General features: G+C 45.7%; 37 protein-coding genes and 1 non-coding gene across 38 annotated transcripts in view, besides 69 other annotated features; all 38 read left to right on the forward strand.

Annotated features, from left to right (window-relative positions):
• Positions 1–93385: part of a sequence feature (sequence corresponds to BAC RPCI93-1F7) that runs on past the window's edge.
• Positions 1597–1623: a microsatellite.
• Positions 2125–8307, forward strand: Tb927.2.5600 (hypothetical protein, conserved; the record flags this gene model as incomplete). The annotated part of the gene is made up of 1 exon (XM_946622.1): positions 2125–8307. The coding sequence occupies one exon, from the start codon at positions 2125–2127 to the stop codon at positions 8305–8307; it is 6183 nt and encodes a 2060-aa protein (XP_951715.1).
• Positions 10134–14702, forward strand: Tb927.2.5610 (hypothetical protein, conserved; the record flags this gene model as incomplete). Its single annotated transcript, XM_946623.1, has 1 exon — positions 10134–14702. One exon carries the CDS (start codon positions 10134–10136, stop codon positions 14700–14702), a length of 4569 nt encoding a protein of 1522 aa, XP_951716.1.
• Positions 14841–14861: a sequence feature (AT_rich).
• On the forward strand, positions 16734–17378 carry Tb927.2.5630 (hypothetical protein, conserved; the record flags this gene model as incomplete). Its single annotated transcript, XM_946624.1, has 1 exon — positions 16734–17378. The coding sequence occupies one exon, from the start codon at positions 16734–16736 to the stop codon at positions 17376–17378; it is 645 nt and encodes a 214-aa protein (XP_951717.1).
• Positions 18243–18283: a microsatellite.
• Positions 19124–21418, forward strand: Tb927.2.5650 (hypothetical protein, conserved; the record flags this gene model as incomplete). Its single annotated transcript, XM_946625.1, has 1 exon — positions 19124–21418. One exon carries the CDS (start codon positions 19124–19126, stop codon positions 21416–21418), a length of 2295 nt encoding a protein of 764 aa, XP_951718.1.
• Positions 21948–21967: a microsatellite.
• On the forward strand, positions 23338–24120 carry Tb927.2.5660 (adenylate kinase, putative; the record flags this gene model as incomplete). Its single annotated transcript, XM_946626.1, has 1 exon — positions 23338–24120. The coding sequence occupies one exon, from the start codon at positions 23338–23340 to the stop codon at positions 24118–24120; it is 783 nt and encodes a 260-aa protein (XP_951719.1).
• Tb927.2.5680 lies at positions 26197–26569 on the forward strand. The gene has a single exon (XR_002989963.1). It is a non-coding gene; the product is annotated as an snRNA U2 (small nuclear RNA).
• On the forward strand, positions 27164–27616 carry Tb927.2.5700 (hypothetical protein; the record flags this gene model as incomplete). Its single annotated transcript, XM_946627.1, has 1 exon — positions 27164–27616. One exon carries the CDS (start codon positions 27164–27166, stop codon positions 27614–27616), a length of 453 nt encoding a protein of 150 aa, XP_951720.1.
• On the forward strand, positions 28377–28970 carry Tb927.2.5710 (hypothetical protein; the record flags this gene model as incomplete). Its single annotated transcript, XM_946628.1, has 1 exon — positions 28377–28970. The coding sequence occupies one exon, from the start codon at positions 28377–28379 to the stop codon at positions 28968–28970; it is 594 nt and encodes a 197-aa protein (XP_951721.1).
• On the forward strand, positions 30017–30382 carry Tb927.2.5720 (hypothetical protein; the record flags this gene model as incomplete). Its single annotated transcript, XM_946629.1, has 1 exon — positions 30017–30382. The coding sequence occupies one exon, from the start codon at positions 30017–30019 to the stop codon at positions 30380–30382; it is 366 nt and encodes a 121-aa protein (XP_951722.1).
• Positions 31466–31486: a microsatellite.
• Positions 33587–35248, forward strand: Tb927.2.5750 (tyrosyl-DNA Phosphodiesterase (Tdp1), putative; the record flags this gene model as incomplete). The annotated part of the gene is made up of 1 exon (XM_946630.1): positions 33587–35248. The coding sequence occupies one exon, from the start codon at positions 33587–33589 to the stop codon at positions 35246–35248; it is 1662 nt and encodes a 553-aa protein (XP_951723.1).
• On the forward strand, positions 35693–44920 carry Tb927.2.5760 (hypothetical protein, conserved; the record flags this gene model as incomplete). Its single annotated transcript, XM_946631.1, has 1 exon — positions 35693–44920. One exon carries the CDS (start codon positions 35693–35695, stop codon positions 44918–44920), a length of 9228 nt encoding a protein of 3075 aa, XP_951724.1.
• Positions 45548–45661: a microsatellite.
• Positions 45826–45868: a sequence feature (GA-rich).
• Positions 46271–46325: a microsatellite.
• Positions 46430–46477: a sequence feature (AT_rich).
• Positions 46601–46650: a microsatellite.
• Positions 46715–46761: a sequence feature (T-rich).
• Positions 47668–47689: a microsatellite.
• Tb927.2.5800 (sedoheptulose-1,7-bisphosphatase) lies at positions 47976–48974 on the forward strand (the record flags this gene model as incomplete). Its single annotated transcript, XM_946632.1, has 1 exon — positions 47976–48974. One exon carries the CDS (start codon positions 47976–47978, stop codon positions 48972–48974), a length of 999 nt encoding a protein of 332 aa, XP_951725.1.
• Positions 49061–49083: a microsatellite.
• Positions 49235–49278: a sequence feature (T-rich).
• Tb927.2.5810 (hypothetical protein, conserved) lies at positions 49838–54469 on the forward strand (the record flags this gene model as incomplete). The annotated part of the gene is made up of 1 exon (XM_946633.1): positions 49838–54469. The coding sequence occupies one exon, from the start codon at positions 49838–49840 to the stop codon at positions 54467–54469; it is 4632 nt and encodes a 1543-aa protein (XP_951726.1).
• On the forward strand, positions 55464–58709 carry Tb927.2.5820 (hypothetical protein, conserved; the record flags this gene model as incomplete). Its single annotated transcript, XM_946634.1, has 1 exon — positions 55464–58709. One exon carries the CDS (start codon positions 55464–55466, stop codon positions 58707–58709), a length of 3246 nt encoding a protein of 1081 aa, XP_951727.1.
• Positions 59153–60076, forward strand: Tb927.2.5830 (hypothetical protein, conserved; the record flags this gene model as incomplete). Its single annotated transcript, XM_946635.1, has 1 exon — positions 59153–60076. One exon carries the CDS (start codon positions 59153–59155, stop codon positions 60074–60076), a length of 924 nt encoding a protein of 307 aa, XP_951728.1.
• On the forward strand, positions 60367–60702 carry Tb927.2.5850 (small nuclear ribonucleoprotein SmD2; the record flags this gene model as incomplete). Its single annotated transcript, XM_946636.1, has 1 exon — positions 60367–60702. One exon carries the CDS (start codon positions 60367–60369, stop codon positions 60700–60702), a length of 336 nt encoding a protein of 111 aa, XP_951729.1.
• Tb927.2.5860 (hypothetical protein, conserved) lies at positions 61215–64943 on the forward strand (the record flags this gene model as incomplete). The annotated part of the gene is made up of 1 exon (XM_946637.1): positions 61215–64943. The coding sequence occupies one exon, from the start codon at positions 61215–61217 to the stop codon at positions 64941–64943; it is 3729 nt and encodes a 1242-aa protein (XP_951730.1).
• Tb927.2.5870 (hypothetical protein, conserved) lies at positions 64983–70961 on the forward strand (the record flags this gene model as incomplete). Its single annotated transcript, XM_946638.1, has 1 exon — positions 64983–70961. One exon carries the CDS (start codon positions 64983–64985, stop codon positions 70959–70961), a length of 5979 nt encoding a protein of 1992 aa, XP_951731.1.
• Positions 71995–72017: a microsatellite.
• Positions 72080–72103: a microsatellite.
• Positions 72129–72154: a microsatellite.
• Positions 72299–72359: a sequence feature (A-rich).
• Positions 73214–73240: a microsatellite.
• Positions 73425–74783, forward strand: Tb927.2.5890 (hypothetical protein, conserved; the record flags this gene model as incomplete). Its single annotated transcript, XM_946639.1, has 1 exon — positions 73425–74783. One exon carries the CDS (start codon positions 73425–73427, stop codon positions 74781–74783), a length of 1359 nt encoding a protein of 452 aa, XP_951732.1.
• Positions 75116–78367, forward strand: Tb927.2.5900 (hypothetical protein, conserved; the record flags this gene model as incomplete). Its single annotated transcript, XM_946640.1, has 1 exon — positions 75116–78367. The coding sequence occupies one exon, from the start codon at positions 75116–75118 to the stop codon at positions 78365–78367; it is 3252 nt and encodes a 1083-aa protein (XP_951733.1).
• Positions 78503–78535: a microsatellite.
• Positions 78586–78636: a sequence feature (T-rich).
• Tb927.2.5910 (40S ribosomal protein S13, putative) lies at positions 78665–79120 on the forward strand (the record flags this gene model as incomplete). The annotated part of the gene is made up of 1 exon (XM_946641.1): positions 78665–79120. One exon carries the CDS (start codon positions 78665–78667, stop codon positions 79118–79120), a length of 456 nt encoding a protein of 151 aa, XP_951734.1.
• Positions 79138–79217: a microsatellite.
• Positions 79564–79616: a microsatellite.
• On the forward strand, positions 79797–81368 carry Tb927.2.5930 (hypothetical protein, conserved; the record flags this gene model as incomplete). The annotated part of the gene is made up of 1 exon (XM_946642.1): positions 79797–81368. The coding sequence occupies one exon, from the start codon at positions 79797–79799 to the stop codon at positions 81366–81368; it is 1572 nt and encodes a 523-aa protein (XP_951735.1).
• Positions 81874–81900: a microsatellite.
• On the forward strand, positions 81910–83502 carry Tb927.2.5950 (hypothetical protein, conserved; the record flags this gene model as incomplete). The annotated part of the gene is made up of 1 exon (XM_946643.1): positions 81910–83502. The coding sequence occupies one exon, from the start codon at positions 81910–81912 to the stop codon at positions 83500–83502; it is 1593 nt and encodes a 530-aa protein (XP_951736.1).
• Positions 83733–83760: a microsatellite.
• On the forward strand, positions 83973–85235 carry Tb927.2.5970 (hypothetical protein, conserved; the record flags this gene model as incomplete). The annotated part of the gene is made up of 1 exon (XM_946644.1): positions 83973–85235. One exon carries the CDS (start codon positions 83973–83975, stop codon positions 85233–85235), a length of 1263 nt encoding a protein of 420 aa, XP_951737.1.
• Positions 85900–85946: a sequence feature (CT-rich).
• Tb927.2.5980 (ATP-dependent Clp protease subunit, heat shock protein 100 (HSP100), putative) lies at positions 86077–88689 on the forward strand (the record flags this gene model as incomplete). Its single annotated transcript, XM_946645.1, has 1 exon — positions 86077–88689. One exon carries the CDS (start codon positions 86077–86079, stop codon positions 88687–88689), a length of 2613 nt encoding a protein of 870 aa, XP_951738.1.
• Positions 88899–89090: a microsatellite.
• Positions 89285–89311: a microsatellite.
• Positions 89465–89485: a microsatellite.
• Positions 89608–89670: a microsatellite.
• Positions 89894–89935: a microsatellite.
• Tb927.2.6000 (glycosylphosphatidylinositol-specific phospholipase C) lies at positions 89972–91048 on the forward strand (the record flags this gene model as incomplete). The annotated part of the gene is made up of 1 exon (XM_946646.1): positions 89972–91048. One exon carries the CDS (start codon positions 89972–89974, stop codon positions 91046–91048), a length of 1077 nt encoding a protein of 358 aa, XP_951739.1.
• Positions 91102–91190: a sequence feature (A-rich).
• Positions 91277–91326: a sequence feature (GA-rich).
• Positions 91418–91439: a sequence feature (AT_rich).
• Positions 91627–91669: a microsatellite.
• Positions 91802–91880: a sequence feature (A-rich).
• Positions 92089–92179: a sequence feature (A-rich).
• Positions 92421–92456: a sequence feature (GA-rich).
• Positions 92469–92506: a microsatellite.
• Positions 92576–92613: a microsatellite.
• Positions 92897–92932: a sequence feature (AT_rich).
• Positions 92943–92987: a microsatellite.
• Positions 93055–93079: a sequence feature (AT_rich).
• Positions 93092–93131: a sequence feature (CT-rich).
• Positions 93200–93344: a microsatellite.
• Positions 93345–93375: a sequence feature (AT_rich).
• Positions 93386–136882: part of a sequence feature (sequence corresponds to BAC RPCI93-36E18) that runs on past the window's edge.
• Positions 93566–93659: a sequence feature (T-rich).
• Positions 93738–93795: a microsatellite.
• Positions 94157–94221: a sequence feature (T-rich).
• Positions 94322–94405: a sequence feature (A-rich).
• Positions 94521–94552: a sequence feature (GA-rich).
• Tb927.2.6050 (beta prime COP protein) lies at positions 94565–97120 on the forward strand (the record flags this gene model as incomplete). Its single annotated transcript, XM_946647.1, has 1 exon — positions 94565–97120. One exon carries the CDS (start codon positions 94565–94567, stop codon positions 97118–97120), a length of 2556 nt encoding a protein of 851 aa, XP_951740.1.
• Tb927.2.6070 (hypothetical protein, conserved) lies at positions 97682–98836 on the forward strand (the record flags this gene model as incomplete). Its single annotated transcript, XM_946648.1, has 1 exon — positions 97682–98836. One exon carries the CDS (start codon positions 97682–97684, stop codon positions 98834–98836), a length of 1155 nt encoding a protein of 384 aa, XP_951741.1.
• Positions 98876–98934: a sequence feature (CT-rich).
• Tb927.2.6080 (hypothetical protein, conserved) lies at positions 99198–100784 on the forward strand (the record flags this gene model as incomplete). The annotated part of the gene is made up of 1 exon (XM_946649.1): positions 99198–100784. One exon carries the CDS (start codon positions 99198–99200, stop codon positions 100782–100784), a length of 1587 nt encoding a protein of 528 aa, XP_951742.1.
• Positions 100933–100970: a sequence feature (T-rich).
• Positions 101081–101139: a microsatellite.
• On the forward strand, positions 101180–101500 carry Tb927.2.6090 (60S ribosomal protein L44; the record flags this gene model as incomplete). The annotated part of the gene is made up of 1 exon (XM_946650.1): positions 101180–101500. One exon carries the CDS (start codon positions 101180–101182, stop codon positions 101498–101500), a length of 321 nt encoding a protein of 106 aa, XP_951743.1.
• Positions 101995–102025: a microsatellite.
• On the forward strand, positions 102082–103545 carry Tb927.2.6100 (hypothetical protein, conserved; the record flags this gene model as incomplete). The annotated part of the gene is made up of 1 exon (XM_946651.1): positions 102082–103545. The coding sequence occupies one exon, from the start codon at positions 102082–102084 to the stop codon at positions 103543–103545; it is 1464 nt and encodes a 487-aa protein (XP_951744.1).
• Positions 103240–103273: a microsatellite.
• Positions 103634–103700: a microsatellite.
• Positions 103905–103937: a microsatellite.
• Tb927.2.6130 (ABC transporter, putative) lies at positions 104352–107372 on the forward strand (the record flags this gene model as incomplete). The annotated part of the gene is made up of 1 exon (XM_946652.1): positions 104352–107372. The coding sequence occupies one exon, from the start codon at positions 104352–104354 to the stop codon at positions 107370–107372; it is 3021 nt and encodes a 1006-aa protein (XP_951745.1).
• Positions 107367–107390: a sequence feature (AT_rich).
• Positions 107456–107478: a sequence feature (AT_rich).
• Positions 108332–108400: a microsatellite.
• Positions 109100–110488, forward strand: Tb927.2.6150 (adenosine transporter 2; the record flags this gene model as incomplete). Its single annotated transcript, XM_946653.1, has 1 exon — positions 109100–110488. The coding sequence occupies one exon, from the start codon at positions 109100–109102 to the stop codon at positions 110486–110488; it is 1389 nt and encodes a 462-aa protein (XP_951746.1).
• Positions 111654–111674: a sequence feature (AT_rich).
• Positions 111680–111740: a microsatellite.
• Tb927.2.6180 (iron/ascorbate oxidoreductase family protein, putative) lies at positions 116206–117165 on the forward strand (the record flags this gene model as incomplete). The annotated part of the gene is made up of 1 exon (XM_946654.1): positions 116206–117165. One exon carries the CDS (start codon positions 116206–116208, stop codon positions 117163–117165), a length of 960 nt encoding a protein of 319 aa, XP_951747.1.
• Positions 118735–118762: a sequence feature (AT_rich).
• Positions 118795–118863: a microsatellite.
• Tb927.2.6200 (adenosine transporter 2, putative) lies at positions 119560–120954 on the forward strand (the record flags this gene model as incomplete). Its single annotated transcript, XM_946655.1, has 1 exon — positions 119560–120954. One exon carries the CDS (start codon positions 119560–119562, stop codon positions 120952–120954), a length of 1395 nt encoding a protein of 464 aa, XP_951748.1.
• Positions 122106–122159: a microsatellite.
• Positions 126622–127581, forward strand: Tb927.2.6210 (iron/ascorbate oxidoreductase family protein, putative; the record flags this gene model as incomplete). The annotated part of the gene is made up of 1 exon (XM_946656.1): positions 126622–127581. The coding sequence occupies one exon, from the start codon at positions 126622–126624 to the stop codon at positions 127579–127581; it is 960 nt and encodes a 319-aa protein (XP_951749.1).
• Positions 129117–129172: a sequence feature (AT_rich).
• Positions 129972–131360, forward strand: Tb927.2.6220 (adenosine transporter 2, putative; the record flags this gene model as incomplete). Its single annotated transcript, XM_946657.1, has 1 exon — positions 129972–131360. The coding sequence occupies one exon, from the start codon at positions 129972–129974 to the stop codon at positions 131358–131360; it is 1389 nt and encodes a 462-aa protein (XP_951750.1).
• Tb927.2.6230 (iron/ascorbate oxidoreductase family protein, putative) overlaps positions 136718–136882 on the forward strand; it is a gene marked incomplete at both ends in the record, with an annotated part of 960 nt that continues 795 nt past the window's right edge. The window contains one exon of the mRNA XM_946658.1: positions 136718–136882. This exon is cut by the window's right edge and continues 795 nt beyond it. Coding sequence (XP_951751.1) covers positions 136718–136882 — 165 coding nt within the window.

Here is a 136882-nt window from a genome sequence, read left to right on the forward strand (position 1 = left end):
TTTTGGTGGTGGGTGCGGAAGGTTTGTCAGTACGGCCCTTGATGTGTTTTAGAGTTCTAAAAAACAGAAATAGCAATAGTGATGTGATCGCGGACGGCTGGGATAAGGGTGTACGTTTTTATTAGGGATGGGGTACGGAAGGGAATGTACGCTGTTGGTCACCGACTCAAACCATGTTAGGAAATCTTCAGATAATCTTTCTCCCTTGTTTACGTATCTTTAACGTCGTCGGTTCCGTGGTATACCCATGGATAGGTTGTTGCATATCCTCAGGAGGTGCGCTTAGCAAGGATCCATGACCTACAACGAGTACTTATTTTTTAGATGGCGAAAGGTTGCATGCACCGAGTGGTAAACCCATTGGGGTGCGCTAAGTTGGGGTTGGGAGGTGCGTGAATGGGATACGTATCCCGTGTATGTGAAGTTGTTTGGACACAAATCCCTTTGAAGGCATCCGAAACAACTCAATCTTAGACCTATATGTGCGCCTTCACAATATCCTTCCGCGTTAATAGTGAGTGCTTTGCTTTCTTCTTTTCATCCCCGTCCTCTGGTGAGAAAAAAGGGTCTCAATAACGTCTGTTTGCCCAGCGTAGAAATGTGAGTATCATACTATGATTTATATTCGATATGCTCTATGTTACCATCATATTTGTCTTAGCCATACTGACCTGATTGTCAGGGTGCGAGCGTCAACCCTTCTATTGGGGAGCTTGGATTATGTTTGAACGCTAGGAAACTGCGAGTAATAACTATTTGACTGCGTGGAAAGTACAACAAGGCAGACTCAGTGATGCACTACTTCCTCTTGGTGAGATTGGAGGGGGGCGGCTGCGATGCGAACATGGTGCGAGAAACCGATGTTTCTAGTTGCACACTATGTGGAGGATTTTCTCTCGGTATTGGCTACTGTGTTAGTACTTGAATGGAAATCCGTGTCTTGTTGAAGGCGGCCAGCCGGCGTCTCGGGATGTGGATCCATACATGGACGCACTTATCAGTATTTCAAACGTTTACTGGAGGTGTGGGGGTCGTATGACACCGTTGAGCAGTTGTGTTCCTCTAAGGATTTATCATGGCATATTAGTTTTTACGTATGTTGGTTTCCACTGCATCTACAGCAGGTCGGTTAACTTGTAGCATTGAAGTGGGCCATGGAAAAAACCATGAAGGTCCCCACCCTGTGTGTGTACGCACCTTCCCATACATAACATTGTTTCCAACAAAGACACTGCCGTCTGCTGGGGTATCCAGCTGCCCGCGACGGCGCAAGAAAGTTGGATGACAATATACCATCTGACCAATTGCATATGTATGGAAAATTTGGGCACTGAATGTTGTGAGCGGAACATGGCCCGGTCTACCAAACTACACTTCAGAAAGTAGCTACGAATTTATTGTTATTCTCCTTAGGTGAGCTGTACTGATTTGTCATCAGGGCATGATAGAGAAATGTTGTACCAAGTACTCGAATTATCACTACTGGAACGGAATCCGGGCGTTCTACCGTGAGAACGGGTTTTAGTTTGTTGTGGATGGCACCCGGCGGGGAAAATACCGGGGGGGGGTTATGATTCTACTGTTTGCGTAGACGTGATATATATATATATATATATATATATACTATTTTTCCTTGTAAGAACTTCCTCTCCTCACTGTGCACGTCCAGATTATTGTTGGATGCGTTATGCCTTCTTCGCACTATATAGAAGTGTAGTTTGGGAGTGGGCAGGGCTGACAAGACTGTCTGCGTCCACCAAGAAGCGCATGTATCTTTGTTGGTTTATAAACATATATGTCTTTTTCATTGCATTCACAACCCACTATTCGCACGTGGCTCCATTGTCCTGCATAAAGGCAATACGAGTGTGCTGGCGCTGTTTTTTTTTTTTTTTAATAGTCAGCAATGCTCGGCAACTTCAGGTAGCAATATTATGGAGCCACGTCCGTTTCTGTCTTCATATTTCTGTGTTGCTTACTTCTTTACGCCACTTCACTGCATCCTTGCACTCTCTGCTGAAGGGTATTCCACGCTACATATAGGAAGGAGCTGGTGTAGGAAGCCAACTGTGACGGGTGAGGTATCAAGGTTCACTTTCCCCCCTCCCCCATCTTCAAGCGTACATGTCCGATGTTGAGGGTTCGATAAGCTTTTCTAATGTGGAGTCCCATATTCTTGCGTCCGAGGCGGTAATGCAACACCAAGAGGTAGTAGACACCTTCAGCGACGGCTGGAATTCCCCTACTGGTGTTCATGTAACGGGAAACAATGACCGTGGAAGTATTGTTTGTAATACTGCAGAGTGGGCTACTGGATCGGATGGCCTTGATGACGGAGACTTAGGGAGGAGGAGGTCTTCCATATATCTTGATGCCAAAGATGGAGACGGGCCCGTGTCCGTTGCTCAGGGGCGCTCAACCATTGACAACGTTGCCCTGACAGTTGATACGAGGCCCAGCGACCTAGCGGCGACATTGGAGGGGGAAAACTATCCGTATTATGATCTCGACTATGTCTGCTCGTACGCTTTCCAGAGTGAACATGCCGACCTGAATAGCCACGATTATGGGCTTGATGCCTTCATTCACGGAATGCGGCTGGGTCCCTGGCCCCTGCAATCGACCGTGACGACCTCTCCACCACGGGTTCTAGATGGCCAATCGAATAGGCTCGCCCAGTTTGGTGGGCTGCAGTCGAGTTTGACGGTAGCAAGTGAGAGTCCCCTCCGAAACGACGTAGGTGTGCTGCGAGAGGCCAACAGTCTGCAGGACAAAACATCTCCTAACGGAACATCGGAGAGGTGGCTGAGGTGGTCTTTCCGGGCCTTTGACGGAAAATGCAATCTTCCGCAGGGCACTACAAGGGGCTGTGATACCTTAGGTGTGAGTGAGAGTTCCCTTTATGATGTGGATATGGTATTGGGGCTACTTTGCACAGACAACGGGATTCCCGGTGTTCTCTCGAGTGGAAGTTGCAGTGAGGGGCACACGCAAAAAGCTAGTGAGATATGCATGGGAGTTATGCGCCGTGGGGACAGTGGATCCAACAATGAACTGATGCTGTTTCCTCGACATGATGATCGAGGAACTGGTGCCCTGACAAATGGGACGAGTGGAGCGGTATATCCGAGGTGCAGCGAGGACATCATAGGTGCTCCCACCGGAGTCGTGAACGCGCAGCCTCTGCGTACCGAGGAAGGAAAAGCTTCCGGTAACGTTGAGCTCACCATGGTCGGCGACGTACTACCAAAAACGTTTTCATGTCCTTCTGCAGCCTCTGACTTTGTGGGCGCCGAAGGGCCGTTAGGGGACGTCAAAGAAGGTACCGGACTCAGTTTGCCGTCGAAAGCTCTTCCCATATCTGCCATTCTTACTGACCGCGCACGTGGCAGGGTTGGAACTCCATCATGTAACTCTTTGGTGGATAGTTTAATTGGGGGGATGGAGTATCCGTACTTTAGTGGCCTCAAAGGCGACTCGAATTTGATTATAAGCTCACCTTTGCCGTCCCGTCAGTCGATTTGTACTGCGGAAGAGGGTGAGGGGGCTATTTTGTCTGCCGAGGGGGTGTCTGTGGGCATGGAAAGGGAGTGTGAGCAATATCTGCAGTCTCATATCTCCTGCTCTGTGGGTGTGCATCTGCGATGCGGAACGGAGCTTCGTTCGATTAACCCATGCATCGCTCGTTGCGGCGACAGTCGTCCAGGTTCGACATGCAGGCCAGCCAGTTGTAGTCTAGATAAGAATCAAGGTGTAGGACAGGGGGTATGTATGGGTGGAAGCGAGCAACTTTCCATTCAGAAGCGTTCCAGGGAAAAGGCAGTTCAGGGCCCCGGGAGAATGAATGGGTCATCGATCAGTTTAGTGGCGGGTGCAGAGTCCATTACCGCATCTCAAAGCTTTGTGCGCCCGCCGGCTGCAGTTGTTTCCCGAAAGAGATGGCATCCGTGCAGCGAGCTTAGTACTGGTGGAGTGTCTGGGTCTCATACGGTTAAAGTGGCTGAAGATGGGATGTGTCTCGTTGAGGGGGGGTCGTCACCAATTATCAGGGTTTCAAGGGAACGACAGAGTGTTCCTTCAAACCGAGTGCGTTTGATTGTACTCAACCACAAAACGGGAACGGGACAGAATGATGTGCAGACGGCAGTAAACCTCCGCGGAGAGAGTACGCTAGAAGTCTGTCCTCCACAGGGCTTGCCACACTTCTTTAGCGTGGACGAATACCTGGAATGCACCGATGACAATGATATGTGCTCTGTCACACTCGCGGAACTTCAAGGAAAGTTTCTCCGCGGCATGAACGTTGCCATGTTTGTTGCTGGAAGTGAGTCAGTACCACTGTCTGGCTGGTGTGCGGTTTTTGAGGTGATGAATCATGTGTTTCGTGACATCAATGATGAGTGCGAGTTGTTTATGTCCGTTGTCCTAATACGACAGGAGTCAGCACGGGATTTGCTTTCTGAGTCCGAAGGGGGGGTGCGAACTCTAAGTTCCTCCGTCATGGCTCCTTGGGTTGCCTTTGAAAACGTCACCCATATGAAACTGAAGAGCGCACATCACTTCATCACACTTTTATCGCGTGGTCTCGAAGTTGCCGATTTGAAGCACAATTGTGTCGGAAGTCGTGTAGTTTTGTCCGTCATGTTGAAACAAATTGATGTGAATGATGTAATTTTGTCGTCGATGCTTGTGACGGGTGGTGCTACCCCTAACGACCTTGATGTGCTACTGAGGGAAGGTGACCAAAGTGCACGAAAGCTATTCCATGAAGCGTTGGGTGGTCCTTATTTCACTGTTGTGGTTTCCTCACTCTGTGAAAGGGACAGAGACCTTCTGCAGCTTCTGAGCGCCCAACATAAGTTCACTTCCGTTGTCAACCAACCGTGTACCGTAGGAAGCGTGAGTCGGTTGATCGATAATGCGGAGGCGGAGGTTGCTGGGTGTTCCACTGACGATCAAATTGTATTGGAAAGAAAACAATTCTTGCTTGAGCGCATAGCGCTTGCGAAACATATTATGTATAACCCCAAAGGGCTTTCACTGGTAGTTGACGTGGAGGAATCAGTACGACTTGAGAAGAGGGTTCATTGTGGTGTGAAATTTGACAAGCAACCGTTCCCTGGACCACAGTCCTCATCTGTGTCTGCTTGTGGCGGGGATTCCCACAACGCGGCGTCTGCGCTGTGTGTGGAGGAAGGGCAAAGTAGTAAGCAGAGACAAGAACCATGTCCAAAATTTTTCTCGGAGGCACAGTGGCTGAAACCAAGTAGCAAAGGCGACACTAGAGTTACGCTCATGGGTGGCGCGCCACCGTCATCGCTGCCACAACGCAATCATTATGGGGAGGGGAAAACACCCTCGTGCTTGCCCTGTGTTACCGCAGCAGGCATGCCCACTCCCCGAGATCCCCGACTGGAGCGCCAGGTGAGGCCATCCAGCAGAAGACTCAGCATTCCAGTGGAGCCGGATCAAGCTAGTTACGCAACGACTTGCAGTATGTCGGACCCCCAAAGGGGGGAGGGTTTGCCCTCCCTGGGCCCTTTGGCAACCACATGTGGAATGGAATTGGCGCCATCTACGCAGCGTAGAGCCCACCGTTGTTTTCCTTCCTCAGCTTCCTCCGACCACACGACATGTGCATACTCACAGCGGCTGTTCTCGCTAACCCCCGCTCGGGGGGCCTCGCATGATGCTGAGGTCTCCTGTAAGATTGACACACCCGGTGTTCCTGATGCAGAAAAAGTTAGAACTTCTACCACGCCCGATGCTTTTTCATGCCCAGGTATAAGCACAAAGGTGAAATACGACCCTGGCCTTTCTCTCCCATCCTTGAAGGCAGCACGGGGACCACCGTGTTCCATGACATCTTGCTTCCCATTCGACCCAATCCTTACGGGACCCCCCGGTGTTGTGGAGCCCGTGGAGCACTGCGGAATCTCGCAGGGCCCAGCACTCTGCAGACAGAGGGAACAGCCACAACTGCCCGATGCCTCGGTTGCATGCTCTGGGGGCTCCCCAACCCTCACTTGCAAGCAAGTGGCTCATGCGAGCCAAAACAGCGTGCACACCGACATCAAGAAGAAGCAAATTTCTGACGGCGGTAGTGACAGCAGCGCACGGAGCGCAGAAGGCAGCGAGGATGATGTGCTGCACAGTGCCATGTCTGCACCTTCTAAGGTGAGAACGCTTGTTGTGGTCGACCAGGGTTGTGGACACGTGATTGGTGCCGGGAACGATGACGGTGGGCCTTTCCTAAGAACTGGCGGCTCTCATGAGGGATACGAGGTTGACGAGGTGGTGAAATGGGGCGATGGTTGCGGTGACGTGCCTTCGAAGGTGTTGGGTGAGCTGTTTGATGTTTTTGTTTTGGGTTGCAACGCTGCTATCCTTACTGCAGAGAGTGGTTCCTCAACCGTGTCATCAACTGTGCTTAGGGGTCTCGTACGGAATGTGCTTTCAGAGGTTGTTGATGCTTCGGGCCTCCAGAATTCCAACCGTAGAGGATTGCTCAGCTTATCGATTGTGAAATTGAGCGGAGAGCGCATGCTTGATCTGCTGGATGATAGCAGCGAGCCGGAGAGGTTGGTCATAGCTATGTCGCCGATCTTCGGCCCGTGTGTTCACAACGCCCGCCGGTTTCCTGTTAGCAGCTGCAGCGGGTTCGACTCGCTACTGGCATCAGCCCTTCGTCGCGCCAAGAACGCAGGGGTCGATGATGGGTTGGTGTTCGTCTCAGTTGTACTAAAGCAGAAGCTGAAAGCGGATGGGGATGTCCTTGTCTCATCTCTCGCAGTCAGTTTGGCAGGGGAAAACGTTGACCTCTACACATCCGTGCTGAACCGTGTCTCGCGCGCACCGCGTGCGCTATTTCACTACGCATTGGGTGGACCGTGTTATACTGTAGCGTTGCTTAGTATTGATGTCGCAACGACTCAGACCGAAAATATGCTGCGCGTGCAGAAGTGTATTGGAGAGGTGGTGAACCGGCCGATACACCGCGGAAGCATCGTGAAGTTTATTAGCGGAATCCGGGATGATCTCGTGCCTAGTCTTCGTGAAAAGTTTCAAGGGTCGAATAAATGTGAGCCGTCAGATAATATATTGTACCGGCTCGAGGAAATGGTGCGAGACGCAGAATTGCTTTTGGAGAATTTCGAGTCGAATGACCCCCGCGCATATCTTAGTGACAAAGAGACAAGGTCGCCTAAGGGGTGCGTGTCGCTCCTAGAGACCAAAGCCAGAACCGGGGACGAGGGGAGGGTTCATTCACTTTTATTCTTCGAGCAACGACTCCTTAGTGATGGTACCGCTGGTGTGCAAGGTAACTCCGTATTTACCCGAGCAGGGGCGATTACCCGCCGCTATGGCGTCGACGAGGTGGTGTTGCGTGGGCCCGACAGCGACAGTAATGCTACTCTGTGTTCACGTCTTCTTGATGAGCTCGTTCGGAAGTTTATGTCGGGGCATTGCACTGCTGTTCTTGCCGCAGATAGCCACAACTCCGCTTCCACACCGCTTATCCTCCGCAAGATAGTGTACCTTATCCTGCAGAGTACGAAAGCAGGGGTGGGTTGCGGGCCGGTGGGTGGCGACTTGCTCCTCTCAATGGCGCTCGTTAAGAACGGTGTTACGGTGGATCTATTGGCAGCTGAAGAATCCGAGGCGGTTCACCGCTTCGGGGTGGAAATATCACCACTCTTCGACCGCCACGTACGGGGAGTGTCGCATCGCGTTGTCGCCGACACTGAGGCTTTTGACCGTTTTTTAGTTGGGGCTGTCGAGCACGTCGTACCCACCCTACAAGCCGAGGATCCCGGCCTGATGGTTGTTTCCTTAAAGTTAACACACCATGTGGAAGAACCTGTACACGACGTGTTTGTTTCCTCGCTCATGGTGACCACCGTATTCGATCACGTTTCCCACTACAGCGACATTTTGTCAAACCGCTCTAGTGAGCTCACGGACCTTTTCAAGCTCGCGTTGGGGGGGCCATGTTTCACTATCGTCGCGCTTGGATTGTGTGACGAAGATGATGATGCGGAAGCCTTGCTTTCCGTGCAAACTAAGCTTTCCCAGGTGCGAAACCTGCCGTCTCATCGCACGAGTGCTCTACGGCGCATGGATGAACTTACGAAAACAATTCAGGTGCTGGGGGTCCAGCTTCAGGAAGAAGAAAGTGAGGAAGAAAAGGCCCAACTCCGCGTGAGGATCGTCCGTGCAAGGCGTTTCCTGCTAGAAGTTGAGTCACTCCTCAAGAACCCACCACGGGAAATGGGCTGCGTACGCGCTTACAAGTCGGTGCACTGAGGCTGGTGTGCCTCCATTCTGACGTTTATTACTCCAAGCCTCATCTACTTGTCACTTTGTGTGCTAGCATGAAGGTACTTGTGCACTACTGCCGAACGCTCGCACCCCTATGGGTCCGGTTGAGCTGTGGAAGTGGGTACACACTTCTAGTATGTTGGGTTTCCCCACCTTAACACTACCTCTGGTTGCGTTGCCCATTCGGTGGCTCGGATACGCCAAAATTTGTGTGTGCGTCGTTATATAAATGTCATACACACGCGCGTATATATATATATATATATGTACCCCATAAGTGTTCCCTTCTCCCTGCTGGTGCACGCTGCTGCTACCAAGATACCGCTTGTTTACTTCGATAAATTTGCTTCTCCCACGTGCCGTTGAAGGGCGGTAAGGGTGAAAAGCGATACCTTTGTCTCGCTGCCGCGGGGGAGCTAGGGCGGGACTTCGCTTTACCTCTTTCTGAGGGTTTCTGTAAGCCGATCTCTCTTCCGCAGAGAGTGGTAAGTATAATGTGTGTGTGTGTGTTTAGTGTATTCCCTTCCTGCGCATCGTCTTAAGTGCTTAGTACATTTTTTAGTTTTTTTTCGTGTTGCCGTAAATTTATCTCTTTCTTTCATCGCCTTTGTTATCTGCAATGCGTCCGCATTTGGGAAAAGGTAGGAAGGAGTGTTCCCTTCGTGAACGTAGTGAGTGGTTGGAAATAAAGTGAGCCGTGTGTGCTGACCGTCACGCGCGTTTTTTTTTTGTGTGTGTGTGTGTGTTTATTTCAATTTTGCTGTGTTTTTGCGGTTATTCGATGGGAACCCACCCTTCCCCCCTCCCCTAGAGTTTTTTACACGTGTTGGGCGGAAGGTCATAGTAGCGACCCGAGGAAGTACCGACACAGCCTCTTTTTATTTTTTATATACCATTTACTTACGTGTTCTCCCCCTTTGTACCACTGCTACTGTTTTGGGGTCGCGCTCCGTTGACGCGGAGTCACTTACATCGATGAATAGCATGTGTGCCCATTGTATTTTTTTCCAGGTATCCTCTGCTTACTACTAATAATAATGAATGCACCGCGGAAACTAAATAGCGATCGCTTCATACGACTTGTTGTTGCGGTGACTAGGGCGCCCTTCCCAAGGGCAGCACGGAAGGTTTTGTCGGGATAACATCATGTCTTCATTCTTTCATTCCTTTTACTCTTGCACACCGATAACGTAGCAAGTCGCGAATAGGATCGGCAGCTTCACTGAGAAGGTCTTTGCAATGCACTGAGCAAAACCCCTGTGAGGGCACGCCGCTGAAACTGGTAATTATATTTCAGAGTGAGAAGATTCAACTGCCGAATCCACGGCTGCACAAGTCTCCGTATTGCATCTCGGTAAAATCTGAGCTGGCGCGGAGAATTCTGTGTGGGCTTGGGGAGCAGTTACATAGCATCTTTGGACGGGAATAATACCCCTTGTACCCAAGAAGGGATCCTGTCGGATGTGCTCCGACTTACTTTGTAGTCACGCACACACACATGCTCGGCAATCTTCCTCATCTGTGTTGTCAGCACGGTTCCCAGACCTCTACGATACTTGTTTTTACCGTCGACGGCGTGGCGCCATGCCTCGGAGGTTACACGTTTCATGCGAGTCACATACGTTCTTGGGTTTGTCCCACTTTCCAACTTGGTGTAAGACGTTCCGTGGTCAGCCCGGCCTAGTTAGTTGTTCAAACGCCTCTGTTTCCCTCCCCCTCTCCTATTTCTACGTTTCTCAAAAGCTGTCTTTGGTTTCAGAAAGAGGAGCGAAAGCAAGGGAAGTCAAGCAAGTAAGTTTTGTAACCGTAAAATGATGAGAAAGAACTTGAACTCAAACGACGTCAGCCAGCCGCATTCTACTACAACATTGGACACAAACCCGGCATCGTACGGTACGGTGCGTAACCCCCTGCATTCAGTGGTTGGGCCTACGGGTTACGGAGCACAACCACCCATATCGTCTCCAGCGACTTGGGTGAACAACCATTCGGCAGCCTTTGCCGCCCAGGGCCTGGGACCACACTGTGGAGCCCCCGGCGGTAGACCCTTCCCAGTGGTGCGTGGTTCAACGAATCGCGGAGATTCATATACAGAGCTTCAATGCCCAGTGGCAGGGTCAGGGCCAACCAACCCGTATGGGAATCGAACCGCGATCGACAAACTTCCTGGCTTGGAGGGCGGCCGATTTGATTGTGGAGGAGCCGGTCAGCGGCGCGGCCCATTACTCGGGGTATCGGGGGACCTCTATGGCGTGACAGGAATCAGTAATTCCACATCCAGAGGAAACGATCGACACAACGGATCCATGTATGGCACGAACCCCACGTACAGCAAGACCTCGAGAACGGGTTCCATGTATGGCATGGGTTCCATGTATGGCAGAACATCGAGAATAGGTTCCATGTATGGCATGGGTTCCATGTATGGCAGAACATCAAGAACAGGTTCCATGTATGGCATGGGTTCCATGTATGGCAGAACATCGAGAATAGGTTCCATGTATGGCAGAACATCGAGAATAGGTTCCATGTATGGCAGAACATCAGGAACAGGTTCCATGTATGGGATGGGCTCAATTTATGGCATGGGTTCCATGTATGGCAGAACATCAAGAACAGGTTCCATGTATGGTCCGCGGATGGAATATGGCCCGATATACGGCGTGGGAGGGCCCATGGGTTCCATGTACGGTCCGCAGATGGGATACGGCCCGATATACGGTGTGGGAGGGCCCACGGGTTCCATGTACGGTCCGCAGATGGGATACGGCCCGATATACTGTGTGGGGCCCATGTACGGCCGACCATCGAGGACAGATTCCGTGTACGGTCCGCAGATGGGACACGGCCCGATGTACTGTGTGGGAGGGCTGCTCTACAACAAAGCATTTCAGGAGGGTGACCCAGGCCGAGGCCCCACCGTACCTAAATCCGCGCCGTGCAACTCCAGCACTCCTTCCGCAGGAGTTACAACAAAGCCTGACGCGGAACCGGACAGGGAAGAGAAGGAGCCACGCGTTACTGGCGGAAAGAAGCCTACCACTTTCACCAACAAAGGACCCGCTGCCGAGACCGCCAAGAAACCCTGCGACCTGGATTCTGGAAACGGGAAAGTAAAACACTCTCCTGTTGCTCAGGTTCCGCCTGACAACAGCGTTCGCACACTAATGGTGGTGAGCAGTGAGGCAGGACCGCAAGTAACAATAAAAGAGGAGGAGCGGAAGGTGGGCGTGGCGAGCAGTGGCGAGGAGGTCGTTTACTACGAAGGTGACGAGGTCGTGCACGGGGATGAGATCACTGTGGAAAAGTCTGCACTTCTACAAATGATCGTCCAGCAGGTGGAACTGGGCCACAACACCGCTCTCATTTTGTCCGACAGTACACCGCAGCAGACTCTCTCTGCGTGCGTCACTACATCCGTAATGAAATCCATATTGGCGGCACTCAGGAAGGGTGAGACGGAAAATGGAACCAAATACGAGGTTTTGGCGACTGCAGCGGATGTGCCAACGATCGCGACCGCCAGAGATCTTCTGGCCGTGGAGAGCGAGGCAGTGAAAATTGCTCGATATGGCTCCAATCCCATGTTGGGTGCGTGCCTGATGGACCTGCAGGAGACAGTGCTACGGGACGATGCTGATGTCGATGTGTTTGTACAAGAGGCACTGAAAAAGTCATCGGGCACTGCGGCATTGGGTGTTATGCATGCGACGTTGAAGCAGATCAGAAAAACCAGCAGCGCTGCACCTACGGTGTACGTCTCCTCTTTCGTATGCCTGTTCGTGAAGGATGGGGTCGAACACCTCCAAGATCTTCTTGACATGAATGGGAAGGTTGTGCCTCTCCCACTTGCGAAGAGTGTTTTGGGCGGAGGCAGCTGTGTGGTTGCCGTGGTTGGTGCATCAGGTAAGGACGTGGCAGTGGACGCGAAGATCCTGAGCAACACCGCTGCGCTGCGGGGGGTAAAAAACACACCGCCACGGAGTGGTAACGTCGCCCGTTTTGTTGAGTTTGCGGAGACCCAGTTCACGGAATGTAAAGCTGCCATTGAACGTTCGAAGGAAGCGGCGGAGCGAGAGCGCCACGAGCGGACGCTTCGGAGGTTGGAGATCATGCTCTCGGACGCGCGGAAGCTGCTGTCGGACCCTGAGGAGACGCGGGCAAAAGTGTATCCACCAAGCCGAGAGTCAGTGAAGAACGGCTCTGTCGAGAACGATGGCGGGAATGTGAGAAATGGTGCCTCCATAGAGGATGACAGACCCAGCGCCGCCACGTTAGCACCAGCTCCCGCGTCTGCTGATTCTCTGACCGAGCCAAAGGAGCAGGAGGTGATTGGGGCTCCTGCCCCAGCACACACCACAGAACCGTGGGAAAAGACCGCCAAAATCATTGTAACTGCGGGGTCGGGGCCCTCGAACGGCACCGCTGAGGTTGTTGCAGGAGGCGAGAAGAAAACTGACGAAGTTGATGAATATATCCAACGCACCGGCGTAAGACCTGTGGATTCCGTTATTGCAAAGCGTATGGAGGGTATTCTTACCCAAGGATACAACGTAGCCCTCTTGTCTGCGGAGATGGTGCCTGACGAAGTTACAGGGGATCAGGTGACATGGAGTCTCGTGAAGGCGATCCTGAAGGGTGCACTAAGCAAAAAGGATGGCGTAACAAATGAGTGTACCCTGCAGATGAGCATCCTCAGAGGTGACAAAGTCGTGCTGGACCTGCTTGGATCGTCAGAAAAGCGACAGCTTGTTGTCGCAAGGTCTCCAATATTTGGTGTGACGGTACAGGGAGCTACAACAAAGGTGGTGGGGAGTGCGGTACAAGTGGAACCTGTGCTCGAGGCCGCTTTGATGGAGGCGAAAGATGCCTTTAAGGACAGTGGATATATTGTCTTCACGGCAGTGCTGAAGCAGGTAACCGCCGCTGATGTAAGCGTTTCGTCATTATTTGTCGTGAGCGCTCCCGACATGCAGCCGTTCGTGGATGCGCTGGAGAAAAAGGAGACGCATCCGCATGCATTGTTCGCGCACGCACTCCTGGGTCCGTGTTCGTGTGCCCTACTCGTCAGCTATCGGGATGTGGATGACAATGTACTTAAGGCTCTTGACGCGCACCGTGAAATAACGCTGAAGAACAACAAGCAACCGGGTGGAAGCGTCAGAAAGTTTGTTGGCGTGGTGGAGCAGTCCATAACGGCTGCTGAAGAGAAACTAAAGAGTGTGGATGATGCAAAGGAGAGGGAGCGACATGAGCAAGTCTTGCGCGACAAGAAACAGGCTCTGCACGACGCACAAAAACTTCTGGAAAAGCCCAACGAAACACAGCCCGTCGCGTACGTTCCGTCGATATCCCAGGAGTCCGGAGGGGCCGATTCCACTGTTCGCGTGGTCGCAGTCCTCACCGATAAACGTGATGGAAAGAAGCGCAATGTTATTGCCAAGGACAACGGGTTCACGATCAAAACTTCTGTGGAGGAAACGGAGTTCCCAGCTGATGAGGTGGTGAGGCGCATAGGTCAGGCAGCGAAAATCCGTTCATCTTCGGTCGATTTTCTCATTGATCACTTTGTAAAGGGGTACAACGTCGCCCTCCTCACGGCCGATGTCGATGGTTTCTCGACAGGAGAGAACCTGTTGGAACACACGGTCCGCAGCGTCTTCACGAAGAAAAATGCGGACGGAGAACTGTTTGTTGTGCTTGCTTCTATCAAGGCTGATTGCTGCTCAGCGAAGGATCTGCAACGCGATGGCGCTACGTACGACCAACTGCAGTGCGCTTCTTCACCACTGTTCGGGCCCTGTGTTGCTGATGCGAAGTTTGAACTTGCGACAACTCCGGATACGCTGCTGCGGAAAGTGAGGTCCGCCATTCAGGTATGCGAGGCAGACAAATCTACGCTTTTGTGTCTTTTTGTTTACAAGGAGCGGAAGCCCGCGGATGGTGACGTCTTCCTGTCTTCATTTTTCTTTTTCCTAGCCGGGAGTAGAGTGGATATTTACACTCAAGCTCTGGAGAAGCGTCAGAAGGAACGGGGTCTGTTCCAGTATGCGCTTGGTGGTCCATGCCTCACTGCCTTCGCCCTCGGTCTCTCGACGAGTAACAGCGATGTTGAAACAGCCACAGCCTTCGTTAGGCTGGCAAAAAAAGTTCGCGGGAGTAAAATCGGCACCATCCGCACTGGTGGTATACAACGCTTTGTGGCCTTCTCGACAAAGGCCCTTGAACAACTACGCGTCTTGCAGGAGAAGGCACCGGAGAGTGACAGGGGGCGACTCAGAGAGAGCAGTACGAACGTGGAAAAGGTGCTTGCTGACGCAGAGGAACTCTTGCGCAACCCAGAAGGTCGTGCACCACCACTCTACAAGCAAGAGCGATAATCTTCATGCGTGTGGGTTAGGAAGCATATTATCATTGTACACGACTGGACACGCTTTTCTGGGGGTGGCATCCGTTGACCCAGCAGAAAAAGTGGTGTCTGTCAATTGCATCGTTAGAAAGTATGTTTGTACTTGCGCTATTATTATTATTATTATTTTGTGATTAGTACTAATTATCCTGAAGTGTGTAAAGAAAGGCTATTAAATTTCAGAGGACACCAATTCTCGATACTGTGCAGAAGTGCGAGTCGTGCTGAAATCTGCACTTGTTGGTGTGACGAAAGTAGTGGTGCCTGTTGAGCGGCGTTACACTCCGTTCAGACGCATCGCCAACCTACTTTTTCCTTTCTGTTCGTCACGTATGTTTTTCCACCTTTCCTTTTTCTTTGCACGTGGGGGGAGCGGATTAAACACGTGTCAATATTAAAATAACTCCATGAATGAAGCGGTGAGGTTGGGGGTTGTATCCGTGCGTCTGTGAGGGGTGTAATCAAAAGTGTCACAAGACTCTTTTCCCACTGGTCTACTGCATTTGGCAGAATAATTCTTGTTTCTAACAAAGTAGGCAGATGCGATCAAAGATCAGCCCTCTGTCCGCTTTAGTTATTTGTTACTTTTTCTCTTTGTGTTTCATTTATCGCTTTGTTATTTTTATTCTCCTGCGGAGGCTCCTCCTCATGTGTCACGTCACATTGATTCTTTTCGTGAGGGTCGAAGCGGACGCGGCAGGCAGGTTGGGCGCAAGCCCCTCATCCTTTCGTCTGAGCAGCACCATGCGACTGTTTAATATGAAACAGTAAGTGATGAAAACGACGAAGAAGTTCCACCGAGTATGACAATTGTAGCAGCAGTCCTTCCCAATACCGAGTTTTATTTTTCACGGAATTTCGCGTCCGTTGTTTTACCAGTTATTTTATTATTCCTCCCTCTGCTGTACTGTACATTCCCTGCTGTTTTTTTTTCCTTACTTCATTATCCTCTTTCTTTTTGCCCTGCAATATGTGTAGACAGTGGGTCTGCCGTCGGCATGCTGATGAGAGACCCGCTCTGCACTCGTATTATTTGTTTATTTTTTCGTTGGGAGTTACACAATTATCCTCAGTGTGTTGTTTTTGATTATTTGTTTTTACATCCCCGTGGTAGTGTTGGTGATCCATTGGGGTGCATCCTGCACGCCTGACGGATGTGTATGTTTTCCACTCCATTACGCGCCCTTCGCTTCGAAGCTGGGCAAAGTGACTATGTTTCCCTCTTCCTTCCTCTACCACTCCTTCACCACGGCAGTCCCGCAGCTGCAATTCAAAGGCTCACGCTAGTCGATTACAGATCAGAGGACGCTCCGTAATGCTTCTTATGCAAAACTGAGTCCTTCGCAGGTCAACACCTGGCTGACTTGCAAATGCGATGTTTTGCTGGTGTGCAGTTGCATCTGCGCTAGTCACCGTGTTATCCCTGTGCCCAAACTGCGTGTGTGAACGGTAAAGAATCATGTTGGCAGGGAAACAAACATAGTAGTGCAGGGGCAGTGCGGTCCGAGGGATGTGTGAGTACTTGTTAATCTGTCCTCGCTCCCACAACTGTATAAATGTTCCTTCTTATCCGTCGAAGAGGTGTGTGGATAAGCGATTAGGGGGGGGGTGTGGAAGGAAATGTTTATGTTAAGTGGTACTTTCTCATCTTGGGCATCGTCTGCCTGTCGTTCCTCCCTTCCTATAAACCCCCTCCGCCTGCTCGTAGTTGATATTGTGTACCTCTTACATGAGCATTGTTATCATGTGTTGCCCGTCGTCTCATCCCTGTTTTATGCTAGTTAGGTTGCTAACCTGAGGAAAGCACTGTTGTTACACCGCCGCCACCACCACTGCATACATTCAGGGAGCCTACATTAGAGGCGAACCTGCGCGTAGTAAGAGCGGAAAGCGAGTGGTCAAACAAGTGAAGATAATATACCTGACTGAAAGGCACTGTAACTGCAGAAGTTGGAAAAAGGGGCGGGACTGTGCGCAACAACAGCACCGTACGTGTGCTCCGATGCTTCCGCACTCTCAGCCGCTGGTGCTCCCAATGGAACCCTCCAACTGGGCAGTGATGCCTCCGACGGGGGTGGAAATGCCCATGGAGCCCGGAACGTTTGAAGATATCTCGACAGCGGGTTGGATAGGCCCTCGCCGGAGGTCGTTCTGCGGACCCCAGACGGAGGAAGAGTGGGAAGACCTGATGATTCACCGCAGCTCCTTAAGACGTGAGAGTGGCCAAGGCACCGGAGTCGGGCTATCCGGGTCGGGCTGCCTTCTGGGAACAGATGATCCTGACCGTGACGTTCTGTGTGAGTATTACGGTGACATGGCAAACCGAGACGAGAAGGTGCTCAGTTGTGGCCTGCGCGGTCAAGAAGGCCGAAGGGTATTGGGAAATAAACCACTGCGGCAACGGCCCAATGGTCCAATGCGCGAGCGAACCAACTACGGATCACTGGCTAGTCGCCGTCAGCGGGTAATGGAGGAAGGTGGGGTGTGGGGCGACGTCGAGGTGTGCTGCGTCCCAGTCGAGCCGTGGCACCCAATGGACATGGTGTGCCTGGGAGAAGAAAGGCCCGAAGATGTGTGCGTGCTGCGGCAGACGGACACAGAGTTATATGGCACTGGGCGGGCCTTCGCGACCGATGGGAAGCCATAAGTAAGTAGTGAATGACGGCTATTTTCCAGACCGCCTCCCCAGGAGGTTTGAAGTATAGGAAGGGCACAACGACCGTTGCACGTACAGAGGCTCTGAGGTAAGCGATAGGTCATATGCGTCCGTGTTTGCGTGTGTACTCGTCTCGGTAGGACCGTTGGGGAGTTGTCGACGGACCCTGTGGCTAGTTTAGAGGTGTGCTCACAACCAGTTAACAGTAGTGCAAAAGAAGGTGAATTCCTGCAGCAGGAAGTTATACATGCGAATGATGGGCTAGTAACGTACAGTGATTGACATGAACGGGTGGTAGTTGGGGAGGGGGGGGGGGTTGCTGTACTGTGGTGCCAAACACCCTGGTGTTTCCTGGCATATCTATTACCCTACACACCGCTCCCTTGTTGTGTTTCTTCTGCACTTTCAAACATACAACGAGTGCCACCAAGTACTGCCTATGGGGGCGTTCTCCTGTATGTAGCGCCATACCCTTCGCATATTGATTTCCTTCGACCCAAAATTCTCATCGCGTTTGTACATAACCCTTTTATACGTCTCTTCCTTTATTAACATTACCAGGGAGGACGGTGGTTTGTGCTATTAATTGTGCCTTCTTGTGATTATTTATTTATTTATTGTGAAATGACTGCAGCCTGTTGCAACTACGTTGCTTATGGTGAGCTTCGCAGCTATATCAAGAGGTGTTTGAGTCGAGTGGAAGCGAATCCTCTGAACCAATCACTATACAGCCAGCTGCCCATAGTTAGGGAATTAAGTGGATTGACCATTGCTCCAGATGTTAGTGCCGTCCACCTAGTGATGTCTACTGCCTTTCTTTCGGAACCCTTTCCATTTGCTATTTCTATCAATACTTTGTTATTATTATTATTATTATTATTATTATTATTATTATTTATTCTCCCCCTCTTTTCTTCCCCATTGTACGTGCGTATTCCCATGTATTGGTTTCTTTGATTCGAGTTGTCCCGTTTTACTTCCCTTTTTTATTCAGCGTATTTTTAGGGTTAAAACGCTACCGAGCGTGTGGTGGTAAACTTTACTCTCCCAGTTGCGTGCTCACTGACCGTCGGGCATTGTTTTCATGTGCTGCTCAACTTTATCGCTTCCTGTTGATCTCTTTTCCCGGTACCTTCTCTCATAGTATCGTTATGGTTAGGGAAGTCAAACAAGCGTCTCATTATACACCATCGGGGTGGACCGGAAGTGCTTGCTTTGTGTGATACACTGAAACAACAATTCAACCCAGTATCACTGGTTGGGGCGCATTTCAACGTAACAGCGTCCGCTGCTCGACTTGTTGCAACCTACGGGCTGTACAACAGGTCCCGTCACTACGCAGCGAGTTGCCCTATCCCCTCCTTCTACTGGTCTTGTGTGATTAGAATGTTCATGGTCATCATACCGTTTGTAGGGCTGTGATGCCATCACGGTTGTGTGGCCGTGGACAGCGGCACTGTGTTAAACTCCACGGCCCACTCGTTACCCCGCTGTGCGTAGTGAAATGGTTTGTCGTTACCTTCCGCTATGGTTGTGCGTACTGTGGTTATCAATGATGGGCTTGCCACTGAATCACACAGATATGAAAGGATTTTTGCGATTTTTTTCTCTTCCCTCTTCCATATTTTGGTTTACTCCGTACAAACAAGGAGTGAGATTGTAAGGCAAATTTCCGTGTGACACGAGGAAGTTGTGTAAGCCACCCAGGTTTGGCCACGTGCTGATAAGCATTTGTAATGTCCACGGTACAGGCAGCCGCCGCCGCACCAACAGGATCGATCCTTCAGTGCAGAAGTTCAGCACCGAAGTCGAAGATGGGAGAGAATGAGGAAAAACGTGGTGGCGCGAGCGAAGGAACTACACACACACAGAACCTTGTAACCGTTGACACTGCTCAGACCTCCCAACCATCCGCCACTCGACCACCAGCCCCCACGAGCGGCTTGGGTCAGGTGATCCCGATCTCACCACCGAATGGTCAATTGGGCAGCCGCAACACCGTACCACCTCAAAGACAGGGGTTGTTCCAGGGACAGGGAGTCATGGGAAACATGCAGGAGCCTGCCGCAGGAGGGGGTGCCTATTGGGGGACAATGGGCGGGTATACGTATGGTGTCGCGCCGACGGGGTCTGCATCTAACGCATTTTATCCATCAGCAAGAAATGGAGGCTGTGTCTTCCCACCGCTGCAGGGGAGGATGGCCGGCTACCCCCCAGCTGTTCCGCCGCCGCCGAGTTTGTTTCAAGGGCAGTTTCCCTCCGGGGGCAGAGGGATTGTCGCCACTGGTTGTGGGGCACGGAGTGTGTGTGGATACGCTCTCGACGGGTTTGCGCGTGGCGGACGCGTGCGTCAACATACCACGGGAACGAGCGCACATGAGGGGGCAGTGTGTGAAAGTGTGCACGGACCTGCTCTGGGTGACGTGTCCAACCCCCTCCCTTACTCAGTGTATGGGGAGGGTCATGCTTTTCCGTCGTTGCCAGGGAGGCTTGCTGGGCACTTGCCTCAACGGAGGAACTCATTCCAGCAGCAAGGGTCATTCCATAGCCAAAGGGAGCTCGGTGACCTGCATGCATCCGCCGCGGGAGAAAGTATCTATGGTGGATGTGGTTACGCCCTCAGTTTTCGTTGCTTTGTTCCCGGAACCTCAGACACGGGAGTATGTGGCTCAGCGGTGCATGATTCTTCTTATGGGAACCGTAATGGTATCTCACAGATGGGGAGCATATATGGCAACGGAGTGGGTCGTGTGCCATCACCATTGAGGACCAGTTTGTGCCCCGTCATCGCAACCATCAAGGACCACGTGCCGCTGCAGAGAAGTGGACTGCGTGGTGGGAATGTTGTAGCCGTCGGGGCGGCCAAATGTGGTGGTGAGGGCCGGTCTGCGGATGAGCTGAAACCTGTGCTGGCTTCCCCTGGGAGATCCCTTGCTTCCCAGAGTGAGTGTTCCCCTGCCGGTGATGACTCGAGTGCACAGACCCTTGTACTCGAAAACTACAACATTCACTCGCTCGTCATTCTCGATAAGGATGAGGGACCCTCAGATAAGGTAGTTGTGACTGTGAAGGACCCTCGGACGGTGGTCTTCAGACGGAGCGATGGGGGAGAAGAGGAGCATGTTAACGATGAGTGCCTTGAGCGTAGCGAGGCGTCGGCATATGTGAACTCTGTGTTACTCAACGACCTCCGACTGAACTGGATAGCTGGCCGTACCTCTGCACTGCTTGTGGGGGCTGGGAGGAACTGTGGAGATACATCGGTGACTTTTGCGGGTGATTTTCTCCAAAGGTGCCTTGAGAGTGTGGAAGGCGCCAAGGAGAAGTGCAAGTATTTCGACGTAACTATAACGCTGGGTATGATGGAATCCTCTGACCGCATTCTTGATCTCCTCGACACTGAGAAGAAAGGCTACGAAAGGGTGCAGCTTGCATCCAATCCCGTGTACGGGCCGTGTTTGCTTGGGATGAAAACGAAGAAGGCAACCTCCTCTAAGGAGTGTATGGAGGTGTTTAACAGTGCTATGCAACTCGTTGATAATCCAAAGCACCTCATCGTCGGTTTTTTCGTCCTGAAACAACTGAAGAAAACTGCCAACGGTGGGGATGTATACCTCTCTTCGTTATGCATTGGGCTCGCTAAGGAAGAGGTCTCGCGGTTTGCCGCGTTGAAGGAGAAGGACACGTCCGAGCCACACCGGCTGTTCCGATACGCGATCGGTGGCGGCAGTGTTACAGTTTCCACCCTGATTCTCTCTCAATGTGACACGGGCGCTAGCGACAGTCTCGACGTCGAACGCAGGATGCGGGAAGTGAAAAACACTCCACCGCGGATCGGTAGTGTGCTTCGGTGTGTGGAATCAGCGAAAAAGGAGATAAACAGACAGCAGGAGAAGATGAAGGATATGGACAGCACCGGGAAGGAGCCCACGGCGAGACTGGTAAGCCGTATGGAGTCGATAGTAAGGGATGCGGAGGAGATGCTGGCTAATCCGATTACCACAGCGCCCAAGGGATACCTCATTGTTTAAGTTTCACTCCACCCGCATTCATAGGCGGCAAATGAGAACAGGGTTGAGGCCCAAACAAGTGTTAGTAGGTGGATGTGCGTATGTGTTCGTTCGTTGCTGCATTAAGCAAAGCGAACTAGTGTGCACGCGCGGAGGCGAAATCGTAGGAGTCGCGAGAGTTAGATTCACCACAATCTTTGAACTTTCTGGTGACGCAAACCAGTGTCCACAGTAGGAACTATTTCGGTGCTGTCGTGACCAACTGCGCTGTGCACGCGAGTCCCATTTTCTTGGGTGTTGATAACTTTTGCGCGCTTGCCGTATAAGGAGGTAGCGCACGCAAACAAGAAAGAATGAAAACGAAGGTCCAAATTCCAGGGTCGGTAGGCATTATTTATGTTTTCAAAGGGGTTTATGGGTGTATACCGAATACCAAACTACCGTTCGCGGCGCTCAGGCCCTCGCTGCGGTCCTCACAACAGCACCCACGGGGGATCTGTGTGTAGACCCGTGTGGTGCCGAAACGAATGAACGAAATGTCGTCTTCCTCATATATATATATATATATATTACCTTGCAAAGCTGGGTTTGCTATATTCTGTTCTATTTTTAGTTCATGCTTGAGTATGTTAACTGCCCTTCCCCGTAGGACTTTGTTTTGTTTTGTATTTGCCTATAATGGAGGGTCCAATCGTCCAGTGCTTGGGGATGGAAGAGGATATTTTATTTTGTACAAACTTTCTTCACAGTCATTCCTTTATGCACAAGGACTCATAGTAGCTGCTGCAGTCAGATGGCTGGCACCATTGTGGGCGCTAAAGCCCTTCATCGTTATTCCATTAATTAATCTATTTTTTTTATTTTTGTTTCTCCTCTCTGCCTGATGAGGCTCAATTGTGCCGGTACATCTTTCAATTTGTTGTTTGTCCCAATCATAACCCACGCGTGGGGTACCGTCATTCGCGTGTTTGGGAAAAAATGCAGTGTTTTATTCGACCATGTCAGACTCGCTGGGATTGAGCCGATGCTAGCGTATACTGGAGCTCCTGTAATGTGACCTCGCGACTCTCTTCCCTTTCCTCATCTTAACGGTAGACAAGGTCCTGTCAAAGCTGGCAGGCTCACGAAGGCAAGGTGTGGGTTCCGTTGGTTACATGCGCATAAGCAACTTTGTAAATTTTGTATTTTTTGCAGTGCGCTTGTGTGCGAAGCTTTCACATGTATGTACGTTTAGTCACTTCTTCGTCGGTTTGCACTAGGTAGTAATTGGTGCAGATCTCTAGCTTTGCTGGGTGTGGAGGTGTTTCTACGAAAGGAATGTGTTAAAACAATTTTACAATTAATTTCTCCTTTGTTATTTAAAGGAAAGGAACTACTCTATTTTTCACGTGCAGATGCAGTGATCACAATCGAAATGTAATGTTGTAGGGGGAAAGGAGGGGCTTCCTTCAAAAAGTGAGCAATCGGGGTGTTGGTCTTGTCATCACTTGAATGAAGATTGGCCGCTGTCCTTATTTATTGTCGGTAACGAGGAGATTGTGTGGCACCCTTTTTTGCAACATATATTTACGTATTTGAGCTGTTTCTAGTGGCGTATGAGCGAGGTGAGTAAGAGTTTTCCTGAACGGGAGATACGGGAATGGAAATTGTGAGGTTGATGCTTGTTATCTTCTGTCCTCGTAGTTGTTCGCAATTGGTTCTCTTTAAGGCGGTAACTGTGTATGTGTCCGTTTGTTTGTCTGACGTCTTTCTGACTCTTCCACTGCCGTAGGAAAGGAACGGGAAATATATACTTTAGTAAATAGATATCACTCTTTAACCGGTAAGGCGTCGGCTGTATCACTGTACGTCCCCAAAGGCACAGTTACTGGGGAAGGAAATAAGCACCACTCTTGAGAGGAAGAGGCCCATCAACAGCAAATATTTGTGGTACTGCGACCATGGCGGTACTGAGCGAAGATGTCCTCTTATACCTCAAGGAGAAAAACATCCCCATGCTTTTTGAGCAAATCGTTCAGAATATCATTTCCGATGCCCCGGAAAGGCCAATGAGTTACATCGGAGATCTGATGCGCCGCGGCATCCCTTTGCAAATATTCATTGCTGGTCCCGCCGGCAGCGGCAAGCGCACACAATGCAAAAACATCGCGGACCGGCTCGGTGTGGTGTTAATCTCTTCCGGCCAGGTTCTTACTCGCGGCGTGGAAAGTGGCAGCGAGACAAGCCAACTGGCACATTCCTATGTTTCACGTGGTGAGCGGGTGCCGGACACGCTGGTGTCAATGATAATGAAAGACCGATTGTCGCAAAGCGACGCGCGTGAGAAAGGTTGGTTGGTCGAGGGCTACCCACGCAACGCACAACAGGCACAGGCCGTGGAGGAGTGTGGTGTGATACCACAGGTCTTTATACTGTTGGATCTGCCTGAAGATTTGTCCTTCAGGCGCCTTGAGCATCGCCGCTACGACCCCGCCACCAATAAAGAGTACCACATGCTGGATAATCCACCACCGGCGGAGGATGTCGCGTTATGCGAGCGGCTCGTGCAGAGGGATGCAGACTTTCATGAGTCAATCGCGAAGCGCCTGGCACAGTACTACGAAAGCATTGAGGGCGTTAAGAAGCACCTCGGGGCCGTTATTGAAGTAGTGGATGCCAGAAAATCTGTTGAGGATGTTGAGCGGGACATACTTGCCGCGGTGGAGAAGCACCGCTTTCGCTAAGAATCCAACGTTTCCCTAATATTCCCTGCGGGTCCCTTATACACCTTTAAAGTAAAATAAAGAAGAGTAAAGGAAGGTACGACATTATGGAACGTGCCAGACGAAGATGAAGGATATGTTATTTAAGATATTTTAACAGTTCGTATGTGCACAGTTTCTTTGTATGAGTAGCAGGTCAGCAGCAGCACTGCTACATCCCTTCTTCCCTTCCCCGTTGTACCTTTTATTTGCCTTCTTTTGTTGATGTTCTTGCGACAACTTTGTGCGGTTGCGACGTCATAGTGAAGCGGGGGTCGCTTTGTTCGCGCAATTTTGTAAGCAGCCTCGGTCCCCTCCCCAATGTCCAATATGCCTCTAAAGGGCACGTGAAGTGTATGTTCGTGTGCTCGTGCCGAAGGGCTGAATGTAAATATATACAAACCACGACGTGCGAGAGGCTTAAGAGAGGAACATACGATTACGTGGACCTGTTCATTTTTGCATGAAAGTTTAGACGGGCCCCTTGATGCCCTTTTTTATTTTCTCTCGAACTCACGAATTGTAACATGGGCGCCGCACAACCTTAGTGTGCCCTATCCTTACTGGCCACGCTCCCCACAACCGGAGGGAAGCACTCACTTGCGCCTCTCTGTCCCTCATTTGTTTCTATTTTAGCACCATTTGGGTACTTTGTGTGGCTGCATGGAGTGGGTGTACTCTCCTGGCCAACTGTGAACACATGCATTGGCGTCCGCCCCCAGGGTGATAATAAGTAAATAGGGGTTTGCGCTCGGTGGAGAATGTGTTTCAAATGCCTCCAGAGTGTGTTAAAGGGATCTCCCGGTGCTCGAGAATGTAAGTAGTAGGGGGTACGTAGTTGGGGCGCAGCACATCACAACTTGTACGGCGTTTGCCGTCCCTGTTTCAGCTACGCCGTATTGAATGCGTGAAACTGTTACTAACAAGTGCACGGCTGCGAATGGGGGCCCCTTCCCCGTTTCAGTTCGTGGGAGACCGGTTGACCCACCATTTGTGTTGCCGCTAAAGCCCCTCACTTTAAGTGTCCCATATTATAACTGCTCAATTACCGTTCGCGACGAACGGTAAGAAACACACTGAAAACCACTAACGCAGCAGACGCATAGAATCGGCCAGGAAAAAGTGCCCACAAGCACCCTCTTCGCTGTTGTGATTATTACCGCGGCCAAATATCCAATGACAAAGCAAAGAGAAAGGGGAGCTTTAGCGATATATTTTTTTAAAGGGCTGGCAAATAAAGGAAACAAGGTGGGGTATGCTTGCCGAGATGCCCTCAAGCCAATTCGGGTTGCAGGACTGATGAACTCCTGCCACTCAGGTGTTGTGCCTATTCATTAGGGTCCGGTAACCCGATACTCTTCTGCATCAAGTTCCTTGATTACATTTTTCCAACGCCATAACTTGTTCGTGTGGATACGACGGTGCCGGCGCTGTTGACGTTTAACTTGTTACACTTCATCAGAACTTAGGGTGTCCGTTCGCTCGGCATGAAGATGCAGTGCTCTCCCTTCGAGTGTGGTCGCGCCCCCACATTTCCCTGTAGACCTTGAACTGTCTAACTTTGCGATGTTCGGGCCTTCCAATCACCGAGGATAGGCGCGACAGCGCAGGCGGATACCCTCGCCGGAGGACCAAAATTTCGTGCCATTTTCTATTAATTACTGTTGTGGCAGTTAAAATCATCACAACGCATAGCGAACCGTACGAACTCCGTCGGCAGCCTGCTGAACCGACAAGGTCCCTTTACTACGGACCACCGTCCGGCCTTCGCCAGCTGGTGAAACAACCATTCCTCAATCGGGGCGCGCTCCCTGCCATAGAGTGCTCAGTTCAATTTCACCGCAGTGACCGTCGCCGTAACCGCCGCCAGACTGCATCCACACGATAGAGGCACCAGGCTCCAACAGCCTGTTCAAAATTACCACCACAACCTGTAGTGGCGGTATCTTTCCAGGAAAGATTGGCCGCGTCTTGAGGCGCCGGGAGAAAAAAACATATGTACGGAGGTTCGAACCTGCGGCCCCCAAGACGTAAGCACGGAAGTGCAATTTACGACACCTGGTCCATTGCATCGACGGAGCCCACCCGAATATATAATTACTTATTGAATTTATTCTTCGGTATTTCCTAGCTTGTTGCAGCCTACGGAACTTTTGGATAAGGCGCTGCATATCTTCTCGGCTATTTAGCTAAGATCAAGTTATTAAACTGTTCTTATCAGAGTAACTCCTGATACGGGCCTTTGGCCCAAGGATCAAAACTGTTGGCTGTCCCGCGTTCTTCCGGGGTTCCACTTGTCCGGATGGAGCGCGACGGTCGCAAACGTTTTCCGACAAAACCAACCACTGAACGTTGTAAGGCAGTTATTGGAACGACCCGCATTTCCCATCACTTTATTCTCGCTTGGTGTATACTTTAACGCCTCGGATCCGCCGTGCCCCACCCGGGTGAGCGTCCGCGTGGTTCGCTCCTCCCTCCGTTTGGTCCTTCAAGTTCACTCTCGCAGGTCGAAAACCTCCTTTCATACGCGCCCACATGTTCTCACTTTCCGAAAAGACAATCCATTCACCTTTTTAAACCTTACAATGCTGGGAAGGAACCGCGGCCCATACTTCAACTTAACTACACAGGGACTCGGTTCGCCACTCCTTCCTGCTGAATTAACCGGAAAGCAATTCACAGCTTGAAATCGGACGCCACTGATAGGTAAAAACTCCTTGGTACCGACGAGAACAGAGGGAATAATTCACTTTTGCAGACTAAAAAAAGTTACGTACGATGTTAAACATAGCTCTTCCCGCACTTGCGCATCAAGGGACAACGCGGCCCAGAAGGAAGAGGTCCTACAACCAGGGGGAGCGATATCAGACTGCACGACTTTAAGGACGAGATTTCTTTCGGTTCGAGGAGGTGAATCTGCTTACAAAAACGTATTCAATGTAAATGAGATGTCGCACCTGTGGTAGTAATGATTCAATTTAGTGTTAACTGAGTATTGGGCCGCGAAAGAAAATCAGTTTGTACGATGCCCTCTCCCTCACACTCCCTGATCCTGCACTGGCACTCCTTTCAACTCCGTTTTCACAATGGTCACGGCTCCTTCGAATACAACGTCGGGCGAAGCGCTGGTGGCATGCCACTGGGCAGCCAGTACTTCTCCCATACGAGGAACACTGCGCATCCCGAAACTCCTTCAACCCTTTTCCATCGGTGCTCGTTTTTGTATTGTGCACAGCAGTGCCGCTTAGTCGGGATTTCGCTTCATACCCTGTACTTCCACCACTTAAGGCTCACAACAGTGCCGACAGTCAACGCAACCGTCCTTAAGGGAGCCGAGGGGAAACAAAAGGAAATACAAAATTCGGGCCGTCCACGCTCGCGTACACAGAGGTTCAAAACGCCCACGAAAACGCATACCTCCATATATTTATATTCATCCTCCGGAGACCAAAGAGGTGTACAGACCCCGATAAAATAGTTCACCCGGCCTTTAATGCAGGTAAAGCACAACAAAAGTAAAGATAAAACGGTTTACGGCACCGGTTGCGGCGATTCCAAACTCATTTAATAATCGTGCTGAACAAAATAAAAGCTTACCGCTGTGGCGACTGTCTCTATTGGCGCAACCTTTGTCGACCGAAGCGCTTTCCTGAGCGGAGGTGCTTCCACCGGAAACGGTATTTATGGTGGGAAGCCTCTTTTAATTCTGCCAAAGGAGAAAAACCATTATGACGTCAAGGGCTTAGACAAACAAATACTCTGCAAGTGTGTCCGGAGTGTAATGTAGGAGTGGATCACTCAACACACCACCATCGAACGGAGGAGAGGGAATCCCCGCATTACACCCCCTCCAGCGTTACGGAAGGAATATACGCTGATTCCCCAACACCATTAAGCCAGTGTAAGTGACCGGGCGATTGACCATCCAAGCAGAAATTTATGAGTCCTCTCAAAACTTGCGGCTCTTTTGCCCCCACCCCCTCCCCAATATACACAAGCACCTAAAAAATCCCTAACCATGTTCTGAAGGCCCTTACTATCTCCGACGCCTGACTTGACAGACGCGGCGTCTCAGAGATAGCAAACAGGCGAGGAAATGTGACATAAAGAAAGGTACTGCGAGCCCCTTCTGGGGCCGATGGGTATCCTTTGAGGGAGAGGATCGAATTCGTTTTCGCATTACCCTGGTTTCATCTTCTCGGCATGCACCGCTACGTGCATGTAGTCGTTTTCGCCGAATGCCTTGTTCGTTCCAAGAGGCAAGCAAAAGATTTGACCGTTTACACGTTTTAAGCCTTACCAAAATTAGGGATAGATGTGCGGCGCGTCGTTCAGCGCCGTATAATAGTAATTCACCAGTTGAGTTAGCGAACCATATTGCTTTACAATTATTTTATGCCAAAATTTTTTTCTTGCCGTGCCGCTTCCGCGGTGCATCACAGCGCCCAAATAGAGGGACACTCCTTTTGGTAGTTAAGATAGCTGTGCTCCCCAAGAAAAATACCTACAACGGGTTGCGACAGAACTTTTCCCCAGACAAGCGGAGAAAACTACTGCACTTAATAAGGGGGCACGAAGGGAGCGCCTATGCTGAGAATCTGAACGAAATTTGGAAAGGTAATGTGGAGGGCAGGCCCAATAGCCGCCGCCAAAGAAAACTATTTTCGATGCGCGTCAAGCGGCAAGGGAACAACTTAGGTGTTGATGAGCGCAGCGTAAAAAAAAATTGTGCGATGGCTGTCTGTGGCTGTTGGAAAGGGGGCCAATTGGGGAGGTCAATGGCCAAGACGCTTCTTTGTGTTGCGCCTGCGGTAAATCGCCTGTCGCCTTAACGGCACTGTGCGGCACCTCACTGTGCTCTCGGCGGCGGGTGATGTGTCTGGAGGACGAATCCTGGGTGCATCTCCCGAAAATGTAAACATACAAGTGCGCTCGCCCTCTGTCAGTACCTATGGCTTCTCAGAGGGAACGGCGGGCGGATAACCGCTCCTTCCCCCCGTTAACAAATGGTTTGAACTCTCCCTGTAATACTTTGCCCGTAGTTTCAACACAAAACAAGAAAAAAACCGGTTCTTTGCAAGTCTAAAAAGGAGTCTGTGGTCCAAACACCGCAGGGTAAAGACGTCGCTCTAGGGGATCTGTTGGCGTTGCGGTCCCATAGTTTTTGACAGGCCTTCGCTTTCCCACCTCTAGCGAGCGGTGCTTGCGATGACATCTTGTGAGATGAGTCTTGCTAGGAGACCCTCAGGAAACTGAGCAACTTTTGGCAGTAAGTTTTGGAGTCCAAAACTGTTTGGTGGCTTGAGGAGCCAGGTGCCACACCCACCACATCACGCGGTTTGACAGCGGATCGTCTTCCAAGATATGCCCCAGAAGCACATAATTCGAGGCGCGACCGTTCTTTCTACACTTTTTGAGATGTTTAAGCTACTGACGGGTTGCTATATTCTATACCTTTCCCCTCAGAAGTATGGAGACCTCCTGATGTCGGCATGTTAAGCTATTGCGTCGCCGATGTCTCTCCCGTTGCGGTGCATCGCGGTGTTCCGGCCCCCGATAAGTTTGCGGGGCTCGACTTACGAATTCGTTTTTGCGGATTGGAGCCTTTGCCCCCTCTGTATAAGCGGTTGCGTAATCACACGGGTTGTCGAAAGGAGGAGCGGCATTGTATTTTTTTTCCTGTTCTTTGAAGTGGTGCTCACCCGTTGTTGGGCCCGTAAAGGGGTTGGCGAAGCGGTGGAATACCCCGGCGTCTTCCTGCAGTTACATTTCCCTCAGCCCGGATTCGTGTGGGACTCGTGGGTGCCCCTTTTAGCGACGGCCGGGTAGTCTGTCACCCGGTTTTTTTTACCCGAGCTCTCGGTGTTCCCTTTCCAATATGTTGCTGTCGCTGGCGTTTCGTTTGCTTCACTCCACTTTTTTCCCCCGGCACCGTGTCGTAAGGGCCCGTCCCGGCTTCCGCCTATTTGGCAATCAAGCCCCGTTGTCGCTTAGCGGGGCGTCGCCCTCTCTGAAGGTGGCTACCCCCCCTTTCCAGGCATTAGGAAACTGGTACTTTCTGCTGGAGAGAGTTCTGACACTCGCTAGTGGCTCCTTGCGGTTGGTGCACGAATGTGGGCAATTGCTTGGCGGACTGCCGGGGTTCGAGGCGAAACCGCCGGCAGCGGCGCCCCGCAAGTTATTCGGAGGTTTCACCCTTGATTTCCCGCGCCTCCCGTGTTCCCGCTTCTTTCAGGGGGAATGACCGACACCCCTGTGATGTTTGTTAAGCAGGCTCGGGGCCTGTAAGTGTAAGTGCAAGTGTATGGGTGCAGGTGTATATGCGCTGGAGCCTTCTATGAGTGGTTACGTGGCTCCCACTGAATGGGGCAGAGAATGCTTACCGACTCAGTCACACAAAAATACGGGAGTTGTTGAGTTTGTCTACTGAAGCTGGTCTGCTGTGTCTCAAGGTTGGCCGCTTTAACTAGTTGTTCGCGGCCGTGCCGTGGACGGGTGCGGTGGGAGAGGCCCTCGCAAGTTTCATCCTGATCCTTCTTCGCCAGCTGTGATAAGCGGCCCCATTTCTGTTAATTAGTGAAGTGTGGCGTGTTCATTAGTTGCTTCGTACGTTCATCCGCTTGGTGAGTTTATGGGGTTTGTTGGTCTACTGAGGTGAATCACATAGTTTCTGTTTGCGGCATCTTTTACGGGGTATTTCTGTCAGGCGGTGCACTCTCTTTTTGGAAAAGAAGATGCGAGGACCGACTTTTTTTTCTATTTTTCTTCGTGCTGAAAGGTGCAGTATTTGCTGTATTTTTGAGTGCTTTTAATTTCCGCTTTTTCGCAAATGATGCTATGGCTTGAGCAGAACCAACAGCATGCGGCAGTGATAAGTGCACTTGGCTGCCACTAACCTGCGCTTTATTTATGAAACCCACTTCTGTTTCCTTTTTTAAACCATCGACGGATATACGCGTTCAATAGTGTATACGGATCACTTTCCCTTCAGCTAACACGAGTTTGCGTTGTTACCCGGTTTCGAGATTCCTCGTACGTTACCAAGAGAACTAGTATGGAGACCGCGTTCGTAGTTTGTCTCAGTTGTGGCAATTCGTTATTTTTTGTTCATTTTAGTGTTTTACGTTCATGAATTTATGTCCTTGGCGAGGGACTTAGTGACGGATTGTAAGCAAGTACTCTACTTTCGTTCGGTTCTAATATTTTCATTGATCACACTGGTTCACTTGCCCCGGAATCGCCGGACCAAAATCACATGTTTCCTTTCGTAGGAAAGGGGATGTGCGAACGTGAAATAAAGTTTGTGCTCTATTCGTATGGTTACGTTTATATATATATATATATATATTACTGTTTAGTGAAGGCGTATCTTTCAGTGAGAGAGGGAGAGAGATGATAATGAGAGATATTCCGTATTTCCTGTTTAGGATTATACAAGCATCTTCACTTTTTGGTACGTGCCGAAGAAGGCAGTTTTGGATAGGTACCAAGTTTTGCCTTTCTCGAGGGATCGTTCTGTGTGCATTTTTCTTTTTCTTTTTTGAAAAGACCATCGCACTACTTATTTCGCCGTCAAGTACCTTTTCTTGCGATTCATTCCTTCTGTTTACTCATATAGGAACTCTAGATTCCTCATACTGGAACCGGTAGTTTATTATTATTATTATTGTTGCATGCGTGTTTAATGTCTGTTAATAACTAATTATAATGGTTTAAAATGTTCATAGTTCTCGCGCTACTGGTCATGTTTCTAAGACACTGTGGGTATTCCAATAATAACATCATTTTTTTTATAAAAAAGTGAACTATAATATCTCTTATCCACTTTATCCGTTGGCAGTTTTTTCTTTTTTTCTTTTTTTAAAAAGGAGAATACATATTTTTTTGTTGCTAACCGGTTATTTCGTTGCATGGTCTGGTGTGTATCCCTCGCGGAGATTGGGAGTTGAGGTGACGGGAAGTATTAAGATAAGCTGTTGTGGAGCAATGATATTTATAGACACCCTTTTTTTTGCTTTCGTTACCTGCTAAAAGGTGACAGTGGTGAGGATTCCCCCCCTCCAAAGCAAAGGAGAGCGAAACTGTTTTTTACCTGTGGAGGCAGCGCCGTTGTACGCGAGGGCATCTCAATGAAATTCCCTACTTAGCGTAGCGATTAATATCTAAGAGATCAGGTGGGGACATTGTGGAGAAATCTGTTTATTCTATTTTAGAGCTTGCTCGGTACTGTTTGTTAAAGGCATTGCTGATGCTCATGCAAAGTGTTTTAACGGAGGACGTTACGGCCGTTTTAGTTTCGGATGTCGCTACAACTTTGTTGCTGATGGGCGGGTTTACTCCCTTTTCTCTACTTTTTAGTGAAAATGTGATTTATGTTCAGTAATACCGAAGCCAACTGAGTTCTGTGTAATCCGTATCTGAGTGTGAATGAGGATTGTTAATTTTTCAAGTTTCTCTTCTGTTGTTGTTTACCCTTAATTTTGTTAAAAATTCAATCCGGGAGTTCCACGATATTGTTTTATTGAGATATCTATTTTAATTCGAGCAGTGTAATACCGTTTTTTTTTCTTAAAATGAGATGAGCAAGAGTCGATGAACATGAATATTTTGATTTTAGCCTATTTGGCCACCAACAACGACATTTTTCCATTTTTAACTCAAGCCGTTCCCTTCTACGATTTGAAAAAAAAATGTTGGAGTTTTTTGCGTGTGATACAGTAGTGCGGAGGATTATTTTCTTATTTTCTGTTTTCGTTTTACCCACATGGCCTGGTGGATTTGGGTGATATGCAAAATATGTTTGGCGGCCACACAATTGTGCATCGGGGTGAATAGTATCTACTTTCTTCTGCTACCGTTGGAACGGCCCCGTCGTGCTTGCTATCCGAAGGTATCATATTACGTATGTAACCGTTGTAGTTTTTCGTTCTACCCTTCCTGTTGGTGTGCTTTGTTTTATTTTCATTGCTGTCATTGTTCGCACAAATATCAATACCCCCCTCCAAAAGACATATCGGGCCGTAATTTATTTGTTTTACAGTTTCGTGAACCCGTGGTAGTCGTGATACTCCATTTTTAAGGATTATCAATTGCAGTGAGGTTATTGGTTTCGAGTTGAATTTTAAATCGTACAACTTCATAATTTTGACCCTTTCCTCCCCGCTGTAACCGATTTTTCTCACTCATTTTCAACATTCTCTCTTTAATTTTCTTTCCTCCCACCAGAAAGAGGGTATATATACGTTTTTGATACAAGTATACTTATAATTAGATTCATTAAATTTAATGCCTTTATAATAGATAGTTCATCGTCACATTCACATCGTGACGTTTAATTTTTAGGTGGGTATAAAGCGGTTTGGTACATGCAAGTAGGTTTTAAGTCGACGTAGAATACATCCGCCGATTTTAAAAAAAAATTATTGTAGGCTGCGTGGAAAGAAAAAAAATGGAGGAAACAAAGTTATGCCCATTTTGGGTTAGCAGAGTAAGCGGTTTAGCTACCGAGTCGCCGTCAGCCCTGACCCTATCCGATCTGCTACATTGTAATATTGAGGATCCAAGTGAGGTGTGGACGCATGTTGTGTTGGCAAATTACTTGATTGATTTGGAGTGGGTCTTCGATATGGCTACTTGCCTGCAACTCTCAAATTGTCATGTTATGATCGTTTCCGGTGAAGAGGGGTTAGCTGAGAGATATGCGGCGTCGCCTCTCGCTGGGTTACTCGGTAAGGAAAGAGTAGAAATAATTAAACCAAAACTTCCGTTACCATTCGGAGTTCATCATGGAAAATTGATATTGTGCGTAAATTCGAAAGGCGTAAGAATATCGGTGCTTACCGCAAATTTTATCGAGAGTGACTGGGGTAAAAAAACTCAAGGGATATACGTACAGGACTTTCCTCGTTTGGTTACATCATCTGCGAGTAGTAACTCGATGGGATCGTTGCAGGCCCTACGCAGATGCCGGGGAACAAGATTCAAAGAGGAAATAAAGCGGTACCTCAGCTGTATCGGTGCTATTTCTTCCACAACTGGGACGAATTGCATTCCACTATCTTTGCTAGATGAAGTTGATTACAGCGGTGCGTGTGTGGAACTTGTTTCTTCTGTTCCGGGATGCCATCGCAACTCGGACGCCTATCGTTTCGGAATGGGCAGACTGCAGGAGGTCCTACGCGCCATGCAAATAAGCTCGCCGTCTGGTGAAAATTCTCCCACACTTGTATGGCAGTTTAGCTCCCAAGGGACGCTAACTAGCAATTTCCTAAGGTCTTTGGAGCGTGTTATGACTATCAGCACCGATAATACACCACTTCCAGATACGAAATCTCCAACGGTCCGGATCATTTATCCAACAGAAGCTGAAGTGAAGGGTTCGTTTGAGGGGTGGCATGGGGGACTATCGCTACCTGTTAGGCTGCGTTGCTGCCATCCCTACGTTAATGAAAGGCTGTATCGTTGGGGTCAGCGTCCGTACGCTGAGGGTGCTGACCGAGGGAGAAATAGGGCGATGCCCCATATAAAAACTTACATGCGCTTGACAGAAAATGGTGACGGACTGAAGTGGTTCATGCTAACGAGTGCTAATCTGTCGCGGGCCGCTTGGGGGGAATGGCAAAAAGGCGGAACCCAGATCTTGATACGGTCCTATGAACTTGGGGTAGTGTATGGTACCGATTCGTTTATTAACCCTGCGGATGGCGGACTATTCAGCGCGACACCTTCAAAACCGATACCGGTTCCGTCATCCATTGGTGGCGACGGTCTAGTGAGAGTGAAGATAAAAACTCTACCATCTGAATCAGATCGGGACGAACCAACACTCTTCTTGCCTTACAATCCCCTTAATCCTCAACCTTACGTAAGCACACTTCAGATGCAGCAAAGAGAGCATAGACACACCGGCCATAGCTGTGTTTCCCAACTCAGCAGCCTTGATGTGCCCTGGCTAGTCGATCTACCTCATCGTGGGAAGGACTGCTTGGGTAAGGAATTTCGTGATGTGTTGGAAGGTAGCAACCGCCGCGGGGAAGAGCCTGACCCGTTGAGGTCTGGAGGGTGTTGTGTTGGTGCGTTGGGGGAGAAACGAACCAACAGGGATGCGTGAGATTGCATCGTGTTTTTTCTAAGTTATATTTAATTTTTAGAATTTCAGTTAATATTTTGTTTCATGACTTTACGTGTTTGGGCACCAAATTCTCTCTTTACAGTGACCTCTTCCTTTACTGTCTTCTTGTTGCTCATTGCAACAAGGCGCACTTCCGTTCCTGCCGCAACGTGAAAGGATTATACGACTGACTCTGCCCCTCATCGTAGATTTTAGTGTCGTTTACCACCGTTACGTGTTCTTTCATGCTTCTCTACTTAATGTTTCCATTTCAATAGTTGTTTGATAGCCCAGAAACCACAAAAGAGTAAAGGGTTGAGGTGCAAAAGTTGATTTCACTTTGGAGCCGCATTGTTGACAGAGGGTAATCCTTTCGTTTTTGCTGTTAAAGGTGGCGTGCGCGGCAAGCCAAGGCCTGTATACAGTTTTCTGGGGGATCTGGCAATGGGTGAAGCAGATGCGCCTTCTGGGGGTCAAGAATCAAACTACTTACCTGTGGCAGCCGTAGTGAACAGCGGAAGTGCATCAGGTTCAGGTGCTCACCGTGGTCCGAGACATCAACGTGAGAGATCGGGCGGAAACGAAAACACTGAGAATGTACCTCCGCTGCCGAAGACTGGGCTAACCAATGCATCGTTCGTGAGGTTGGAGGATCCTCGTGATATTGGTGAGGCCACTTCTACCGAAATACTGTCTGAACCAGATGACGAAGAGGAACATTTGGTTACTTATCATGGCGTGAAGCTTAACGGGGACAATTGGGTTGACGTGCTGAGGGGATCGCGTGCTGTATTCGACGATGCCTTGGGTGCTGACGTATGCGATATGCTTGCGCTTCCTCGCAGTAGTGTGAGGGATGTAAAGGTGGGCGCTGATGGACAGTCGGTTATGTTTGGTGTGCGGCACCCCTTTTCACTACAAAAGGACGAAGTAAATAAGGCACTGGAGAGCTGCCGGTTTACCAGTACGTTGAAGTTGTACGATCTGCAAACTGATTCTGGTCCATTGGAAACTGACTCTCCCGTACTCAAGGCCTCTGAGAGTGCACCCCCATCGCTCCGTGACGAGGAGTCTTCACAGCATGGTGATATTAAGGGTGCCTCGTCTGTGAAAAAGATCAAACCTCGTAATCACAACATAGGTGCTTGTTCAATTACTGGCCATTCTGCTTCCGTTGAAGTGTTGTACGGTGCGATTTACGATGAAGACGCTGCCGTAACGCACCACCGCGTAAAGTTTAACGGCAACAATTGGGACTCTATTGTGCACCACAAGGGTATGGCCATAAGGGAGGCGTTTGATACTGACGTGAGTAATGCGCTGGGTCTGCCCCGGGGCAGCGTGGAGGATGTGACATTGGCTCCTGATGGGCTTTCAATGAGTTTTAGTGTGCGACACCCAGCATCATTGCGGAGAAAAGATGTTAATAAAATTCTGGCGAAGTGCCCATTTGAGAACACATGGAGGTTATATGAATCAAAGAAATCTTTTAATAACTCCAGAGTTGCCTCTTTTGTGCTCAGATCGTCGGTGAACGCACCTCCATCGCTGAGGGCCGAAGAGGACGTAGGAGTGGTGCTGGGTGACTGGGACGCCAACCCACCCTTTGAATTTCTTGTCCCAGCTACTGCGTCACAGATGACGGTTGTGAGGCCCCCTAATGCAGCCAGTGGTGAATGTAACATTAACTCTATGCCCGATGATATCCTGATCAATACAGAAGGTGAAGGTTTTGGCACTGTAACACGTCATGAAGTAAAATTTGAGGGAGACAATTGGGGTGTTGTGCATGAGAAGAAGCGTGTTGCATTTGATGAAGCATTCGACGCTGACATATGCGGTGCATTGGGCGTACCTCGGGGAAGTGTGGAGGATATGGTGTTAGCTTCTGATGGACAGTTGGTTTCGTTTGGTGTGCGGCATCCTGCCTCCTTAGGGAAAAAAGATATCAACAAAGCCCTATCGAGCTGCCCATTTGAAAACACATGGAAGTTGTATGAACCAAAGAAGTCCGCTTCTCCCTCGGAGCTCAACTCACCTGTTATGAAGGCCACTAAGGGTGAGCTTGCGCCACTGCGAGCGGGGGAAGTTGTGGGACCAACACCCTTGGAGGTAGGGGGGCCTCGTGACCTTGCTGCTGATGGTGCTACTGCAAAGACGTCCGGTCAACCCGTTGACGTAGAGACAAATGTACTAACGCGTCACCGTGTAAAGTTTCACGGAGACAATTGGGGTGTTGTGCATGAGAAGAAGCGTGTTGCATTTGATGAAGCATTCGACGCTGACATATGCGGTGCATTGGGCGTACCTCGGGGAAGTGTGGAGGATATGGTGTTAGCTTCTGATGGACAGTTGGTTTCGTTTGGTGTGCGGCATCCTGCCTCCTTAGGGAAAAAAGATATCAACAAAGCCCTATCGAGCTGCCCATTTGAAAACACATGGAAGTTGTATGAACCTAAGAAGTCCGCTTCTCCCTCGGAGCTCAACTCACCTGTTATGAAGGCCACTAAGGGTGAGCTTGCGCCACTGCGAGCGGGGGAAGTTGTGGGACCAACACCCTTGGAGGTAGGGGGGCCTCGTGACCTTGCTGCTGATGGTGCTACTGCAAAGACGTCCGGTCAACCCGTTGACGTAGAGACAAATGTACTAACGCGTCACCGTGTAAAGTTTCACGGAGACAATTGGGGTGTTGTGCATGAGAAGAAGCGTGTTGCATTTGATGAAGCATTCGACGCTGACATATGCGGTGCATTGGGCGTACCTCGGGGAAGTGTGGAGGATATGGTGTTAGCTTCTGATGGACAGTTGGTTTCGTTTGGTGTGCGGCATCCTGCCTCCTTAGGGAAAAAAGATATCAACAAAGCCCTATCGAGCTGCCCATTTGAAAACACATGGAAGTTGTATGAACCAAAGAAGTCCGCTTCTCCCTCGGAGCTCAACTCACCTGTTATGAAGGCTACTAAGGGTGAGCTTGCGCCACTGCGAGCGGGGGAAGTTGTGGGACCAACACCCTTGGAGGTAGGGGGGCCTCGTGACCTTGCTGCTGATGGTGCTACTGCAAAGACGTCCGGTCAACCCGTTGAACGAGAGGATGGATGTGTAACTTCCCATGCTTTGAAGCTTGAGGGAGACAATTGGGGTGCTGTGTATGAAAAGAAGCGTGCTGCATTTGATGAAGCATTCGACGCTGACATATGTGATACACTGGGCGTACCTCGGGGAAGTGTGGAGGATATGGTGTTAGCTTCTGATGGACAGTTGGTTTCGTTTGGCGTGCGGCATCCTGCCTCCTTAGGGAAAAAAGATATCAACAAAGCCCTTTCGAGCTGCCCATTTGAAAACACATGGAAGTTGTATGAACCAAAGAAGTCCGCTTCTCCCTCGGAGCTCAACTCACCTGTTATGAAGGCCACTAAGGGTGAGCTTGCGCCACTGCGAGCGGGGGAAGTTGTGGGACCAACACCCTTGGAGGTAGGGGGGCCTCGTGACCTTGCTGCTGATGGTGCTACTGCAAAGACGTCCGGTCAACCCGTTGAACGAGAGGATGGATGTGTAACTTCCCATGCTTTGAAGCTTGAGGGAGACAATTGGGGTGCTGTGTATGAAAAGAAGCGTGCTGCATTTGATGAAGCATTCGACGCTGACATATGTGATACACTGGGCGTACCTCGGGGAAGTGTGGAGGATATGGTGTTAGCTTCTGATGGACAGTTGGTTTCGTTTGGTGTGCGGCATCCTGCCTCCTTAGGGAAAAAAGATATCAACAAAGCCCTTTCGAGCTGCCCATTTGAAAACACATGGAAGTTGTATGAACCTAAGAAGTCCGCTTCTCCCTCCAGGTTTGACTCTCTTGTTCTGATGACCACTAAGGGTGAGCTTGCGCCACTGCGAGCAGAGGAAGAGGCTGCCGGACCACTGCCCGATGCTTCCGATGCTTTTCCTTCAGCGACAGCCGCGGTATCTAATTTGTTGCCTGCAAAGGCAATAAGATCACGTTATTTTTCAAGTGGTGAGTGTAACATCACCACTAGTGGTGCTACCCCTATAGCCCTATATGGAGCGTTGTGTGACAGTGACACTGTTGTCACACGGCACCGTGTGAGGTTTAATGGGGAAAACTGGGATTTGGTTTTACAACGCAGACGTGCAGAACTGGACGACGCGTTGGATGCTGATGTGAGCGAAGCGTTGGACCTGCCTCGAGGAAGCGTTAGTGATATTGAGTATGTACCCGACGGCCTTACTGCGTCGTTTGGTGTGCGGCATCCCGCGGCGTTCCGTAGGCGGGACATCGCGCGTTTACTTTCGAAGGGTCAGTTTGCGAATTTGTGGAAGATGTACCCACGCAGCAGAAATATTGATACTTTAGGGCCTTCGTTGTCCTCGTTGAAGGCATCGGAAAAAGCCCCGCCGAACATAGTAGGGGGGGAAGTCGTACCACCGGTCCCCAATTTTTGTCAGAGCCGTGCTAAGGTTGACGCGGCAGGACTTCCTACTCGCGCATCTGATACGGTTACTCCATCGGACTACACCAATGGTCAACAGTCAGTTATGAAAACGGAGAAGCGCGGCAGTGTTGTTGATGGAGGTGATACCATTATTACTTGCCACCGCGTAAAGCTGAGTGGAGCCAACTGGGTCGAGGTAGTTGAGACGAAACGGGCTGCATTCGACGAAGCATTCGATACCGATGTGTGTGAGGCATTGGGCTTCCCCTTGGGTTGTGTGGAGGATGTGCTGTTAGGTCCCGATGGTCATTCGGTTACGTTTGCGGTGCGCCACTCAGCCTCTTTGCAAAAGAGTGACGTCAAAAAGGTTCTTCGTCTTTGCCCATTTGCTAACACATTGCAGTTATACCATTCACGGAGAACTCTCCCTTCTTCTGAGGTTGCATCCACCGTGCTTCGAGCAACTGAAAAGGAAAAACCTGCGCCGACACCGCGAAGCCACGGTTCAGCCAAACCTTCGACCGTAAAGGTGGCGGCGTCTTGTGACCTCGAGGGAAGGGGTGCTGACGGTGATCCAGCCTTCGTTGAAGTATTTAATGGACTGATCAGCGACGAAGATACCTTGGTAACACGCCATGGCGTACTGCTCAACGGAGAAAATTGGCTTAAATTACATGAAAGCAAATCTGCAGCGTTTAATGACGCATTCGATGCTGATGTGTGCGAGGCGCTGGGTCTTCCATGCGGCAATGTTGAAGGTATAAAGTTGAATCCCGACGGCCACCTAGTTACCTTCGGCGTTCGTCATCCTATTTCACAGCGGAGGGAGGATATCAACAGAGCTCTTGGAAAATGCAGATATCAGAATCTGATGAAATTGTACAACTCCCGTTCTGCTGTTTATTCCTGTGTCGCCACATCCCCCATGCTTAGAGCAACAGAGACGGCGCGCGCGGCGTTAGCGACCCAAGAGTCGATCTCACAACCTGCGGTCTCCGAGGTAGCCAATACAACATCGGTAGGGGTGGCGAAGTCGCGCAACCTTCTGGACGGAAGCGCGGCTGCGAGTAACTCTGCTTCTGTAGCCGGATTGCATGCTTTCCTTTCAGATCAGCCGGTTGTAACCCAGCACGGTATAAAATTCAGCGGGGCCAACTGGGCTGATGTGATTGAAGGCCGTGCAATGTTTGACGACGCGCTTGATGCTGATGTGTGTGAGGCGGTGGGTCTTCCTCGAGGGAGCGTTGAAGACATACTACTAAGCTCTGATGGACGCTCCGTCGCCTTTGGTGTACGCCATCCTGCTTCCATAAGCAAAGGGGATATCAATCAAGCACTTGATAACTGCAGATTTGTCAACACTTTGAGGTTGTATAATATGCGTTCTGCTGTTTATTCCTGTGTCGCCAAATCCCCCATGCTTAGAGCAACAGAGACGGCGCGCGCGGCGTTAGCGACCCAAGAGTCGATCTCACAACCTGCGGTCTCCGAGGTAGCCAATACAACATCGGTAGGGGTGGCGAAGTCGCGCAACCTTCTGGACGGAAGCGCGGCTGCGAGTAACTCTGCTTCTGTAGCCGGATTGCATGCTTTCCTTTCAGATCAGCCGGTTGTAACCCAGCACGGTATAAAATTCAGCGGGGCCAACTGGGCTGATGTGATTGAAGGCCGTGCAATGTTTGACGACGCGCTTGATGCTGATGTGTGTGAGGCGGTGGGTCTTCCTCGAGGGAGCGTTGAAGACATACTACTAAGCTCTGATGGACGCTCCGTCGCCTTTGGTGTACGCCATCCTGCTTCCATAAGCAAAGGGGATATCAATCAAGCACTTGATAACTGCAGATTTGTCAACACTTTGAGGTTGTACGTCTCGCGATGCCCTCCCGTTGTTTATGAAGCCAGTCGACCACCACTAAAGGCTGCTGAGGCTGAGCAATTGTCACTAAAGGCTGCTGAAACGAAGCGACCACCACTAAAGGCTGCTGAGGCTGAGCAATCGTCACTAAAGGCTGCTGAAACGAAGCGACCACCACTAAAGGCTACTGAGGCTGAGCAATCGTCACTAAAGGCTGCTGAAACGAAGCGACCACCACTAAAGGCTGCTGAGGCTGAGCAATCGTCACTAAAGGCTGCTGAAACGAAGCGACCACCACTAAAGGCTGCTGAGGTTGGGCGACCACCACTAAAAGCTACTGAGGCTGAGCAATCGTCACTAAAGGCTGCTGAAACGAAGCGACCACCACTAAAGGCTGCTGAGGTTGGGCGACCACCACTAAAAGCTACTGAGGCTGAGCAATCGTCACTAAAGGCTGCTGAAACGAAGCGACCACCACTAAAAGCTACTGAGGCTGAGCAATCGCCACTAAAGGTTACTGAAGCTAGGCGTGCACCACCAGCAAGAGCCACTGAGGTTGAGCGACCACCTCTAAAAGTGGTGGAGATTAGCTCGCCAACGAGTTTCGTGGCGGGACCGAGGTCCGTGGGGCTCGTTAACCCCCCAAGTCTTGTGGATACAGGCATTATTGGAAGTAGCTCTGCTTCATTTGACATACTGTATGGCTCCCTGAAAGACGAAGGGGCTGTGGTAACCGAATACCGTGCCAAGTTGAACGGGAGTCACTGGCGTGTTTTGCTGCAACACAGGTTCCTGGAGTTCGAGGAGGCCTTTTACGGTGATGTGTGTGATGCGCTGAGTCTTACGAAGGGGAGCGTGGACAACATGGAACTAGACTCTGATATGCAGGCATTTTCTTTTGGTGTGCGACATCGCAGGTCACTTGAACCGAGTGCTGTGTTACGTCAGTTGGGAGAATATCATTTTTCTAAAACTCGGGAATTTTGTGACTCACAAAAACGGTTTGGTGTCGTTGTTGATGATCATGACCAGCTCCTCACCCTAGAAATTGCTTCGAAACAGGAACTACCGGAGGCTGATGATGGTTGCGACGAAGACTTGCGGCACTTGCAGACTTCAGGACGTAGTGATCTGCCTTCTTCGCCTTCGTCCCCACTGTGCATCAAGAAGACAAATACACGAACAATGCACTTTGGCAATACCGGTGCCGGCGCTGTACGTTTACCGAAGACCAGGAAATACGAGGCCGCTCCCGCGAACGCCACTGTGACGCAACACCGAGTTCAATTTGTCGCCGAGAACTGCGGTCATGTTGCCGATGAGACGCGGGAGAAGGTCCCCCAAGCACTGAATCTTGACGTCTGCGACGCACTGGGCATTTCTTGGAAGTGCGTGGAGGAGGTAACGCTCAGCCCTGATGGAAGACTTGTGACATTTGGTGTGCGTCATTCGCCGAAAATGAGCCGTGCCGATGTGAGGAGCGCGCTCATAGCACACGATTTCCCATACACATGGAAAGTTTATGAACCGGATACGCTAGTTGAGTTCGAAAGCGGAGTTGAACGTACTACCGCGGAACAAAAGTCACAAGCAACCCCGAAAGCAACGAGTACATCATCCATATATTTCTCTCCTTCTTCCGTCCCACCGTTCGTGAGAGTTGCTGAGCCTCAAAATTTTGTTAAGGACAGCTTTACTATAAGTAACACTGCCTCTTTGGAGGTGCTTCACACTGCAATCGGCGATGGCACTGTCGTAACAAAGCACCGTGTCAAATTCAATGGGGACAATTGGGGTGCTGTGCTTGAGAAGAAGCGTGCTGCATTTGATGAGGCGTTTGATGCCGACGTGTGTGATGCGTTAGACCTTCCTCGGGGAAGTGTGGAGGGGATAACGTTGGGCTCAGATGGCCTCTCAATTGACTTCGGTGTGAGACACCCCGCTTCGTTGCACAAGGATGAGGTGGATCATTTTCTGTCGACCTCTGAGTTTCCTGCGATGTGGAACCTTTATGAGCCGAAGAAGAAGGTCTTGTCATCGATTGTCATGGGGGACACCGAAGAGCGTGAGACAACCTCTTTTAGTACTTCGCTGCCCCAACGCGCCTCTCCCGTCAGCGCCAAGGAGTTCCCATCTTGTTTGCACCCCGCTCCCGGGGTTGCGTCCAGCTCCGTTCCAATGGACCGCGCTGATGGTGCATCGGGTTCGGGTAATGTGTGCCACTTATACCGTGTTGGATTTGTGGGGGGTTTCTGGAGCGGCATCGTTGACAAGCGCTTTACTGCAGCAGTGGACTGCTTTATGCGTGATGCGGCTGTCGGAGAGGGTCTAGTCCCACGTAGTGTGGAGAGGGTTGTGTCGCTCGACTCTGGTAATGTTGTGTTTTCCGTCTGGATGGAGCATGCGGCTGCTCTGTCGCAGAGTGAAGTGTGCACAGCGATGGACAACGCCCCCTTTCCATCCATGTGGAAGCTATATGACGACTTGATCAATGAAGGTGTTGTCGGGCGGACCACGACGTTGCATCGCGTGGGTTTGGTGGGGTCTGAGTGGGCGCATGTGGCAAACGTTGATCTGGTCAAAGAGGTATTTATCCAGGATGTTGCAGAGGCACTTCGCCTCAGTCCTGAGGATATAAATGTTAACGAGTACACAGTTAACGATAAGCTCGTCATCGGGTTCTACGTGAGCCATTCCCACACCTTAACAGAAGTAGATATCGACGATATGTTGGCTAATGCTCCACTCTCGCGTGTGTGGGGATTATGCCCGGTCCCTGGAACAAATTCCTGGAAAGCTGCACACTGCAAGGGTTCGGCAAGAAGCAACTCCGGTTCCTTTCCACATACCGAGCCCCTTCGTGGTGGCCGGTTTCGCGACCTTTCTCCAATACCCTTGTCGGGTGGGATTCCCGCTGAAACTCCGCACGACCGACGCTCAAATTCTCAATATCGGCGGTCGTTGGGACCTCTTCAAGGCGTTGTATCCCCGCCGATGCGAAGGTATGATGGCCATAACCAGCACTCCGGCCGGTTCTATCAGGCAAATAAGCGGTCGCCGGGTCAATTCTCCCCCCCTAACCAACCAGTGGTGAATACGAAGGGAGTACATGCCATGAGAATGTCTCCACAAAGCGGCAGGTTTAAGGCAGGGAGCGCACGGGGCGGAGGGTCGCTGATTGCCGGATCTGACCCCGTTCGCGCATCGCTTCCCCGAGTGGATCTTTTGAAGGTGGGTGAGTTGCTTGCGCTGATGCGCCGGCGACAGTTGGAAGAGGGGTCCACTCGCCTTCCACCTTTGACTGGGAGGGCACAACCCTACCCCAGTTGTGCCCCCAGTACCGTAAAGCGATATGTGGGATCAAAGTGATGGTACCAAGGAGGAAGGGGGGGAAAAAAGTAGAATCGTGTAGTTTCTGTACAAACACGCGTGGTGCACGCTAATGTATATACTGTTCCCTTTCTTCACCTGAAGCGGTTACTCTTTCTTCCTTTCTTTTTTCCTTTTCTCATGGCAAGGTGTTTTTGCCGCCGAATATATATATATATATGTTTCCCGTGTCCCCGCCTCTGATATTTCTACCCCAACAATGCTTTGTACTCTCCTTCGGTCACTAATGCGTTTTATCGCACGCCTACTGATTTTCTGTTCTTGTCCTCCATTTTTTTTCCCCCACTCTGTCGTTTGGCGTTTATTTCTTTTTTTTTTTTTCGTTGGTTTGTTTGCGTGCTTCTTTCTTTATCCGAAAGAGTAAAATGAAGACTCGGGGGAGCGGCGGTTGCGAAACAGAAACAAGCAAGAAAGTGTGTGAGGGAAACTTATTGCCATTGGGGAAAAAGGGGGATGGCGGGAAACAATGGGTAGAGGGGTGGTAAGTTTGTGTGTTTTGTAATTACGTGCGTGTGGAGGGAACCCCATTGCTTACAAATGGGTGGATAGGTGTGTGAGTGCTGTAAACGCCTTTTTTTTTCCTTGTCTCATTACCCCTTTCCACTTTATATATGTATATGTGTTTATATTTATATCTCTGTGTACATGCGCATGTGCATATACATACGTATAAATATAAATAAATAAATAAATATATATATATATATATATATATATCTAACTTTTTTAGTTTTAATTTGTAAACGTGGGCATATGTTTTGCTCGGTGTGCTGAACGGCGTGTGTATGTGCGTATGCGTATGTGTGTATGCATGAACGACACTCGTGTAAAGAAAGCGGTGGTTATATAAAAATGGCATGTGTTTCAAATTAGACAAAAGGGATGAAGAGAAGAGAAAAGAGGAGAGGGAAAAGGAAGAGGAAGAGAGGTTGGGGGGCAGGGGAAGACTTGTGGGAGCAGTTGTCAACGAGATGACTTATGAAATAAATTCAACAATATGGATTGAGAGTCAGGGAAATAGGCGCTCAGGAGATCTTTAACACCAAAGAAAGAGGAGGTACAACACATGTGCGTGTGTATGAAGGAAGAAAACAATTGGTTCCAAAAGGTACATATAAATATATAAACGAAAAATATATTTGTATACATATATAGACGTGTGTATACGAAAGGGAAATGTCAGATCCTCCAGTGGCATGGGTGTACATATGAACATATTTTTACGGTTCTAAACATGTTGTATTGTCTTCCTTTTCGTCTGTTTCCACCGTGCCTTCACGATATCAGATGAAATAAATAAGTCGATACACACATATGCATTTGTGTGTTTATATATATATATATATATATATATACGTATATATATGCATATATTTGTATGTATTTTTTGTTTTTCACTCCTTTTTTTAATATCCCCACTTCATCTGAAGTATCAATGTACTCCCTCTCCCTCCCCTTACCTCCAAAGCGTGTACCGCCTTAGACTCGTTTTTTAATATGAAAAATAATATATTAGTAAATAAATATATATATATACTTGAAATAAGCGGGGCGACGCGTATGTAAAAATAAATGACAGAATAAAGGGAAGGTAATGTGTAGAGACCGATATGGGGGAAGTCAAAGGAAGAAAGTGTAGATATGAAAATGTGTATGAACATATATATATATATATATATATATATATTTATTTATTTATTTACTTATATTCTCTTCTTTTTTCCACAAAAAGAAAGGGTTTTACTTCCCCCCTTTATGTTAAAGAAGCGACCCTTCTCTTCATTTTTTTTACCTTCTATATTTTTCTTTTTCTTTCTCTTTCCAGCTACTGCCTTGCAATCTTGTGACCACTGCGCGTTTGCAACAGGTTTGAGCAGGTGACGAATAGCGAGGCTACGGTAAGCGGGAAAAAAGAAATTAAGAAATAAAACGAACGAAAGAAAAAGGGATGCAATAAAAAAAATATTATGAACGCTTTTATTCTCCCGAGATTTGTTGTTTTATCTACACAAACTGCGGAAACGTTGTTTGCTGTCGTTGTGTGGGCACCTTCACGAGGACGCGATGGAATATGCGGCACAGGGCCGTTTTTTTTCTCTGTTCTAAATATATAAATATTTCGACTATTTTTCGTTCTCTTTTTTTTTTTGTAAAGTTTTTTTTTTTTTACCGCGTGCGTATGTGTGTGTTGTGGGGAGGGAAAGGGGGAAATATGATGATGTGTGAAGGTAAACGGGCGGCCTTTTTTTTTTTTTTTGAAAAACTGGAGGGGAGGAACAGCGGTGGTATTGACTTCACGTCGCCAAGCATGTCTTTCGCAGTTGACAGCTTTTATCAGCTCCCCTCCGATCTTTTTCTTTTATTTTGTTTTTCACCATACCCCACGTGTTTTGTCTCATTATCATTTCAGGTTTAGGATCACTTTTTCCGTCTTTATTTGCCGTTCTTCCATTTTTTTTCCCTAGAGAGTCCCAATTCGCAAACGCGCTGATTCACACAAATATGCACACTAGGGGTGCTTTCTTTTTTCTTTTTAATATATATTTCAGTGCAACACTTGTCGGGTGGGATGGTTTCGTTCTTTTTCTTTTTTTCACTTCCTTTCTTGTACTTCCTCCTCTTTGTGCTGTCGGCTGATGGGCTTAAAAAAAAAGAAAAAGAAAAACAGGTTAACTTGGTTCATTGTTGGCCCATACCCATTTTCCCAAGTATACATAATTCTACAAATATATATATATATATATATATGTGCATGCGTCTTCGCAGCCAGTGGCATTACTATATGAATACACGTCCGCACTGCACGGCATTATGATTGCAACTGTTCGTGGACCTCTGTTACTTTCCTTCTTTCTTTATTTTTCTTTGTTAGTTTTTCAAAAAAAAAAAAGTCTAAAAGGAGGTACTTTCTCTTCTATTTCTTCTATTTCTTTCCTTATCTACTTTCTTTCTCTCCTTCGCTGGCTTGCTACTGGGACTGTCACGCCCGTTACAGGGGTTCCCTTTCACTCAACCTTTCGTGGAAAGGGAGAATATGATGCGACAAAATCTGACAAGTGACTCATTAATTACAGACACACTCCGTAAGGCCGGTGTCCCGTGTGATGTTGTTGGTATTGTGGAGACTGTTGCCGGTGCATGCCGTGCAATCGCTGCTGGGCTTCGCAATGACGGCGTGACGGCCGCCAAGAGTAAGAATAACTTTGGTGATGACGTCCTCTCCGTCGATGTAATGGCTGACAAAATTATATCGGAGGCTCTCAACAGTTGCCAACATGTGGCTTCTTATGTTTCGGAAGAGTCCCCGTCATTGGCTTCTACCGCGCATAGCGGCAAGGCAACATATTCAGTTTCGTACGACCCACTGGATGGTAGCAGCATCATCACCTCTAATTTTACTGTCGGTTCTATCTTTGCGGTGTGGCCTGGGAACACACCCATCGGCCTTACCGTCCGTGATATGGCGGCAAGTGTTGTTGCTGTTTATGGCCCGCGTGTGGTGCTTTTCGTGGGGCAGGAGGAGTTGGGAGTGGCAGAATTCTTCTGTGGGGCGGATGGGGAATGGAAATTGGCTAAGCGCGTGTGGGCGGGAGTTTGTACGCCGCGAACTGCCACCGTGACGGCAGCGGGACGTGGTGTTAAACTGAAGGCAACGGTGTTTTCCCCCGGTAACCTTCGCGCCGTCCGCCACTTACCGTGGTATAAACAGCTGATAACTATGTATATGCAAGAAGGTGCCACATTACGTTACACGGGTGGGATGGTGCCGGATGTGTGCCAAATCATTGTGAAGGGCGACGGCATATATATGACGCCAGCGAGTCCACAACATAAGATGAAGCTAAGGTTATTGTTTGAAGCTGCACCAATGGCGTTTCTCATTCACTGCGCGGGCGGGCGTTCAACAACGGGGTTGACGAACATGATGAATGTGCGTGTAGTGAGTATGGAGCAAACGACGCCGATTGCCCTTGGTTGTGCACGAGATGTGGAGAGGTATGAGCGCATGTGTCGCGGGTGCAGCAAACTATAGTTTTTTCTTCTTGTTTTTATTTTTGTGCCGCACAAGGTGATGGTCCGATCTAAAGTCAGAAAGGGAAGGTTGTATATATATATATATGTGTGTGTGTGTGTGTGTGCGTACTTAATTACTTCGTTTCCTTTAATTCGTTAGTTCATTTTATTTAATACGTGGTCGTAATGTGCTCTGACTTCTATCTTAACGGACAGAAAGTCTCATTGCAATTGCACTGAAGCCAAATGGAGTGGAGATCCTCTCGACTCGACTCCCGCTTTTTCTCTTGTTTTGTGTTTTCTTTTTTCTTTTTTGTTCTTTTGGCTGCGTCTATTTTCACTTGACTACGACCAAGTAAGTGTGTGTCTGCGTTTGCGTTTGCGTTTGTAGTTTTTTTTTTTGCCTTTTGTGCTCCTGGTTACCAGCTTGGAACCTTTAATTCATCTCTGAATATACATATATATGTAGCGCCTACAAACATGTGGTAGCACAATCGAAAAATTCTAATGATGCATTTGATATTTGGCGACCGTTCTACTCCTCATTTCTGTTGTGCTTTCGCAACATTTTTTTTTGTTTTTATGCACTGAACTGTAACAGCAGTAGTGGAGGGAAGGGGTTTAAATAAGCAGTAGTAAAGAGAAGTGGGTCGAAGTGAGAGAAGAAAGGAAGGAGGATAAGTACGGTGCTGCAGTGATTGAGCGAGGAGGGAAAGGGGCGGCGAGGGCGTATACTCACTGTAGAGACCTACCGTAGGTTAAAAGACTTTTTTTTTTTTAAAGGCAAAGTAAGGTGGAAGGAAGGAGAAAAGGACCTTGGTTGAATATAGTAGCAGATTGCAAGGTGATTGTGACGTAGCCTGTAAGCTAATTAGCATTGAAATGGAGGATATCAATTCCGAAGTGGGTGTTCAGCCCACATATCCAACAAGGGAGGAGCTTTTATCAAAGATCATGTGGGTAGCGGACGTTACCGACCCCGCGCTTTACCTGGAGCAATTACATGGTGCATTTGAGGATGTTATATTCTCCCGTGTCCAGGAGGAGGTGGAGAAGGAGGAGGATGATGAAGGGTTGAAAGGTACAAGACGTCTCAAAACGGTAGCTGACCGTATGCGTGAGGAAAAACGGAAGGAAGTGCTCCGTCGGGAGTTGATGGAGCTGCAGGATGATACTTCTGTTGACGAAGATGGGAGCGCAGGGGAACACACAGCAGGAGATGTTGACGATGACCTGAATGTCGACGAGGAATTTTTAGAAGAGTCTGATTTTATGGATGATAGGGAGTTTCTTTCATGGATACACCGGAATGATGCTCTACCACGGGAGGATCAAGCGGAGATGGTACTTAAAGAGGATGTACCCGCTGCTGCCGGGCTGGAACTCGAGTTACACCGTGTAGGTCTCCGTGAAGAAACCGAACTTGAAACAAGAGAAGCGTTACCAGAGCGTCTACAGGCCATTGCGGAGCGTGAGCGTCGACCACGACTTCAATCACGCAAGATTTCTCCCTCCCAGTCCTACAAAATTCGCCTTGGTCGTGAGGCATTTTGGATAATTTGTCAATTGCGTGGTGCTGGGCAACCGTTGGCTCACAATACAAGCATCTGTGCCCTGGCTATGCTGCCGTTTTCAGAGGTGGAAAACCACCCTGTCGTTAAGGCAGTGGAATATGCTCTCAAAAAAATGACGCAGGAGTTCCTAGAGCCCGCACACTTGATGCTCTATCATCAAACCGCGTTACAACCACTACTCTGTGCACTATTAGAAACTTCACCTCTTGTGGAGGCAGCGGAGCGTAGTCTGCCCGTAGCTTCGTATGCGTACAGTACGCGGACCGGGAGGCGTCAGAGGCCTCTGATTTCAGATAGTTATGTTGGGTTTAGTGCGAGGGGGGATGAGAGGGCCATTGGTTTCGGTGACCCTGCATGGGACAAGGATGCGCAGCGCTCCAATGGCGATGCTGCAGCCGCATTGGATAGGATGGATTTCGCGCAGCGCAAACCCTGTTTCATAGAGCTTGGTCGTCTCCTCCTACGCATTCTTGAGCTTGATGTGTTGTGCCACAGGCTCGAGTGGCAGAGGTGGCAAATGTTGTTGAAATTGGGCAGTAGCACAGAGCCTGACGTGGGGCAGGAAGGAGCGGCATTGCGACAAATGATGTTTTTTAGCGCGATTGAAGCCGACTTCTGGCAGTCATTTGTAAGTCAACATGTCTCCGGAAGCAATGGTCGAGCCACGCGGACGATAAAATCTTTAGGTCTTGAGAGTGCGTTCGAGCAGTACACCATAGCGGGTACACAATACCAAGAAAATTTGCGTGCAAATGCACCCATTCGTGTCTGTCCACCGCCGCAATCGGTTTCTTTGCTGGAGTGGACGAGCCGTGTCGGTGCTTCTTTAAATCCACCGCGCTGTGGCGAAACCGTGCTTTGGTTATTCAACCAAGCAATAACGGAGCAGTTTACGCGGCTCCCTGTTCTGCGTACCCGACTATTCAATGTGTTCTGTGCGGAGGGAGACCTGATTGTTTCTTACAAAAACTCGAAGAAAGCAGATGACGTATATCCACTCGCAAGTTTTTTCGTTGAGCATTCACGTCACTACTTGGACCTTCTGGAGCGTGAGCGACAGGGCACGATTGACTTGTTTTATGTTCTTAACGACGAACTGGTACGCGGTGTGGCGAAATTCGGCCAACTGTACGATCCGTCTTTCAATAACGCTGTTGGAATCTCCCAACGGGACGAGTGGCTGACGAGTCGGCGAGACGTGATGGAGTTGGTTTTAATCCGGCTCGTCGAAGGGTTGACTCCGAAAGTAAAAGCAGAGCTCAGCCAGTTCGCCAGTCGGTGTGCCCATACGCAATGCGCTGAACGATTTGGGCTCTTGTGTGCCCAGGGCCCCTACGAACGTACGTGGTTAAATATTGCTGCATACGATGACGAGGCACTCGTGTGGGAACCTGAATGGAATGTGGTAGAGGCCCTGCCACGGCGGCCTGCCGGTTTGCCCGTAACAAGCAGTTATGGGTGCAAGCCTCCTGCGCGCGTGTGTGCGGTGTATGGCGGTGAAGGTGGTTTGGCACACATTTGCTTTATCGATGAGAATGGGTTACTAGTCGGAACCATGCGATGGGTGAGTTGCGCTCTAACCTCTGAAAGTGGGCGGACGGCTGATTTGCTGCAGAACATTCAGTTGGAGAACCAGTTTGACCGATGCAATCCCGGCGTCGTTGTTGTTGGTGCTTCCAGCACGGCCTCCTTGGGTTTGATGCGTTCGATGCAGCGGTTTCTCCGTGAACGTGCGGAAGCCAATCTTCGCGCACACGTGCCCATCGTATGGGCTCCCGTAGAAGTTGCCAGGTTGTACAGCGGCACAACGTATGCTGACAGTGAGATGCCGGATGCGGATAGCCTTTCGCGTACGGCGCTCGCCCTCGCTCGTTATGTCCAAGATCCACTGGGCGCCATCAGTGTTTTATTTGACAGCAGACGCACAGCCCTCCGACTCTCACTGGGAAGAGTAGCGAATATCACCAGCGAGCAGGAGGAACAGCTTTATTTGCGACTCTGTTGGGAGATGAGCCTATGGGTTACAGCATGTGGAGTTTGGGTCGACCACTGTCTGACGCGCTCGAACAGCACGGCACTGTTGCAGTTCATTTCAGGGTTTGGACCTGTGCGCGCGCGCAAGCTGCAGCAACTTCTGTTTTTGCGCAGACCTATCAATAAGGATGAGTGTGAAAAAATGATTACCAATGCTTTTGGGATGCATGTGGCACAAAATGCCGTTTCCTCACTTAGAATCGGACCACCAATGGACAGTGACAGGGAGGTGGGGACTGGTGAAGACGGATCGTTAAAGTCGGGTCGCTGGACGTTGCTGGACCAGACGTTGTTGCCAGTCGCATGGTACAGCACTGCAGCTTGCATTGCATGTGCTGCATTGAAGCGTGCCACTTCTCCGCACGTAATAACAATAAGGAGAACTGTTGCTGCTCTTTTAGTTGCCGATTTTATGCAGCGACCTGCCGATGAGAGGCGTGGTTGCATGGATCGCGACGTACGTGTACAGGAAATAACAAGAACGATGCGGCTCGAGGTACGCTCGACGTGGAGCGGCTTGCTGGGGAGGAGGGAGGTGGAATTTGTGCAGGATGAGATGATCGCTTCCGGTCAGTCATTCATGCGGCGGCCGTACCGTCGTATTTCCAATCGGGAGCTGATGACATATGTAACAGGTATTACGTACTGTACAAACCAAGATGCACCTTTTCTGCACCGTGGTGTAGAAACAATGTCTCTCATTGTTTGTGAGGGCGAGTACATTGCAGGTGTGGTGCAGAGCGTGCGTGGTAAGTTAGCCGCCGCTTCTGGCGTACCTTCAATCCGGCTCACGACATCGCGTGGTCTAAATGCCACCATATCAGCTGATGACATCGACGATGAAACAATGAAGCGAGAGTTCCTCGAATACGAGGAGGCCTTGAGTGCGTTGGGTGAGGAGGGGAGAGCCATTGGACCTCCACCGAATCGACCGCAATGGCTCTGCCGAGGTGCCCTGATACAGGGTATCGTGATTAACTGCCATTGGGAGCGATGTGAGCTTCGCCTCCGCTGGTGTCGTCCCCGTGGTGGGGAGCCAGATTCCCGTCGTATGCAAAAGAAAAGTGCGGCGCGTCGCAAAACTCGTGAGTCTCGTGCTGACGTTGGTGACCCCGCCGTCAGCGACGGCGATGGTACAGATATAGGTAGACATTACCTATCGTACACGGCATCCGTGCGTGATGCAACGAGTTGCAACAGTTCCCTTCGGACGGAACGTCTTGACATAGATGCACGGGTGTTTGCCACCAAAGTATCCCGTCATTCGCTATTCCGTGATGTCAACAGCACTAAAGCAGTCGAGTTCCTGCAAAACAAAAAGATTGGTGAGGTACTGCTCCGCCCAGCCTCTGGACACCGCAACAAAGCAGTTGCCGTGGTTAAGATAGGTGAGTGGTCCACTTGCAATTGGCTCATCAGTGAAGACCGGCGCTCAAATGGATCGATATACTACCGGCTTTCAGACCAAGTGGAAAAACGTGAGATTGAGTTTAACGATGTGGACGAGTTTTTGACCAATTTCATAGCCCCTATGGTGTCGCTTGCCCAGGACATTCGGGCGCACCGGCGGTTTGTAGGGAGCACGCGTGACGTTCTCGGTGCACTTGATGCACAGCAGAAGAGCGCTGCCAGCAGAACCGGCACGAATGGATCTAATTTCATTGCGTATGTGTTCGTTGAGGCAGAGCAGCAATCACGGCCGTCTTTTTATCGTGTCGTTACGCGCGTCGGCACAAGGGAGCGAAGTTTCTACCTTCATATAAGCGACAGATATATATACATACGTGTTCCTCTCCGGACCAAGGACGCCAGCGCTGAGGGTTCTAGGGCTGGTATGGTGCTGTTGAAGTGCCGTAACGCAGAACACGTGAGCCAGGTCGTAAAGGAGCTTGTGCATCGGTGTTAGCGTCGGTGTGGGGGAAAGAGGATGGATGGTAAGGAATATTATCACGTGCGCTTGTATGCGTGTGGGTAACTCTTCCAGTATCCTTTTTCTAGCCCTTACTTCCTCCACTCGTCGATGATCCGTGCCGTACACTCCTTCCTCAGCACCACTACTTCCCCCTCTTTTCTTTGTATTCGTTATGGTTTCCCGCCATATTGCTCAGCACATCACTCCACCGCTACTTCCCGAGTGGCTTATGCTTGAGCACGCGGTGCCATTTGCACCGATGAGGGACCGCGCGTGGAGGGGGGGCGGGAGTGGAGTCCGTGCTGTAATGTGCTGTAAACTTTTCTGACAGTTCAGATGTGAGGAACAAGGACGCATTGATTTGGGAGGAGGGAATAGTGGAACTTAGCTTTTTTTTCTTTTTGTAACCTACACTTTCAACTGTAGGACAAAATCTGTTGAGTTAATACTGACCTTTCCTTTACCTCTGTTTTCAGGGGTGTCGAGCTCACTCACGCGTGTGTTCATTTCGGAAAGTGTGCACGATTCCTTGTACCTCTTAGTGTTTCAGCGACGGAAGGGTGGAGCACTCTTGATTCAACTAACCCTCTTCTTTTCAAAAACAACTCTATCTCATTAAATGTGAACTCGTTTTTATTTTAAATGTCGAAGAGACTATTTGAGCGCCAAAAAGTGTTGTGAAGAACAATAGTGTGAGGGTGTGTCGGACCTGCATTCTCGGAGGCCGTTGTGAACGTGGAGTGGAACGGTCGCTGTTCGTTGCCGCGCGGTGCGTGCGTTTGTGTGCAATCGTACGAGCGTAACGACATTAGCACTGAACAACTTCGTGCGCAAACAGCTGCGAAGTACCTCCAAATTAGAAACGGTAAAACTGTGCTCTAAAGCGAGTGCGTGGGGTTGATATTTTGTTGGTGTGTGGCGACCGGCTTGGAGAGGCAAATAGCTCTGCAGTTGAATTCAGGTCCACCGTTGTGTTATTTGAAGCGCAATGGGGCGGCAGCGAGCATTGTTTCTTTTGGGGCTGTTGCAGCGGCAACACCCTGAGGCACACAAAAATCTTACCCGTGAGGTTGAGCGTGTGGAAAGGGAGGCCCGAAGCGACGGGGATCTCGTTCGCCTGCGTGAGAGCTGCCGCGTGGTCCTGCATTTACTCAATGAACACCGAGAGTTCTTGCCGTTCGTTGCTCAGGGTTGTCCATCGTGTCTCTCCGCCGTGTTGTCTCAAGTAGGGAAAGGGGGGATTACTGACAACGCTGGTGATGCCGATAGAAACGACGGCGATGAGAGCTGCATGGAAGATATTGACATGCTGCGTCTCGCTGCATTGCTGTCGACGTCAGGGTCACCGGTTGATGCCCTCGCCGACGGCGTGAGTAAGAGCCTCGAGCCGATGACGAGGCTCGTGTTTTCAACCAACTCAGAGGTGGGGGAGTTGGCGTTGTCGTTGCTCGGTCGTGCCGTAAGGCTGTCTGCGGATAGCGAGAGGCTTGCAGGAAGTTTGCTTGGTAACGAAAAATTTTGGGTGAGGTTTGCACGAGCGTTCTTTGGCGATAGCAGTAGGGCAAATCATCTCGACAAGGAAGCAAGGTTGTGCACTACCTCTTCCCCACCCTCGGTGCTTGCAAGTGTGCTGGGGTTACTGCGCCGCTGTTGCATGGTGAGTAGGGTGGGGCGCGACGCATCGTTCCGTTCCTTGCTGGTGCGTGTCTGCACCGCTGTTACTTTGAAAAACGATGCGCGCCTGCGAGAAGAGGCGGTTCTTCTTCTTTACACGCTGCGCATCACCTCCAGTACGGATGAGACTGAATGTTTGCGTGAATGCATTGCGGTGTTGGCCCCAGCCACGCCAGGAAGCGAGGATGATTGTGCTAATGTCGCCCGCAACGGGAGTGACCCCGGGTTTGTTGACCGACTGGTGGGTGACCGCAATATTATGTATGCCAACTCCCTGATGAATGCCCTCATTTCGTTGCAGAAGAACCAATTTGAAAGCAGCGCCCGTCTTAGGGATCTTGAGCGCATTGCGAAATTGTTGTTCGACCCCCATGTTCCTTGCGGTGCAGCAGCGGCATTGGTATTGCTTCCTGGTGCCGTGACGTCTGTGTTCGCAGCCGCCAGCGACGTGGAGGAGAAAATCAGTGCTTTCGCTTGTGCCCTGTTTTCCTCCGCTATTGAGGGTTTGGAGGAGATGTTAAGCTCTCCAATGAACCTTGGCGCAACTGAGCAAGAGGGAGCGCTGAGGGAATCTGACATCTGCTCTTACCGAAGATGTTTAGTGGAGGATTTTCTGTCGCTAGGTGGTATGGTTCTGCTGGAGGATCTGTTACTGGACTACAGCAGTGGTGTGGTTTCCACGGCGACTCGCTTGGTTCGTTCACTGATGCGCTTTTCTAGCGGGACGCGCAACCTCGTACTGGCTTCTAGGTGCTTTCCAAACCTTTATAAAGCGCTAGAGGGTGTTAGCGGGGAGTCAAATATTTCCGAGTCACTGCGGTGCGGTGCTGAAGACGGCGTTTGCGCAATGCTGCACATAGCACTTGATACCTTTTCCCTTCTCGGTAGCGACACTGCATGGGTGCTTCCTGAGTCTGCTGTCGGTTGCGTTAGCATGATTGCCACAGAATCGCGGAACAACGTCAGCGTGCTTGCCGCAGCACTTCGTACCCTTTCGGTGCTGGCAGCGTCTCACCCCATGGCGGCAACCGTTGTTCTGGACTACGATTACATTAATAGCGTTTTGGGGATGGAGGGGGACGCTGCTGTGAACTCTGATGGCGAGGAGGCGAAGGAGCCTTGGGTACTGAATGATACAGATGCTGCGTATATTTGTGGTTCCTTTGACATCATGTCGGCAGTAGTTTCGCAGGAACCTTCTTGTGTTACCTTCGAATGGATTGAAACATTGATCATGGCGACAAAGAGGGCGCAGCATTGGCAGGATGAGGTGCCACGGTTCGCCCGACCACTTTGGAATGTTGTAGTGAAAACTGTTACCATCTCGGAGGAGGGGCGCACGTATCTGTTGGAAGATACCGAGTTTGTTGATGTTTTGCTTAATACCATGGCATCGTGCTGCTCGTATATGACTCGTGGCTGCGAAAGCGAGCGTATAAGGCACAGTGCCGAAAATATCGGCACTGACAACAAAGTGGTCGGTACGCCGTATGGTGATTGTTCAAGTGTGGTCGCCCGACTACTCCCTCTTCTCGTGCGTGTCGCAAGGTTCCTGCCAGCACTACAGCAATCACAACCGCTGGAGGGTGCATGTGATCTTGTAGAGGCTTTGGCCATTCTTCTGTCTATGCGCGGCGCTGAAGCGTCTGTAGACCTGCTTGTCAACGTCGCCCTCTTCGCGTATGATAATGAGACAACCCTGATCAGCGTGTTTGATCTGTTTGTAAAGGTGGGGCTACGCGCCTCTCAGGAGTTGCAGCAACGGGCATTGGCCTCGCTTTCGGTGCTGGAGGGGGCGGATCCAGCTGTCGTGGAGGGCGATATGCGGTGCGCAGAAGCACTAGGGGATTTTGAACGCGCCACGGCGGCCTTGGGCGCACTGCTTGCCCGCTGCCGTGCTGGTGAAGGATCTGACCTAGACAATGAGGTAGTCGAGGAGGTTTCCGCACTCATTTTGGCTGCTCTTAAGGCACCTTCTGACCATCCGCCGCTCCTATTTGCCTTACCGCCAACTGGGGCACCACCACTCCTGTCACGGCACAGGCGTATCCTTAGTTCCACCGTCGATTTGCTGCGTTCTGGTCACCAAATATTTGACCACACCGCCCAGCAGTTGTGGTGTGAACATCAGGTTTTTCAACGGGTTTCGCGTTTTTTCGGGGCGATTCGTGATAGCGAGGGTGCAGAGGAGCTGCTTGACGAAATTTGTGATCTGCTGTCAATTATGTACGGCCTTCACAACCCGTGGGCTTCCGCCGAAGACAGCGGAGTTGAATCTAGCGATTACACCCCGTCTTGCGATGTGGGGGACCTTCTTGTGTTCGTTGTGGAATACATTTTGAATGAACGTCTTTCACGTTCCTCTTCGTGCCGCTCGCTCTTTACTCGCCTCTGTGAGTGCGCCCCCTTCAGACACGGCATGCTTGCCGCGCATAGGGAGATCTACCACAGCTCACTGGAGGTGGTTTCTAATTGCTCTGGTGAAGCTGAGGAGAGAGAAGTTTTTGATCGATGGATCAATGAAAAGTTGGATGGTACGGTGCACGCGACAGTGGCTTAATATAGGGAGGGCGATTGGTGTTGCCGTGTTATTATGCTGCCCTAAAACCGAGGGGAAGGGAGGTAGGGTGGGGCACTCAGTGGTGGTGATTTTTCCTAACTATTTCTGAGCGGTGAACATCTGGGTTGAGGTTTATTAATGCGGCTTCTGACACGGTTCTCGTATTATATACATCAACTTCGAACATTTACCCCGATAAATTTCCCTCTTTTTTACCCACCTCCTCGCAACCCACATCGCTCAACCGACTGCTGTTTAGACTGTCGCTCCCATTTTTTGTGTTTCCTTTTTTGTTTCCCACGTCGTTCCTTCCACGTCATTAACGACTTATGGACCTTTGTCGCTTGACACACTCATACAAAATTTCAGTAGGAGCGGACCGCTGGCCCAGCCACCTAGTGTCGGAGAGGGAGGGGGAGGGAAGGGGGAAGTGTATTGAGTAAATGACGACCGCTTCTGTGAGTCAGAGTTGTTTCCCCATAATGAGTTTCTTACACGTGCCGGGAAAGATGTCACAGCCTTTGTGGCTTATGATGGGAACCGCTTTCCTAGTGAATGTATCTCGTAGGACTGGGACGGCAGCGTGTCCTTTTGGTAGTGCAGATGCTTCCGATGGTGTTGACAGCTCTGCGCACAAGAGGAGGCGTTTCCTCCTCACAGCCAAACACACTTTTGTGCCGTGGCAGTTCACGGACCCGCAGAGGCTGAAGGTTCCTGAGGAGTATCGTCGAACGCGCTTCGTTATTGGTCGTCTTTATATCCCGGACAGTGAAGGGAAGGCTGTGGCCTCTCTGTCTGTTGACTTGAAGTTGGTGGCCATGCACCCTACTGCTGATGTTGCGGTACTAGTTGCGAAGGTTCCAACATCGGTAGCGTCGGATGCCGCGGGCACTGCTTCGAGGTCGGCCGTAAGTGAAAGGTTTGACGCACACGCCGAGCTGGAGAGGCGGGCGAATGCGGTTGGTGGTGGATTAACGTTGGCACCTGAGGACCCCCAGAAGGGCAGCGTGTGTTCCATTGCAGGATACCGTGGTACAGGCCTGCTGGGCAAATTGGACACCTTTGACCCTGATCTGTTAGATCGGTTATCGGAGACCGAGCGTGGGCAGCTTCTTTCTTCTTTACGGTGCGTGGAGGGACAGCAAGAAGCCGCAGTGGCTCGTGTTAAGATATTCCACTCAAAGGGTATGTGCCGTGCAGAGGAGGGAAGTTGTTTTCACGGCATGTCAGGGGCTCCAGTGTTGACAGATGAGAAAACATGTGGTGGTGTCTTGTACGGCAAACACCCGGATGATGCCAACAGCGTGGGGTACGTTCCCGTGCGAAGCTTTGATGGCTTCGTTTGGGACTCAGTGATTGGGAAGTGATGGATTCATGGGGTTGTTTCACCCTTCATTTGTTCCCTCCTTTAACGCTCATCCTCGCAGAGCCGCCCGTCCGTTTGCGTGCGTACCTCGCCCTTACGGATGTACGTGAGGCGGCACCGTCGTCATATTGTTTTGTCTTCGTCTTGAGCGTGCCTCTTCCCCCGTTGTTCCCGCCTGCTTATCTTCAAATAACACCCTCAGCCATTCGTTAGAACCCCATTTTTTTCCTTTAGTCACCCTTGGGTTTTGGTTCAATTGTTCAAAAAAGGCACGGTAGGTACACTCAATATATGTCTGGTGAGGAACCCACTAAATTGCAGCGAACAGAGTCTGGTGCGAGGGTGATCAAAACCAAAGAATTTCTTCGTACCAGCGTCGCCGAGGGCCCTTTCTGTCTCCTCGACAGTGCTGTGAAGAATGGAACACGCGTGTTCATCCAGTCCCGCTACAACAAGTCCCTCGTCGCAACCGTCGTTGCCTTCGACAAACACTTTAACCTCGTGTTGCGGGATGCCGTGGAGTTAACAATGGTCAACAATGAGCAGAAAGAGCGCTCCATTCGGAACATGTTCTTGCGTGGCGCCTCTGTGGTGTTCATCGTGAGGTTGCCGCAGAGCACTGTATAGTGGCACTGCGGCACTTGTGGGGGCGAAAATACAATACGCAGCAGCGCAGTTGCGGGAAAACGATTGTATTGAACATGGTTGTTTTTGAGTTTCTTGTTGTCGCTGCTTCGTTGTTCATTTTTTCTTTTTCGGTGTGCTCGGCTATTCGCACCGCATTCCCCCCACAGTGTTAAGAAGCCGTGGGGGCCGTTTAGGATGCGGTGTCAAAATTTATTGTAAAAGCGGTGCGTACCTGTGTAAGAGAGAATCGTTCAACAGTTCTTCTTTTTCTTTGCGGGACGAGTTTCTCCTTCTTCACTCCGTACTCGTGGACATAAGCTAAATCCCACTTATACAGTTGCCTTTTCTTCTTACCGTTCTGCCACTACACATTTGTTTCTTACCGTAGGGAGGAATACCTTTTTGTTCTTGGCAGACAAAAGGGACCAAACAAACAAGAGGTTAACTAGGGAACGGGTATATATATATACATATATTGATTTTTTTGCTCTACATAAATAAGAATTTATACAATGGTTGCCACGGAACAATCAAGAAGAGGACAAGATCCGTGTGGAGATGTAACCGACATACGAAAACCCTCCTCAATAGAGGCAGCGGAGCCTTCAGACTATTCGTCAAGCTCAGGCAATAGAGGTGAGGGCGGACGCGAATCTCGGGGTATTTGGGCATTCAAACGTGCATCATTAGTTTCGGTACCACAAACTCCCAAAACACATCAAGCTAGCTGGTCAACGAGCAATAGAGAAGGAAGAGGAGGAGGAAACAGACATCGTGTGTCATGGCACCAACATCTCGATCCCCATCCTAACACAGGAGCTTCGGTAGATGATGGAGCAACTTTCTGGAAAGTTCCTCGTAAAGTTTCTGAGGATCCTGAAGATAATATGTCGACTACACACTCAATTTCCACGAGTGTATCGGATCCAGTCTCCCCATCAGCAGCAAATGTGGTAGTCAAGTCTGCGACCGCCGAAAATATTTGTGTTGGAGCTTCAACCGACGGGGAAATGAAAGCAATGCCTCACAGTATGCTGCTTGATGGGGAAGTGTGGGAGTACATATATCTTAGAAAATCGTCAGAACTGCGGGATGCCTTTGCTTCTGATATTGGCGATGTGTTAGGTTTTCCTTTTTCGACACCCATTGAGTTTACACCCACAAGAACTGGAATATTAGCGCACTGCACATTACTGTATCCTGAGACCATGAAAACTGAAGAGCTATACGAGAGGTTATCGCGAGACAAATTTCCCGCGATGAGAAGACTATATCAAACAGCAAAACGAGAGCACATGATAACAAGTTGCTCGACGATGTACACCACGAACATTTCTGACAGGCCCATAAGTCCATCGCCGGAAGATATGGACGGACGCCGAGGCAGCATGCAAATGATGTCTTCTGCAACTAGTACAAACCATAAACCTGAAGAATATTGTCTGTCAAAAAGGGAAGAAAGTAGAGATGCAACAAAAGAAGATGCGACGGGAATGGACACCGAATCGCAAGAAATTCATTATAGTCGTTTCACCGAACGGTCTATGAGTCGCATATCCATGGTTCCTGCTGATATCCGTGAGGCTGGTATGTCTAAGAGCCATGTTGTGACATCGCGTGCAGCCAGTCCCAGATGTGCCAAATGTCTTGATCAGTCTATGAGTCACATATCCATGGTTCCTGCTGATGTCCGTGAGGCTGGTATGTCTAAGAGCCATGTTGAGCCATCGCGTGCAGCCAGTCCCAGATGTGCCAAATGTCTTGATCAGTCTATGAGTCGTATATCCATGGTTCCTGCTGATATCCGTGAGGCTGGTATGTCTAAGAGCCATGTTGTGACATCGCGTGCAGCCAGTCCCAGATGTGCCAAATGTCTTGATCAGTCTATGAGTCACATATCCATGGTTCCTGCTGATATCCGTGAGGCTGGTATGTCTAAGAGTGAGGTTGAACCATCTTTAGCAGCCAGTCTGAAATGTGGCAAATGTCTTGATCAGTCTATGAGTCGCATATCCACATTGCCTGCTGATATCCGTGAGGCTGGTATGTCTAAGAGCCATGTTGTGACATCGCGTGCAGCCAGTCCCAGATGTGCCAAATGTCTTGATCAGTCTATGAGTCGCCCATCCACATTGCCTGCTGATATCCGTGAGGCTGGTATGTCTAAGAGCCATGTTGTGACATCGCGTGCAGCCAGTCCCAGATGTGCCAAATGTCTTGATCAGTCTATGAGTCGCCAATCGACATTGCCTGCTGATATCCGTGAGGCTGGTATGTCTAAGAGTGAGGTTGAGCCATCTTTAGCAGCCAGTCTGAAATGTGGCAAATGTCTTGATCAGTCTATGAGTCGCATATCTATGATGCCTGCTGATGTCCGTGAGGCTGGTATGTCTAAGAGTGAGGTTGAGCCATCTTTAGCAGCCAGTCTGAAATGTGGCAAGTGTCTTGGTCAGTCTATGAGTCGCATATCTATGATGCCTGCTGATGTCCGTGAGGCTGGTATGTCTAAGAGCCATGTTGTGACATCGCGTGCAGCCAGTCCCAGATGTGCCAAATGTCTTGATCAGTCTATGAGTCGCATATCTATGATGCCTGCTGATGTCCGTGAGGCTGGTATGTCTAAGAGCCATGTTGTGACATCGCGTGCAGCCAGTCCCAGATGTGCCAAATGTCTTGATCAGTCTATGAGTCGCATATCTATGATGCCTGCTGGTGTCCGTGAGGCTGGTATGTCTAAGAGCCATGTTGTGACATCGCGTGCAGCCAGTCCCAGATGTGCCAAATGTCTTGATCAGTCTATGAGTCGCATATCTATGATGCCTGCTGATGTCCGTGAGGCTGGTATGTCTAAGAGCCATGTTGTGACATCGCGTGCAGCCAGTCCCAGATGTGCCAAATGTCTTGATCAGTCTATGAGTCGCATATCTATGATGCCTGCTGATGTCCGTGAGGCTGGTATGTCTAAGAGCCATGTTGTGACATCGCGTGCAGCCAGTCCCAGATGTGCCAAATGTCTTGATCAGTCTATGAGTCACATATCCATGGTTCCTGCTGATGTCCGTGAGGCTGGTATGTCTAAGAGCCATGTTGTGACATCGCGTGCAGCCAGTCCCAGATGTGCCAAATGTCTTGATCAGTCTATGAGTCACATATCCATGGTTCCTGCTGATGTCCGTGAGGCTGGTATGTCTAAGAGCCATGTTGTGACATCGCGTGCAGCCAGTCCCAGATGTGCCAAATGTCTTGATCAGTCTATGAGTCGCATATCTATGATGCCTGCTGATGTCCGTGAGGCTGGTATGTCTAAGAGCCATGTTGTGACATCGCGTGCAGCCAGTCCCAGATGTGCCAAATGTCTTGATCAGTCTATGAGTCGCTCATCCACATTGCCTGCTGATGTCCGTGAGGCTGGTATGTCTAAGAGCCATGTAGTGACATCGCGTGCAGCCAGTCCCAGATGTGCCAAATGTCTTGATCAGTCTATGAGTCGCATATCTATGATGCCTGCTGATGTCCGTGAGGCTGGTATGTCTAAGAGCCATGTTGTGACATCGCGTGCAGCCAGTCCCAGATGTGCCAAATGTCTTGATCAGTCTATGAGTCGCATATCCACATTGCCTGCTGATATCCGTGAGGCTGGTATGTCTAAGAGCCATGTTGTGACATCGCGTGCAGCCAGTCCCAGATGTGCCAAATGTCTTGATCAGTCTATGAGTCACATATCCATGGTTCCTGCTGATGTCCGTGAGGCTGGTATGTCTAAGAGTGAGGTTGAACCATCTTTAGCAGCCAGTCTGAGATGTGCCAAATGTCTTGATCAGTCTATGAGTCGCATATCCACATTGCCTGCTGATATCCGTGAGGCTGGTATGTCTAAGAGCCATGTTGTGACATCGCGTGCAGCCAGTCCCAGATGTGCCAAATGTCTTGATCAGTCTATGAGTCGCATATCTATGATGCCTGCTGATGTCCGTGAGGCTGGTATGTCTAAGAGCCATGTTGTGACATCGCGTGCAGCCAGTCCCAGATGTGCCAAATGTCTTGATCAGTCTATGAGTCGCATATCCACATTGCCTGCTGATATCCGTGAGGCTGGTATGTCTAAGAGCCATGTTGTGACATCGCGTGCAGCCAGTCCCAGATGTGCCAAATGTCTTGATCAGTCTATGAGTCACATATCCATGGTTCCTGCTGATGTCCGTGAGGCTGGTATGTCTAAGAGTGAGGTTGAGCCATCGTGAGCAGCCAGTCTGAGATGTGCCAAATGTCTTGATCAGTCTATGAGTCGCATATCCACATTGCCTGCTGATATCCGTGAGGCTGGTATGTCTAAGAGCCATGTTGTGACATCGCGTGCAGCCAGTCCCAGATGTGCCAAATGTCTTGATCAGTCTATGAGTCGCATATCTATGATGCCTGCTGATGTCCGTGAGGCTGGTATGTCTAAGAGCCATGTTGTGACATCGCGTGCAGCCAGTCCCAGATGTGCCAAATGTCTTGATCAGTCTATGAGTCGCATATCCACATTGCCTGCTGATATCCGTGAGGCTGGTATGTCTAAGAGCCATGTTGTGACATCGCGTGCAGCCAGTCCCAGATGTGCCAAATGTCTTGATCAGTCTATGAGTCACATATCCATGGTTCCTGCTGATGTCCGTGAGGCTGGTATGTCTAAGAGCCATGTTGTGACATCGCGTGCAGCCAGTCCCAGATGTGCCAAATGTCTTGATCAGTCTATGAGTCGCTCATCGACATTGCCTGCTGATGTCCGTGAGGCTGGTATGTCTAAGAGTGAGGTTGAACCATCTTTAGCAGCCAGTCTGAGATGTGCCAAATGTCTTGATCAGTCTATGAGTCGCTCATCGACATTGCCTGATGATGTCCGTGAGGCTGGTATGTCTAAGAGTGAGGTTGAACCATCTTTAGCAGCCAGTTCCAGATGTGCCAAATGTCTTGATCAGTCTATGAGTGTTGGGTCTGATTTTGTTTCTGTTTTGTTAGTTGGTGGTGTAAATGAAGTTGGCAACGACCGCTCTGGTTTCCAAAGGAAACGGTACCCCGTGTCGTGGCACAAACATTGTGATGGTCCTTCGCCGTTGCGATCTTTGTGTGATGATGGGGCAACTTTCTGGAAAGTTCCTCGTAAAGTTTCTGAGGATCCTGAAGATAATATGTCGACTGCACACTCAATTTCCACGAGTGTATCGGATCCAGTCTCCCCATCAGCAGTAAATGTGGTGGTAAAGTACAGTGGAGCCGAAAATATTTGTGTTGGAGCTTCAACCGACGGGGAAATGAAAGCAATGCCTCACACCATGCTGCTTGATGGGGAAGTGTGGGAGTACATATATCTTAGAAAATCGTCAGAACTGCGGGATGCCTTTGCTTCTGATATTGGCGATGTGTTAGGTTTTCCTTTTTCGACACCCATTGAGTTTACACCCACAAGAACTGGAATATTAGCGCACTGTACATTACTGTATCCTGAGACCATGAAAACTGAAGAGCTATACGAGAGGTTATCGCGAGACAAATTTCCCGCGATGAGAAGACTATATCAAACAGCAAAACGAGAGCAGATGATAACAAGTTGCTCGACGATGTACACCACGAACATTTGTGACAGGCCCATAAGTCCACCGCCGGAAGATATGGACGGACGCCGAGGCAGCATGCAAATGATGTCTTCTGCAACTAGTACAAACCATAAACCTGAAGAATATTGTCTGTCAAAAAGGGAAGAAAGAAGAGATGCAACTAAAGAAGATGCGACGGGAATGGACACCGAATCGCAAGAAATTCATTATAGTCGTTTCACCGAACGGTCTATGAGTCGCATATCCATGGTTCCTGCTGATGTCCGTGAGGCTGGTATGTCTAAGAGTGAGGTTGAACCATCTTTAGCAGCCAGTCTGAGATGTGCCAAATGTCTTGATCAGTCTATGAGTCACATATCTATGATGCCTGCTGATGTCCGTGAGGCTGGTATGTCTAAGAGTGAGGTTGAGCCATCTTTAGCAGCCAGTCTGAGATGTGCCAAATGTCTTGATCAGTCTATGAGTCGCATATCTATGATGCCTGCTGATGTCCGTGAGGCTGGTATGTCTCAGAGCCAAATTGGAACATTACCCGCAACTATTCCCGTTTATTGCCCACAATTGCTTGAGCGCTGTATGAGCTGTGCTTCTACTATACTTGCTGATGTCCGTGAGGCTGGTATGTCTCAGAGCCAGATTGGAACATTACCCGCAAGTATTCCCGTTTATTGCCCACAATTGCTTGAGCGCTGTATGAGCTGTGCTTCTACTATACTTGCTGATGTCCGTGAGGCTGGTATGTCTCAGAGCCAGATTGGAACATTACCCGCAACTATTCCCGTTTATTGCCCACAATTGCTTGAGCGCTGTATGAGCTGTGCTTCTACTATACTTGCTGATGTCCGTGAGGCTGGTATGTCTCAGAGCCAGATTGGAACATTACCCGCAACTATTCCCGTTTATTGCCCACAATTGCTTGAGCGCTGTATGAGCTGTGCTTCTACTATACTTGCTGATGTCCGTGAGGCTGGTATGTCTAAGAGTGAGGTTGAACCATCTTTAGCAGCCAGTCCCAGATGTGCCAAATGTCTTGATCAGTCTATGAGTCGCATATCTATGATGCCTGCTGATGTCCGTGAGGCTGGTATGTCTAAGAGTGAGGTTGAACCATCTTTAGCAGCCAGTCTGAGATGTGGCAAATGTCTTGATCAGTCTATGAGTCGCATATCTATGATGCCTGCTGATATCCGTGAGGCTGGTATGTCTAAGAGTGAGGTTGAACCATCTTTAGCAGCCAGTCTGAAATATGGCAAATGTCTTGATCAGTCTATGAGTCGCATATCTATGATGCCTGCTGATGTCCGTGAGGCTGGTATGTCTAAGAGTGAGGTTGAACCATCTTTAGCAGCCAGTCTGAGATGTGGCAAATGTCTTGATCAGTCTATGAGTCGCATATCTATGATGCCTGCTGATATCCGTGAGGCTGGTATGTCTAAGAGTGAGGTTGAACCATCTTTAGCAGCCAGTCTGAGATGTGGCAAATGTCTTGATCAGTCTATGAGTCGCATATCTATGATGCCTGCTGATGTCCGTGAGGCTGGTATGTCTAAGAGTGAGGTTGAACCATCTTTAGCAGCCAGTCTGAGATGTGGCAAATGTCTTGATCAGTCTATGAGTCGCATATCTATGATGCCTGCTGATGTCCGTGAGGCTGGTATGTCTAAGAGTGAGGTTGAACCATCTTTAGCAGCCAGTCTGAGATGTGCCAAATGTCTTGATCAGTCTATGAGTCGCATATCTATGATGCCTGCTGATATCCGTGAGGCTGGTATGTCTAAGAGTGAGGTTGAACCATCTTTAGCAGCCAGTCTGAAATATGGCAAATGTCTTGATCAGTCTATGAGTCGCATATCTATGATGCCTGCTGATGTCCGTGAGGCTGGTATGTCTAAGAGTGAGGTTGAACCATCTTTAGCAGCCAGTCTGAGATGTGCCAAATGTCTTGATCAGTCTATGAGTCGCATATCTATGATGCCTGCTGATATCCGTGAGGCTGGTATGTCTAAGAGTGAGGTTGAACCATCTTTAGCAGCCAGTCTGAAATATGGCAAATGTCTTGATCAGTCTATGAGTCGCATATCTATGATGCCTGCTGATATCCGTGAGGCTGGTATGTCTAGGAGTGAGGTTGAACCATCTTTAGCAGCCAGTCTGAAATATGGCAAATGTCTTGATCAGTCTATGAGTCGCATATCTATGATGCCTGCTGATGTCCGTGAGGCTGGTATGTCTAAGAGTGAGGTTGAACCATCTTTAGCAGCCAGTCTGAAATATGGCAAATGTCTTGATCAGTCTATGAGTCGCATATCTATGATGCCTGCTGATATCCGTGAGGCTGGTATGTCTAGGAGTGAGGTTGAACCATCTTTAGCAGCCAGTCTGAAATGTGGCAAATGTCTTGATCAGTCTATGAGTCGCATATCTATGATGCCTGCTGATGTCCGTGAGGCTGGTATGTCTAAGAGTGAGGTTGAACCATCTTTAGCAGCCAGTCTGAAATATGGCAAATGTCTTGATCAGTCTATGAGTCGCATATCTATGATGCCTGCTGATATCCGTGAGGCTGGTATGTCTAGGAGTGAGGTTGAACCATCTTTAGCAGCCAGTCTGAAATGTGGCAAATGTCTTGATCAGTCTATGAGTCGCATATCTATGATGCCTGCTGATGTCCGTGAGGCTGGTATGTCTAAGAGTGAGGTTGAACCATCTTTAGCAGCCAGTCTGAAATATGGCAAATGTCTTGATCAGTCTATGAGTCGCATATCTATGATGCCTGCTGATGTCCGTGAGGCTGGTATGTCTAAGAGTGAGGTTGAACCATCTTTAGCAGCCAGTCTGAAATGTGGCAAATGTCTTGATCAGTCTATGAGTCGCATATCCATGATGCCTGCTGATGTCCGTGAGGCTGGTATGTCTAAGAGTGAGGTTGAACCATCTTTAGCAGCCAGTCTGAAATATGGCAAATGTCTTGATCAGTCTATGAGTCGCATATCTATGATGCCTGCTGATGTCCGTGAGGCTGGTATGTGTAAAAGGGGTGAAGCGGAGTCACTTGTTGTTAGTTCAAATAGCCGTGAGGTTAATGGTGGTGTTAAGAATTTATCCAGTGGTAATTCTTCTGCATCGTTGGACGGTAGGAAGTTTGTTTGTTCGTCGGGCAAAAGTGGTGATTATTCCGCTTCTTTCGGTGACGGTGGTTGTTGTCAAATCGTCGGTGGTGCTGAAGCGGGTGGTGTTGTTGTCTTAGAGGAATTTCGAGACATACCGAGTGGTGCTGGTTCGAATTTACCGGTACCTGTTGATGAAGTTCCTGGCGGTGGTGTGAGAATGTCGTCCGATGTTGATAAAAGCGTTTCCGGTGGCTTGTTAGAAGTATTAAAGAATTGTTCGTCTTCCAGGGGAGGTGAAAGTTTTCCGTTAGTTGCAGTTCAAGCGCTGGCGAGTCGCCAGTCTGAAAATCGCCAACCGGTGCGATGCTCTTTCAATTCTGTTGCTGAAGGCAGGTACTACGACTCGGGTCTTTTGGATGAGCGTAACGATTGGTGCGTTCCTCCCCGTGGTGTGATGCAGGGTGCAGTTGGCAGCGCACTGTGTCTTGTAAGGGGCGTTGGCGCGGTTAATTTTGATGGATCGCCGGACATAAGCGTCACTTCTGTGGCTTCTTCTGTTGGTGATAAAGTGCCTTCGATGATTAGAGGTGAACAACGCAGGGCGAGCACCAACAGTGCTTTGCCAGATGTCGTGCCGAAAGTTGCTGACCCACCTCTTGAAGCTCCGGTTTCTTTAATTGAGGGTGAAAAAGTGTCTGTGGCCTGGGAGTCACAATTTGGGGGTAGTGCAGATCCAAAGGAGCGTTTTCTGGATCTCTCTACAACACCTCAGCATGAAAATCCGTCTCGGTTTCTCTCAAGAATGGGTAGCCTCTGTCGTTGGGGCCTCGGGTCGCAGAAGGCAAAATGTGAGGACAGCGCGGAGACGCTGAAGCGATGGGCGCAGGATAGTACCAAATATCTTATAGGAGTTCAGGAACCGGACACCGTTGCGGAGGAGTTGCCGTCCCTATCAGATGCCCGCGGAATGCCACCAATGGTGAAAGCTAGTAGCTCGTCGGATAAAAATTTCTCGCAACTTGGTCCTTTTGACACAAGCAATGGGGACCATAAGGGAGAGGAACTGACCACTTTAAGGAGGTGGTCAAAGAGTAATCAAGGGAAGAGTATTGCCGGCAGTGGTACGGAGGAACCACGTAGCATAGCAACAAGGAATTCAGATCCAAATCTGCCTCTGTTGCGGATTCGCAAAAGTGCCAGTGGTTCGCCACTGCTTCCGCTGGCTACGGGTGACAAAGGCCTTGCAAAGTGGGAAGATGATGGCGTCACTTCGTTACCCCCCATTATATCTCAGAGCGCAAACACTCCGCTTGGGTGCGATGCCGCTTCAAAACGGAGAGTAGGTGACAGTTACGTTTGGGATATACGCGATGTGAGCATGTCGTCGGCTTCCCCTAACACCTCTTATCTGGACATTGAGGCTGAGGGTGAAGCGTTCGATATATTCAAACGCCTCTTGCACGATATTGATGTTGCAAGTCGAGCCATCTCTAAGCCTGTACAAGCGCTTAGAGAGCTGCGTGACGGGAGGAAGTATGAAAATTCCTCGTGATGATTGTGTTGTTATTGTTGTGTTAAAGTTGTCTCTTTTTGTTCTTCTCTTTTTGTCTGTTTTACTAAACTGATTTCTGTTGTGTCGGTTGTTTTTGCCGACCAGGTTAGGTGACATATAGAAGTGCAAATATTCATCTGGTTGTGTGTCTTTTTCCTTGTTTTTCTCCTATATTCTGATACAAACAAGCATATGTACCCTCATTTCTCTTGTCTCCCCCTCGTTGTTTTACGTTTATTTGGTGTATATTTCTGTTTGTATATGCATGTACTCGGGGTGAGACATTGATGCTTCTTTAATTTGCGCTGGCTGTAGTTTCCTACTTTGTTTCCACTTTGCTGTGAGGTTTTTGTTTTGTTTTTTGTTTTATGTTTTTTCTGAATTATCTTGTCAGGTGTTTATTCACTCTGCCTCATTCCATTACGTTTCTGCGTTTTCCCTAGCCCCTGTTTTGCGGTTCCATTCCCCTTGTTCTTGTTCTTGTGATTTTGCTCTCGGTTTCTTTATTGAGTTGCAGCGTGTATTTGGATACATATGTATGTTCTCATATGTTTACGCCATAAGACCCCGCATGCACATATTTTTTTCTGTGAAAGTACACAAGTTAATGCATGCGTACCCGCGGAGGTGATGCATTATTATACCCACCTCAACTTTGTTTTACTTTTTTACTTTTTTTCTTTTGTCTTTTTGTTACGGTGTTCCCATAATTATGATCATATTTCCCATATTTCCTTTTGTTTTTTTTCAAATTCTTCCCACCACGATTTTACTGTTTTAGGCGACTTTTTTGTGTTTCGGTGGTTAAATGCCGTTTCATTTTCGCTTGACAGCTCTCTTCTTTTTCTTTTTTTTTTTAGTGAAAAAAAAATAATTCTTTAATTTGTTTAAAAAACAACACAACACAACACAGAATCACCAAATGAGATAAAACTATTAGATAATACGGGTGGCAGCGGCAAGTTGTGTCCGTGTGTGTCTGTTTGTGGTTGCGAAGGACTCACCGCAATTTTTTTTTTATTTTGATGAGATCAAAAGAAAAAAAAAGAAAAGAAAGGTACCATATATTTTTATTTCAAGAGATTTAACTTTTCCCAAACCAAGCTGGTTGCTTGTTGCTTTTCTTTTCTTTTCTTTTTTTTACCCCTTTGTTTTTGTTCCCTCTGACTCTCTCTCTCTCTTTCTCTCTCTCTGTTTATTTGCTTTTTATTTCGTTTGTTTCAACTGATTGGGTTAACAAAAAATGGGGTAGATAAAAGTATAAAAAGATTGAGCGGAATGATTTCATGTGAGTGAGTGTTATGAATGAACATATCGAGGTGAGGATGAACAACAGCAACAAAAAGAGAAAAAAAAATGTACAAGAGAGAGAAGAAAGCAAACAAATATAAAAAAAAAGGGAATTTATGTACCATCCCATACGTAGAGGAGGAGGAGGAGGTTGTGTTAAATTGAAGTGAGATAGTATGAGTTTAAAGAAACAAAATCATAATCTTGATGATGGTAACAAAAATTGTACATGACCGTTGCGACGAAAGTACAGGTAAAAATGAAGTGAAGCGAGAGGGGTGGAAAGGAAGGGAAAAGAATCAAACAGCTCGTTCCTACACACATGTTAAATGTTTATATAAATTAATGTGTGTACATATGTGTATAAGTAGGATACGGATGTAGTTACGCCATAAATTCTGACGCGAGGGAAGGCGCAGAGGAGTGGCGTAATAGGAAAGTAAATTTAATCGGGGTAACAACTGCAGCCCCCCCCCCCCAAAAAAAAAGAAATATAATGATGCATACACAGGTGTCTGCATTTGTATGCAACTGAGGATGTGTATAACTTTTTTTCTTTTTTTTCTTTTTCTCTTGTGCGTGCTAGCTTTTTCACTTTTTATTTTGTCCTTGTCCTTCTTCTATTTTACGTTTTCTCTCGCAATTAATCTGCGCCACGACAGCAGAGTCTCCTTTTTTTTTGTTTTCGTCCACTCACTGTAGGAAACCATTTTGTCTCCCGACCCTCTCTACTCCTTTCCCGTGATACGAAATGGCTAAACATGCGCGTACATGAGAGCGCGGTAAATGAAGTGTAAAAAAAAAAAGGGAATCGGGAGAGGTACACGCCATGAGTTGTGTGTTAGCAATATGAGGAGCGTACGACTTATTTCAGCGAGTGATTGTAGTTTGTGGAAGTGAAACTGACATTACTGTGGAGTGCAGTTACTCGGGATAATCCGTCACTCACCCACTCACTAAATTTATTATTATTATTATTGTTATGATTAACGTGTTGTTTGGTACTTTTGTTTTTGTTCCTATTTCAGTCATCTGCATCTATTTCCCCTCTTTTTAAAAAAAAAATTTATCTTGATTCCCTCTTTTGTTAGTGCCGTGTCCAGTACATCGTTGCAGAAGAACGTAAAAAGGGAGCGGCGCGACGGTGCTTTTGCATCAGTCGGTACGTTTTACATGTGGCGGATCACGCGGCTCTGCTGCAAACAACTCATACGGGATGAATCTTTAGTTTCCCTTCCACCCGCTGTGCACCGATTGGAAGTTTACCGAAACGCCGTAAGTGTTGACTGCGAGGAGCGCATCTGCGCGGAGTTGGGCCTTCTGCTGCAACGTGAGGGACACACCGCCTTTGCTGAGGGCTCCACTCCGCAGCAGAAGATTGTGAAGCACACATATTTGGAACTGCATGGTGCTCATAAGGACTTTACGGAGGTGAAGAGTTTCCAACGGAAGGAGACGCGGAGACTCCCTGGTTTATTATGGTCCCCCACTCTTGTGTCATGGATGAATGAAGTGGTGCCACGGGTACGTGTGTTTCCAGTGGGTGTAATGCCAGACACGGCAAGGGTTGTGGAACATAATATGACAGGATATGAAATGCATATGGAGCACCCCACCGTTGGTTGTTCTTTTCTTTACTTATCGTTGCTATCTGATACGGTCCTCACGTTCGACGATGAGGCTACGGGGCGCTATGGTGAAGTGTTTCTCCCCCAACGTGCGTTAATGTGCTGCTCCGGCGAGATTCGTTGGGGCTGGCGCTTCGGCGAGCAGTCTCGTGAGGTGCACACATTTGTTAATGCTTCTGGCGTTCGACGGGTTGTGGAGCCGGATCTGCGGCTGAGTGTGCAGTTGTGGAAGTTTACACCACAATTGCTGGATGCGCGGCTGCTGCAGGATCGTGTTGAGGAGTCAATGAAGCAAAGGGAGGCTGAGGAGTCAAATGAAGTAGTCGAAACCATTGCTGTGGACCGTAAGAAGAATGAAGAGGAGCATAAGGGCTCTGCCTCCTCCCATGCATTGTTTAGCGCCCTAGCGGAAAAAGGTGCCTCCGGGACAGGGCCTCTCGGTGGTGAGTATGTGGAGGGGAGAACGCAGGCCTGCAAGGGTGTGGAAGGAAAGAGCATGACGATGGAAGATATTGGTCGGGACTACAACACCTACAAGCAACAGTTTCAAAACGTTCACGGTGTGCTACAAGAGATGAAGGCACTGCAGGATGCGGGTCAACCCATCAATGACATGTGGCTGAGGAAGCGTATACTTGATGGTCAGAAGGATGACAATCATGACGCGCAGGACGGTTTCGATCCAAACGATGTGGAGGGAACGTGGGATCGTGTGGATGCAAAGGCACGGTTCTACAAGGCACGCCTGAAGGGTATGGACTACGATGGCACCGCCAACAGCAACAGCTCGATGCCGGATGTGACAGAAGACGCTCCTCTTGATATGAAGAAGACAATTCAGAAGATCGCCCCACTCGTAAAGGACGGCGATAAGATCCTTGCGAGCCTGCCGTGTGGTCAATGATTTGGTCGTAAGGCTGGTGTTCGGTTTCCCTGTTGCTCCGGAAGGTAATTATCCGCGGAGGAACATGAAGAATGCAGAAAGCGATTCGTAAGTATTTATGTGTGTGCTGGTGCGCAAGAGAAGTACTCAACATGTTAGTGGAAGGCAAATGCCAAAGGAATAAACGACCACTACGGGGCGGGCGAAGTCACTGACCATCGTCATTGGAGGCACGTGTACATTTGTGGGGATGCTTTACGGGGGGAAATATCTGCCGTTGAAGTTTCATATAGCTTTGGTATCCCTTACTGGGGTGAAGGTGAGTTCGTTGCAATCCGTGCTATCAAGAGTTTATGTCCTTATCAACACTCCTCTACAAAGCAGAAGTTAGGCAAGGTTTAGTTAGTCGCAACGCTGGCGTCTGGCTGAATATGTGTTGGTGCACTACGCAAGAAGTGGCCGAGGTGCTAAGCATCAGTAGACTCCGCGGTGATGTGTCTGAGTCCGCGCGGAAAACAGCGGACGAACGGTTCATGCAGTTGCACAACGGTTCTATGAACATAGGCGATATTTTGACTGAGGTTGCCGTGAATCGGGGTGTGTGTGGCGGTGCCCCTTCCGACAGTCTGCAGCTTGCGGCTGCGCTTGCACTTGAGCCGCTAGTAACCAAAGGCCGATGGTGCGAGGGTAATGGTTTCAACGACAAGGTGCGTGTGCTGGATATGTTGTTGGGTTTTTTGAGTGATGAGGCAGTCATGAGCAGTGGTAATGCTACACACACAGGTCGGGTGCGCGTTTCTCTTTGTCTTTGCCTGTGCCAAATCATTACGTTTGAGAGTCCTACACCGTACTGGAACGGGGTTTTGTCTGATTGCCTTGCGTCCATCGTTTCAGATTGGTCCGGCAGTCAATATGAGATGATAGACAATGATAGCGAACACATTTTCAAGTCATTTCGTCATATTGTTGTACTCCAGCTATCGGAGTTGTGTGCATCCAATACTGCGCTGTGGTGGTATATGGTGTCTACACTGTCGCGTTGTCTTGTGGAGGGATCGTCCTCTTTTCCGGTTGGGGATGTGCGGAGGCACTTCAGCTTTTCTGTAGTCTTGCGACTCATGCGGCGGCGGCCGCGGGTGAGTGATACACACGAGGGGATGAGACCGGCAGATTCTTTTATTTTTGGCCCTGCATTTCGGCAGCTCATTGATGGCAGTCTTCAGCAGGCTGTGGCGCTCGCAGGGAGCGACAGGTGGAGCCATGTAGCTGTGCAACAAGAGTGCCGATTACTGCTAGATATTTCATCCCATTTGATAAGCAACGCCGAGTTTGCAGCTCAACTGTTTCGGTGTAGTGTCGATCTGCTTGTACTTGCAGAACCTACAGCATATGACACTATTGCTGCAAGTACTTTGGTCGCAGCAGTGGCAGCTCGAGTGGATAGCGCCCTTGAGTGTATGTCTGGGGTGTTGCAAGCATTTCCTGAGGTGTCGTTGCGGTTCGACGCAGGGGAGGTAACATCTAAACTCCTCAACTGTATGGCGGGCGCTGCTGCAGCGGCACGGGGTGATGAATGTGATGATGACGATGATAAGGAAGCAGAGTTGCTTGGAATGCTGCGTGAGGACTACGTTGTGCCGTTGGGTTGCGCGGGGGGCGATACGACGTCAACTGCCGGTGCCGTGCTTGAGTTGTTGGTAGAGGCAAATCCCCAGCAACTTTCTACTATCGTGGACGCGCTTTGTAATTGTTGTTCTTCCGCGGAGGGTTTGTTGTCGTTGTTAAGGTCCGCTCACTGGCGGGCCTGGGCTGCGGCCTTGCGGTGCTGTTGTCGTGTGTGTGAGGAAGGGGAAACATCACTCATTGACCGGATGCCGCACGTTGAGGATAAACTAATGTTGCCACTTGCGCAGCTTTTGCACGAGAGCACAGAATCTATGGTGTCGGTGGAGCTTATTGACTTGCTTTCTCTGTGTCTCGTACGGACGACTCAGGGAGCACTTGGATGTTCATTTCTGGCGCTCCTCGATGGTGTTTTCCATCATTGCAACAGCGTGTTTGGTTTAGCGACCGGTGGAACAGGTATTGCAGCGCGCGGAGGCGGGTCAAGTCAGGTTGCACTGCTTTCCGTATCTGTCTACGCTGTGCACCGGCTTTTATCGCGATGTGGTGAGTCTGTTACCTCAACACTTGTTGCGGCATGCGACGTGCAATTGTGGTTAGAGCGCTCACTTTCTGTACTTGCAAGTGGTGGGTTGCTTGCCGTTTACTGCGGGGCGTACGCTGTCAAAACGCTTCTGTCATTCGCCCCGCGAACGGCTTCCCACTACCCCGCGTTGGCCGCAGCGGCTGTTGATAGCGCATGCAGACACTGTGGTATACCGGACGCATCGTCCCTTTTTGCCGGCTTGCTCACTTGTTTGTGTGATCACAAGGAAGGCGAATGCGCTCTCGCAGGCGAATTGCTGTCGGTTGTGGCTCACCATTGCCAACTCGCGACTCCTCACCGGTCCGTGCTTTTGCGAAGTACCTCCGATTATGTGCTTCGCGCCTCGAAGCTTTGCCTTGAGGAAAAGAGTCGATTGCAGGATGGAGTGGAAAGTAACACATGCCAGCAATGCAAGGTGCTCCAGCTTGTGCGGTGCTTTCCCTTAATAACTCATTTTACCGTTAGTGACGCTCCTCACGATGAGGCAACGACGAGGCTTCTCTCAAGTTGTTTCGCCGCCTCATCTTCTGTTTTGTTTGTGCTTGATGCCATCGATGACGACGTGTTGGCGGACATGGGCTCTTCTCTTATTGCACTGTTTCATGCCTCCACTGGTGCAAACCGTAGTTGTACGACGTTGTCTACCGTATGTACCGCCATGAGTGTGGTAGGACTCGTTAACCCATCATTTTTCAATGATGGCGCTGTGTTATCTGCTGTGTTGACTCTTTTTAAAAAGGAGGTTGAGGTTGCCCCAAGAAAAGGGATGGATTACATTGGCTGTTGCTTGCCGGTAGCCCTTTCTTGCGTGCGCCACCCCCAGCAACTCAGTGTTATTGCAGGAGGTGACTTAACACCTGCAGCTGCCCGTGGTGTGCCTGTCGCTTCAGCTTGGTTAGTAATGTTTGGAGTGTGGAGTTCTATTTCCCCCTTCGCAGATCACTTCACGTCGTTGTATTTTCTTGCGGCATGGCACCGACTTCTACTTTATGCCGTATCGGTTCGGGCAAGCGATGCCAATAGGCTTGATATGCTTGCTACCAGTGCGCCTTGTTGCTGTGTTTACGCACTGCCAAGTTTGCACGTGAAGTCGCTTCCGGCCAGAAGACTGGCGGGTTGCAGTATTGCGCAATGCATTGCTGCTGGTTTGTCGTTGGTAGTAGTTAGGGGCCAGCGAGCGGCGAAATCACAAATGCTAGACGCGGAAATACGGAAGCCACTGTACATTGCAAGAAGGTACAAAGCCTTGTCTGGTCTCACAATGCACGAGTCGGGGGCTGATATATTTTTATCAATGAGTGTACCTGAGGGTGCGAGTTGGTTGCTCCAACAAATGTGTGACGCTGGATATGAAGCGGAGGTCAATATGGCTATGCTTTTTGCTGCAGACTGTTGATGCAATTAATCCTCTGCTGTTTGTAACGTTATTATCCACTTACTTATCTCATATTCCATCGCAAGAACGATGACTGTTCCCTCATAATGTTTTTTTATAAATCGCTGTTGTCGTCTTATTGTTAAACACTACGCATATATACATATCTATATGTATGTGTATATGTATGTATGTTTTTTTTTTTTTTGCAAGCTCTCTTTGTCTGCAGGTATCGAAACTTTTTTCTTTTTTTCTTTTTTGTCGTCAATCTTTTTTTGTTTTATTCTTTTCAATGGCCCAAGCGAATCAGACAAAGCGATGGTGCGCATGCATGGTAATGGTCATGGCAAGGCTGCATCGGCCTTGCCGTACCGCCGGACACCACCGACGTGGTTGAAATCCTCCAGCCGGGATGTTATCGATGCCGTTTGCAAGTTGGCAAAAAAGGGGCTTTCACCAAGTCGTATTGGCATGCAACTTCGTGACTCGATGGGTATCGCGCAAGTGAAAAATGTGACGGGCCGCAAAATTTTACGCATTTTAAAGCACAAGGGCATGGCGCCTGAGATCCCTGAGGATTTGTACTGCTTAATTAAGCGGGCAACTCAAATGCGTAAGCACCTTGAGCGCAACACGAAAGATAAGGATACGAAGTTCCGTCTTATTTTGGTTGAGTCCCGCATTCACCGCCTTGCACGGTATTACAGACGCGTGAAGCAACTTCCACCCACGTGGAAATATGAGTCCAGCACGGCTTCAGCCATGGTTGCATAACTGTATGCCCAACGCTCTTGTTGTTTTTTTCAACACTCTTTTTATTGTTATAATTATAGTCATAATTGTTATTGTTGTTGTTTTTTCTGTTTTTGTTTAATGAATGTAACGGCTGTTGCTGCCTTTTTTTTTTTTCGGGAGGGGTGGGGAGTTGGGGATGTTGTGCCCCCTCCACCTTTTCTCATTGGTCCAACCTGTTGTGATCTTTTTCTTTTTTGCAACCCAATAACCTCTCCATATTATTATTTTTTCATTTTCTTGCACGTGCCCCCACATCGACCCTCTTTTTTACATTTTGAAGTGTTACCGGGGGCCCTTGTGAGTTTTTTTTTTACTCGTTTCCCCCTCTTTCCACTTCAAGCAATATTTTGCTGTAGGGGGAAACAGGGGAAAGTGAGGGCACCAAATAAAAGGAACAACTCGGTACACCTCAGTCAGCGTTGAACAAGAACAAGAACAACAACAACAACAACAAGAACAAGAACATCAAAAACAAAAAAAAAAGAATTGTTAGGTCATACTCACAGAGGTGATTGGAAGGTCACTTAGTTTTACGATTATCATTGCTTACTCACACATTTGTATGGGTGATCACGAGTCCTAAAAAGAAACAAACAAGAAAAGAAAGAGAAGGTGTGACTCTTTGTGATCATACATAAATAGTTTTGAACCTATCATGCGGCGCTTTACACTTATAACGAGATATTTTCCTCTTTTTCATCCATCTGCAGGATGTTTCCAATCAACGGAGAAAAAGGAGCAGGGAAACGAGCGGCATCGCAAGTGGTCGTGTGATTCTCCACTTGACGAAACTTGTGCTGAAGAACTGGAGAAGGATGCATCACAGCGTGGTTTCATGCGGCGTGATTCGGCTAACTCAAAAGTGTATATGGAAGAAACCCTACCGAAACCAGAGCGCATTAGTGGAGGTGTCGCTGTAATGAATTTACCTCCTATGGAAAAGGAACGGACAGAATTCGACGTGTATCAGCGGTCAACGCGTGATTACACATCACAAGTTACGCCGTATGGCACGGTGGGTGTTGGTCTTGGCGCTGGTTTTGGTGCTCGTGAAGATAAACGACTTGGTTTCCTCCGACCCCGTAAACTACAACCTTTCGGTGGGGAAAGTAGCATCGTGCCGAAGTATGATGAGAATGGCATGCCCATTGACGAGTCGCTCACGCGAGAACAGCTGATTAAGAAGCGGCTTGCTTACATGAAGAGTTTTGAGGGCACGACGATGAGTCATCGGGAGCATTTTTTGTTAGTCGACTTAGATTTTGAGAAGGATGCGATGATATTTGGTACGACGCGGGAGGAGTTTGAGAGGAACGTAACGAGGTTAAAACAAGTAATTAGCGAATACAGTAGGTGGGAGCGTACGGACAACTTTTACCTTTACAGCACTATCGTACTTAAGATACTTACGGCTTGGGTGCTTTTGGAATGCATACAACAATACTACGAACTCCAGTTGTTTTCCATCCACTATGATGATTTTGTCGAGGCGACGGAGGAGACACTTAACTCCCTAGCGTACGATCTTGAACGGGATATGAAGCGCGCACGGGAGGAGCTGATAGCCAATCCACCCGATTTTCGACCCGTGGTGGAGGCCATCCGCCGGGAAAAGCGACGACTGCTTGATGAAGATGCGAAACGCGTAACGAAGGAAACACCAGTCGTCGACAGTAGTGGAAGTGAAGAAGCAAAGGAGAGGAATGCTACTGATGGAGTCTCCCTTGCATCACAGTTGGATGATATTATACCCGCATGTATTGGGGGTGATGGCTGTCCCAAACAACCTCTTGAGGGAACAGTGGTGCCGTTGGAAACCTCTGCATTAAACCGAGACTTCAGGGATGATGACGCTCTTCGGCCGCACCCAATGGATACGACACAAGAAAAACTGTATTTGGATTCTCTCCGGAGACGTGAAGCACAGAAGGAAATGCGACGCCTCCAGGATCAAGCAGTTGATGCGGGCCCTTCGGTAGGTGTGTTCGGTTCCTTCTGGCAGTGGGTTCGTGGGGGCGGTAACGTCATAATAACGCCTCTGCTGCAGGAAGATTTTACTCGTCTCTCCTACGCTGCCAGTCCGACAAGTATTGAAACACTGCGTTCGATTCGCCGTATCCTTCTCCCACGGAGCGAAGATCACATTCAGGTTGTACGGGAGGAAATGCTGGAGTACAAACGAGAGAAGGAGTTGAGATGCATCCATCACTCCTCGGATCAGGAATGAGGGATGTGATTCATTCTGGAGGTGAATGCACATTACGCTGTTAGCGTATATCTGTTTGTGTGATAAGGTGGCGAAGGCCCAAATAATATCGGTGGTGCTCCCTCCTCTCACACGCGTTTAAACTGATGAACGCGTGGACACTTATGAGGGTGAGATGTGGTTGGGGGAAGGTGGCATATTTGTGTATGATGAAAACGCACACTTACGTGTGCGTCTGTGTCTGTGTTTCTGTTTGTTTTTTAATTTTTTGAAGCTTTCCCACATGGGGGTTACCCTGTTTTAATAACTATAATTTTTCTTGTGCGTTCCCCCCCCCCCATCCCCATCCCCTTTGCCTCCCTCTTTCCTTAAGTTTCCTCTTCGCAACTACCGAAGCAGATAGGTCTTTGAAGTTAGAAAAGAGAAACAATAAGAGGTGTTTGCTTTGGTGAGAGAGTGGTCGTGCATGAGGGAGCCGAGTGGGGAGGCATTTAGGCAAATTTAGCACCTTAGTGTAGTAGAGCTTTTATCATTATCATTATTATTGTTATTAAAGGTTGCAATGAATCGCGACAAGGGTAAGTTCCCCCAATTACCCCCTGTTCTTGTGCAATGCAATGAACTTGAGTCATACTTGCGTACCCTTAATGATCAACTGGCTGAGCGTTTGGGATGCCTGTGGAGAAATGTGGCGGAGATGCAGGGGGTAGTGAGGACTCTTGACATACATGTGAAGCTGATTCGTACTTTCTTGCGTGAGCATGCAGTTCTTACTCTCAGTGATAAACTTTTTGAAGACGAACTTGTGTTCGATGGCGGTGACGCGGTTGATTCTTTTCTGCCAGAATTCTTACGAAAGAGGTTTAATGAGTCCGCCACCGAAACAGAACTGTCTCGGTCTTCCGTAACGGACGAGAGCGAACAAAGCAACGATATCAGAGAAAGATTCGGTCGCATCAACCGCATTTGCAAAGATCGCTTTATTCGCCAGAAGGAGAGGAACGAGGAGGAGCACCGTCTTCAAACGGAGAGGATGGATGCATGTAGGCGTGTTGAAGCAATGTGCCGCGCACTTGAAGCATCCCAAACAACTCATATGGACAAGCTGGAGCGTGTCAGCTACTGGCTGTATCCAATTCCCGAATATGAGAATTTTTATTCTGAAAACGCGAGTGGTGAAGGTGGTGATGAATTACTTCGAGATGTTAGGGGGCAAACCAAGGGGGCAAGGGTGGTGCAGGAGCTACACGAAACAATACGGAATGCACCGATTTTCCTTGAGTTCCGTAGGTTGTTGTTACGCGATGTCTCGGAGCGCTTGGCAGGAGCTCTTGACCAGCACTCCATGGATATTGCCAACTCCAACATTGCAAGTGTATGTGATTGTGAAGGCTTCCGCAAAGGGAAGAGAAAAAATGCTGGAGCGGTAGGTTCTGTGGATGACGGAAGTATCTCCAACCCTCCGGATTCCGCATCATTGGCGGAGCAACGACTAAGGGTGCGTAACAACGGTTATATTCACATTAGTGAGGTCGAGGCTTTACTGAATGCCAGAGTGGAGGCTACACCCGTGTTAAACAAGGGTAACGACACCAATGCGAAATTAATAGAAAGGCGTCTACTGGAACGCATCGAAAACCTCGAGGAAAGAATGGCAATGTATGAAGCGGAACGTAAGGAATTCCGGAAGATTCTTTCCGCAGTCGTCGATGCGCATCGGAGCAGGCACGGAATCGGGATGTCTCTCCGTGAGGCTGTTCTTTCTTCACGTTCAACGAGGAAAGGAGAGCATCAGGATGGTCACAGTAACTTCACTCTGTATGAAATATCCGATCCCCGGCGGTTTGCAGCGAAAGGCACCCCACCGGGCTCAAAAACACAAGCTTCATCTTCTGGTCGAATAATTGGCTCGTCACCAAGTCCACGAGGAGACAAGAAAGCAATTGTAGAACCACTCAACCCGTTGGTGGTCTCGGGGGAAGCATCGTACCGTACGGTGGACACATCAACGGTTACGCGTGAGACATCAACGCAGGAGGACATCAACATGACAGCGAATCAAGCGGCGTACCTCTCTTATGTTATGGGTAAGAAAGGTTGCCGTGATGTCGAGAATCTCCCACCGTTACCTTACGACCGCAAAACGTTCAAATGAGCATTGGCTTATGCCTTTGCATATGTATTCGCATATCGGAGACTCTCATTTCGATGGACAGGCCTTTTCTTTGTTCCTTTTCCCTGTTTTTTTCTTTCTTCCTCCCTTTTTACGAGACATCGACCGCTGCGTGTAATGGTACTTCTTTTCCTGCATTCGCACGCGCACGTACGCAGGATTGATAGTGTACACGCTGGTGCGTGTAACTGTGTTGTGCGCATTCACGTGTAATATATATATATATATATATATATATATTACGGAGAGGACAAACGTGCATGTCCTCACTTCTTTTTGCATGTAAATTTATTATCCTTTTTTTTTCCATTCTGTTGCGTTTGTATGTTAGAGGTTATCTCTTGCTGCTTGGGTGTGCTCTACCGTGATATACCACCTAGTTCATGTGCTTCCCGATGGTGTTGTAACCCTCTTGACTTTCATTTTTCTTCTGAAGAGAATTTTAAAGGGTAATGTCGCTTTCATGTGGACCACGAACCCCCTATATGCCACGCATGGAAAGATTTTTTTTACTGCTGTTGACAGGACAGGCGCTGTTATGCCATTTTCATCAACCGGCTGCAGCAGTTGTTGGGTTACAAGAAGCTAACATGACACTCGAAGCCAGGGACTGGTCACAAGACAGTGCTGTATTAGATACCTCCGTGAAGGTGGTAACGTCTACCGTATGTGGATTAATAAATAGCACCGAAGAAATTTCCATTCCCAATGGCTGGTGCGTAGCTTTCCTCACTCCTATGGCGCCTGGTAAGTTGACACTTAACATACATGCAGAGACATCAAATGTGCGAGATTTCGTCACGGTGAGTGATACGTTTCGCTATTGGGTGGGTGATGATTCCAAAGACCTAATGGACCGCATCACGGAAGCTGTCAACAGGGAATTGGGAGTGCAGTATTCCACACTCAGTAAATTGAGCGGAGTTTACTCTTCTCCCTGTCGCAGTAGTAAGGTTAATGAGATGCTTCCTCTGTGCAACTCCACACGTAATTGTAAGACTGTTCTGTCATTTGAAGGACTGAAGAGCAATGTGACGGAGTTTCTGTGTGCCCGTGTGCCTAAACCTTGTGAAAAACACGTACAAACAGAGGAGGTGTGGGGTGGAAATGTAGAGATTATCATTGAGGGAGTGAAGAATAGCATGGAGATCGCGATTGACCTTGTAGCTGAAGTAAGAGAAGGAAATTTCAGTGCCGAGCGGATCGAATTATTGCAGGATGAACGAGCCGCGCAACTTTTTGCATCGAACGAGTTAAAAATGTACGATTACCCTCTTATAGACGAAAAGAAATGCGCGAGCGGGAATGACTTGTGGTTGCTTCTCATCGCTGTGCCGCTTATCCTGTTGCTTTTTTCGTTTCGTTACATTTTCGGTATTGGACGACGGAGTGGCAAGCATATAGAGCGGAACGCAATTATTGATGACGAGGTGCATGGACAACAAATGGGAACGGCGTGCCTTCCTGGACAGTTCCAAGAGTTTATGTACGTGGATCCACAACAATTAAACGGTTGTGAGGGTAACGAATTCATTCAAGAGGCAGATCAAATATTAGAGAATCAGTATACACCACAGTTTACCCCTGCATGTGCTGAGGGGGATGGTGAAACCGCTTCATGCCCTGGTGAAGAACACACTGAAGACAATGCCATATATGAATACGGCACAGAGCAACAGTTTGGAGCTGGCGGTGACCGTGCAGATCATGTTTGAGCAGTCGGCAAGGAACCGAGTATTTAGCAGAGGGTGAGTGATGCATACATTTCTTTTTTTTGTTTTTGTTTTTGTAGTTGGTCGGAAGTTTGGACGTGCGGGATTCTGTGTTTTTTTTTCTTCTCATTATGTGGGAGAGCTGAGAAAGAATTTTTTTTTTCCCGCTTTTCTTTCGACGTACATAGAATGGATCTAGGGAGGAGAAACTATGCACCCATAGAAGTGGAGTGCATTTTTTTTTTTTTGACTCCTCCCTCTCTTTATTTGTCTCTTTATTTCCCCTCCTCCTTTCCTCTCAACTTCTTCGGCATATATGGAGGTGATTTGTGTGTGTGTGTGTGGGGGGGGATGGCATTCCGTTTACATGTGTGTATACGCCCATACGTATGTATATATTTATTTTTGCCAGGTAAGAGAAGGCACGTACTAGTTGCGATGATGTTAGTGTTTTTTCTTTCCATCGCTTAATACCGGTATATTTGTTTTTGGTTATTTTTGTTGTTGCGTACGACTTATCATTTTATCAAACTGTTTGTCCCCCTTATTTAACCCGTTTTACGCCCCATCGCTTACCCTGCGGACTGCATCAGTTGATTGGAAATGCGGGTGCACTAACGGAGTTTGTTACCGTTGTGTTTCTCTTGCATTGAGGTTGAGTTTTATTTTTCTTCATTTCTCTCCTTCCTTCCTTCCTTCTTTATTTATTTTTTTGTTCCCACGTGCTTCGTGCGCTGCATCCGCTTGAAGATATATCGCCATCATTATTTAAGCCAAACAGAAGTGAAAGTAGCAAAAGAGATCTATAAGGAAAGGTTGCAACAGTCATACCAGGTATTAAACAATGGCACATTCAGATCGCCAATGTACAAACGCAGCGCAAACTGCATTGTCAGATGCTGTTGAGTCGGCACGGAAGCACAACAACGGTTTTGTCGATCCCGCGCATCTTGCGCTTGTATTGTTTAAGAATGAAGATGGACTTGCTTCACGTGTATTGCGTAAACTCAATGCGGGTACGGTGCTGGAGCCACTCGCCGCACGAGTTGGTGCACTTCCGGAGCAGAGGCCCGCGCCCGCGGTTCCATCACCTTCTCCAGCGATGGTGGTTGTGCTCAACACCGCAGAGCAGAAGCGAATAGAGTGGGGTGACTCACTTATTGCTGTTGATCATCTTCTTATTGGGTTGTTTGAATGTAAGGAAGTTGAGGCCATCATGAAGGCCGCACACGCGTCGAAGAAAGCCGTTGAAGGTGCGCTTCTGGAGTTACGCAAAGGAAAGAAGGTTACATCCGAATTCCAGGAGGAAAACTACCAAGCTCTTGAAAAATACGCAACCGACTTGTGTAAACTGGCGGAGGAGGGGAAACTTGATCCAGTGATTGGGCGGACTGATGAGGTTCTGCGCACAATACGCGTTCTATCGAGACGAACAAAAAACAACCCAATTCTGATTGGTGAGCCCGGTGTCGGCAAGACTGCGATCGCGGAGGGAATTGCGCAGCGGATTGTACGTGGGGACGTGCCGGACACCTTGTTGAATACACGTTTGTTTTCCCTTGACCTCGGCGCCCTTATCGCTGGAAGCTCGCTTCGGGGCGAGTTTGAGGAGCGTCTCAAGAGTGTGCTAAACGAAGTGAAGGAGAGCTCCAATGGAGTTATTTTGTTTATTGATGAGATTCACCTCGTCCTCGGGGCAGGGAAGTCCGGTGGCTCGATGGATGCCGCAAATTTGCTGAAACCAATGCTCGCACGTGGAGAACTTCGTACTATTGGAGCGACTACACTGGAGGAGTATCGCACATATGTCGAGAAGGATGCCGCATTTGAGAGGCGCTTCATGCCTGTGTATGTTACAGAGCCCAGTGTTGAAGAGTGCATCAGCATCCTTCGTGGCCTAAAGGACCGGTATGAGGCACACCACGGTGTTCAAATTACTGACAATGCGGTTGTTGTTGCAGCACAGCTGGCGAACCGTTACATCACAAACCGCTTCATGCCTGACAAGGCCATCGACCTCATTGATGAAGCGTGTGCCAATGTGAGGGTGCAGCTTTCATCGCGGCCGGAGGCGATTGACATCCTTGAGCGCAAGAAACGCCAGCTGGAGATTGAGGCGAAGGCTCTCGAACGTGACAAGGAAGCTGCTTCACGGGAGCGACTAAAACTTGTGAAGGCGGATATACAGCGCGTTGAGGAGGAGTTGCAACCACTTGTCAGCAAGTATAATGATGAGCGTCAACGTATTGATGAGCTTCAGGAGATGCAGTCGCGTCTTGATGAGAAGAAGAACAAACTGGAGCGCGCTGTGCGTGATGGCAAAATGGACTTGGCTGCAGACCTCCAGTACAATGTCATCCCCCTGATTCAGGACCGCATTCGGTCGTTGAAGGAGGACATTGAAAGACAGAAGGCCACATTGGTGCAGGAAAAGGTTACTGAAGGTGACGTCGCCGCTGTGGTTGCCCGCTGGACCGGCATCCCTGTGGTTAAATTGAGTCAGACGGATCGGGAACGGCTATTGAACCTTTCCATGCATCTCCACCGACGCGTGAAGGGACAAGATGAGGCGGTTGAGCGGGTTGCCGATGCTATTATTCGTGCTCGTGCGGGCCTGTCGCGGCCCAACTCCCCAACTGCCTCGTTTCTATTCCTTGGACCCACGGGTGTTGGAAAGACAGAACTGGTTAAAGCCGTTGCTGCCGAGTTGTTTGACGACGAAAAGCATATGGTACGCATTGACATGAGCGAGTATATGGAGCAACATTCGGTGTCACGGTTGATTGGTGCACCACCTGGTTACATTGGCCATGACGAGGGCGGACAGTTGACGGAACCAGTGCGGCGGCGCCCTCACGCCGTTGTGTTGTTTGATGAGGTGGAAAAGGCACATCCAAATGTGTACAATGTGCTACTGCAAGTACTGGATGATGGCCGCTTGACTGACTCGCGTGGACGGACGGTGGACTTCAGCAACACCATCATCGTCATGACATCTAACCTCGGCTCTGAGCACCTCTTGAACCCTGAGGAGACGAATGAATCTTATGAGGTACTGCGTGAGAATGTGTTGGCTGCCGTGCGGTCTTACTTCCGACCTGAGCTCATCAATCGCTTGGATGATATTGTTGTGTTCCGAAGACTTCGTACAGAAGACCTGCGGGGTGTCGTTGACAATCTTATCGCTGGCGTTAACGAGCGTCTCAAATCCAGTGGGTTTTCTGTTTTGCTGGATGATGGTGTGAAGGATTTCATTTTGGAGCATGGCCACGATGCCAATATGGGCGCTCGCCCGCTACGCCGTTGGATCGAAAAGAACATCGTCACTGAAATCGGCCGCATGCTCATCGCGAAGGAGCTGCCACCAAACAGCACTTTACGAGTTTCACTTCCTGAAGGTGGGAACAAACTGACGTTTGGTGTGAAACGGGGGCTTACCAGTGACGAATGGGAATAAAGGCGCTGGACAAACAGAAAGGATATATCTATATCGATATATGTGTTTTCGTTTTTGTCCTGGTGATGAGCGGGTGTGTGGGACGCATCCTTCCTCCTGTAACTGTGCCCTACTACTGGGTTCATGTGTTGGTTGTGATCTCCTTTGCCGCACCTTATTACCTTCTTTCTTTTCAAAATAATAATAATAGTTATTATTACCGCTCTCACTATTATTATTATTATCATTATTATTATTATTATCATTATTATTATTATTATTACCGCTCTCACTATTATTATTATTATTGTCACTATTATTGTCACTCTCATAATTATTATTATGAACGTTTTTTGTTATTATTATTTTTTTGCTTTATCATCATCATCATCACTGTGTCGATTATTATTATATTATTATTAGTATTGCTGTTGTTATTTGCTCGAGTCAGTGCGTTCTAGTACTACTACTGTTTTTGCATGTTCCGTACTGGTGCGCTGTCCAAGATTCTTTGTCGTTTCTTATGGCGTCATGACTGAGCGGATAAATAAATTGCAGCATTAATTGTCTGAGGAGCTTATCCCTGACATCTTTCAACTCGTTCTGCATGTGCGTGTTACTGTTATTATTGTTATTATTATTAAGTGATGTTTTCATTGTACCACTTTCTTTTCTTCTTCCCTTTGGTTCATTTATTTATTTATTTTGAATGGTTTCTCTTAAGTGTGTGGCCGCACTGCTGTACACCACCAATAATATAGAAGATAGGCATTCCAATAAGGGGATATTAATTGTGTATATATATATATATATATATTATTCTTAGGAATAGTCTCTATTATTGTGTGGCTCCCATCCGGGGAGGGGGAAAGAAAAAAAAAAAAGAGACACCAAACCGAACTGAATAATTTTCCGGAACCGAAGGAAGTGAAACCACTGTATCATCACCATTATTAATATAATTATAATTATTATAATTATTAAGATTATTATTATTATTATCCAGTTCTCCCCGTGTTTTGTGCTTACGTTTCTTTCCTAATTTCTTTCTTTTTTAAAGTAGCGGCCAAGCCCCGTGGTGCTGGAATTTTCTTCATAAACGTGATTAGGTGTGACTAAAGCACCTTCTGGCTGTCGTCGTAGTTGTTGTTATTGCTTCTTCTTCCTTTTTTTTCTTTTTATTTTGTTTGTTTGTCGTTTGTGTGTGGGTGCGTGTGGGTGTGTGAGAGAGAAAGAAAGAAAGAAAGAAAGAAAGAAAGAAAAAGAGGGGAAGGGGACTTTGAGACGGTTAAGAATCTTTGTAATGTTTGGTGGTGTAAAGTGGTCACCGCAGTCATGGATGAGTGACACGCGGTCTTCCATTGAGAAGAAATGTATTGGTCAAGTATATATGGTAGGAGCACATAATGCAGGAACACACGGCATACAAATGTTTTCCCCGTTTGGATTAGATGCCCCTGAAAAGTTACGAAGCCTCCCTCCATATGTGACCTTTCTTTTAAGATTTCTTACTGTTGGTGTGAGCAGCAGATGGGGACGTTGTCAAAATCTTTCTATTCGACAGCTTTTGGATCATGGGGTGCGTTATCTCGACTTACGCATGAACATAAGTCCGGATCAGGAAAATAAAATTTACACAACGCATTTCCATATTTCTGTTCCACTACAAGAGGTTCTGAAGGATGTCAAGGATTTCTTGACCACACCTGCAAGCGCCAACGAATTTGTCATCCTCGATTTCTTGCATTTCTACGGATTTAATGAGAGCCATACGATGAAGCGCTTTGTTGAGGAGCTGCAAGCACTTGAGGAGTTTTACATTCCCACAACCGTCTCTTTAACCACACCACTTTGTAACCTCTGGCAGTCAACCAGACGTATTTTTCTTGTTGTGAGACCTTATGTAGAATACCCTTATGCACGACTCCGCAGTGTTGCGCTTAAATCCATTTGGGTTAATCAAATGGAGTTGAATGATCTTCTCGACCGGTTGGAGGAACTCATGACGCGTGATTTGGAAGATGTCAGTATTGGCGGGGTTCCATCTAAAATGTACGTCACGCAAGCTATCGGTACGCCGCGAAATAACGACTTTGCGGTGGCAGCGTGTTGTGGCGCGTGTCCCGGTTCACATCCCGATTTGTATTCCGCTGCAAAGCATAAAAATCCACATCTTTTGCAGTGGTTTTATGATTTAAATGTTAATGGTGTTATGCGAGGGGAGCGTGTGACTATAAGACGGGGAAACAATACACATGGAAATATACTTTTGCTTGATTTCGTGCAAGAAGGCACTTGTACCGTTAAGGGAGTCGACAAACCGATGAATGCCGTTGCGTTATGCGTTCATTTAAACACCAACCAAACCGCAAGGTCATAAAAATGTGGGAAAAAAAACAAATCTCTGCTGCGTTTGTGACTGAAACAAGGGTTTAAAAGTAAAAAAAAAGTTAAGTGGACGACGAAATAACAACAAAGGGAAGGAAGGAAAATTAAAATTAAAAAAAAAATTAAAAAAAAAAGGGCGACAACGACGTTGGAAGAGTGTGAACTATATACATATATATATATGTATTCCTCCTGTTTTTTTTTGATTTGTCTCTTGCTTAAAAAAGAAAGAAGAAGAAGAGGAGGAGGGGGAGAGAAAAGAAAAAAGAAAGCGATCAAATGAAAGGTCAGTGGATTATTGAGGGGGACGGTGTTTGAAAGAGAGAGTGAATGCGAATACATGTGCCAGTGGTACTGCTGCTATATTAAAAAAAAAAATTATACGGGTATGGTGTGGAAGCAAATGTGGGGGTTTTTATTTTTAATCCTTAAAAAGCAAAAGCAAAAGCAAAAAACGGGAAACTAATACGCTATGCGTTTTGTGCCTTAAATGTACGGGCCCTCACATGCTTTATTTTCCATTCTGGTTTTTACCCGTATTCAACTTTTATTCCATTTTTTCTTTATTTTTATATATGCATGCGTGCATATATATATATATATATATTTATATGTTGATTTATTTATTTATGCATTATTGTGTCCCTTATTATGCTTTCTTTTCTTCCCAAATTTCTTCCATTTTGCTTTGAAAATTTGTGGTCATACGGAATTGGTATGAAAGGAGGAGTTTTACAACAGCAACAAAAAAAAAAAGAAAAAGAAAAAAAAGAGAAAAGAAAAGAATAATTTAAAGAAAATAAAATAAAATAAAGAAAAGAAAAGAGAGATGATGTCGGTTAAAAAAAAAAGGGAAGGATGTTGAGTGGAGAAGTGGAGGAAATAAATAACAACAATGCACCAAACAGCAGTTTAGTTTTTTTTTTTTGCTACACATATTTCTACATGTATATTTACTTATGTTTCCGTACGAATACAAAATGAATACATTTCTATATTTTTGTATTTGTAATCGCCACTCTTTTGAATTTAAACAGAAAAGAAAAAAAAAATTAAAAAGAAGAGAAGGAGTGAAAAGTGCGAAGTGAAAGAGGGGGAAAAAAAAAAAGAAATCGGAAGGGAATTGCACGTGTCTCCCGTGAAGGAATGTTTTTTTTTTTTTAACGTAAAAGTAAATAAATAATGCAAGGAAAAGAGTGAAAATCTAATAAAAATAAAATGAACTTTTAGATATTGATGAAACGGCTGCTGCAAAACAAATGATATGTTTTTTTTTTTAAATGCACCACCTCATCAAAGTAGAGAATTAAAGTTTTTTTTTTTTAGAAAAAAAAGCGGAAAATATACGTATGGAATTGGGAATGGAATAAGAGGAGGAGAAAGAAGAAGAGGAAGAAGAAAAGTGGTGCTTTTTTGTTTGTTTGTTTGTTTGTTTGTTTGTTTGTTTGTTAGGTTGCGTAAAACATATACGCATCAATAGAAAACAAATAAAAAGTGAAGTGAAGTGAAGGGGAAGGGGAAGAAACAAAAAAAAAAAGAAAGAAAGAAACAAAGGAAAGAGCACCTTTTTGGTTTTTTTGTTTAAATTTTATTTTTACTGAAAAGAAAAAAAGTGCAAGAACGAAGTTTGGTGTGCAGATCCTGTGAGGTTTATATTCCTTATTTAACTTCCACCTAGTTTGGTGCATGTTTAATTTTTTTTTCTCTTTTTCTACTTGGTATTTAATTTGGTTTCTGTCTATTTTCGTTTTGATGCACTTATGCATTTGTTTGCTTACGCCTTTTGCCTTCCTTTGCTTTGTTTTGTCTCAACCTCTCTTCCATTCGGTTGCTATCATTGATTATTAAATAAATATCTAAATATTTATATTTTTATGGTGATTTTGATTATCACGATTATCATCATCATTATTATTAGTATTAGTATTATTGGTGATTTGTTTATTTGTGGGTACAACCACCGTATGATTATTGCCGTTATTGTTGTACTTATTATCCTTTAAAAAAAATAATAATAATAATTGTGTAGGCTGTTTCTTCTCCTCTCTTCTCCCCTCTTCTTCTTCTTTTTTTTTAAACTTCGTCTTTTCAATTTTTTTCTTTTTGAGGAAGGGGGAGGAGAGGGGAGGGGCGTTGTCACTCGTACACACACACACACATACACACATACATATGTATACGTATATTGTATATACATATGTATCTGTGTACGCTTATATATATATATATATATATATGTATATTTATTATATAGTTAAATAATAGCTAATAAATGAATAATATAAATAATAATAATAATTGATTAATTAAATTATTAAAGCGTGAATTCCATTGTGTTACTTCTATATTTACCGTGTTTTCTTGTTTGACATGGTGTGGCGATTATAATTCGTCTTCTTCTTATCCCTTTTTCACTCGCTTTCTCATTTTCTCTGACTTCTCTTTCATATTTTTCTTTTGGTTATTGAAATGTTATTGAAGTTTAAGTATCCGATAGTGTGTAACCCCCTTTTCCCTCTTTTTCATTCTCGTTGTTTTTGTTTATTTTAATATTTACATCCAATTTCTCTTTTACGATTTTTCTTTTTTTTTTTTCCTTTTTTAATCACTTCATAATATTTCCCTCCTTTAAGGAATAATAGTAATGTGAATAATAAAAAGGAAAGGATTAAAGGATGGAAATACATACATATGTGTATACATACATAAATAAATATATATATCTACACATGCATATATTAAAATGTGCTTCAAATGTGTGAAGTGATGTGACATGCCGGTTTAATGTCAAATGAAATATTTATTCGTTTAATTGTGGTTGTTGCAGTCGTAACTTCAGGAGGAAATGAGAGAGGTATATTTATACAGGTGACACAGATCCCTTTCAATGCTTCATGAAATTTAAAATAATTCGGGAAACTACACACGCACAGTAGATGATACGAGACAAAAATGTAATTTAATACAATTTTAATATACATGTGCACATACACTTATTTATTTATTGAAGTGGGGCCTTTATTTTTCACCTAACTTCCTTAATTTATTTACTGTTTTGCAATTCGTGTGAGTGACCTTTTGTTAACTGTTAACTGCACCCTTTTCTTTTCTTGTTTTTTTATTTTTGTCTTTTATCATTATTATTATTTTCTTATTCATATTCTTTGAAGGGGGAAAAAAGAAAGAAAAGAAACCTAACGGTTGGAAGGTTAAATAGAGTGAAAGAGAAGCACGAAACTTTTCACCACCAAATTGGAGGGAAGGGAAGAAAGAAAAAGAAGAAAAAACAAATCAGAAAGAATATTAAGGAAAAAAAAAATACTGAAAAAAGAAAAAAAAAGAAGGAAGAGCAGAAGTTCTTGTAGGTGTTATTATTTGCTGTTTTTGTTGTTGTTTTGTTTGTAGAAAAGTAGAAGAAGAGCACAAAAGGAAGAGAAGCAACAGCAGATAAAAAAAGAAAAATAAAGAAGAGAGAAAAGGAGAAGGAGAAGGAAAAATGTCGTCAAAAATGATGTCACCGCCCGAAACATTAATGGTAGCAAATAGTGACCGTGTCAAGATGGTTGACATGCATCCGAAAGAACCACTTTTTCTTTGCTCGCTGTACTCCGGCATCATTAACTTGTGGAACTTTGAGACCCAAGCGCTGCTCAAATCATTTGATACGGGCACGGGACTTCCCGTTCGTTGTGTTCGGTTTATACCCCGATTGCAATCGTTTGCCTGCGGTACGGATGATATGCAAGTCCGTGTATTTAACTATAACACAATGGAGAGGACACGAACCTTTCAGGCTCATGACGATTACATTCGTGGAATTGTTGCACATGAGACTCTTCCGATTTTACTGACATGTTCGGATGACATGACAATTAGACAATGGGATTGGAGTCGTGATTGGGCACTTGTAGAGACTTATGAGGGGCATCAACACTACGTTATGGGTATTGCAATGAACCCAAAGGACCCTTCCACATTTGCCACTGCTTCATTGGATTGCACAGTAAAGGTATGGAGTTTGAATAGTCCCGTGTCAAACTTCCAGCTCGAGGGACATGAAGATGGTGTGAATTGTGTGGATTATTATCCGGGAGGTGACAAGCCATATTTATTGAGTGGAGCGGATGATCGTACTGTGCGACTCTGGGACTATCAAACCAAAGCTTGCCTGCAAGTTTTCTCGCATCATACGGCAAATGTCACCGCTGTTCTGTTTCACCCCAGCCAACCGCTATTGTTTACACTTGCAGAGGACATGGAAATGAAGGTGATCACCACCGACACGCACCGTTTAGTACTTAATCTCGATCATTCTCGTATGAATCGTGGTTGGTCCATGACAACGAAGAAACACGCGAGTGCTCTGGTGGTTGGTTATGATGGTGGTACTGTTGTATACAAAGTGGGTGATGACAGGCCCGTTTTTACGATGGATTCCAATGGAAAGATCCTATTGGTGGTTGGTAATGATGTAAGACGTGTAGATGCAAAGGGCATTCCAGCGGATGTGACTGACGGTGACGTGTTGGCACTTCCTTCGAAGGAAATGGGAACGTTGGAGTCGCGTCCAACCGCTATTGTGTATGGACCCAGTGGGCAGTTCGTAGCAGCGCTTGGGGAAAGTGACTTCACTATACTTTCATCGCTTTCCATGCGGTCAAAAGCATTCGGTAAATGCATGTCGTTCGTTTGGGGTCCGGACAACGGTTCGTATGCTGTGATGTTGTCGCCTAGGGAGGTACGTATTTGCAAAAATTTCAAAGATCGTGGGGCCATATCTCTTGTAGACAGTGCTGAGAGGTTGTTTGCTGGACCGCTGCTTGGTGTTTGCACGGCATCCAGCCTAGCGTTTTATGATTGGGCGACGTTAAGTTTTATACGGCAAATTGATGAGAGCCCCAAGGCGGTGCAGTGGACTGAAAACGGTGAGTTTGTTGCGATAGTCACCGACTCAGCCTTCTTTACATTGCGGTTCAATAGTGACGATGTGGTGGATTATTTTGATGCGCATGACACCACACCGGAGGAGGGGCTTGATTTTGCTTTTGAAGTTGTGGAGGAGGTTATGGAGAGCGCGAAGGAAGTGTTATGGGTAAGTAACTGTGTTGTGTTCATCAACCAAGCGCATCGACTTTGTTATTACGTTGCGGGAGAAATCAACAGCATTGCGGTGGTGTCCCGTGATCAATACCTCCTTGGGTACTTGCCCAAGGAGAACAGGGTTCTTTGCATTGATAAGGACCTGAACATTACAAGTTACCTAATTCCTCTCGGTATAATTGAATGCATGACTGCTGTGGCTCGGGGAGATTTGGTGGCCGTTCAAGCGCTGGTTCCTCCGCTTGGGGCACGTGAGAAATTATTGGTCGCACGTTTCCTGCAGTCAAGGAAATACCTGGAGTTGGCGCTGGAGGTTACATCAGAAGATGACCATCGGTTCGAATTGGCACTGCAACTGGGTCGACTGACGATGGCGGAGGAAATCGCTAAACAATCGGGTTCAGTTGGCCATTGGAAGCAGCTTGCGGACGTGGCACTTACGAAGGGCGCGTTTCAACTGGCGAAGGAGGCCTTATGTAAATGTGGGGATAGTAATGGTCTGCTTTTGCTTTACTCATGCGTGGGTGATATGGAAGCTATTTCAAAGTTGGGTGACACCTGCGTGGCGAATGGGAGGCTAAATATCGCTTTCACTTGTTTCCACCTAACAAGGCGTTACGCAGATAACGTGGATTTGCTTTGCCGCACAGGCAAACTTGCGGAAGCTGCCTTTTACGCTCGCACACACTGCCACGGAAAAGTTGACGAAGTTGTAGAAAAGTGGAAACTGGGGCTTGTCCGACTTCCGCGTGTATCGGAAGCTATTGCGAATCCCACGGCATATCCCAATCTTTTCCCTAACATGCGGATGAACGCACCGGCGGCTGCGGTGGTGGAGGGCAGCACCATTAAATTCGAAAATGATTTAGCGGCGACCAAAAACGGCAGTGCGGTGTTGTCAGCCAGTGGTGTTGGTGTTGGTGTTGGTGTTGGTGGTGACGACGACGAATGGGGTGAGCAGTAATTACGTAAATAATCGGCTTAAGATGGAGTGGTGGACCCGTTATTATTTTTTTTTCCCAATAGCGAGAGACGTCCCGTTTTTGTTTTTGTTTTTGCTTCTTCTTATACGGAAGGGAAGATTTTTCCTTTTTTTTTTTCAAAGAAGAAAGATGCAGGAAACCAGACAGTAAACACAAATACGGAGGAAAAAGAGCTGATATTTACGCATTTTGTTTTCTTTTCCCCCTCCTTCTGAGATTTCCACTCCTTGGAGAGCAAGGCAGGGAATGGGAGGGGAAAAAAGAAAAAAAAAGTTGAAAGAGGCGGAAACGGACCTGCAGCGGGCGGGAATTGGTAAAGAACAACTTCCCAAACGATTTTATATAAACACACACACACATAAAAAAGAAAACGGTTGGTGTGATTTGGTTTAGTGCGTCCAGGGGGGGGGGTTGAAAGGATAGTTACTGAATAAGTTAGTAAAATACTAACCCTGTGTTGTATCGCGTTCGACTGTGTTTTTTTGGCGGTCACGAGGTGTTATAAATTCTGCGGACTAAAAGTGGGGCCCTCTGCTACGCTAATGTGTAAAACAGACGCATTATTTTTCTTTTTCAAACGAGTCACTGCCACACTTTCGTCATTTTGCCTTTATATGATTTGCTACCGTCACAAACTCTGTACCGTCAGAAGGCCTCTTTCTTTTTCTTTTTTTGTTTGTCTTGTTATGCATATATCCCTCCTCCTCCTCCTTCTCCCCAGGATTTGCATCTGTGCTATATACTTTCCTCTCTACGCCCTGTTTTTTTTCTTTTTTCCTCATGATGTAAACCTAAAGTTGTGTGGCCCCTTGACTGTAGAGGGAAATTTGGGTCTTCATATGTTCAGCGGGCTTCAGCGTGCACTAACGGTTGTAGGATCGCCGTTAAGGTACTGCAGACGCTTCCACCATGTAACGGCAGTGCGTTTCTTCGCACGCGTGTCAGGCGACTGGAGCTGCCCGTGTGGTTTCTCAAATTTTGCGTCACGTTCCGTCTGTTTTCAGTGCCACAGGCAGAAACCTGTTTTTCTCCGTGCTGCTGGTGAGACGTATGAGACAGACATTGGTGTTGCACGTTTTGCCAACTACAAACGTGGTGATTGGGTGTGTACCTGCGGGTCCCACAACTTTGCTAGACGTGAGACTTGCATGTTGTGTTGCGCGCCGTGTCCCTCAGGTGGCGGAAAGGCTGAAGCGAAAAGGGCCCGACTGCTTCCAGGTGATTGGATTTGTCCCAAATGTACGACACACAACTTCAGAGGGCGCAAGGAATGCATGCTTTGTAGTGCAGGGGTTCCAGTAGGGGTGGAGAATGCTACAAATCTTAGCAACGAAACTACTAGTGATTTAAAGGGTAAAGAAAACAGTGAAGAATCACAGCAACCCCCATGGACATGTGTCGCGTGCCACACAGTTAATGTGAAGGCGGATAAACTTTGTGAAGTGTGCGGCGCTTCCCGGACCGAGTCATCGCGGAGCACCTATTCGTCAGTAACGCGACCGGATGATTGGACATGCACGGGGTGTAGTTTCTTAAATTTCTCCTCTAGGGTTAAGTGTAAGAACTGCAAAGCACTCCGGTCGTCTGGTGAGGTTGAAACGAGTGAGGCCATGTGGATTTGTAACTGTGGGTATAAAAACTTTAAGGACCGTTCCTCCTGCCGTGAGTGTGGAGCCTCTAAAGAATCAGATTCTTAGCATGCCGCGCGTCGAATACCGTGCACATCCCTCGAGGCGTCTATTTTTCTTTCTCTTTTTCTTCTTTACTTTACTTCTTCTTTAATTTTTGTCGTTTTGTTATTGTATGGGACTGAATATTGTTTTCCTCCTCCTCCTACTCCACTTTCTTGAGGAATTAACGAACCTGTGTATGTTGCTCCTCTAAGTTTTAAAACCACATTGTAGGGGTAAACTCTGTGTCTGTACCCGTCCATGCGCTTGTGCATTTGTTGGTTGGGTTAGAGGTATTCCTCTATTCCTTTCATGCATTTTCGTCCCTTTTCTCTTTTTTCTCTCTCTCTTTTTTTTTTCGTTGGTTCGCATTAGAAAGCACTTTGCCATGCTAACGTTTCCCGGATTTGTGCCGTTAGGTGAAAAACAGTCTGTTCAAGCGGCATGTGAGGCTCGGCGACGATATCTGGCTGCACATCTTGTGCCTCTGTACGCTAATACGAACCCAACCGAACTCTGGAATAACATCGTTAAGTATAGGGAACATAGTGGTACAGATTCAAATGACTGTGTAGAAACATACGAAGAACTGAGGATATCATACAAGGGGTATAAGAGTATGGTATATAACCTTGTTTTCCACATGACCATTGAAGAAGATAAAGCGGCACCGGCATCCGAGCGCGAGTCCCGCAAGCGGCTGTACTTTAGTCACCCGTTTCTTTCCCCTGCCACTTTTTTATCCTTCCCGCGCGCAGAGGATGGAACGATATCTGCCGTTCCCATGTATGCTTTCGCAGCTAAGCGGCTACTTCTCTATAGGTTGCGAATTAAACTTGAACTAACTGCGAGGGTTGTTCCTATGGTTCTGCAGGATCCCGTTTCTAAAGTAGCGGGGCAGCTGCGATGCCCACCGAGTGCATCATCTCCCCTTTCCAATGGTTTAACGCAGGATGATATTGAAAACTTTCTAGTGGAGTTGGTGCCGAATTTGCGCCTCGTGCGGGATATACCGCCATGGATGCAACCGTATTATCTCTGTCATGCATCGAGAAAGTTTATGTTCATGTGTGATACGAGACGTACTGGGGCTATAGCCATCGACACCATGATGAAGAGCGATGTCTTCTCAGAGCTGCTGCGCATGTATGAGAGTGACGCACAAGATGCCATCACAACTTTTCCAGAGGGTTGCACGGTGGATGTGGCTGCCTCACATTTAGTGGCAGATACTGGCGTTGATGACACGGTGGCAGCATTAGTTATTTCTTATGAGGGAGAAGGGAATCATCCAGACGACATGTACACTGTGAAGGCACTGGAGGAAGAAACTGTACTTCGCGTCCGCAGAAGTCAGTTATATTGGAACCCGGGCTCTACCGAGTTCCTCACACAAGATGTGTTGAGTATGGACAACTGGTTTTCTCTTCCCCTCATGGGTCGAATTTATGAGCACTACACGAGTTTGGACCTTGATGGTGATGGCGTTCTTTCTATAGATGAACTTGCCCGCTACTGTGACAGTAGTTTTACCAGTTTAGTGGTTGAGCGGGTATTTGAGTGCCACGTCCCGCACAGCGGCAAGCATCATGTAATGGATTATAAGACATATTTGGATTTTGTCATTGCAACGGAACACGCGGCGACCCTTCCTGCTATGAAATACATTTGGAGCATTCTAGATTTAGAAGGAACAAAGTCGTATGTTACTGTAGATACCCTGCGGGGTTTCTGCAAAGAGGTTGCAAGTGAACTCATTGCTAATGGTCTCATGACTGATATTTCAGCGCAATCAATTCTATCAGAAGTGATTGATATGATCAATCCTAAGTGGCACGAATGGGTAGAATTTGATGACATTGTACGATCTGGTCACCAGGCAACTGTGTTGCCCATCTTGTTGAGTTACCGTAATTTCTACGCATATGATTGTCGCGAGCAAACGGCAGCTGAAGCCAATGATGAATATGCGTAGAGCGAATGATGATGAGAAGTATCAGAGTGCCGGTTGCATTTGTAGTGCTGAGGCGGTAAAACCCTCATGCACATTTTTTTTTTCCAAAACAAAAAAAGTAATAATAATTTATTTTGGAACCCTTACGAGCAAATATTCAAGCACCCTATTTTTTTTTTCTGTTTCCGTTTCTGTTTTTTTTTTTTTCGTCCTCCTGTCTGCTCAAACGTAGGTGCATAATGTCTCCCTGAATTATGTAACTCAACCCTCTTTTTCATTTTCTTTCCTTTTACATTCACATATAAAAAAAAAATGCGTATATATACACACACACATATATATATATATATATATATATATATATTTATTTATTTATTATTTCTTGTGTTATAAAGGGCAGAGGAGGAGGAAAGGAGATGGTTAACTACCCCAAAAAGAAGAAAATGCATTGCCCTGATGAAAGGTGCAATGCTCACAAGAGTTTTAAGGTAGTTCAGTATAAAGCTGGTAAGGCACGTTTGTATGCCAGAGGTAAGCGCCGTTACGACCGCAAACAGTCCGGTTATGGTGGTCAGACGAAACCTATTTTCCACAAGAAGGCGAAAACGACAAAAAAAATTGTTTTGAAGCTTCAGTGCTCCAACTGCAAGTCGATTATTCAAAATGTCTTGAAGCGCACGAAGCACTTTGAGCTGAATGACAAAAAGAAGACTGGCAACAAGGATCCTACATGGTAAACGTAGGTTAAACCTTCGATTCGCGATATCGTTGTGGGGTCCGATTATTTTCTATCTTGACTTCAGTCCTTCTTTTACCTTTCGTCTTATCTTATTCTGACCCTCTTGTTCATTTCCTTCTTTCTTTTTTTTTTTTAAAAAAGAGACTGACTCTTTCCGTATTTACTTTTACACCTGATGGTGTGGGAGTAATAATGCATGTGACAACATATGAGTAGGGCAGGCAGCGCTGTGCACTTTTTTTTTTTGGGGGGGGCACAAAACTATGGTTTCCCCATCCATTCCTTTACTTTTGTTAGGCAAGAGTGGATGCGTTATGGTTAAAGGGGGATGCACGTGTGCGTTTCTTTTATCTGTAGTAATTAAGGAGGTTCACTTTAACTTCCTTTTATTTTCTCTTCTTTTTTTTCTTTTTGACTGGAAATGAAGTCATATTGTAACATACAACAACAACAACAAAGGAAAAAAGAAATAGAGAGGAAATAGGAGGAGAGTATATATATATATATATATATATATATATATTGTGTGTGTGTATTTATTCACCTACTTCAGTCCTAAAAGGGAGTGAGTAGGCGAAGATGCTGCGGTCCTTGTTGTTACGAGGAGCCGCGGTGCTTCGTGGTTTGCCATCCGTTAAAAAGAAGGAGTTGAAAGGGATGGTAAAAGCCAAAAAAGCAGCGAAGTTGAATGCAAAGGGATCATCAGAACCCGTAGTGAAAACAAAAGAGAAAACTAAACCAAAAGCGGAGCAGCGAGTAACAGCTGCGGACAAACAACGAAAGCAACGTGAAAGAGAAGCAGAGCGGTTGTTTCTGCAAATGGTGAGGGAAGAGCGGAAGCGGCGCCGGTTAGTCATTCGGGCTGCCATACGGAAAGCGGTATCGAAGGAGAAGGAGGAAGAATCCAAACTTGTTCGTCACTATGCCGCCAATAAACGAAAGGCCATTGCAGAGTTGCAGAGATTAAAGCAAGAAGATGTGGCAGCATCCGTTTCACCAGCTCCTCCACGGAAGACTACTCGAGGGCGCCGCGCGGCGAAAGCAGCTGATGCCGAAGCGGAACGTGCATTCAAAAAGAAAATAGAATCTGAAGCAGAACAAAAGTTTTTACTTCTGATTGAAGAATTGAGCAAGAAGAGACGCGAGGAACTACAGAATGCGGCTGCGCTTTTGAAGAAACAAAAGGAGGCCGAAAGCGCGCCACCGGTGATGGCTGTGGCAAATGAGGCTCCGTTAGCGGCACCTGAAGCAGCGGAAGCTGTTGAGGCTCTAGCAGCAGAGGAAATGGCAACAACAAAAACGAAACGTAGAAGACGAGTGAAGTCAGAGACACAACCTGAAGTAGTGGCGGCGGTTGTGGAAGAGGGGAATGAGGAAGAAATAATTCATGCTCCAGTTATCGAAGCGAAGGGAAGAAGAAACAGAAGTCCACGCAAGGAGGGACCAAAAACTGTTGTAGCACCCGCTGTAATAGCGCCTGTTGTTGAGGGGGAGGATCTGCTTCCAGTAGTTGTTGCAACTGCAGCCGAAGAGGAACCAGTCATAAAAGATGTGACTGTAGAAGCTGTGGATGATGTGCAGGAGGTGGCGCCAGTGGAGAAAAGTGAAGTGAAAAAAACACCACGGCAGCGTCGCTCGTCGCCGAAGGCGGTGAAACTTCCGTCCGTAGCAGCCCCAGTTACTCCTGTTGTGGATCATACACCTCCATTAGTTGCATATGCCGAAGTTCCAGCAACCCAACAGCAACAACAGCAACAGCAACAACAGCAACTGAGTCATGCATTTTCTCTAGCAGGTTTTGCTGATGCACCGTTAGTTCCTCTCACGGGCCCCACTACTCCATTTGTGCAGCGGGGCCTTACCGGAGTTCCCTCCTTTGATATTCCCGTCGTTCCGTTACGTGCAAATCCCGTGGAAACTTTGGTTCACAACACGAGGGGTGTTGTGCCCGCCCCACCAGCGCAATTTACTCTTAACATTCCCGCCGCTCAACCAGCGACAACACCTCAAAGAATAACAAATACCGGACTTCTTCGACTTTAACAATGTTGGAATTGCGAGTACGGAGACTTTCATGGTGAGAATGTTGGGTGGAGTGGCGTTGGTAAAAAGGCATGGGGAGAGGAAAGGAAAAACAAAACAAAACAAAAGCAAACAAAGAGAACCAGTAAAAAAACAACAACAACAACAAAAAAAAAAAGGAAGAAACGAAAGCAGCAAGAAGAACCTCACAAGGGAGAGGGGGGGGGGTGGAAATATAGATAGAAAAGAGGCATATGATATTGAAAACGAAAAAAAAAATAAATGAAAAGAAGTAAATAGGGGGGGGGGGGGAAATTTAGATAAGGGTGGGTCTCACACGCTGCTGTTGGTAGTTTCTGTGTGTTGCTTGTTCATAGATTTATGCATATATATATATATATATATATATATATGTTGGTGTGAACAAGGGGAAATGGAAGTGCTGTTAAACTTCTTTTTTTTCCCCTTTAACCGCTCCACACGTCATCGTGCACGCAAAAAACTTTTTGGCACAGGAAAAAATGACATCAGTAAGAGTACGCTGTTCGTCATTTTTCAGTTTATGTCGATTTTACTATTTTAATCACTCAATTTTTTATCTTTTGTTTATTTGGTGTAATGTGGCTGTTGTTTTATGTTTTGTTTACCGACTAAAGTTTATTTCAACTGTGCTGCTCTCGCTTCCACATTTTCACATTGAAAAGAAAAAAAAAAAAGAAACATCCCTCCCAAACTCGTTTCGTTCTTTTTTCCATTTCTGTTTTTTTTTTTTTACTTGGCTATTGTTTACCATTCTTATATTAGTAGCGTGCGTGCAGGTGTGTGTGATGCACGCGAGAATAAATATACGTAACGCCGTGTTTGTACCACTTGGCATTTCCATATGCGCCGCTGCCGTTGTTATCGCAGCTCGAGCATTATTACGCGAAAGGGCGAGGCCTGCGGTTCTTTTGGATTGCGAGCGGAAGGCATATGAAATACTTGAGATGCTTACGAGGGCAACAATAAAAACAGATGGGCACGACAGTAAGCAGACGGAATGCAAAGATGACGCCTCCATCGCCATTTTTTTGAATTGCAACGGGGTGGAGTCCATACACGTGAGGACTTTAGTGTTTAACCACAATATCATGCAACTTCCGTCCGTGTTTGCAGTTCACTGCGGCTTGATGAAGAATTCGCACCCGGACCATCTTCTTGTTTGCGACATTTGGAACTGTCTCATGGCGTTGATGAACTGCAGCATCCGTGACATTTTATTGGATGATGGCGTTGCATTGTGTATCCTCGACGATGTAAAAGCTGAGGAAGTCTTGGCACTGTGCATGCTGCTGCGAGGTAAATACTCAATCGCGCGGTATCCGCCTGCTGCTCAAGCCGATGTTGTGGTACAGGAGTTTCCTGAAGAGCTGTATTTGGGTTTAATTACTGCCTATAACAGAAAACGCTCGCTTCAATCCGGAATAACTTCTTTTTGGAAGCTAATGTGCTCCTCGTGCTCCATTCCGCAACTTGTCACCTTGGCGGCTACCGTATTGTTCTCACCAGAGGTTATTCTGAAATGTATTCTGGGGATGCATGCTTTCGTCCACTGGCGACCTATCTACGCGGCGGAGATTGGAAAGAGTCTAAACGGCGATGTGTCACCCAAGCTGTCGCCATTCCGGTTTATCATAAAGCAACTTATGGGGCTTCCAGCGACTTTTGTGTCGATGGCGGTTGCGTCAACGTTTGCCTTTGAGTCGTTGTACTGCATCCGTGGATTTGTTATCCAATCCATCCTATCGGATATTATTACTTCTATTCACATTGATGCCTATTTGGCGCTGGCTACGGCCGACTACGATCCTTCTGATGATTGGCTTCTCTCCCGTTGTGTATCGCAGGCTCTTTGGCAGGCCTCAGGTTCGGTGATGGATGAGCTGCAGAGTCGAGTGCCTGCACTACTTGAAGTGATGCACGGGTGTCGAGTCGTCTTCAGTTTTCCAGTGGTTTCTCTAGTCATGTGGTTAGGGACTCAATGGAGTAATTTCCTGTACTTTCTTAATGAAAGCCTTTACATGGAGTCGCAGTTTACAAAGAGCCAATTAGCTTCAGTCACTAATATCGCTACTTCCACTTATGCAGGAAATGGAGAGGAAAATCAGGTGTCTCCCACCTGCTCATTTCCCGTCCAAAATTCCTTGACCTCGTCGCCCCTAACCCTTCTACAGAAACAGAAGGATGACGGAATAAAGTGTATGTTATCATCTACGGACAACAAAATGTTGTTTCAACAGACTTTCTCCCACCCCTCCCGTCACGACAAGTCGTCAGTGCAGTACGGTTTGGTGCTCTTTTCAATGGTATTCGTGGAGTCCGGTAGACCACTTGGCTACATGTGGGACCTTCTCACACAACACGTGATATGGCCTTTAGTACCTTCCGTGTTCAGCGGATGCGTTGTGGACGCATTGAAGCGGAAATTACAAGCAGGCGGCCACACATGCGCTGTAAGTGTGCGACGGCTTGGATGGATAAAAGACGTCATTCAAAACTCACCGCGACCAGCGACTGCGAGTCCGTCCACTTGTGTTTGGCAGTGCCGTCAGGATTATCTTCAGGGATTTGCAGCACTTCGTCTTTCCGGGTGGGAGTTGATGGCAGCCACGGCGGCTGCCGCCTTCGCAACAGCGTCGGAGCGGAATGATCGTTATGAGCAGTGCGGGCGTGATGTTTTGCACGGGTTGTTTCAGATGGCTGACACGTTGCCACTTTTGCTTGTTTCAGCAGTGGCTCTACGTTTCTCACCTAACTTTTTTACGCAATCGGTGTTGGATCAAACCGAGATAGTGAATCAGTTGCGTTCAATTCAACACTGGTGTCCATTGTATCACGCATTCCTCGGCTCTTTTTACGACGAGTGCGGTATGAGTGAAGCGCAAGTCGATGAGGCTCACCTCCGGCGGCACCTCGCTTTTAGCGGAAGTTCACTGGGGTGTTATCAAGTTTTGGAGGGTTTGCAATCAGTTCAGCGGAAAATTGATCGACCCGTACGAGGCATTGTCCCTCCTTCACTGGATGGACCATGGAGTGTGGAGTTTCGTGAAGTTTCTTTTAGATACAGCGACAGACATCCTTATGTCCTCCGGCGAGTCTCATTTGTCGTAAACAAGGGAGAGTTCCTTGGCATTGCCGGCTACAGCGGGTCTGGGAAAACAACACTTCTCCGTCTGCTCAATCGAACATATGCTCCAACGGAAGGAGACATTTTTGTGAATGGAGTACATATAAGCCAATACCCTGCTCGCATGTTGAGGCGCCGAATAGCCAACGTGTGGCAAGAAGAGAACAACTTGAGATTCATTGAGGATCTTTCCATCGGGGGAAATATTGCGTTGGGTAATCTCTGGGATTGCAGCGATGAAAACATTTGCGCGGCACTTTCCGCTTCACGTGCGCTCAGCTTCGTGCAGAAGCGTTCATCCGGAATTCATGCACCTTTAAATGTGCGTGAGTTTAGTGGCGGTGAAGTGGAACGTCTTTGCATCGCACGTGCTTTCGTAAAAGCCGGCTCAGCTGTTGGTCTCTGCATTTTCGATGAACCTACAAGTGCAATTGATACCATAACTGAAGGAGAAATCTTCGATACGCTGCGGCTCCGTGAGGGAAACAATTTACTACGGGATTCTACCATTATTATTGTGGCGCATCGTCTTGCAACATTAAAGCATGCGGATAAAATTGTCGTTCTTAATGAAGGAATGGTTGCTGAGGTGGGAAGTTGGGAGACACTTTCCAGAACAGGGCCTCACTCATGCTTTTCGAGGATGCGTCAGTCGCAGCAATTGCCCCACTTTGTGAAATAAAAAAAAAATAAAAATAATGTCATAATGATACCTTCAGTGCATTTGCAGTACGCCGCGTCCATAAAGAAGAAATGGTGTTGATGAATTTATTATTAATTTTTTAAAAGGAAGGAAGGGTGGAAGAAAAGACAAGAAGAAGAACAAGAGCCGCTTTTGTTCTTTTTCTTTTTGTTTCGTCTGTTTGTTTCTCCATGGTACATAAAAACTGTGCAGTATTGTTTTCCACCCATTAAAAAAAAATGAGTGTTAACGCATGAAGTTCCATACAACTGTTTAATTTCATCCAGAAAGAATTCGCCCCAACGTGCCCTACTTCTCAAAATAAAACCCGTTAATTCTTTCGCTATCATCCGTTTTGTGTTTTTTTTTCCTTTTCTCATTACTGAATCAGCACTCCTAAAAAAAAGTGCGCCATTCCCCAAAATAGCACGGTAAAGGGCGAATGTTTGTGTAATTTCGAAAAAAAAAATAAAGGAAGATGTTATAAATGCATGCAGCCCAATACTTGAGAAATGTGTATTTTCTACACCTTAACATCAATTTTTTTTTTGTAAAGGACAAACTCACTGAGTGTTTAGTGACTGCGCTTCTTCAAACTTTTCTCCCTCAAGGCGTATTATGCAGTTGCAGAGAGTCATCTGTTTTCTGCTCCTTCTCCGCTTGCTAATGATTTGTGTTTATGCGTGTTGCTTCCTTTTTTATATTGTAAGTAATAGAAGACAAAAAAGGGGATATTACATATTACATATTTTATTTCGTATGTTAGCATGGTTGCATAATTTATGCTGCTGTAGAGGCGTGTGTTATGGATTGTAGTATTTGGAGAAGTTGTTTGACTAAAAGTTACAAAAGCTAACCCTGTGTGTGATGGATTGTTAATTTATATAAACTTGTTTAACTTTACATTAGAATATAAATTTATTTATTGTCATTTAAATAGTTCCCCCATATGAGAAAACTAAATGAACACGTATATGCACGTACATGTATGTGTATATTTGCATATTTGTTGTTTATGTATATTATATTTGAGTAATGTTAGTAAGGTGAGAAAACGGCTGTGTAATAAATCATTTTTATTTGGTATGCTTTGAGTGCGCGCGCGTGGGTTCTTTATTTCTATTATTAGAAAAGGAAACTGCAATAATTGTTTCATTATTAAAAGTTCTTCATGACTCTTGTTTTTAAGTTTAGCATTTTGCTATTACTCAAATCATGTGAATTAAGGGAGGACTCATATCAGTATCATATGATGATATTTGAAACAATTTAGAGACGCCTGATATTACTCAATACTCTAACTCTTTTTTTTCCTTTCATATCCATTGCATTTATATTGTGATATGATAAGTTGATTTGTGTTAGCATTCAAATGCAGCATTGTTATTATTAATATTAACTTCCTTAAGGGAAATTAATTCGAAAGGAATGTTATTGTAAAAGGATTCAAATTGCAAGTAGTTATTCAGATAATGTTAATAATTTATACACAATTTTATATTTATTGTAGTTGTAGTAGTGTGCGTATTTCAACAAAGGTACCACTAATTTTGCAGTTACTAAAAAGTTATAATGACACAATTCTATTTCTTGATAATGTGAGTCCCTGAATTTGTTGTTCTCTTTATATTTTTCACTTTGCTTTTCTTTTCTTTCATTTCATATATGTTTTTCTTTTTGTTATATAGACAAACTTATTATATCACTATTTCAAGTAATTCAAAAAGATGGCAATGCTTGGTTTCGAGTCGACAGCTGAATTTTTCGTCTATCTCACCTTTATCTTTTTTGGGATGTCGGTGATGAATGTGACGAATGCCATTTACTCCAATTATGATTATTTCTCGGAATATTACAAGTTTGCGCAGCGTAATGCAGATGCGATATCCTCCAATCCATCATTCTGGAAGCACATGTTCACGTATTATAATGTTGTTGTGTTTACGATGCAAGTGCTTTTGGAGGCTTTTATGCTCACACCATTGGGCCGACGCATTCCTATTAGTTGGCGTCTCATCTTTGGACTCACAATTCCTATGGTGGAGATTATTGTGATTTTAGTGATCCCTGAAGTTGGAGGAAGCGAAGATGGTGCAATCGCAACTATGATGATAGTTGCTTTTGTTGGTGGTATTTCCAAAACACTTTGTGACTCCAGCAATGCTGCACTTGCGGGACCGTTTCCGACTAAATTCTATGGTGCCATCGTGTGGGGTCTTGCTGTCTCTGGCCTCATGACTTCATTTATGTCTATTGTTATCAAAGCATCGATGGACAGCAGTTTTGAAAGCAAGAGAGTTCAGTCCCAAATATACTTTGGATTAGTCATGCTTCTTCAGGTGGTTGCATGCGTGCTTCTTGTCCTTCTGAGGAAAAACCCATATGCCATTAAATATGCTGCAGAATTTAGGTATGCTGCGAGGAAGGATGGAGCAACAGGTGAAGAAGATGACACCGATTTTAAAGGAAGGGGCCCAGCAGATGAGAATAGATATCCCGATGAAAAGGATGACAAGAATGTGCTGAATGCTGATATTGATCCAGATAAGATGAAGGATACGGATCAGGTTGAAGGCACTACCAACGCTCAGCAGATGCTTGATGCGAGTGTTATGGTTGTGGTGAAACGCATTTGGCCCATGTTACTTTCATGCTTCTTTGTGTTCTTTGCGACACTTCTTGTATTCCCTGGTGTATTCTTTGCCGTTAAAGGCTCGATGGATCTTAATAACTTTTGGTACTTTCCCGTTGCCATTGCCATGTTCAACTTGGGTGATTTCTTGTCTCGTCTGGTGCTGCAGTTCAAGCAATTGCATGTGTCTCCGCGTATGGTTTTGATTGGTTCATTTGCACGTGCACTTTTGATAATTCCTCTTTCTCTTTGTGTGTCCGGTGCAATTCCTGGTGTGGGGGTTCCTTTTACCGTTTCTCTCCTTTGGGGTCTCACAAATGGTTACTTTGGTGGCCTTTCAATGATTTATGGACCACGTACGGGATCCCTCACCACAGCGGGTCAACGCTCTCTTGCTGCCATTTGCATTAATGTTGCCCTTCTTATGGGTCTTTTTGCTGGTGCTATGTTTGCCTTGGCTGTTAAGGAGGGACTTCCTAAATAAATTTCTCAAAACTTGTAAATACTTTAAGTAATGACATATCATTAGTTTTTAATTTATTAATGAAAAAGAAGATAAATGATACTCGATGCTGGTATCAGCTAGGAGTGGTGTGAATGATGCAATAAAAAGAAGGGTAAGGATAGTAAAGAGATGAGCGAGAAATTGAAATATGAGGAATAAGAATAAATTCTAGTTAGAAAAGAATTATATGATATTTGAGAGTAATGAAGCATATGCGTGCACACGTTATGTTGTTTTAAATGTGATAAATGGTATAAAAGAAGAAAGTACGTCTTTCCCTTTTCGTTTCTCTAAACTTGTGACTGAGTATAAATAAACATATCTGCAATCATTTTAAAAGAGAGAGAAGTGGACGGAGGACCGCAGGTGCGCGTTCATATAATTGTCTTTTTCTTTTTTCCCGTTTTCATTATGTTGTGATTGACTCCCTACAAATATCATAATTTCCTCCAATGTTTTGTGTAGCTTTCGTAATTTTTAACAGGAGAAATGATGGTGCAGATCCATTCTTTGGTGTATACTCAATTTTTGTCTTCTGTTGGATCAATTTCTTTTTGTTGAAACAAAAAAGCAAAAAGGAGGAAATAAAATATACGACTGTAGAAACATAAACGAACTATCAAAAAAAAAACACATATACATATTTATAATATGTGTTCTTTCTGCACAAAAAAAAAAAGAAAAAAATTGTATTAGTTACAATAATAAAAAATAGTGAAGCCAGCAGGAGGTGATAATTACAATTTGAACTCATCCCCTCTTGCCTATTTCACTATTCCCTTTGTTTCTTGAGAAAATAACTAAAACAGTAAAACAAGAGAGAGGATAGTAATAAATTGAATGAAATCAACAATACATTATTTTAAGAGGAAATTTGATTTTACTTTTTCTTTACTTTTCACTGTTTCTGTTTTTTGATTACTTTTACTTCCTTTCATTTCTTACTTTTTATTCCCATGACTGTGCTATGGTGTTACGGATATGTGTGTGTAAGTGAGGAATGTTGTGTGGATTTGCTTCTATTATTGTTTACTTGCCTTTGGTTGTATATCACACGCCTGCTTATGTTTTCCCATATGTGTACGCCTGCAGCAAACAGTGTGGGAATTTACTCCGTGACTTTTTCTCATAAATGTCGGGAGGCAAATAATTAAATTAATTTTTTGTTTAATGTATCTGTATATGTTTGTCTGTTTATGTGTATGTGTTTGTGTGTACGTATTTGACATGTTCAGCAATATGTTTAGATTATCCAATAATAACTTCTCTTCCTTTCTATCTCTTATACAGTTATGTTGTTTACTTGTCACTGTTTTACTTTCAGGAAAGTGTATAAATTAAGCTGAAGCAACGTTATGTTTATTTGTGTATTAGGCGCATGAATTCATTTTCTAGCAGTTAATGTACGTATGCATACACGCATGTGTTTAACTTTATAATGTCTTATACTAAAAATGTATTCAAATATTGCCATGTGAATACCGTGTGAGGCTTATTGTATTTTTGTGTCGTGAAATAGTCAAGTAGTTGCTGTGTAACTTTTGTGTTTTTTCTTAAATAGATGACGTGTGTTTCCTTAGTTTAAAATATTTAATAAATGATTTGACAGCTGCTTGCATGTGAGAGTTTCATTCCTCTTCTTTGCTTAAAAATGTGCAGAGACTGGAATCCTTCATATAAATGATGTGAAATGCATAACTTATAAATTGCATTTCCACTTTCACATATTGTAATATTATTGAGTATCAAAAGGGAAATGATGAATTACGTAATAGGAAGTTATTCACAACATGTTAATAGAGCAATTTAACTTCGCAGCTATCACAGAACAGGCTTTTTATTGTAATGCTTATTTGTGGAATAGCTCATGCTTTATGAATTCTTGAGGATGGAGCGTTGTAATATTTTTAAAAGTAAACATAAGTAAACAAATAAATAAACAGTTTATCATTTTTGTATTTGCCTTCATAATCACTATAAGCTAAGCTATTAGTCTATTAACAATAATTAATATGGCTACTAGTAAGGCAAAAGACGAGAAATAAGAAATTAATTTATAGGAATGATTTGATAGTTTGACGAATGTGTAATTATCATGTCTCTGATACTAGTGACGGATTATGATAGAGAGAATATGATTTGTGAGGTAGTTTTGATTCTCTGAAGTGATACAGCGGCGCATGGGAACTCGTCGTAAGAAAAAAAGAAATAAATAATGTGCGGTATGTAATTTTTAAACCTCACATTGATGAGGTTGTGAGGCATAAAATAACTCTTGCCATTTTCCCAACGTGGCCAACAGTCGAAGAACTGGTGCAACACTGCAGTAATGATACAGTGATGTTAAATTGAAAGCGAAAAATAAATATGAATGGCGTAAAAAGGGGGAAGGAAGTAGTGATGGTGGCGTAATCGATTTGGATTGTTTTTCGTGACAAATTCTCTACATTCAATGATTCTAGAGGAAACAAGTACGTACCATAGCAGTGGTTACTGTGTTTCCATAAGGAGTAAGTTATATTTACTGGAAAATGTGGTATTAAGAAATGTTATATGTGAGTAGTAATATACCTCAACACAGAGATGTACGCTCATGTAATCACTACACAAAAACCTTCCGAATGTTTTGAACGCACTGAGCGGATTGATGCGTCTCTCCAACCTTGAGTTGAAATGCACAACCCTTGAGTGTTGAGTTGGGATACATATTTTTAGATGTCACTAGAGCTTGATGTGTGGAATGAAACTCTAGAGCTCATGCATATGGCTAATGCTTATCATCGTCGTAACTTCCATGTTGGTACGATGATGTGCAGTTTGCTGTTAGTGATAGCCTTCAGTGGATTGTATGGTAGGTGGTGTTTCTCTGTTTGTTTTCTGTCACAGATGGCAATGGAAGCGTCGACTATCTTTTGTATTACTCAGAAGGGAAAATTCTCTTTTTAAGTAATGGTAATGTTGAATCGTTGATAAAATCAACGGAATTATCCATAAGCTAGTTTTAATTGGAGGAAAGGAGAATAGGAGAACTGCCCACTTTGATGTGTTGCCAACAAACGAAAACAAGTGGTATGTATATTTTAGAACCCAGTATTTTTCTTTCTTATCCGATGTACTTCCCTAATGTTTGGATCTGAGAAATACCTAATGATGATTAATACGGTTAGAGTTAGGGCATTCTTTTGTGATGCTGAATATCGCATCTATTGATAACAGCAATCGATACGCCATACTCAAACATAAATGAATTCTCACACATTAACGCTGCTTCTGGTATCGCCAACCGTTATGTTCAATAGCTCGTTACGTGGGAGCATGAGTGGATGTAATGATGGATGCCGCTTCATCAAAGGCAGCTGCGTGATACTTATCTCAGAATATGTCAATGGTGTCGTATTATAGCCAAGTTTAAGTCTAATAATTAATCATAGTGATGTGTGTGGAAAAAGTGAGATTGTACCATTGCAGTGAGTGAACCGCTTTGCTTGGGACGTATTGCATTGTGCTGTGTGATTAAGCGCCGAGTTTGTTCACATCATACGTATGATATTTAGTTACTGTCAACCCACCGGATTGGTGTGGGAGGAGTGTAAGGCATCGTGCGAGCATGGGACATATGTTTCATCGCAGTGTCACGGAGGTTTTAAGGTATGGTGGAATATGGGAGGTGGATTAGCTATAGATCTCTTTGTGCCTCCATCCCTTCGTGCTATGCTTTTTCTTTTCCCCTGAAACTGATACAGTCTGGGGAGGCAGTGTGCTGAAGCTTCGCTAAGGTTTTGAAAGCAGGACTCACGACCCATCCCCCACTGTGTAATGTATGATGACCAGATTTGTTCTGAGGGAGCATCAAACCAATCGTGTACGATGGAAGTGTAGAATAGGAAGTAAAGGAAAGTGTATTATTATGTGCAGATGCGTATGAGGCACTGCTCACAACACCTAAAGAAAGCAAAGTCACTCCTGACGGTTTTGATCATTTTATCAGTGTATCACAATCTAATCATTTCTGCTGTAGAAGGTTCGTTGCATAGTTGTGTGTATTCTGCTTTCAGAGTTGACATTCTGTCACTTACCACTGTGGAGAGTGATCACGATAATATCGTCGGCTTTCCGGTATGGAAGGAAGTATCACTTTACTCTTCTGCTCGTATAAGCGTGCTTTGTTCATCCGTGGAGCGGTGTTGTTATTGAAAAGGGGATGCTGAGTAGAGTGGTGACTCAACACTTTTTCTTGTACTGAAGACATACTAAGAGGTTCTGTCAGCAGGACAGACTTGCGGTGGCCAGGTGGTTTCGCGACCTCAGGGACAACTTCCATATTGCACAAGGGGAACTTCTTCGTTTTGAGGTGACAGGGCGCATGCTAGTGTTGGGATATCTGTACATTGGAATGGCAAGGTCTTCCAGGGAAGGAAGGGAGGTGTATAAACCAGTGAAGGGCTGCACAGGTACTGTGTCAGGTATGAAAGTGATAGAGGTCTCTAAGGAAGTGTCAGATGTGATTATACTCGGCAAGAGGTTGCTGCTCAAGGTTTTGATTATATACTTTCCGAAACAATCAAATGTTGCGAAAATTACGTTGAAAGAAAGTTTAGGGGGAGCAATGGGATAAGGGAAACCCTCACTGGATTGTTTTGTCGGGTATACAGCATGATAAGTGGAAGGTTTGGTGGAGAAGCACGCAGGTACACCACACCCAATTGGTGGGAGAGTAGTAATGGCCGGGAGCATTTACCGTGAGTGACAACTCCAACAATGGATGCTAAGTAGTTAATGTTGAAATGTTTTAAAACGTTAGAGAAAGGAATGACTAAATGGTTGTAGGTACGTAAATTGTGGGAAGCACTGAGGGAAAATGATGTAATGATGCGACGGACCAAGGGACTCGAATACCCAATATATTACAAGAAACGCTACTATTGAGTTGGGTGCAGAAACAAGTGAGAGACAAGCTGTTTGGGTAGTTGAAGTATCGACCACTGGGAAGGGTGAAGCGTGGGCAGGAAGGATCATCAAATCTTATCCTCCTTTCAGTTAATATGACTGAAGAAGCGAGAAAAGAAAAAGAATGGTTGTGAAAAGAGAAATTAGCGAAAAAGAATTAGTAGAAGCAATTGTGGCGTCAAAAAAGACGTTAAGGGTAGCGTTAGTACAAATAGAAAAGCAGCCAACTCTAAAAAATTGGTTTCCGACGTAAAGGAAGCGGGGACAGGTGAATAAAACTATTTAATTTGTACCAGTTTACATGTATGAAAATGACCTCATATGTGTGTGATTTGCTCCTGTTAACTCGGTGAACATCGGAACTGACACGTTGCTCTGTGCTATTGTAGCAATGCACTCCAGTGTGATATCACTGGAACTATGAAACCTTATATTTCTTATGGCGTTGTATCAGTGCTTCCACTATGGTATCATTATGTTAACGTGAGCAGTATATTGTCACGTGGTGGACAACATGTCAACTAGTTTGTTTAAACTGTTGCTCTCTTGACAGCTTGTAATTCGTATCATTCTGTTGTGTTCTTTTCCTTTCTTGTTTATTCTTCCAAAATACTGTTATCGGAAGGACCCCCTTTATCCTTATTTTTGCATCTGCACTGGCTGTTTAAGCGGACCCTTTCCAATTGTTAGGCACAAAACGGTACATATATATATATTTCAAGAAAGCAACAGTGTGTAATTTAGAAACCATGACACGCGCCTCGCTTCCTGTTATTGATGTTTCGCCCCTATTTGGTGGCGAATCCGCAGAAAAGGAAAGGGTCTCCAAGCAGATTGATAATGCATGCAGAACATGGGGCTTCTTCTACATTGTGGGGCATCCGATCCAGCAGGAGCAGATTGAGAGGGTGCTAGATGTAGCGAAGAATTATTTTTCACTCCCCATGGAAGAGAAGCTCAAATTGGACATTCGTAAAAGTAAGCTGTATCGTGGTTATATTGCTTTTGGGGCCGAGGACCCCGATGATGCTAAGGTCTACGGCTACGAGGGGTTCAATATGGGGCACCATCTTCCGAAGCACCACCCAGAGGTTATGGCAGGAGTGCCGCTCCGAGGACCGAACATCCACCCCACTCAGGTAAAGGGCTGGGCGGAGGAAATGGAAAATCAATATGACGATATGTGGGCCCTTTCACTTGTTATCCTGCGCGCTATGGCACTGGGACTCGGCCTGCGGGAAGATTTCTTCGACTCCAAGTTTATGGATCCGATGTGTGAATTGAATATAAAGCATTACCCTTCCCCAACCACTACAGGCAAAAAATCTCATTTGCTTATTGAGCACGCTGACTTTTGCGCTATTACATTACTCTATCAAGACGGTGTGGGTGGCTTGCAAATTCGAGGACTTTCCGGAGAGCTGATGGATGTGCCACCTGTTGAAGGAAGTTTTGTTGTCAACATTGGAGACATGATGGAGATGTGGACCAATGGCCAATACCGTTCTACCATGCACCGTGTTGTTCCGAGAAGTGGCACACGGTACTCCATGCCTTTTTTCTGTGTCCCAAACCCGAATGTCATTATTAAGTGCCTCGACAACTGTCATTCGGAGGAGAATCCACCAAGGTACCCTCCAGTGCGGGCTGTTGACTGGATTTTGAAGCGATTCGCGGAAGTGTTTTCGCTTGCAAAACCTAAAATGTAGGAGTTCCTCTTAGTTTGCATTTCTTTTAGTATTTGCTTTATCAAGAATGGTATCAGGCCCTACGATTAGTAGTTGGTTTCAGATATGAATGATTTACATATGCGTAGTATCTGTCGTAATGCAAAAAGTTCTGTGATTTAAAATCTGTGTGAAGACAGTACGGTAACGTATCTAGTCAGAATGAATATATTTCGCTCACTCTTTATTTTCAATGTAGGGAATTGTTAAAGGGGTAATAATATTTCTTTCACCTTTCCTCTTCTTTTTTCATTATCATCTTTGTAATGAATGCTGTAAGGCTATCTTTTATCCTACTTTGATATCTTCATCTATTTCCTTATTACATTGGATAATGGATTGATATCTTCACTACGATGACAACTGAAGTATTCTGACAAACAATGGGTGCATGCTATTGTATGTTAGTTTGTGATGCAGTAGAGTCCTCCTTGGAAATATTTGTCTTTTTTTCCCTCTCTGAGGGGTTTCTACCTTTTTCTTTTCTCATTGCATTTTAAGGGTTAATTACGCATTAGAAATGCTACCCTTCACTTTGAAGTCATTCCTTCTTACACAGGTATTATTTTGATGCGATCTCATGCGAGGAGAATGGAGGTAGATGGAGAATGAAAAAAACTCACATTCTCCACCCACCCAATGGAGAGCATACGTTTTACCATGGAAGTCGCGCTTGAAGTATCTCCCCAAGTAGAGCAAACTAATGAGGAATTAGCACCTAAGGGTTGCGTTGTTAAATATGTTGAAAGAGTGATGTGTATGTGGGGTTCGTACGTGAAGGATAAGGGATTTTGAGGGTGCTTACTCTTATTGTGTTTTTAATTTTTTTTCTTGAGAAAGGAGGGTGGCCAATTATATAATGTCACCTGACGAATGGGATTGCTGTGTATCACGCTGTTTGTAATTGTTACATATATTGGTAAGAAATAATTTTTTTTGTTATGTGAATTTCAATGCGTTTGATGTTTTTTGCCACCGCACTTATGTTGAGTCTGTTCTGTACCTCTTACTGTATGTTGAACATACCATTCTCTATTATTTTCTCATTTTTTTGCCTCAGCTTTCCAGGGGAAACACATGTGGTACATATGAGATGGAATACACTAAACGACACCTAACACTGTGGGAGAATGTGATAAATGCATGCAACTCAATAGTTGAGAAATGTGTATTTTCTACACCTTAACATCAATTTTTTTTTTGAAAAAGACAAACTCACTGAGTGTTTAGTGACTGCGCTTCTTCAAAAATTTTTCCCTCAAGGCGTATTATGCAATCGCGGAAAGTTATTTGTTTTCTGCTCCTTCTCCGCCTACTAATGATTTGTGTTTACACATGTAGCTTCCTTTTTTATATTGTAAGTAATAGAAGACAAAAAAGGGGATATTATATATTACATATTTTATTTTGTATGTTAGCATGGTTGCATAATTTATGCTGCTGTAGAGGCGTGTGTTATGGATTGTAGTATTTGGAGAAGTTGTTCGACTAAAAGCTATAAAAGCTTGCCCTGTGTGTGATGGATTTTTAATTTATATAAACTTGTTTAGCTTTATATTAGAATATAAATTTATTTATTGTCATTTAAATAGTTCCCCCATATGAGAAAACTAAATGAACACGTATATGTAAGTATATGTATATTTATATTCGCATATTTGTTGTTTATGTATATTATATCTGAGTAATGTTGGTAAGGTAAGAAAACGGCTGTGTAATAAATCATTTTTATTTGGTATGCTTTGAGTGCGCGCGCGTGGGTTCATTAGTTCTATTATCAGAAAAGGAAACTGCAATAATTGTTTCATTATTAAAAGTTCTTCATGACTCGTGTTTTTAAGTTTAGCATTTTGCTATTACTCAAATCATGTGAATTAAGGGAGGACTCATATCAGTATCATATGATGATATTTGAAACAATTTAGAGACGCCTGATATTACTCAATACTCTAACTCTTTTTTTTCCTTTCATATCCATTGCATTTATATTGTGATATGATAAGTTGATTTGTGTTAGCATTCAAATGCAGCATTGTTATTATTAATATTAACTTCCTTAAAGGAAATTAATTTGAAAGGAATGTTATTTTAAAAGGATTCAAATTGCAAGTAGTTATTCAGATAATGTTAATTGATACATAATTTTATATTTATTGTAGTTGTAGTAGTGTGCGTATTTCAACAAAGGTACCACTAATTTTGTAATTACTAAAAAGTTATAATGATACAATTCTATTTCTTGATAATGTGAGTCCCTGAATTTGTTTTTCCCTTCATATTTTTCACTTTGCTTTTCTTTTCTTTCATTTCATATATGTTTTTCTTTTTGTTATATAGACAAACTTATTATATTATTATTTCAAGTAATTCAAAAAGATGGCAATGCTTGGTTTCGAGTCGACAGCTGAATTTTTTGTCTATCTCACCTTCATCTTTTTTGGGATGTCGGTGATGAATGTGACGAATGCCATTTACTCCAATTATTATTTTTTTTGGGAATACTACAAGTTTGCGCAGGGTAATGAACATGCTGTTTCTGCAAATCCATCATTCTGGAAGCACATGTTCACGTATTATAATGTTGTCGTGTTTACCATGCAAGTGCTTTTGGAGGCCTTTATGCTCACACCATTGGGCCGACGCATTCCTATTAGTTGGCGTCTCTTTTTTGGACTCTCACTTCCCATGGTTGAAATCATTGTAATTTTGGTTATTCCTGCTGTTGGAGGAACAAGTGAGGGCGGTGCGATGGCAACTATGATGATAGTTGCTTTTGTTTGTGGTATTTCCATGACACTCTGTGACTCCAGCAATGCTGCACTTGCGGGACCGTTTCCAACTAAATTCTATGGTGCCACCGTGTGGGGTCTTGCTGTCTCTGGCCTCATGACTTCATTTTTGGCTATTGTTATCCAAGCATCAATGAAGGATAACTTTGAAAGCAGACGAACTCAGTCCCAAATATACTTTGGATTAGTCATGTTTCTTCAGGTGGTTGCATGCGTCCTTCTTGTCCTTCTGAGGAAAAACCCATATGCCATTAAATATGCTGCAGAATTTAGGTATGCTGCGAGGAAGGATGGAAAGACAGATGATGGCGAAGATGAAAACGATGCAAAGGGAACAGGACCAGCAGACGAAGATGGGTATCCTGATGAAAAAGAGAATAAGAATGTATTGAATGCTGATATTGATCCAGATAAGATGAAGGATACGGATCAGGTTGAAGGCACTACCAACGCTCAGCAAATGCTTGATGCGAGTGTTATGGTTGTGGTGAAACGCATTTGGCCCATGTTACTATCTTGCTTCTTTGTATTCTTTGCGACACTTCTTGTATTCCCTGATGTATTTGTTGCTGTTAAAGAAGGGTTCCCAACTCATGGGGGATGGTACTTTACAATTGTTGTTGCCATGTTCAACTTGGGTGATTTCTTGTCTCGTCTTGTGCTGCAGTTCAAGCGGTTGCATGTGTCTCCGCGTATGGTCATGATTGGTTCATTTGCACGTGCACTGCTGATAATTCCTCTTTCGCTTTGTGCTGCCGGAACCATTCCTGGTGTGTGGCTTCCCTACACCGTTTCTCTCCTTTGGGGTCTCACAAATGGTTACTTTGGTGGCCTTTCAATGATTTATGGACCACGTACGGGATCCCTCACCACAGCGGGTCAACGCTCTCTTGCTGCCATTTGCATTAATGTGGCTCTTTTACTCGGTCTTTTTGCTGGTGCTATGTTTGCATTGGCTGTTAAAGAGGGACTTCCTGAATAAGTTTTGAAAATTTATGATACCTTCAAATAATGTGAAAAATTTTTTGTAACTAGTGAAATAAAAAAAAGCTCCGTGCTGGTATCAGCCAGGAGTGGTTTTAATAATTTAAGAAAAAAAAGTAAAAAGGAGGAAATGAAGAATGGGAAATAACAATAAATTGTACGAATAAGGATAATAGGGGACCCGGAAGCGAGCAAGCATGGATTTTATCTGTTTTATTCATGTTTATGGGGAATTTCTTTAAACATTATCGTATGTGTTTATCAATTTTTTTGCGGTGTATATACGTGTTGTTGAAGATACATTTTACATGGTCTAAAGAATATTGTGAGGAACTGAAGTTGTTGTCATGTTGCACTTATGTTGTTACCTTCTTATTTGTTATTATGCTGTTGTACAATCGATTCTAATAACATAATTTCTTTGAGTATCTTTTGAAGGTTATGTAATGTTCATATGGGAAAATGAAGGTGCAGAACCATTCTTTGGTGTATACTCAATTTTTGTCTTCTGTTGGATCAATTTCTTTTTGTTGAAACAAAAAAGCAAAAAGGAGGAAATAAAATATACGACTGTAGAAACATAAACGAACTATCAAAAAAAAAACACATATACATATTTATAATATGTGTTCTTTCTGCACACACAAAAAAAAAAGAAAAAAATTGTATTAGTTACAATAATAAAAAATAGTGAAGCCAGCAGGAGGTGATAATTACAATTTGAACTCATCCCCTCTTGCCTATTTCACTATTCCCTTTGTTTCTTGAGAAAATAACTAAAACAGTAAAACAAGAGAGAGGATAGTAATAAATTGAATGAAATCAACAATACATTATTTTAAGAGGAAATTTGATTTTACTTTTTCTTTACTTTTCACTGTTTCTGTTTTTTGATTACTTTTACTTCCTTTCATTTCTTACTTTTTATTCCCATGACTGTGCTATGGTGTTACGGATATGTGTGTGTAAGTGAGGAATGTTGTGTGGATTTGCTTCTATTATTGTTTACTTGCCTTTGGTTGTATACCACACGCCTGCTTATGTTTTCCCATATGTGTACGCCTGCAGCAAACAGTGTGGGAATTTACTCCGTGACTTTTTCTCATAAATGTCGGGAGGCAAATGATTAAAGTGTTTTTTTTTGTTTAATATATCTGTATATGTTTGTCTGTTTATGTGTGTGTGTTTGTGTGTACGTATTTGACATGTTCAGCAATATGTTTAGATTATCCAATAATAACTTCTCTTCCTTTCTATCTCTTATACAGTTATGTTGTTTACTTGTCACTGTTTTACTTTCAGGAAAGTGTATAAATTAAGCTGAAGCAACGTTATGTTTATTTGTGTATTAGGCGCATGAATTCATTTTCTAGCAGTTAATGTACGTATGCATACACGCATGTGTTTAACTTTATAATGTCTTATACTAAAAATGTATTCAAATATTGCCATGTGAATACCGTGTGAGGCTTATTGTATTTTTGTGTCGTGAAATAGTCAAGTAGTTGCTGTGTAACTTTTGTGTTATTCTTAAATAGATGACGTGTGTTTCCTTAGTTTAAAATATTTAATAAATGATTTGACAGCTGCTTGCATGTGAGAGTTTCATCCCTCTTCTTTGCTTAAAAATGTGCAGAGACTAGAATCCTTCATATAAATGATGTGAAATGCATAAATTATAAATTGCATTTCCACTCTCACGTATTTTAGTATTATGAAGTATCAAATAGGGAAATGATGAAATATGTAATAGGAAGTTATTCACAACATGTTAATAGAGCAATTCAACTTCGCAGCTATCACAGAACAGGCTTTTTATTGTAATGCTCAATTGTGGAATAAGACATGCTTTATGAATTCTTGAGGATGGAGCGTTGTAATATTTTTAAAAGTAATATAAGTAAACAAGCAAACAAATTATCGTTTTTGTTTCTTCCTTCATAATCACTATAAGCTAAGCTATTAGTCTATTAACAATAATTAATATGGCTACTAGTAAGGCAAAAGACGAGAAATAAGAAATTAATTTATAGGAAAGATTTGATAGTTTGACGAATGTGTAATTATCATGTCTCTGATACTAATGACGGATTATGATAGAGAGAATGTGATTTGTGAGGTAGTTTTGATTCTCTGAAGTGATACAGCGGCGCATGGGAACTCGTCGTAAGGAAAAAAAATAAATAATGTGCGGTATGTAATTTTTAAACCTCACATTGATGAGGTTGTGAGGCATAAAATAACTCTTGACATTTTCCCAACGTGGCCAACAGTCGAAGAACTGGTACAACACTGCAGTAATGATACAGTGATGTTAAATTGAAAGCGAAAAATAAATATGAATGGCGTAAAAAGGGGGAAGGAAGTAGTGATGGTGGCGTAATCGATTGTTACTGTGTTTCATGACAAATTCTCTACATTCAATGATTCTAGAGGAAACAAGTACGTACCATAGCAGTGGTTACTGTGTTTCCATAAGGAGTAAGTTATATTTACTGGAAAATGTGGTATTAAGAAATGTTATATGTGAGTAGCAATATACCTCAACACAGAGATGTACGCTCATGTAATCACTACACAAAAACCTTCCGAATGTTTTGAACGCGTTGACCGGATTGATGCGTCTCTCCAACCTTGAGTTGAAATGCACAACCCTTGAGTGTTGAGTTGGGATACATATTTTTAGATGTCACTAGAGCTTGATGTGTGGAATGAAACTCTAGAGCTCATGCATATGGCTAATGCTTATCATCGTCGTAACTTCCATGTTGGTACGATGATGTGCAGTTTGCTGTTAGTGATAGCCTTCAGCAGATTGTATGGTAGGTGGTGTTTCTCTGTTTGTTTTCTGTCACAGATGGCAATGGAAGCGTCGACTATCTTTTGTATTACTCAGAAGGGAAAATTCTCTTTTTAAGTAATGGTAATGTTGAATCGTTGATAAAACCAACGGAATAATCCATAAGCTAGTTTTAATTGGAGGAAAGGAGAATAGGAGAACTGCCAACTTTGATGTGTTGCCAACAAAGGAAAACGAGTGGTATGTATATTTTAGAACCCAGTGTTTTTCTTTCTTATCCGATGTACTTCCCTAATGTTTGGATCTGAGAAATACCTAATGATGATTAATACGGTTAGAGTTAGGGCATTCTTTTGTGATGCTGAATATCGCATCTATTGATAACAGCAATCGATACGCCATACTCAAACATAAATGAATTCTCACACATTAACGCTGCTTCTGGTATCGCCAACCGTTATGTTCAATAGCTCGTTACGTGGGAGCATGAGTGGATGTAATGATGGATGCCGCTTCATCAAAGGCAGCTGCGTGATACTTATCTCAGAATATGTCAATGGTGTCGTATTATAGCCAAGTTTAAGTCTAATAATTAATCATAGTGATGTGTGTGGAAAAAGTGAGATTGTACCATTGCAGTGAGTGAACCGCTTTGCTTGGGACGTATTGCATTGTGCTGTGTGATTAAGCGCCGAGTTTGTTCACATCATACGTATGATATTTAGTTACTGTCAACCCACCGGATTGGTGTGGGAGGAGTGTAAGGCATCGTGCGAGCATGGGACATATGTTTCATCGCAGTGTCACGGAGGTTTTAAGGTATGGTGGAATATGGGAGGTGGATTAGCTATAGATCTCTTTGTGCCTCCATCCCTTCGTGCTATGCTTTTTCTTTTCCCCTGAAACTGACACAGTCTGTAGAGGCAGTGTGCTGAAGCTTCGCTAAGGTTTTGAAAGCAGGACTCACGACCCATCCCCCACTGTGTAATGTGTGATGACCAGATTTGTTCTGAGGGAGCATCAAACCAATCGTGTACGATGGAAGTGTAGAATAGGAAGTAAAGGAAAGTGTATTATTATGTGCAGATGCGTATGAGGCACTGCTCACAACACCTAAAGAAAGCAAAGTCACTCCTGACGGTTTTGATCATTTTATCAGTGTATCACAATCTAATCATTTCTGCTGTAGAAGGTTCGTTGCATAGTTGTGTGTATTCTGCTTTCAGAGTTGACATTCTGTCACTTACCACTGTGGCGAGTGATGACGATGATATCGTCGGCTTTCCGGTATGGAAGGAAGTATCACTTTACTCTTCTGCTCGTATAAGCGTGCTTTGTTCATCCGTGGAGCGGTGTTGTTATTGAAAAGGGGATGCTGAGTAGAGTGGTGACTCAACGCTTTTTCTTGTACTGAAGACATACTAAGAGGTTCTGTCAGCAGGACAGACTTGCGGTGGCCAGGTGGTTTCGCGACCTCAGGGACAACTTCCATATTGCACAAGGGGAACTTCTTCGTTTTGAGGTGACAGGGCGCATGCTAGTGTTAGGATATCTGTACATTGGAATGGCAAGGTCTTCCAGGGAAGGAAGGGAGGTGTATAAACCAGTGAAGGGCTGCACAGGTACTGTGTCAGGTATGAAAGTGATAGAGGTCTCTAAGGAAGTGTCAGATGTGATTATACTCGGCAAGAGGTTGCTGCTCAAGGTTTTGATTATATACTTTCCGAAACAATCAAATGTTGCGAAAATTACGTTGAAAGAAAGTTTAGGGGGAGCAATGGGATAAGGGAAACCCTCACTGGATTGTTTTGTCGGGTATACAGCATGATAAGTGGAAGGTTTGGTGGAGAAGCACGCAGGTACACCACACCCAATTGGTGGGAGAGTAGTAATGGCCGGGAGTATTTACCGTGAGTGACAACTCCAACAATGGATGCTAAGTAGTTAATGTTGAAATGTTTTAAAACGTTAGAGAAAGGAATGACTAAATGGTTGTAGGTACGTAAATTGTGGGAAGCACTGAGGGAAAATGATGTAATGATGCGACGGACCAAGGGACTCGAATACCCAATATATTACAAGAAACGCTACTATTGAGTTGGGTGCAGAAACAAGTGAGAGACAAGCTGTTTGGGTAGTTGAAGTATCGACCACTGGGAAGGGTGAAGCGTGGGCAGGAAGGATCATCAAATCTTATCCTCCTTTCAGTTAATATGACTGAAGAAGCGAGAAAAGAAAAAGAATGGTTGTGAAAAGAGAAATTAGCGAAAAAGAATTAGTAGAAGCAATTGTGGCGTCAAAAAAGACGTTAAGGGTAGCGTTAGTACAAATAGAAAAGCAGCCAACTCTAAAAAATTGGTTTCCGACGTAAAGGAAGCGGTAACAGGTGAATAAAACTATTTAATTTGTACCAGTTTACATGTATGAAAATGACCTCATATGTGTGTGATTTGCTCCTGTTAACTCGGTGAACATCGGAACTGACACGTTGCTCTGTGCTATTGTAGCAATGCACTCCAGTGTGATATCACTGGAACTATGAAACCTTATATTTCTTATGGCGTTGTATCAGTGCTTCCACTATGGTATCATTATGTTAACGTGAGCAGTATATTGTCACGTGGTGGACAACATGTCAACTAGTTTGTTTAAACTGTTGCTCTCTTGACAGCTTGTAATTCGTATCATTCTGTTGTGTGCTTTTTTTTGTCTTGTTTATTCCCCTGAGATATTACTGGTAAGTCCCCCTTTATCCTAATTTTTGCATCTGCACTGGCTGTTTAAGCGGACCCTTTCCAATTGTTAGGCACAAAACGGTACATATATATATATTTCAAGAAAGCAACAGTGTGTAATTTAGAAACCATGACACGCGCCTCGCTTCCTGTTATTGATGTTTCGCCCCTATTTGGTGGCGAATCCGCAGAAAAGGAAAGGGTCTCCAAGCAGATTGATAATGCATGCAGAACATGGGGCTTCTTCTACATTGTGGGGCATCCGATCCAGCAGGAGCAGATTGAGAGGGTGCTAGATGTAGCGAAGAATTATTTTTCACTCCCCATGGAAGAGAAGCTCCAATTGGACATTCGTAAAAGTAAGCTGTATCGTGGTTATATTGCTTTTGGGGCCGAGGACCCCGATGATGCTAAGGTCTACGGCTACGAGGGGTTCAATATGGGGCACCATCTTCCGAAGCACCACCCAGAGGTTATGGCAGGAGTGCCGCTCCGAGGACCGAACATCCACCCCACTCAGGTAAAGGGCTGGGCGGAGGAAATGGAAAATCAATATGACGATATGTGGGCCCTTTCACTTGTTATCCTGCGCGCTATGGCACTGGGACTCGGTCTGCGGGAAGATTTCTTCGACTCCAAGTTTATGGATCCGATGTGTGAATTGAATATAAAGCATTACCCTTCCCCAACCACTACAGGCAAAAAATCTCATTTGCTTATTGAGCACGCTGACTTTTGCGCTATTACATTACTCTATCAAGACGGTGTGGGTGGCTTGCAAATTCGAGGACTTTCCGGAGAGCTGATGGATGTGCCACCTGTTGAAGGAAGTTTTGTTGTCAACCTTGGAGACATGATGGAGATGTGGACCAATGGCCAATACCGTTCCACAAAGCATCGTGTGGTAGCCACAGACAAGGAACGGTACTCCATGCCTTTCTTTTGCAATCCCAATCCGAATGTCATCGTCAAGTGCCTCGACAACTGTCACTCGGAAGAGAATCCACCAAGGTACCCTCCAGTGCGGGCTGTTGATTGGGTTTTGAAGCGGTTCGCGGAGGCATATGGGAAAGATTACTCAAAAATGTAGGAGTGGTTCCTAGTTTGCATTTCTTTTAGCATTTGCTTTATCAAGAATGGTATCAGGCCCTGCAATTAGTAGTTGTTTTTCAGACGTGGCTGACTTACATATGCGTAGTATCTGTCGTAATGCAAAAAGTTCTGTGATTTAAAATGTGGGTGAAGACAGTACGGTAACGTATCTAGTCAGAATGAATATATTTCACTCACTCTTTATTTTCAATGTAGGGAATTGTTAAAGGGGTAATAATATTTCTTTCACCTTTCCTCTTCCTTTTTTTTAATTGCCATCTTTGTAAGGGGTGCTGTAAGTCCATCTTTTCTCATACTTTGATATCTTCATCTATTTCCTTATTACATTGAATAATGCATTAACATCTTCATTGCGATGCCAACTGAAGTATTCTGACAAGCAATAGGTGTATGCTATTGTATGTTAGTTTATGCTGCAACAGAGTTCTCCTTGGAAATGCTTGTCTTTTTTTTTCACTTTGAGGGGGTTCTACAATTGTCTTTCCCCATTCTATTCTAAGGGTTAATTACGCATTAGAAATGCTACCAGTCACTTCAGAGGTATTCCTTCTTACACAAGTATTATTTTGATGCGATCTCATGCAAGGAGAATGGAGGTAAATGGAGAATGAAACAACTCACATTCTCCACCCACCCAATGGAGAGCATACGTTTTACCATGGAAGTCGCGCTTGAAGTATCTCCCCAAGTAGAGCAAACTAATGAGGAATTAGCACCTAAGGGCTGCGTTGTTAAATATTTTGAAAGAGTGGGGGTTCGTACGTGAAGGATAAGGGATTTTGAGGGTGCTTACTCTTATTGTGTTTTTAATTTTTTTTTTGAAAAGGGGGGTGGTGGCCAATTTTATTATGTCACCCGACGAATGGAATTGCTTTGTACCACGCTGTTTGTGTTTGTTACATATATTGGTAAGGAATAATGTTTTTTATGTGAATTTCAATGCGTTTGATGTTTTTTGTCACCGCACTTATGTTGAGTCTGTGCAATTTCTTTTCCCTCCATGCTGAACATACCATTCTCTATTATTTTCTTATCTTTCATTGTTTCAGCTTTTCAGGGGAAACACATGCATACCCACGAGATGGAATACACTAAACGACACGTAACACTGTGGGAGAATGTTATAAATGCATGCAGTCCAATACTTGAGAAATGTGTATTTTCTACACCTTAACATCAATTTTTTTTTTTGTAAAGGACAAACTCACTGAGTGTTTAGTGACTGCGCTTCTTCAAACTTTTCTCCCTCAAGGCGTATTATGCAGTTGCAGAGAGTCATCTGTTTTCTGCTCCTTCTCCGCTTGCTAATGATTTGTGTTTATGCGTGTTGCTTCCTTTTTTATATTGTAAGTAATAGAAGACAAAAAAGGGGATATTACATATTACATATTTTATTTTGTATGTTAGCATGGTTGCATAATTTATTCTGCTGTAGAGGCGTGTGTTATGGATTGTAGTATTTGGAGAAGTTGTTTGACTTAAAGCTATAAAAGCTTGCCCTGTGTGTGATGGATTTTTAATTTATATAAACTTGTTTAACTTTATATTAGAATATAAATTTATTTATTGTCATTTAAATAGTTCCCCCATATGAGAAAACTAAATGAACACGTATATGCACGTACATGTATATTTATATTTGCATATTTGTTGTTGATCTGAGTCATATTTGAGTAATGTTGGTAAGGTAAGAAAACGGCTGTGTAATAAATCATTTTTATTTGATATGCTTTGAGTGCGCGCGCGTGGGTTCATTAGTTCTATTATTTGAAAGGGAAACTGCAATAATTGTTTCATTATTAAAAGTTTTTCATGACTCGTGTTTTTAAGTTTAGCATTTTGCTATTACTCAAATCATGTGAATTAAGGGAGGACTCATATCAGTATCATATGATGATATTTGAAACAATTTAGAGACGCCTGATATTACTCAATACTCTAACTCTTTTTTTTCCTTTCATATCCATTGCATTTATATTGTGATATGATAAGTTGATTTGTGTTAGCATTCAAATGCAGCATTGTTATTATTAATATTAACTTCCTTAGGGAAATTAATTCGAAAGGAATGTTATTGTAAAAGGATTCAAATTGCAAGTAGTTATTCAGATAATGTTAATAATTGATATACAATTTTATATTTATTGTAGTTGTAGTAGTGTGCGTATTTAAACGAAGGTACCACTAATTTTGTAATTACTAAAAAGTTATAATGATACAATTCTATTTCTTGATAATGTGAGTCCCTGAATTTGTTTTTCCCTTCATATTTTTCACTTTGCTTTTCTTTTCTTTCATTTCATATATGTTTTTCTTTTTGTTATATAGACAAACTTATTATATTATTATTTCAAGTAATTCAAAAAGATGGCAATGCTTGGTTTCGAGTCGACAGCTGAATTTTTTGCTTATCTTACTTTTATGTTTTTTGGGATGTCGGTGATGAATGTGACGAATGCCATTTACTCCAATTATAATTTTTTCTCCCAGTACTACAAGTTTGCGCAGGGTGATGCGGATGCTGTATCAAAAAATACATCATTCTGGGAGCACATGTTCACGTATTATAATGTTGTCGTGTTTACCATGCAAGTGCTTTTGGAGACTTTTATGCTCACTCCACTGGGTAGACAGATTCCTGTTACATGGCGTTATGTCTTTGGACTCACGATTCCCATGGTTGAAATCATTGTAATTTTGGTTATTCCTGCTGTTGGAGGAACAAGTGAGGGCGGTGCGATGGCAACTATGATGATAGTTGCGTTCGTCGACGGTATTTCGAAAACACTTTGTGACTCCAGCAATGCTGTCACTACAGGACCGTTTCCGACTAAATTCTATTCTGCGATGGTTATGGGTCTTGCTGTCTCCGGCATTATGACTTCATTTTTGTCCATTGTTATCAAAGCATCAATGAAGGATAACTTTGAAAGCAGACGAACTCAGTCCCAAATATACTTTGGATTAGTCATGCTCTCTCAAGTAGTTGCATGCGTCCTTCTTTTTCTTCTGAGGAAAAACCCATATGCCATTAAATATGCTGCAGAATTTAGGTATGCCGCGAGAAAAAAAGGAACAGTGTGTGACTTTGATGTAAAGGGAACAGGGCCGGTAAGCGGAAATAGATATGCTGATGAAAAAGAGAACAAGAATGTATTGAATGCTGATATTGATCCAGATGATATGAGGGATACGGATCAGGTTGAAGGCACTACCAACGCTCAGCAAATGCTTGATGCGAGTATTATGGTTGTGGTGAAACGCATTTGGCCTGTGTTACTATCTTGCTTCTTTGTATTCTTTGCGACACTTCTTGTATTCCCTGGTGTATTCTTGGCAGTTAGGGATTCACTTACAATAAAAGACTTTTGGTATTTTAACATCGTCGTTGCCATGTTCAACTTGGGTGATTTCTCGTCACGTTTTGCTTTGCAGTTCAAGCGGTTGCATGTGTCTCCACGCATGGTTATGATTGGTTCATTTGCACGTGCACTTTTGATAATTCCTCTTGCTCTTTGCGTTCCTGGGACCATTCCTGGTGTATGGCTACCATGTATTCTTTGTCTCCTTTGGGGGTTCACAAATGGTTACTTTGGTGGCCTTTCAATGATTTATGGACCGCGTAACGGATCGCTCACCACAGCGGGTCAACGCTCTCTTGCCGCCGTATGTATCAATGTATCACTTCTTATGGGTCTTTTTGCTGGTGCTATGTTTGCGTTGGCTGTTAAGGAGGCTCTTCCTAAAACAGAGTAGTAAGTATTTTCTAAACTCTAAGTAATGTCATAACATTTTTTTTAATTAATGAGAAAGAACATTAAATATATGCTGGTATTAGCTACGAATGGTTTGGGTACTGCGGTAAATAAGGAAGTAGAGATGGTAAAAGAGGAATGAAAGGAAAAACAGGTAAATTTAAGATGTGATGACGATAAATTATAGGAAGTATCACACCTGGCAGCAAGCAAGTATATGCGTGTACACGTAATGTTTTTTAAATGTAAAGGTGACGCAAAGAGAAGTGTTAGTGGGTTACAAACGCACCACGTAAGGTACGATACGGCGGAGTTCTGCAAGCTTGTACCATGACAGTATTTCACTATTTTGTTTATTAGCATAGACTTCCCCTCTAAAATATGATTTTTATGGTAAGGGTCGTAAATTGTGAGATTGTATTTACGGTCTCACTCATTGGTGCAAACCTCCGACACACTTTACTTCCTACCTTTCTTAATGGTCCACAATATTTGTGTGAAAGAAAGAGTTATTCTTCAGCTTGTGGGATGCCTTGTGTTTTCTGCCCATATGTGTAAAGAACATTTAAAAGAAAAATAATAAACTGTTAAAGCTTAAGGTAACTTCAGCCTTACTTGTTTTTCATCTCTTTTTTTCCCTTTGTAACTGTGCTATGGTGTTACGGATATTTGTGCCTAAGTTAGGAAAGCTGTGTGGATTTGTTTTTTTCTATTTCATGTCTTTCGTTGTATACCACACGCCTGCTTATGTTTTCCCATATGTGTACGCCTGTAGATAACAGTGTGGGAGTTTACTCCGTGACTTTTTCTCATAAATGTCGGGAGGCAAATGATTAAAGTATTTTGTTTAATATGTCTGTATATGTTTGTCTGTTTATGTGTGTGTGTGTTTGATATGTTCAGCAATATGTTTAGATTATCCAATAATAACTTCTCTTCCTTTCTATCTCTTATACAGTTATGTTGTTTACTTGTGACTGTTTTACTTTCAGGAAGGTATATAAATTAAGCTGAAGCAACGTTATGTTTATTTGTGTATTAGGCGCATGAATTCATTTTCTAGCAGATGATATATGCGTGAACGCATGTGTTTAACTTTATAATGTCTTATACTAAAAATGTATTCAAATATTGCCATGTGAATACCTTGTGAGGCTTATTGTATTTTTGTGTCGTGAAATAGTCAAGTAGTTGCTGTGTAACTTTTGTGTTTTTTCTTAAATAGATAATGTGTGTTTCCTTAGTTTAAAATATTTAATAAATGATTTGACAGCTGCTTGCATGTGAGAGTTTCATTCCTCTTCTTTGCTTAAAAATGTGCAGAGACTGGAATCCTTCATATAAATGATGTGAAATGCATAACTTATAAATTGCATTTCCACTTTCACATATTGTAATATTATTGAGTATCAAAAAGGAAATGATGAATCATGTAATAGGAAGTTATTCACAACATGTTAATAGAGCAATTTAACTTCGCAGCTATCACAGAACAGGCTTTTTATTGTAATGCTCAATTGTGGAATAAGACATGCTTTATGAATTCTTGAGGATGGAGCGTTGTAATATTTTTAAAAGTAAACATAAGTAAACAAATAAATAAACAGTTTATCATTTTTGTATTTGCCTTCATAATCACTATAAGCTAAGCTATTAGTCTATTAGAAATAATTAATATGGCTACTAGTAAGGCAAAAGACGAGAAATAAGAAATTAATTTATAGGAATGATTTGATAGTTTGAAGGGTGTGTAATTATCATGTCTCTTATACTAATGACGGATTATGCTAGAGAGAATGTGATTTGTGAGGTATTTGTGATTCTCTGAAGTGATACAGCGGTGCATGGGAACTCGTCGTAAGGATAAAAAAAATAAATAATGTGCGGTATGTAATTTTTAAACCTCACATTGATGAGGTTATGAGGCATAAAATAACTCTTGCCATTTTCCCAACGTGGCCAACAGTCCAAGAACTAGTGTAGTACTGCAGTAATGATACAGTGATGTTAAATTGAAAGCGAAAAATAAATATGAATGGCGTAAAAAGGGGGAAGGAAGTAGTGATGGTGGCGTAATCGATTTGGATTGTTTTTCGTGACAAATTCTCTACATTCAATGATTCTAGAGGAAACAAGTACGTACCATAGCAGTGGTTACTGTGTTTCCATAAGGAGTAAGTTATATTTACTGGAAAATGTGGTATTAAGAAATGTTATATGTGAGTAGCAATATACCTCAACACAGAGATGTACGCTCATGTAATCACTACACAAAAACCTTCCGAATGTTTTGAACGCGTTGACCGGATTGATGCGTCTCTCCAACCTTGAGTTGAAATGCACAACCCTTGAGTGTTGAGTTGGGATACATATTTTTAGATGTCACTAGAGCTTGATGTGTGGAATGAAACTCTAGAGCTCATGCATATGGCTAATGCTTATCATCGTCGTAACTTCCATGTTGGTACGATGATGTGCAGTTTGCTGTTAGTGATAGCCTTCAGTGGATTGTATGGTAGGTGGTGTTTCTCTATTTGTTTTCTGTCACAGATGGCAATGGAAGCGTCGACTATCTTTTGTATTACTCAGAAGGGAAAATTCTCTTTTTAAGTAATGGTAATGTTGAATCGTTGATAAAATCAACGGAATTATCCATAAGCTAGTTTTAATTGGAGGAAAGGAGAATAGGAGAACTGCCCACTTTGATGTGTTGCGGACAAAGAAAAGTGAGTGGTATGCATATTTTAGAACCCAGTATTTTTCTTTCTTATCCGATGTACTTCCCTAATGTTTGGATCTGAGAAATACCTAATGATGATTAATACGGTTAGAGTTAGGGCATTCTTTTGTGATGCTGAATATCGCATCTATTGATAACAGCAATCGATACGCCATACTCAAACATAAATGAATTCTCACACATTAACGCTGCTTCTGGTATCGCCAACCGTTATGTTCAATAGCTCGTTACGTGGGAGCATGAGTGGATGTAATGATGGATGCCGCTTCATCAAAGGCAGCTGCGTGATACTTATCTCAGAATATGTCAATGGTGTCGTATTATAGCCAAGTTTAAGTCTAATAATTAATCATAGTGATGTGTGTGGAAAAAGTGAGATTGTACCATTGCAGTGAGTGAACCGCTTTGCTTGGGACGTATTGCATTGTGCTGTGTGATTAAGCGCCGAGTTTGTTCACATCATACGTATGATATTTAGTTACTGTCAACCCACCGGATTGGTGTGGGAGGAGTGTAAGGCATCGTGCGAGCATGGGACATATGTTTCATCGCAGTGTCACGGAGGTTTTAAGGTATGGTGGAATATGGGAGGTGGATTAGCTATAGATCTCTTTGTGCCTCCATCCCTTCGTGCTATGCTTTTTCTTTTCCCCTGAAACTGATACAGTCTGGGGAGGCAGTGTGCTCAAGCTTCGCTAAGTTTTTGGAAGCAGGACTCACGACCCATCCCCCACTGTGTAATGTATGATGACCAGATTTGTTCTGAGGGAGCATCAAACCAATCGTGTACGATGGAAGTGTAGAATAGGAAGTAAAGGAAAGTGTATTATTATGTGCAGATGCGTATGAGGCACTGCTCACAACACCTAAAGAAAGCAAAGTCACTCCTGACGGTTTTGATCATTTTATCAGTGTATCACAATCTAATCATTTCTGCTGTAGAAGGTTCGTTGCATAGTTGTGTGTATTCTGCTTTCAGAGTTGACATTCTGTCACTTACCACTGTGGCGAGTGATGACGATGATATCGTCGGCTTTCCGGTATGGAAGGAAGTATCACTTTACTCTTCTGCTCGTATAAGCGTGCTTTGTTCATCCGTGGAGCGGTGTTGTTATTGAAAAGGGGATGCTGAGTAGAGTGGTGACTCAACACTTTTTCTTGTACTGAAGACATACTAAGAGGTTCTGTCAGCAGGACAGACTTGCGGTGGCCAGGTGGTTTCGCGACCTCAGGGACAACTTCCATATTGCACAAGGGGAACTTCTTCGTTTTGAGGTGACAGGGCGCATGCTAGTGTTGGGATATCTGTACATTGGAATGGCAAGGTCTTCCAGGGAAGGAAGGGAGGTGTATAAACCAGTGAAGGGCTGCACAGGTACTGTGTCAGGTATGAAAGTGATAGAGGTCTCTAAGGAAGTGTCAGATGTGATTATACTCGGCAAGAGGTTGCTGCTCAAGGTTTTGATTATATACTTTCCGAAACAATCAAATGTTGCGAAAATTACGTTGAAAGAAAGTTTAGGGGGAGCAATGGGATAAGGGAAACCCTCACTGGATTGTTTTGTCGGGTATACAGCATGATAAGTGGAAGGTTTGGTGGAGAAGCACGCAGGTACACCACACCCAATTGGTGGGAGAGTAGTAATGGCCGGGAGTATTTACCGTGAGTGACAACTCCAACAATGGATGCTAAGTAGTTAATGTTGAAATGTTTTAAGAGATTAGAGAAAGGAATGACTAAATGGTTGTAGGTACGTAAATTGTGGGAAGCACTGAGGGAAAATGATGTAATGATGCGACGGACCAAGGGACTCGAATACCCAATATATTACAAGAAACGCTACTATTGAGTTGGGTGCAGAAACAAGTGAGAGACAAGCTGTTTGGGTAGTTGAAGTATCGACCACTGGGAAGGGTGAAGCGTGGGCAGGAAGGATCATCAAATCTTATCCTCCTTTCAGTTAATATGACTGAGGAAGCGAGAAAAGAAAAAGAATGGTTGTGAAAAGAGAAATTAGCGAAAAAGAATTAGTAGAAGCAATTGTGGCGTCAAAAAAGACGTTAAGGGTAGCGTTAGTACAAATAGAAAAGCAGCCAACTCTAAAAAATTGGTTTCCGACGTAAAGGAAGCGGGGACAGGTGAATAAAACTATTTAATTTGTACCAGTTTACATGTATGAAAATGACCTCATATGTGTGTGATTTGCTCCTGTTAACTCGGTGAACATCGGAACTGACACGTTGCTCTGTGCTATTGTAGCAATGCACTCCAGTGTGATATCACTGGAACTATGAAACCTTATATTTCTTATGGCGTTGTATCAGTGCTTCCACTATGGTATCATTATGTTAACGTGAGCAGTATATTGTCACGTGGTGGACAACATGTCAACTAGTTTGTTTAAACTGTTGCTCTCTTGACAGTTTGTAGTTCGTATCACTCTGTTGTGTGCTTTTTTTTGTCTTGTTTATTCCCCTGAGATATTACTGGTAAGTCCCCCTTTATCCTTATTTTTGCATCTGCACTGGCTGTTTAAGCGGAACCCTTCCAATTATTAGGCACAAAACGGTACATATATATATATTACAAGAAAGCAACAGTGTGTAATTTAGAAACCATGACACGCGCCTCGCTTCCTGTTATTGATGTTTCGCCCCTATTTGGTGGCGAATCCGCAGAAAAGGAAAGGGTCTCCAAGCAGATTGATAATGCATGCAGGACATGGGGCTTCTTCTACATTGTGGGACATCCGATTCAGCAGGAGCAGATTGACAAAGTACTT

The sequence above is a fragment of the Trypanosoma brucei genome, chromosome 2, assembly GCF_000002445.2.
Source record: "Trypanosoma brucei brucei TREU927 chromosome 2, complete sequence".
Taxonomy (NCBI): Eukaryota; Euglenozoa; class Kinetoplastea; order Trypanosomatida; family Trypanosomatidae; genus Trypanosoma; species Trypanosoma brucei.